Genomic DNA, 139041 nt, shown 5'->3' on the forward strand with positions numbered 1-139041 from the left:
TAATGACACTTTATATTTCCCCTCATTCCAACAGACTGATCATTCCTACATGAATTAAGTGCGGATTTAATGTTTGATTTACAAAGAACTGCTTCTCTCCATCACAGCTTAACATCTTTCTAGGTAGCATTTCAAATGTGCAAAAAAACAGCACCTGTGCAACAGATGCAACTTATTGATAATATCTTATCCATCTTTTTAAACATGGGAAACAGATTTTATCCTTGGGTGCTCTAAAGTCGTCTGTTTCCAGAGGGACCTCTTTGTGAACACGCAGGGGTAAACTGATACCTCACCCTTTCATCCTTGCAAAAGCCTTGTTGTTTCCCTCCAAGGGCGCAAAAGGCTCTTTAACTAGGTCCTTGCATATACAAGCCAGTGCCCACAATTGACAACTAAGAATATGATCCATTTCTCGTGGTCATTCTATAAAGAGTCAGTAAGAACAGAGAGGGGTGAAGTGACCTCTCTCCTGGCAATCACTCACATACCTTGTGTTAGTGTTGAAAGAGCTCAGTTTCAATGCCTTGAGCAGATAAGTGCTGCAGTTTCCACCAAAAAAATGACAATGAGAGTCTGTGCTGCAAACGAGTATTTGAGACTGTAGAGTTTCATGACAAGTGACACTCAATATCTTTGAATGATGGAAATAACTAGAAAATAGCATAAATTTAATAACATATAAAAAAGGATATCACATCAGTCAAGTATTTAAAATCAAATACCACCTCAACAGAGATGTGTTTTAGCAAAGTGCTGATTAACATCCAACAGGACTCATTCATTGGGTTGAACAGTGGCTGGAGTCTGAAAACAACCCTGACCCAGTGGAGACATGGAAACAGGACAGCGGTCACCTGAGAGGACTTTACAGTCTTGTGAGAAATTGAATATTGTGTGGGATGGATAAAGTTGCAGCAGTAGGGAGTCTGTGCTCCAGTTTATGAACAGCAACAGAAATGAACATGCCCTGCTTGGGTTTATGTGATACACCCGAGTCAACAGGTAGGTCAAATAAATATCCTGGAGGATGGAAAACTTGAGGTGCAAAACATTACAGGACGATAACTTTGGCAGAGAACATATTTTTTGTAGGTTTTGAATTTAAAATTGTTTTCAAAAATGTGACCACATTTTTCTTCATCTCTTTGTCTTTACAGGAGCGAACTTAAGAGGCAGTGAAGCTGACTCTTGTTTATCACGATGTTGATGCGATCCCAGTCAGAGAGACGAGCCCACCTTGGGTTCTCTGCTCTGCTGACACACAGTACCCCAAAACAAAGAGATGCAACCTCACCACCTCCCTTATCCTACACTCCGAGGGAATCCATCTTCTCAACTGTATCTCTTTCCCCACCACCTCCCTGGATGGCTCAGGCCCTCTCCAATCTGGAGCAAGGAGAACAAGAACTGCAAAGTCTCAGGGAGCGTCAACAGGCTGAAATTGAGGAGGTGAACCGTGAGTTGGACAACGCTGTGATTGAAGCTCAAAGGGAAGAGCGCCGCCTTCTTGAGAAAATTGAAAAAGATCACAGAGATGCCCAACAGCATCTCAGTCAAGTGAAGAGAGAGAATTCTGCGGCAGTGAGGGTTGTGCAGTCACTTGTGGATCAGCAACTTCGAAAAATCGGACAACTGAAGGAGCAGATACAAAGATGGGGCAGTACCGCGAGTGGATCCAACAAAAACCAGCTCCAAAGAGGAGTAGCAGAGGTCACCCAACCATGGGAGATATCGCTCACACTTAAAAGAGTCATTTTCTTATCAAACTCTGGGTCCAAGACATTGAGCTTAGGGGAAGTCGATGTTCACGAGCAAAATGTAACCTATCCAATTGGTGTCTGTGGAGTCCAAGGACAAAAGTGTGCCCTGCACTCAGGGGACGCTGCATTTTCAAACATCACCCCTCTTGAAATTCGCAAAGAACCACAGCCAAGCAGAGGTGGACAAAGGCATAGTCCAGACGACAGCAGCAAGGCGAACAGTGGGAACACACGTGTTGTCCGGAAACTACGTCTGTCAAGCTCTACAGAGAATGAGGAGGAGCGTAAGTCACCCACCTTACGTTCCCCCACACCAAGACATCATGATGCATCTGAGTCATCCCAAGATGAGGAAGTTGAGTCTGTCTGTTCAGATCCACATGGACAAGACCTGTTCCTCGCCATTCCACCAGTGTCTAGTCAAGGAGAATCTGAAGGTGATGAATCTGATGGTAGACAAAATGCAGCAAAAAGGCGTTCCACCCTGAAGGGAAAGAAGAAACAAAAAGTCCTTGTTTTGGTTTCTTCTGAGGAACCATCCTGTCCTCCTGAAGATACAGGAGTATCTCCAAAGACGAAACGCAAAAGTTCGCTCACCAAGCAAAGTCTTGTAGATCTTCCCATTAGGCAGGATTCCCCTTTCCAAGGAACCTCATCCAAGAAAAAGACCTCAAAAGACTCATCTATGGACAGTGGCAGCCCCCCATCCCCAGTTGAAAGTGAGGATTCCTATTACACCTATGCTGTCAATTCATCACTCAATGGATCCATCAAGCAAGAGCAATGCCGGTCAATGTCCACCACTGACCTCTCAGCAAAACCTTGTGGTGAAAAAAGTAGGGGAATCAGAAAGATCAACAGGATGCGTCTTACCTCTGAATCCTCAACTCCTAAAGAAGGTCTTGAAAAAGTCATAACAGCTGATTGCACGACTGTGAGCTCTGGTGAACGAGACTCAGTGTCTCAGAATCCTGTTACATGCAGTTTAATGTCAGCACATGTGAGTAGATCTCTTTCAATGTCAGCAATTGAAGGAGACAAATTAATCAAAGTCAAAGAGTCACAAATGTGTGACAAGGATAAAAGAGAGAGCATTGCTCCTTCAATGAGGGAAACGGAAGAAGAGAGTGGTACGACTGCTTTTGATTCCGCTTGTTTGGTAAAACAGTTTGGAAAACAAGGATCCGGTCGCACTGACTTCAACTTGCCGAGCGGACTCCACGCAACTGCGAAGGGGCAACTTTTTGTGGTAGACTGTGGGAACGCTCGCATTCAGGTGACAGATCTCCAGAAGAATGTTGTTCAGCAGGTGTCTCCATCAGGTTCAGAACGGTCTTCCAGGATCTGCAACTACTTTGACGTGGCCGTGAACTCAAAGGGCCTCATTGCACTGACCTGTGCCGCTGAACGAGCCGTGTTGGTGTTCAACCGTCACGGACGTCTCCTGCAAACGTTTGGTGGCACAACGATCGGTTCCACAAATGAAGAGCTTGATGCTCCAAGAGGGGTGACTGTTACCTGTCAAGATGAATTCCTGGTCGCCGACATCAAGCGTGGAACATTAACTTCTCTGAAACTCAATCCCAAAACCGGAGCGAGACTGGAGCGCACGGTGGTGAGCGGGTACCACAGACCCTACCTTGTGGCAGCCTGTCTCACCACTGGGCTCATGGCAGTGTCTGAACGAGGAAACGAAACTGGACGTGTTCCTTGCATCCGAGTCTTAGATCCTGGTTGGAACACTATTCGAATTCTGGGGGTGTGCTCCGGCCTGGGGCCTGTTCTGACCTGCCCTTGGGGTCTCGGTATTGATAACGATGGGGATGTCTTGGTGGTAGACTGGGGCAAACAAAACCACCGGGTCCTTTTCTACCCATCCAGTGGAGTTGGCTGGCCTCTGGTGACCGACAACCTGAGTAGCCCAAGGGGCCTGGCACTGCTCCCTGGGGGCCACATGGTTGTGTCGGATGGAATGAATCACTGCATCAAGATTTACCGATACAAGTAAACAGATGAAGACAAAATAATTACAGCGTAAACTGAGATTAAATCTGTAATAACAGGAAACTGATTTCTCTATGATATGATATAGAGATATGATATAGAGTATGATATACAGTCTCTACCTCCATACTTTTAATTTGTTAGCATAATGTATGATTTGGTTTGAAGCTGATCATAACAAGTGATTATTTTTTTATTTTAACAATCAGTAGATGCAAGAAACCCAATGAACACAAGTAGACTGCATTTATTTAGAACAGAATATATTAGGGGGATGAAACTGAGAATGCTTTTAAATCTTATCTGAGTGTTTGATATAATCTATAGTAGTCCTTAATTTTGTGTATCTGAAAAACACTAAATTATATCCTGGGAATCTGACACCTTATTATTCGAAAATCAAAACAAATGTGAGTAATCTCAGTGTAATCAATACTTGTAATTATCAGATCAAACTCTAAATCTTTGACGGCCTTCATGATTTTTGTAATTTTCTCTGAGTGAAATGAATTAAATGTTGATTCATCCCATTTCACATGATGTTCTGATGTTCGTGGCACTGTTGCTTCACCTTGACACACAACCTTGAAGGTCAAAAATTACATCTTTGGGAATTTCTGTGTGTCCATATTTCCTGAAAGTGACTGTACCTGTGTCGTCAAACAAAAGAAAGGGAACAAAGGTTCAACCGAATCAACCAGTGTTGACTTGAACAAAACATGTAAGAACCCAGAAGTAAAAAGTTAACCAAAGAGATCAATAACGTTTGAAATTCAGAAAAGACAACAAAATTGGAGTTTCTTTTCCTTATCTCACCTCTAATTAGTTTCCCTTAAAATATTCAAACAACCTTCACCTGTCAAGGTTGTTATTATGAACGGGGTCGTACAAATAGGAATATCTGCAGAAAGTACAGACAGATTTCACCAAATGTTCTTGATTGTGAAGTACAGCAAGTAAACCATGTGGACAAATTCTCACGTTGCAACAGCTTCCCGAAAATGCTAACACAGTCTCCTATCTCGTACACACACACACACACACACACACACACACACACACACACACACACACACACACACACACACACACACACACACACACACACACGAGTCGGCATAAAAGTCCTGGTACAGATCAGCTCTTCTCTTCAGTCGGACTCTACATTGGAGGATTTCACCATGGAGCTGTTCACCAAAACTCTGTGTTTGTGCTTGGTTCTCATCCTGACTGATGCAGTTCCTCTGTGAGTATTCACCTTCTCCATTCTATGACCAATTGGATGATGGTTCCTCACTGCTTCACAAATTAAAGACCATTTTTTTAAATCAATATAATTCAAACTAATGACACAGTTCTATAAATGCTACCTTTGTTGCTTCAGAGAAGTCCTGAGTCGTTTCTGTGGTATTTTACAGGCTGTACTTATTGTTAAGGATCAGGGTGTGATTTGTCCAAAAAAAAAATGGAGAAAGGATGTTTTGTTTTTTCTTTAATCATTAAAAATAAATTCTAGTTTACCATTCATATTTAATCCAAGCTTAAAAAGACATCTCATTTTCTGTGCCAGCTGTTGAAGATGTTCTAATTAGGCTTCCGGGCCGATCACAAAAATGGAGGTGGGATTTAACCTACTGCAAATTAACATTAACACCCCATAGATTCACATTTCATATCAACATAACTCAGCAAACATCAGATTAAATGTACACTAACTTTTTTAATCAGTGATGAGCTTGTCCCAACTAGGATAAAATTAATTCAGCAGGGGTAGAGAAGGAAAAACCCTCAGAGCAAATCACAACCTGCATGGGATTACATAGAACTGTGGGTGTTACCTTACGTTACCTGAGGTCAGCCAGAGCAGTGGGAATGCACAAGTACATGCATTTCATAACTCTGTTTGTTTTAAACAAAGTTCACAAGTCGGATCAATTGAGCAAATGTCCATCAGGCGGTGTGTCTCCGTCATGGAGACCCAGTGGTTTTGAATGTAATGTTTGACTCCAGAATGATGGAAGATACTTCTCTTTCTTTGTCCACAGAGATCAAGGAGCTCCAGCAGCACAAGGTTGGTTCTCACTGAACATATTAAAATCGAAACTCTGATTTTCCAGCATCCCAGAAACAACATTGCAGTGCATGACTAATGATAATGACTTTGTTTATGTGATATTCAGTATTATTACTCATGGTAACATAAAGTATATCTGTATTTTCTATGGAGATGCCGTCAATTGTCTGCCAAACCGCTGTGATGGCATTGAGTTTGACGCCATCACCCCTGACGAGAAAGGGATCGCCTTCTTCTTCAAAGGTATGGAGCGTTTTAATAGTTCCTGTGTACATAAATCCAAATGACACTAATCTCGCTTTATGTTATGGAACAATTTAAAGTTCACATCGTGTATTTTTCCAAATTGCTTTTCCCCCCTCAGGGGCCCACTTATGGAAGGGGTTCCAAGGCCCGGCTCAGCTCTCCAACGAGTTATTCCAGGAGCTTGATGACATCCATAACATCGGCCATGTTGACGCCGCCTTCCGCATGCACAACGAAGAGAACCCAGATGACCATGATCACATCTATTTCTTCCTGGTATGATGCATTAACATGTGAGAGGATTGTGATAAGAAACAAGAAGTATGCAGTAACTGCTATTGATTTCTTTGTTTTCCCTCCAGGATGACAAAGTGTTCAGCTATTATAACCACAAACTGGAAGCCGGATACCCAAAAGACATCCAGGAAGACTTCCCAGGCGTCCCCAGTCATCTGGATGCTGCGGTGGAATGTCCCAAAAGAGAGTGTCCCGCTGACTCAGTTATTTTCTTCAAGGGTATGTTGGTGTTAACCGCAAAATATTCATCTAACTCCATCAAGACTGAAACAAAGCAGTAAATTGTGTTTAAATAGTGGAGGAAATAATGGCATTGACTGAAGTTTATCAAGACAATACTGCCGCCTAGTGGAAGGAATTGGCTTGACAGGATTAATTTTTTTTGACATAAGAAGTTTAAATAGTAGTTCCAAGTTTTTGCTCCTTTGTTTTACCAAAACAAAAGCAGAAATATTAATAGAATATAAATTCCATGATGCAGTTTGACAGCAGTTTCCCAAATTTTGACAGGATTATCATTATTTTAAGACTTTCATGAGTCCTCGTTACTAAAATGAATATTTCCCTCCACAGGACATGACATTCACGTTTATGATATTACAACAAAGACGGTGAAGACCAAGTCATGGCCCCAACTGCCTGCTTGCACCTCTGCTTTTCGCTGGCTGGAGCACTACTACTGTTTCCATGGACACAACTTCACCAGGTTCAACCCGGTTTCTGGGGAGGTGAACGGTACCTACCCAAAGGACGCCCGTGATTACTTCATGAGTTGTCCCGGCTTCGGTGCGTTAAATGAAAACAGGCACATTTTGACTCAAAGCACATTTGTTTTCATTCTAATAATAATTTTTTTTTTTTGCATTGAGAGCAGGTCATGGAGGTCATTATCAACCCCCTAAATGCAGTGAGATGAAACTGGACGCAATGACCACAGATGACACAGGCAGAAATTATATGTTTGCAGGTAAAGTGACAAAAAGGTCAAATTGAAAGCAGCAAGTCAACATTTTGAGAAACATTTGTTATCTTGCTGAGAGCTAAAAGTGTGGGAAGCCAGAGCCAAAAGATGATGTATCCTGAAAGCTGTTAAAGGCCCTGCTAGTTGCTGATGCAACTTAAGACTACAGTTCAATCTGCTCAGGTCCAATCTACATGCGTCTGGACGAACATCGTAATGGCCTTCACGCATTCCCAATCACCAGGATGTGGAAAGAGGTGACCAATGGCGTGGACGCCGTCTTCTCCTACAGCGATAGGATCTACATGATTAAGGTTGGTTTTCAGCTCCTGGTGTCATTTTTTGCCCCTGTTGTCATTAGAAGCCTCAAACAAACGTCTCTTCTCTTCTGTTGGGTCACATCGCTGCAGGACGATCAGGTTTACATCTATAAAACCGCTGCCCACTACACCCTGGTTGAAGGGTACCCTAAAACCCTGAAGGAGGAGCTCGGCATCGAAGGGCACGTCGACGCTGCTTTTCTTTGCAATACATATAATATTAACCACACAGTCCATGTAATCCAAGGTGAGGCCCTTCATTCTCATTCTCTGGTGAATATTTATGGTTGATCTGAAATGGATGTCCTTTATATCTTTCTTTATTTAGGAAGGAAAGTTCTTAGTGTTGACCTGACTGCAACACCCAGGACAACGACCCAGGAAATACCCATCCCCCTGTCTGAGATTGATGCCGCTCATTGCAATGAAAAAGGGATTGATTTGTTCAAGGGCTCACAATATTATCACTACGAATCGTTTATGATTATGGCTTTGGGCAGAAGAGCTCCTATTCCTGAGAAGATCACCTCATCAATGATGGGATGTCGAGATGAGTAAGGGATGAGAATTGCCCCCCATTCACAATGCTGTGTCAGAAAGTCCCATCATGAAAGAAAATAATCAATATTTCTGACATCTTGGTCATTTTTGAGTCTTTTTGGGGGGAATAAAAAATGAAAAATGTCGTTATCCAGTATTGTGATTACTAAAACAGGTTTATAATACAACAAAGTCGTTTTTCATGGGTTCCCTTTGAAATATGAGAGAAAAATCTCAATCTCAAAATACTTAAAGTAATGCCAGACTTCCACCACTAGAGGACTCACTCTACAAATTAATGTAATAACTACAACTAAGAAGAGATTTGACTTTAGGATGAAATATCTACAAACTTCAATTCAAAATCAAAATTCACAAATCTCCTCCCAGTTAGGTCTTAAAGCAGCTTTTTTATCTGAAACTATTTCAGTTGTGAAACTAAATATCCTCCTCAGGAGGACCCTCTACACCAGGGGGGTTCAATTAAAAGTCACGGAGGTCTTCTTAGTAAAAGGTCCGAACCCAAGTCCAGTCTGTGTCTTATAGCCGGTCCCTATGTCCACATTATCATTTATTATCAATTTCCAATGCAGGATATGTTTGAGTGCAAAGCTAGCTCTTTGACCTCACCATAAATAAAAGTTGACCCAGGAAAATAAATGTTAAGCCTTTATGATTGAAGAACACACAAACCTCAGAATTAAAAAATTAAGAGCAAAAACAGCTGAATAATCCTTTTTCTCCTAAATTGAAGACGTCCCAGCCTGAAGACCTGAAGGACGACACTTCAAGTAAAAAAACATGAACATGTTCAGAAAGCATGACTAAAAACTGGCTCCTACAGGGGAAACATGCAAACAGAACTTTCTTCATGAGAGAAAGGGGCATGTGGTCTGACAGTCACCTACTTGTACACAAGTACCCTTGTACACAAGATGTACCTGTGGTCACCTGGTGGTGGTCACCTGGTGGTGGTCACCTGGTGGTGGTCACCTGGTGGTGGTCACCTGGTGGTGGTCACCTGGTGGTGGTCACCTGGTGGTGGTCACCTGGTGGTGGTCTCTGTAATGTTGGTGAAAGAGAGCACTGGACATGATCAGCATCTTTTATTGCTGCATGTTTGTCCTCTCCTCTTGTGTGTTTCATAGTGGAGTTACACCCAGCAAAGAGCTCCTTATCTTTGTGAAGGAACCTGACACACACACACACACACACACACACACACACACACACACACACACACACACACACACACACACACACACACGGTACTCTCTGAATAGCTGCATCAAGATGTTAGTATTTCTGATTTTCTGGTTTCTGTTGAAGCTGACGCTGGGAGTTTTTCTACACATCTCATCTGTTTTCCCGCCAAACAAAATGTCAACAACAGCTTTAAAGCACTTATTAAATCTGTCCCATCACTAAAAGATGTTTTAAGTTGCCCCAAACTCCAGCACGCCTTTAGTGAACATCCGTTTGCATTTTTCTGGGTCATTTTGCCCTCAGCTCGGACTTTAGGGGATAATTGTGCGCAAAAGATCTGTGCTTTGTGTCATGTTACCACCTTTAATGCATAATATGTGTTCAGAACATATGAGGTAAAATGGTTTTGAACTGCCTGACGGAGGAATAAACATAAATTTAGTCCACTCATTGTTAACTAGCGGTTTTCCTCGTTCACCTCCCTTCTTTTGGAGCTATGCTGTCTCCCTTTGAGCTGTCTCACTTCCTGGTACGCTGACAGAGCAGGAAAACAAACAATCTGATTGGCTGAACTGAGTGGCGCTATTACCGTATTAACTGGAGGAGCAGCGCCCGCCGTCTGTAGCCGCGAACTGCAAGTAAAAATGCGCCAAGAAAATCTACTCTGGTCCGGATCCGGGCCATTTGGTGACCCCTGCTCCATGGAGAGAGAAAGATAAGAGGAAAGAAAAGGCGCACCAGATTTTTTTCCCTAGTCGCACCAGTGCTCTCAAATATATTTAATAGTCGCACTGATAAAAATTTGGGCGCAAATGGTCACATTTTCGAGCCCTGACCTAAGTTTGACTGGAGACATGTAAACATTCAACAACTTATTGCTCTAAATATCAAATTCAAGTGCCTTTTTTGCATTGCACCTCCCGTTAAGTTTCATTTGGTTCTTCTGTGCTGCATTCATGACAACTTGGAAATCCTCATTTCTGAATAATACACTTTGAGAAGTTTATGTTTATAAGAAGCATCACACATGGGAGAAGGGGGGGACCACATCAGACATTTTTTGCGGCAGACATTGCTAAATTGATTTTTGAAACAAAACTAAAAATTAAAAAACAGCTTCTGTTTTTAGCGGAGGCTCGCTAATATCTGACAACCAGACACAAAACAAAAGTAAACACTGAAAAAGCTCTGGAAGAAGGAAGAGTTCCTCTGTGAAGCTAGAAAAACTACATTTTGTTCTTATAAAAATTAAAACACATGTGACTTTGCTTTCTTTTGGCTCTGAAATGCTAATTCAGGCACGCGCGAGATAACTGAGAATATTTTCTGACATTGTTCAAGTACCTTAATTAGTTTCTTTTCTTTATCTCATCTCTAATTTGTTTCCCTGAAAATATTTAAATAATTTTGTCCTTCAAGGTTATTATTAAGAACCGGGTCGTACAAAATTGGAATAAGAACAGAAAGATTTCACCAGATGTTCTTGTGAAGTGCAGCAAGTAAACCATGTGGAGAAATTCTCACATTGCAACAGTGTCCTGACAATGCAAACAGTTTCCTAACTCATCCACCCACACACACACACACACACACACACACACACACACACACACACACACACACACACACACACACACACACACGCACACACACACACACACACACACACACACACACACACACACACACACACTCACACACACTCACACACACGAGTCGGCATAAAAGTCCTGGTACAGATCAGCTCTTCTCTTCAGTCGGACTCTACATTGGAGGATTTCACCATGGAGCTGTTCACCAAAACTCTGTGTTTGTGCTTGGTTCTCATCCTGACTGATGCAGTTCCTCTGTGAGTATTCACCTTCTCCATTCCATGACCAATTGGATGATCGTTCCTCACTGCTTCACAAGTTAAAGACCATTTTTCAAACGATGTATGCATTTACAATATAATGCAAACTAATAAAATCACTCTTTGAATGGTGCCTCTGATGCTTCAGAGAATTCGTTTCCGTGGTATTTTGCAGGCTCCACTTGTTGCATTGGGTCAGGGTGGGATTTGTCAAGAAAAAAAATGGGTGAAAGGATGTTTTGTTTTTTCTTTAATCATTAAAAATAAATTCCAAACAGTTTTACATTCATATTTTATCCAAAATCAAAAAGACATTTCATTTTCTGTGCCAGCTGTTGAAGATGTTCTAATTACCTTCAGGACCGATCACGCAAAAATGACAACAGGATTTAGCCTAATGCAAATTAACATTAACACCCCATAGATTCAGATCTCATATCAACATAACTCAGATTAAATGTACAGTTTGCTCTGATTTCCACTTCATGTGGACTTTTTGTCTTTTCTGTTGGTGCATCATCTGCAGCGTTTCGTCCTTCTTTTCTCCACATCTCTGTGAACGTCTGAGCAGGAAACAAACCCACAATGTACTTATGTTCATGGAGACGTTCACTAACTTTTTTTAATCAGTGATGAGCTTGTCCCAACTAGGATAAAATTAATTCAGCAGGGGTAGAGAAGGAAAAACCCTCAGAGCAAATCACAGCCTGCATGGGATTACATAGAACTGTGGGTGTTACCTTACGTTACCTGAGGTCAGCCAGAGCAGTGGGAATACACAAGTACATGCATTTCATAACTCTGTTTGTTTTAAACAAAGTTCACAAGTCGGATCAATTGAGCAAATGTCCATCAGGTGGTGTGTCTCCGTCATGGAGACCCAGTGGTTTTGAATGTAATGTTTGACTCCAGAATGATGGAAGATACTTCTCTTTCTTTGTCCACAGAGATCAAGGAGCTCCAGCAGCACAAGGTTGGTTCTCACTGAACATATTAAAATCGAAACTCTGCTTTCTCAGCATCCCAGAAACAACATTGCAGTGCATGACTAATGATAATGACTTTGTGAAATTGGTATTCAGTATTATTACTCATGGTAACATAAAATATATCTGTATTTTTCATGGAGATGGCGACGCTTCTTTGCCAAACCGCTGTGATGGCATTGAGTTTGACGCCATCACCCCTGACGAGAAAGGGATCGTCTTCTTCTTCAAAGGTATGGAGCATTTTAATAGTTCCTGTGTACATAAATCCAGGCCTGTTTATAAAAATAAACAGGCCTGGATTTGCTTTATGTTATGGAACAATTTAAAGTTCACATCGTGTATTTTTCCAAATTGCTTTTCCCCCCTCAGGGGCCCACTTATGGAAGGGGTTCCAAGGCCCGGCTCAGCTCTCCAACGAGTTATTCCAGGAGCTTGATGACATCCATAACATCGGCCATGTTGACGCCGCCTTCCGCATGCACAACGAAGAGAACCCAGATGACCATGATCACATCTATTTCTTCCTGGTATGATGCATTAACATGTGAGAGGACTGTGATAAGAAACAAGAAGTATGCAGTAACTGCTATTGATTTCTTTGTTTTCCCTCCAGGATGACAAAGTGTTCAGCTATTATAACCACAAACTGGAAGCCGGATACCCAAAAGACATCCAGGAAGACTTCCCAGGCGTCCCCAGTCATCTGGATGCTGCGGTGGAATGTCCCAAAAGAGAGTGTCCCGCTGACTCAGTTATTTTCTTCAAGGGTATGTTGGTGTTAACCGCAAAATATTCATCTAACTCCATCGAGACTGAAACAAAGCAGTAAATTGTGTTTAAATAGTGGAGGAAATAACGGCATTGACTGAAGTTTATCAAGACAATACTGCCGCCTAGTGGAAGGAATTGGCTTGACAGGATTAATTTTTTTTTGACATGAAGTTTAAAAAGTAGTTCCAAGTTTTTGCTCCTTTTTTTTACTAAAACAAGAGCAGAAATATTAATAGAATGTAAATTCCATGATGCAGCTTGACAGCAGTTTCCCAAATTTTGACAGGATTATCATTATTTGAAGACTTTCATGAGTCCTCGTTACTAAAATGAATATTTCCCTCCACAGGACATGACATTCACGTTTATGATATTACAACAAAGACGGTGAAGACCAAGTCATGGCCCCAACTGCCTGCTTGCACCTCTGCTTTTCGCTGGCTGGAGCACTACTACTGTTTCCATGGACACAACTTCACCAGGTTCAACCCGGTTTCTGGGGAGGTGAACGGTACCTACCCAAAGGACGCCCGTGATTACTTCATGAGTTGTCCCGGCTTCGGTGCGTTAAATGAAAACAGGCACATTTTGACTCAAAGCACATTTGTTTTCATTCTAATTAATAAAATCTTTTTTTTGCATTGAGAGCAGGTCATGGAGGTCATTATCAACCCCCTAAATGCAGTGAGATGAAACTGGACGCAATGACCACAGATGACACAGGCAGAAATTATATGTTTGCAGGTAAAGTGACAAAAAGGTCAAATTGAAAGCAGCAAGTCAGCATTTTGAGAAACATTTGTTATCTTGCTGAGAGCTAAAAGTGTGGGAAGCCAGAGCCAAAAGATGATGTATCCTGAAAGCTGTTAAAGGCCCTGCTAGTTGCTGATGCAACTTAAGACTACAGTTCAATCTGCTCAGGTCCAATCTACATGCGTCTGGACGAACGTCGTAATGGCCTTCACGCATTCCCAATCACCAGGATGTGGAAAGAGTTGACCAATGGCGTGGACGCCGTCTTCTCCTACAGCGATAGAATCTACATGATTAAGGTTGGTTTTCAGCTCCTGGTGTCATTTTTTGCCCCTGTTATCATTAGAAGCCTCAAACAAACGTCTCCTCTCTTCTGTTGGGTCACGTCGCTGCAGGACGATCAGGTTTACATCTATAAAACCGCTGCCCACTACACCCTGGTTGAAGGGTACCCTAAAACCCTGAAGGAGGAGCTCGGCATCGAAGGGCACGTCGACGCTGCTTTTCTTTGCAATACATATAATATTAACCACACAGTCCATGTAATCCAAGGTGAGGCCCTTCATTCTCATTCTCTGGTGAATATTTATGGTTGATCTGAAATGGATGTCCTTTATATCTTTCTTTATTTAGGAAGGAAAGTTCTTAGTGTTGACCTGACTGCAACACCCAGGACAACGACCCAGGAAATACCCATCCCCCTGTCTGAGATTGATGCCGCACATTGCAATGAACATGGGATTGATTTGTTCAAGGGCTCAGAATATTATCACTACCAAACCTTTAAACTTCTATCTACGTTCAAAATAGCTCCTCTGCCTCAGAAGATCACCTCATCAATGATGGGGTGTCGAGATGACTAAGGGATGAGAATTGCCCCCCATTCACAATGCTGTGTGAGAAAGTCCCATCATGAAAGAAAATAATCAATATTTCTGACATCTTGGTCATTTTTGAGTCTTTTGGGGGGAATAAAAAAAGCAAAAAAGTTTTTTGTCCAGTGCTGTGATTACTGAAACGGTTTCATGATATAACTAAGTCATTTTCCATGTGTTCCTTTTGAAATGTGAGGGGAAAATATGATTAAAATCAATTTTCAAAACAATGCCAGAGATCCACCACTAGAGGACTCACTCCACAAATTAATGCGATAACTACAACTGGTAAGAGATTTGACTTTAGGATGAAATATCTGCAAACTTCAATTCAAAATCAAAATTCACAAATCTCCTCCCAATTAGGTCTTAAAGCGGTTTTGTTATCTGAAACTATTTCAGTTGTGAGAATAAATATTCCCTGATGTCACACCTGAGAGGTATTTTAAGCTGTTTAGATCTTTTAAAGAGCAAGACCCTTTTTAGTCATCCCCCCCTGGGTGCACGAATGGAAAACCAATTTAATTATCTTCCATTTGTGCAGATTTAATCCATATATGATTCCATTTCTCGTGTTTTATTTCCGTTCCATATCCAACCATCCCGAAGTCTAAAGAAAAGGTCTAATACTGCTTAAAAGTCTCTATCTCTTTGTGTGTTACTGTATCATTTATACGCAGTACATGTACAGTGTAAATGTACAGTGCAGTGCTCACACCGGACCGTAGAGACACGTTTGCCACAGCCTGCAGGAGTCCAGAGGTCGGCGGCATTTGGAGGCATTCAAGGCCTTTTCAGTCCCTGGAGAGGTTTTTGTTCATCTAAAATCCCTGGGACTTTCAGCAAGCATAAAGGAAGTGCTGGCCTCAGCACAGCCTAATGGACGAGGCCACGAGGACACACACACACACACACACACACACACACGCGCGCGCACGTGCAGATAGTAGGGAATAAGGATTGTTTTTATTGTGTGTGTTCGGACACACAAAGCAACCAGCGATCAAGTAACAACATAAACGTAATAATAAACATATATATAGCTAAATATGTATCTTCTAAGTGGTTGATCTTATTAGGAATATAAATTTTGGTATTTCTGTGGGAATGAAACATCATTTAATTCCACCACAAGCACGTCTTGGTTTTCAGGACCTCCACCAAGATTCACTGGATTCTTTTTGGTCCGATGAACATCCTCCTCCTGATTTCAGAAGGAAATCAGTTAAAGCTATGACACCATGCTTTTTTTTTTAACCGTAATCTTACCCAACAAACAAAACAACCAGCAAACAAAAAAGCTTCAGCAAGCTAAAACGTGACAGAAAACATGTATGGTACAAAATATTTATTCAGTAACAGATCCTCTGAGGTAAATGAACATTTACATCAACATGGTTTCTGACGAAAGAATCAGACAACAAGAACAGAACAACAGAAGTCATAGCAGGGGGTCGTCTTCATATTTGAACACCTGGGAGTGTGTGTCCCTGCAGGTGGGGCCGCCACCAGAATCCCTTCACACAACATCTATTCTCCATCGTGGGATTTCTGCTTCAAGGCACATCCATGGTGTAAACTGAAAGTCTCTCAAGCCATATTCAGGACAAAAAAAACAACAACAACACTTTCTTGTCCATTCCAACTTAAATTTGAGTGTTATTTCCACAAGTACACAAAAACATGTTAATCCTCCTCCAAAGACACCCCTTTTTCTTCTCTATTTAGAATATCTTCACATCCTCATAACAGTGGTTCATAACTATCTAACTGTGCAAATCTTTATCTACATATCAAATGTGCTAAGAACAGCTCAGAACAACAAGGTTATGAAAACAGTTCAGCAATAAAAAATAAGAAAAGTGAACTTTGTTTCAATGATCTTTTGATCAGAACTTGCTTTTGTTCTCAGATTCGTTAAATCGGTCTTGTTTTTGGAGCCCCAATTTACCCCCCACCCCCCCACTAAAGTTCACTAAAAACCCGCGATGTATCCTCGTATCTTTGGCGTGCGTATCTTTGGTTTAAGGAATACCTTAAAGCTTACAAGTCACAGCTAATAAGTCAGAAATAATAAAACAGATTCAACACGTCAGTCGCCACGGCGTGTTGAAGTTGTTTACTGGCACCTAAGTTTGACTGGAGACATGTAAACATTCAACAACTTATTGCTCTAAATATCAAATTCAAGTGCCTTTTGTTGCATTTCACCTCCCGTTAAGTTTCATTTGGTTCTTCTGTGCTGCATTCAAGACAACTTGGAAATCATCATTCCTGAAAAATACACTTTTGAGAAGCTTATGTTTGTATGAAGCATCACACATGGGAGAAGGGGGGGACCACACAGTGATCAGACATTTTTTGCGGCAGACATTGCTAAATTGAGATTTAAAACAAAAATTAAAAAAATACAAAATAAAAATTGCACAAATATTGCTTCCAAAGAAATGAAGCTGAAGCTAAAAGCAGGAGGAGACAGTTAGCCTAAACATCTCGTGACTAAAAGCACAAGAATAACATTAAAAAAAATAAAAAAAATCCGACTGATGAAAAACACTGATGATATGTGATAAAAGTACTATTAATATTTAATCATTTAAAATTTAGATTTAAGTAAGCTAATTAATTGTGAGCTACTTTAATTTACTCCGGTTTCCAGACGTTTGACTCATCAACAGGTTCCGGGTTGTCATGAAGGCAGGTGAGCAGTTTTACCACGATAATGATCACTTAAGTTTTTTAACGGAGGCTCGCTAATATCTGACAACCAGACACGAAACGAAAGTAAACACGGAAAAAAAAAGCTCTGAAAGAAAGAAGAGTTCCTCTGTGAAACTGGAAAAACTAATAAAAAATTTTTTTATATCAAAATAAAAACACATGTGACTTTGCTTTCTTTTGGTTCTGAAATGCTAATTCAGGCACGCGTGAGATAACTGAGCATCTTTTCTGTCATTTTTCAAGTACCTTAATTATAATCAGCACAGATGGAAACAAAAAGTTGCACAAACCCTGAACATTATTTTACTTACCTACATCACACTCTTTTTTTTGGATTTACTACAAGGATGCAATTCTTTTTTTTCCTAAATATTGGATGAAATGTGATTAATCAGATTGATTGTATTAGCCTTACTTTGGCAGGAATGAACGAGCAGAACAGGAAAAATCAACATTCCCATGTGTGATGCCTGTTAACTGACAGAGAAATAAAACTTAATCACCTTTTTTTGATGAAAATCTATAAACTACTGTATAATCTACAGCTAGAAATTGAAGAGTCCTCCTATACGGGACAGCTAGAGGGTGAATCTGACAGATTTTAACACACCGCAAACACAAGCATTTTGAAAGAAGGTGCGCTCATTTGTATATTCTGATCAAGCTGCAAAGTTTAAAACTGCATGTATTCTTCCCTACAAAACGAAAAATCTGTGGTGCCTACTGGTGCTACTAATTTTTTATTTACATATTTATATAATTTATAGATTACCCTGATGCCACTGCTATTTTGTAAACATGTAAACAGGATTGAACACACACAGCCCGGGAAGCCTTAGGACTACGTCTCAGGGTGGGACTGCTTCATCGCTCTCGTCTCCGTGCCAACGGCGGCGCGTCCCTCTCTTCATTGAAACTACCGACTGTGCGGAAGCAGCGCACACACGGAGGGGACACATTCGACACGACAACAGGCTGTTCAGCTCCATCATCACGGCACGAGAAAAAAAATGAAAGGAAAAGGAAAAAGAAAAAGTGCAAACCTCTTCTCTGATGTCACCCCAGGAATTAAAGAAAGATGAAAGTAAACAGATTTGGCACCGCTGCCAGAACGCTCCATCCTCACACGTCTTTTTGGGTGATGTTTTCTTAGCTGTGCAGTTCTACACTTTGCAGCAATTAGAACGATAGATTATTGGAAATAAGGATTTGAATTTTGGAAAATGAGTTCAATTCGCATCAGATATGCTTCTGAGCTGACCGGCGCATCAGAAACGGCGCCGCTGGTGTCGTCAGACCGGACTCTTTCCATCCCATCACGGTGGACATTTTTGGAGATTTAAATAGGATGTCACCTCCAGATGAATGTGTGTGAGTTTACATGTGTTCCTACTGGTCTGTCCTCTGCTGGAGGGCATGCTGGTGTGGGGTTTTATGCATGTATGGATAACAAAAACAATATTTTTACAACCATAATTCCAAAGCAGTTGTGACACTGTGAAACATTCATTCATAGTATTTCAAAGTCCTTTTGGGAATTCAGTCAAATTGAAAACAGCTCAAAGGCAATAAAATCAATTAGAATTCTTAGATTTTAGCAAATATAGACTCATTCATTGTCTTTGCACTGTTTTCAATTTAAATACACAGTTTTGCAGATCCTTGTCTTCTGTTTTAGTGGATACTTTCCTTAATGTCCCAACTCGTTTTTGAAATTGTGGTTGCATGCACACACAGCTGCTAGGCGTTTGTATGTGACTGTGTGTGTGTGTGTGTGTGTGTGCGAGTGTGTGTGTGTGTGTAAGTGTGTGTGTGTGCTTTTAGCTACACTGCCAGGTCGTCACAGCGAGCCCGGATGCTGCTCTTGTTGACCCGGTTCGACTTCAGGATCTGCCTGGGGGCGGGGGTGGGAGGGCGATGCATCTCCGCCCTGGTGACCATGGTGAAGTCGTCGTGCCGGACCGCGCCGGTCGCCGCGGCGACGTGGGGATGAGGGAGCGTAGGAAACCTGGAGTGGTCCTCGCCTTCGGGAAGCATCGGGCATGCCATTTCCAGAAAGGAGGAGTTGGCGGAGGTGACAAGGGAGGGGGGTGGGGGCGGGGTTTCCCTAATCTGATGGTGGAGATCCAACATCACGTTCCTCCAGTTCTGCTTAACCGCCACCACCTTCCCCCGACTCCTGTCGCTTCCTTCCTCGCCGATGTGATAAAGCGGTGCAGACAGGGGCTCCAACAAGTATTCCTCCACTGGTATGCGAGGAGGTCTGGCAAGCGAGGAGGTCTCCGTGGGACGGTAGGCTCCTTCCTCCTCCTCCTCCTCCTCCTCCCCGCCACCCCCCACCACGTTGACGCTGGCGTAGGTCTGCTCCGGGATGGTTTCGGCGTCTCCCGGCTCGTTGGCGCCCAGCAACAGTAGCGTCTTGCTGTCGGGCGAAAACCTGTTGGTGACGCTCTGCTTGACCTTCTTCCAGCCCAGGTGGTAGATCTCCAGCAGGTTGAGGAGCAATGAGATGCAGGCGACCACCAGCATGAAGAGGATGAAGATGGTCTTCTCAGTGGGCCTGACACAGCAAACACAAATACGAACCATTAAACTGTTGCTTCGCTCCAACGTAAAGCAACAAAACAACAACAGCAAACAACAAAGACGGAATTCCTGCAGCTTTTTTAAAACCTAGCATCACATGCACACAATGATTTTTAGACATTTAGAAGTCAGCTAGAAAAAAATCTCACAGCGCTAAAGTTAACTTTTTGAGCAGATAGCTGCAGCTGATGAATGAGTTTGACTTCTTATATCGGATGGAGATAAGACGCTATCTTTTGTTTCAATGAATTATAACCCTGTACTGTGCTAAAATTTATTAATAAATGTATTTATCAACAACTTCATATTTTTTAATACTAGGGTGTTATTATTATTAATTTATTATTATTGTTTAATTTTTATTACTACTATTAGTACTGCTACTACTAATAAATGATTTTATTATCATTATTACTATCACTATTATAACTACTACTACTACTACTAATAATAATAATAATAAATTATTATTATGATTATTACTACTACTACAACTAATAATAATGATAATAATAATGATAATAATATTAATAAGAATAAATTATGATAATAATATTATTTTTAATCTCCTATTTAACATGGACCTTTCCCCTCATGTCTTAATTTTCTTCAGTGTATATTCTTCCTGTTTGTTTGTCTGAATGATGGTGCAACATGTGAATTTTCCAGTTTTGGAATCATTAATGTATATCTAATCTAATCTAAAACAGACATCGCAAAAAAGGGGCACAGCGATTGGTTGATTCAAGCCATTACGGTTGTGTGAAAAAGCACAAAACAAATAAGGAAAAAGAGTCAGAACACAGACAGAAGGAAGATGCCCCCCCTCTAACCTGGAGATGAAGCAGTCCACAGTATTGGGGCAGGGCCAGCGGGTACATTTATAGCGCGGTATCAGGTGGAAGCCGTACAGGAAGTACTGCCCCAGGATGAAGCCCACCTCAAACAAAGTCTTGAAGATGATGTTGAAGATGTACGTCCTCAGTAACGCCCCGCGGATCCGGATCTTCCCTTGTTCGTCGCGAATGGGTGGCTTCTCCTTCTTCCCGCCTCCCCCATCGCCGACCCCGTTGTGATAGAGGGGGTCGTGGTCCTCCTGGTGCCGCCCGGCCTTCCGGAGCTCCTCATCCCGCTCCCTCCTCTTCTCCTCCATGCGGACGATGTGCAGCACATGGCCCAGGTAGATGAGGGTGGGCGTGGACACGAAGATGATCTGCAGCACCCAGAAGCGGATGTGGGAGATGGGGAAGGCCTCGTCGTAGCAGACGTTCTCGCAGCCGGGCTGCTGGGTGTTGCAGGTGAAGTCGGATTGCTCGTCGCCCCAGACCTCCTCGGCAGCGGCGCCCAGGACCAAGATGCGGAAGATGAAGAGGACGGTCAGCCAAACCTGGGGAGGGAGAGGGGAGGATGGATGGATGGACGGACGGAGGAGGTCAGCATTTGTTCTCCTGTTAGGATAATGTTTTTGAGGCGTACAGAGAAGCATGATCAATTTGAATCATCTGGTGCAAATTCTATGAAAGCAGAGAGAGATGAATTATTCTACCATGACCTCCCCCCCCCGGGGGGGGGGGTTTCAAGGATTTAAGAAAAGAGAGGGGTAAAAAGGCATGATCTCACCAACATCATATCTTAATCACCGAGTTAATCAATCGTCAATCAATCACCTTTCCGATCACAGTGGAGTGTTCTTGAGCGTTCTCCAGCAGCCGCCCTAGAAAGCTCCAGTCACCCATACTTCACTCAGTTTTCTAGCCTGCAGAGAGGAAGAAGAGTCCGATGAGGAAGAGGAAGAAGAAGGGAGCAGGAGAACGAGTGTGAGCAGACAGAACGAAGACGTCAGACTGAACCCTGACTAAATTTGTTCCTGCATTTAAATTACATAAATATTGTACTCACAGAAAAGGCTCATTATTTTAGAACTATTACTGATACTTTGGAACTATTTAAAGCATGAATGAATACAGAAAGGCAGAATTACAAATGCCATATTCACTCAATAGAAGTGCAGCGAATGAATTAACAGGATCCTGTTTAACTACTGCAGTCATACAAGTCAGACGTTTATTCTATTTCTATTCTATTTCAACGGCTTCACTGCGTCTCTAGAATCCAGTAACAACAGACCATGGAGGAAACAGAAAGCAGACTTACTAAAATGTGGTTGTATTGTCAGTGATAAATCCATCGATCAGACGAAAAAAGAAAAAAAAAAACAGGGGGAAGACGCTCGTGTAAAACTGTAAAAGTCGTTTTCAAAAACGAACCAGCTGGAAAACCAGGCGAGCTTCACATGCTCGCCTTCGATCTCAACGCTTCCGAGTTCTTGAAAAGCTCGTCTCCTGAAGCCGCTGACGTAACAAGACTAAATCAACTACAGTCCAAGTCTGAAAAGTGCATGAAAAGTCAATTGATCAGAAGACACAACCAAACCAAATCAGATTCATGCACTGATATTTCATCGTCTTTAAGTTTAAATGACCGACTTGTTAGCGAACAGTGGCCTCTTTACTTTACTCCACAGACACAGAGTGGCATCAGGAGTATTTATAGCTGTGCTTGTGACCTGATGAATGGATGAACGGCTGAGCATCGCCCTCCTGGACAAAGTACAGTACCTGGTTCTGTAGCGACAAACGGCTAACTAACTGGCTGCTGGGCACGAGGTCCGAGAGCGGTTTATAGACACTATTGTTGCTATGCTAATGAGCTAACAGTGTGCGAGTGAAACCGAATCAGTAAAAGGTGTATAAAACCAAAACAATGTGCTGAAAGACACTACAAAAGCCACCTGAAAATGTTCACACAGGAGTTTACACAGGTTTTAACAAAAGCCAACATATGACGATGGGGTGAACCAGAATTTAGAAATACATTTCCAATAAAAGTCTGAGAAGGACAACAGTTTATTCTAAATACATGAAATCACAGGAAGTTTAAATTATTGGGTAAAAATTAAATTTGAAAGATTATATTTCCAATTCTAAAAATATGACAAGAGCCACTGAGACTATTCTAGCTGAAATTCAATTTTACGGTATTACCAACCTAGAAAAAAAGTCTAATTTTTTAAAAACATATTCCTGTGGGAAAAAAGCACATCTTTTAACGTTAAAGGAAAAATATTAGTGTTTTTAATTGATGATGTAGAAGTAACCCCCACTCCTCCCACACCCCCACTCCGAGATGCGTTTTTTGCTGCTCTTGGGGAAAGAAAAAAAAATCATTTTTCTTACTTTGTGCACATTTGCTTGCAGACGTTCTGGTATTTATGTGTGGTTTGGGGTCTGGTGTGTGCGCCACAGAGTTGTCCAGCTCGTGGACAATGGGTGGCCATCTGTGGGAAGTGAATGAGTGGATAACAGGTTGTCCCGGTTGAATGCCGGACTCATCACATCCCAGGAATGCTGAGGAGGGCAAATGTTTGCCTGGGATCGTGATAACGTTCTCACGCGCAAACACATGCACACCAGTTACAGTAGGGGCGATTTATGACCTCTTTTATGAAAGTTAAAGCCAAAAATATTTCTGGTTTCTGCTCTCCAAAAATAAATTTGCAAGCCATAAAAATCACTGAAAGTTGGTGATGAAAACATCAGTCACAAGAACGTTTGTTTTTTAGTTTTTTTTTATAAAAAATTCAGAATCCAGCTCCACTGATTTTATACACACCTCTGATAATATGAGACTTTCTGAAGAGAGAAACTGTCCATTAATATTAGATTGATGACCGTATCGGCTGATAGACGGATCTGAGCCATGTGCACATGTACATGTTGACGTGATGAAATACCATCTCTCGCCACGGACAATAGAGAAGCTGCCAGATGGACATTGTAATGGCTGGCGTGTGCTTTTGATGGATCAGAGGTCTTTGTGCTAAAACAGCCCAAACAGTTAACTCTTGGCCTGCCGTTGGCTCGCTCAACACCTTGTTAAGATAGGCAGACAGAGAAAAATGATTCTGTTTTTTCACCGGTTAAGATGCAAAAGCAAAAGAATTGTACATCAGTTATACCATCTTTACAGGGGATCAATAACCAGACAACTCCAGATTAGTCAAGAAAAATCTAAAAGCAGTTTGGACTCACAGGGTGCACAAGAATATTTTTAAAAATTGTATGAAAAGGTGCAAAAAAACTTGCATAAAATTGCACAGAATAGTTCCTTAAATGCACTGAGGTTTGCAAAAAATGTAATTCACATAAACGTAAAATAAGATGCACGACGGTAAATGTGAAAATGTAAGTAAGTAAAGTCGTGTATTTATTATCAACATAATAAATAAAGTATGCTGCACTGCACATAATCTGTTTCTATTCATAGCTACCAAACGAAGGAAACACTGCAAGAAATCCCCAACTTTTTAAAGTGTAAACCTAGTGTTCATACACTGCACATATCTGCAAAAACTTTGCACATTAAAACTTTAGCTGTCTGCATGAGTATTTTTTGCACACGTTAATGATTTTGTAACAGATTTTGAATGCATGTTTGTGCTTAATTAGTTTTGTACCGTTCGCAGGTACCGTCGCCTTTACCCCCTTTTGCGTCATGAACCCCCTTTTCCGGAAATGCTCGTAATGGAGGACGCAAACAATTAATGCCAATTATTATCTTCTAATGTCAAAGAAAACACAAATTATGTCACCAAAGAGTTTTTAAACATCTATTAACTGCGTTAAATTCAAAGATTCTGCTCAGATTTGAACGGAAAACTTCACTTAATTGAGTTGTTTTTTTATTTTAAAAAAAATGGGGTGACCGTCTTTCCCGCAAAAACGTGACTCAACACGAGAAATGTTGATAATCCAGCAGATGGAAGGATGATAATCCCTCCTCATCCCACCCATTTCACCTCCATCCCTCAATCACCCACCTGTTTACCTCACCTTTGGAGCGTCTCCCCCCGGGCAGCGCACTTCTTGTCTCACTTCTTCCTTTCCTCCTTCTTTGTTTTACTCCCCCGGGTGGACTGGAGGAGACCGAGCGGGGACGGGGGGTGAGACTGATGGGAAATGAGGGAGGGGGGGGAAGGGAGAGACAGAAATAATCACACAGAGAGAGAGAGTTCTACGGATGCGGAGCTGGTCCGGTCTGAACCCGGGTGCGTGTGGAGCCTGTTCCCGCGAAGAAGACGCGCAGCGGCTGCGTCCCGCGTCGCCAAGGCCATCCGCCACTGACACGCATAGGTGTGCTCCGACGTGGGGCGCACCAGGGGGGCACCAGCGGGGCACCAGGGGGGCACCAGGGGGGCACGTGTGCAGAGGGGGCGCATGGCAACTATTTCAAGTCCTATAAAACTGTTTAAAACAAGCAAAAAGTTTCATCATTTCATCATCATGAGAATTTTGTTGCTTGTATTCGTGTATTTGGTTTTATTACAGTAGTTGAAATCAGTATTATTTCAGTGTAGTATTTGTAGGAAACAAGTTTAAAAAGTAGTTCAATGCAACAAATTAGTTTCCATGATGGAAGTAAAGTGATATAAAGATTTGGTGTCTTTCCTGCTGCTGATTTTAATAATAAACCTGTCAACAAACTTCACTTTAGTTTGTTTTAGGCCTAAAAAGAAGGAGCAGTGTTTTTCTTAAAGAGACCATAAACTATTTAAAGATACCTCCTAACAATTCCTTCAGTGTGTAGCTCCACAGAAGGCTTTGTGTCAGTGAACACATCTGTCCTGTCCCCCAGAGGGAGGGGGCAGCTGCAGATCTCCAGCAGGGGACAGCAGAGGTCATTACAGTGGATCACACCCACTGTCCTGGACCGACCCAGTTTAACCAGCTCAACCAGCACCCAGTAATGGTTGTGATGACTGGCAAACAGGAACCAAAAAAAAAATCTAAGCCGATGGTGTAATTGAAAATAAACAAAACTGAGGATGAAAGAAATTAAATCGTGATTTCTTACATCCAAGCAAAAATCTACATCTACTGAAATCACGCCAAAGTATTGACGTCATATATGAATGAAGCGCGATCTTAATAAACGTGTAATTATTAAGTGAAATTATCAGACTGACATAAAATTAATATGATATAAAAGTTTATTTATGAGACAAGTGAGCACATTTATACTCAATAAACTGATGAAAAACCAGCTTTTCTTTATGGACTCCCACGTTTAAATCCTCCATCTATCTCTATCCTCATGTTTCTTGCTGCTACATTAGAATGATGATGCTAATCATTAATATTACATCCTAAACACTCCATCCTCTCCACCCGCTGAATGTTAACTTTTATCCCGTCAGGTTTCACAGAAAATGGGCCGTCCACATTTGAAACTGTTGGAAGAGTTTCTAAAGTCTTTCCTTGTGCAGCGCTGCTTCAGTTTGAGGCCAGTAACTTCTGGTTCGTCTTGTTTTGCGTCTCCTCCCTGCTGGATTCACTGCGTCCTTTCCTCTGTTTCTGACAACCTCTGAAACAGAATGTAAATTTAAAGAGTTTATTCAATCTTAAAACACAGATTAGGGGAGTCCACAAATTCTGAAACTTGAAGTGAATGAATCCATCAGATGATTGATCACCTGACTGACTGATTAATACTTCTACCTTGTGACGGCCTTGGTGACGAGATAGGCCAGTTCAGCCATGTTGAGGACCATGCAGATGGAGGAGGCGGTTGCCATGAAAACGGTGAAGATGGTTTTCTCAGTGGGGCGTGAGATGAAACAATCCACCAGGTTGGGACACGGCCACTGGTCGCACCGCACCAGACGTGGCATCTGAAAGCCATCGTACACCACGTACAGGGCGTACCTAGATGGAGACAGACGCACGGTGTGTGTTGGTAGCTAACAGGCTAACGCGGTGTGACTGAAGGAAAACGGGTGAAGTTACATGAAGCCTCCTTCAAACAGCAGCCTGAACACCAGACTGCAGGCGTACGTCCACCAGAGGGCACCGGCTATCGGCAGTCTGCGTTTCCTGAGAGTCTCCAGTTCCTCCTCCTGGTCCTTGTTGGTGAGAAAAGCAGTTCTAGCAGAACCCTGAACAGGAAACACAAGAAGAGACATGAGCAGAGGGAACTGAATGAGATGACAGGCAAAGAGGGATGAGGAATGGAATTAAGTGTTACATGATGAGAGGTTTAAGGCTTAACATAACAAAACTAAGACGTGACTTAGTTGATATGATGACCCACAAAAGTCATAAAAAAACAAGACATAAGCATGACATGACAGATCAGGATACAAAAATGCACCAAGTCACATAAAACAGGTCATGACATCACGTGACAAGTTAAAACAAGACAGAGCATGACACGACATAACATGACACGACATGACACAACCAAATAAAACAAGATATGACAAAACATGACACGATATAACAAGACATGACATAACATGAGGTAAGATAAAACAGGATGTGAAGTAACATAACACAATATGACAAGACATGACATAACAAGATAAGACGGGAAATGACATAACATGGTACGATAAAGCAAGACATGACATGACAAAAGTAAAGAGGACGTGACATAACATGACACAATTTAACAAGACATGACATAACATGACATAACAAGATAAAACAGGACGTGACATTACATGGCACGATAAAACAAGACCTGACATGACATCAGAAAAAACAGGATGTGACATAACTTGAAAAAGTAAAACAAGGCCAAGCCTCACAAAGATAAAATAAATCAAAGTAAGACGTGACATGAGGGCCAAACAGCACACACACCTGTAGGAGCCTCTTCTTGTCGCCATGGTTACGGTAGGCTACAAACATCGCCACCAGGAGTGTTGGAGTGGAGACAAAGACGAGCTGAAGACACCAGAGACGAATGTGGGAGACGGGGAAGAACTGGTCGTAGCAAACGTTTTCACAGCCGGGCTGGAAACACACACACATCATCGTATACAGTCTGTTTGTCCCAACGCCATCACACACACACCGGACCAGACTACCGTTACCTGTAGTGTGTTACAGGTGAAGTCTGACTGTTCGTCCCCCCACACGCTCTCAGCTGCCACCACCAACACCATGACCCGGAAGATAAAAAGCACAGAGAGCCAGACTTTGCCTACGCTGGTGGAGTGGCGGTTTGCCCCCGCTAGCTGAGCGTACAGAGTGGGCCAGGACATCCTGGGGAGGCGTGAGAAATAGAACACAAACCAACACAGGTTATCAAAGTCATCTTAGAACATCTGACAGCAGCATTCAGATGGAAAGCAGCGGTAAGGGATGAAAGCGAGGGAATGAGAGACGTCTGAGAGGAGAAGAGGATGAGGAGGAATGAAACTGAGAGGAGGACCGGAGCCAACATTCATGTGGACTCATGGACCGCTCTGCCCACTGTGGAGCGTACTGAACTAAACCCACTCAATGAAAACACACGACACACTGTAAAAACCCACACTCCTGGAGTCACCATTCACATTCAGCTCATTGATTCAGTCATGATGTAAAACATATTTACTGTATTTACATATTTACGATTGCTCCATAAAGAAAAGTACTTGCAGATGTGAAAATACAAAATTGTTGTCATAAAAATTAAATGTACTTATTTCACACAGTTTGGATGAAATGCAACTTTTTTCAAAACAAAAAGTCGAGCATAATTTTCTCACCTTGTGTCTGAAGAGTCAAGTCATCAGCACGAAAATGTCCCACATGATTTTCTTCAAGCAAGAAAATTGACAGTTTATGTCACATCAGCACTGATAGAATTAAAATGACATCAGAATGAATGGAAACTGGTTCTGGTTTCCTGACCAAATGAAAAACCTGCAGCTTTTCCCTCCTTTAAATGGAAGAAAAGATGCATTTCAGTGAAAAGTCAGCCAGAACAGTATAAAACGCTTTCCTGTGGGGACTTTCAAAATAAAACTTCACACCTTCAGAACTAATGCAATGTATTGGAGTGGAAAATAATAGATAATGACATTTATTAGAGATTAATATTTAATTGTAGCTGCATTAAGCCTCACATTAACTGCTTGTGACCTCAAAGGAGGTTAATAGCACATGAATGTGGTTTTATACTGAAACTGGGAGTCCGGACATGCAGACTCTACAAACGTGAACATTTGAATACAGGTGGGCTACAGGTGGGGCATTTAGTTGCACAGGCAGGTAGTTAGAACTACGTAAATGTGGACAGTGATGGATCTATATATTTTTTGTTAGTTTATGTTTGTTCTTTTCCAGCGCCACAGAAAACAGTATTATTCTTTGTAATGTGATGTTAACAAACGTTACATGCATCATCTGTGATGGATGAAGGTTAAAGAAACCCTGCATGTTTCTTCTTACAGGATGACTTTACAGTGTGGAAGTGAGAGAGTCTGAAAGAACAAAGTTGTCCTGTGTGTGATTTCCCTCTGCGACTGTAACGGGACACAGGTAGAAAGTCAAAATTACTGTTCAGACACAAATCATCGCTTGGCATCAGTTTGCCTGCAGAACAGTGGAGCTGTTTGTTCTGTTAATGGCTGCGACCGATTCGTTTTTTCAGCTTTTGAATTGTGGAAGCAAAACCAACTTCCTCAGTTTACACTGTGGCTGATAACTCATAAATTGACAAATTCTGAACATCCTGCTGGAGCCATGATGTTACCGTGGGTGATAATTTTGGATATATAGATATATGCACATTACTGTACAATGTGTGAAAATATTTATAGCATTTTGTAAGAATTATCTTTTGATTAGAATTTTTACATTTTAGGAAGAAATTGTGAAAAAAAACTGTGATGGTTTGTTTCTCATAGAGGAATTAGGGCAGTGATGGTGCCCCTTAGCCCAGATGCATGTAATTGAATGATATCAGTGTCACAATTCAAAGACTCGGGTCTATCAGTTCAGACAGGACTCAAAGAAAACAGAAGGGGGCAAACAAAGTGAATGAAAAGAAAATAGAGAGAGGTAAAATGGAGCTGCTTGTTGAAGCTCCTGATCAGCCAGGCGGCAGAACAGAGGGGATCAGTGTTAGGATTCACACACAAGCACACACTGTACAGCACTCACTTGTATGTTACCCAGAAAACACACTGTAGAGAGGGGGCGAGCAGCATGTGACTGAATAGCAGGTCTCAGATCTGTAGGTGGACTGGACCAACTGATCCTGGACCAGCACTCCACTGTACAAACATGAATAGACATACAGATGATTTATGGAGCTTGTAGATTTTGTAAGATTGCAAGATTAAGGCAACTACTTTACAGTATCTTGCCTTTCTATGCTATACTATGCAGTGATTTGATGAAGTTGTGCTCTTACTAAAAGGACAGGCCATTTAAAAAGGATGATTTTCTAATAGTACTTTAAATGCACAAAAGAGCCTAATACAATGTAAGATAATTTATATATTAAACTGAATTAATAAGAATATTTTAATACTTTCCAGTACAGAAAAAGCATAAATTTAGTGATTAATGAGTGTCATTTCCTGTAACTAATAAATTGGGTGCGAAATAATGCCACACCATTCACTCCTAACCAGCAGGTGGCGGTAGTGACAACGCTGGTGACGTAGCCGGAAACGGAAATACTCTCGCTCAATCCGTCGCAGCGTCTTCTCCCATCAACCAAACAAGGTGGAAGCTACTACCTGAGATATTCTACGGCTTTTAGCTGAATCGATTAATCGGTGATTAATAAAAATGGCCCTCGAGTCGCGAGTCACTCAGGAAGAAATCAAGAAGGAGCCAGAAAAGCCCATCGACCGAGAAAAGGTAGCAGAGCTTTGTTATGTTAGCCGGGGCTAGCAAGCTCAATGAGCGCGACCCTAAGCTAACTGCGTTAGCATCGAGTTTTAGCTAACAGTAACGAGTGTGGTGAATTTAAAACGTGGATTAAAAACCTCCAAAAACAACGAAGCAAGGACAAAACATGTTTATATCGGATATATTGATTTTTATTCAGATATATGACGTTCTACGTCATTTTCAGTGAAGCAAGATAGATTAAAATCAAAATTTCTACATCAGTTAGGATATGGTAAGCATGAATGAAAATGGAAAACGCGTTTGATTTATTTGCCTGTATGATGATTGAATACATTCAGGAATACAAATCCGTTTAAACGCGACAAACAATGCCCACAATAAGCCACCTTCTCGTCAGTGACGGTATTAGCAGTATTTTTTGCTTCAATGTGGAGCTGGGTATCAACATGTACACTTGCTGAATGTGTTCATAATATTTTGGACAGTTAACTGAGATATGTTTTTAAACTCTTGCCTTTCCTGCTTATTTTGCTGCAGACCTGCCCCCTTCTTCTGCGAGTATTCACCACCAACAGCGGCCGACACCACAGACCAGAGGAATTTTCCCGTGGCAATGTTCCCTCCAGCGAGTTACAAATCTACACATGGTAGGATTGGAAATATGAACTGTTTCTCTATCATTGTGTCAAACAGGAAATTGCAAGAACATAACCACCTCATTGATTTGTGTTTCAGGATGGATGCTACGTTGAAGGAGCTGACTGGCCTTGTGAAGGAAGTTTATCCAGAAGCCAGGAAAAAGGGGACCCACTTCAGCTTTAATATCGTTTACCCTGACCCGAGAGGGAAAGTTTACCGGTGTGTGTTACACAACAATATTATTTTTTCTGTTTCGGTTCTGGTGCTCACTTTATTCTGAAACATTGGCCTGTTCCTCCCTTCAGGCTGAAAGATGTCGGCAGCACCGTGTCCGGCAGGAAGGGCATGGATGACTCCATGACGTTGCAGTCTCAGCGCTTCCAGATAGGAGATTATCTGGACATTGCGATCACACCTCCCAACAGAGCCCCGCCCATGAACCCACGCATGAGGCCTTTCTGAGCACACACACACACACCAACATGCATATATAAACCAACACCCATCAACCTCAAGTTTTATTTCAGTTTTAGCCTTTAAATCATCTTGGATGATTTTTGCATCATTTTCTAAAATGTGACGTGAAATAAAGTTGTTGTTTTTTTCCCAAAGAGTCTTTTGTGTCGTGCTTCTCATTTAGGGCAGAGATTTATTTTACACATAAAATATATCTGTCTTTTCCTGAGAGTTCTGCCTGCGCTGACTGCTTCCTCACATGGAACAGATCTTGATGCTGTCGTTGCTGGAGCTGAACTGGCCAAGGGCAAAATCCAGACCAACCCCGACACCACTGCCCACCCCGAAAGCAGCGTAAAGCGGCTGGGTGAAGTTCGCCCTGAAGGTGTGGAGGTGCGTCATGTTCTCCGCCACGCTGTAGAAGGAGAGCGTCCCCCCCGACAGGTCCAGGAAGATCCCCACGCGAGGGGAGTAGGTGACCGCTATGTCCTTCTTCACGTTGTCATGCATGGCCACGCAGCAGGTGTCCGACAACTCCACGGTCCAGGACTGGGCGTTGTACCCGAGACCTGACCTGGCGTCTAAGCCCTTCCTGCTCAGTGCTCTGTAGGCCACGCCCATCGATGAGCCCCGCCCTCTCCAGTCCACCTCCCAGTAGCAGCGCTCGTTGCTAAGCGGCGTCTGGCAGATCACCTGCGTCCAGCCGTCAAACCGCTGGGCAGCTTCGGGATAGGGAAGTGCTGCCCCCTGCAGGGTGGCTTTGGTATTGCCCTCAGAGAGAGCCAGCCGTTTGTGGGCCGTGATGGGGTCAAGGGTCAAGCTGACAGAGTCTAGGAAAGAGAGGGTTTGGAGAGCAATTACTCACAGTATGGTTGAAGTAACATTTTTTTAAAAGATTCCACTGAGACTCACACTGGAGGAACTCCTCCCTGCTCCTCGGCTCCGGGGCCTGGATGCTGTCGATGTTGATTTCTCTCACTAGGAAACCAAACTACAAGTTAGTTCATGCAACAAAAGTTTTAACATACATTTTTCACATTTATTGACATCGAATGTTGAAACAAAGATGAATTAACTCACATCCAGAGAAAGCAGGAGCATGATTCATGGTGTCATCGGGCAAGTCCAAAAAGAGCCCTGGATTAACTGTCCAATGGGAAAGCAGACACATTATTATTATTAACATGCTCATTTAGACATAAAGAGGATAATTTTTGTTATATAAAAGCAGCTTTCTTACTCTCTGGTGGTGTTTCAAGCACAGCAGGCATCTCCCCTGTTCAGAATACACAAAATACACATTTTAGAGTTCATCATATCTGCAGTGGTCAGCTCCTCAGATCTCTCTCTGTTTCCTCCCACTGTATAATTTTGAGATGCTTATGCGGGGACTATGGGAGGAGGAGTTGGGCCTTACATGCGTTTCCACCTGCAGGCTGTGTGTGACTGATTGGAGTGGCTGGGGTGGCGCTGCGGCGATTGGAGCGAAAGAGGCTGCTGATGGACGCCATTCGACTGAAACCTGATCCAGATCAGGAGGTAGACGATCAAAAACATGTTACACCGGTTCATAAACATGTCTGTAAAGGTTGGTATCGTACTTCCAGATGAGGGAGCGGCTGCAGCAGCTGGAGCTGGGGCTACTGGGACTGGAACTGGGGCTGGAGCCGGAGCCGGAGCTGGGGCGGCCTGGATCTGACTGGACCTGCTCCACAGAGACTGAGTGTCCCGGCGGCTCGGAGTGGGGCTGGGCCTGTGGTTGCTCTCCCTCACTGTTTGTAATGATGATGCACTTGTTTATTTACGTGAATAAACTCTTCTTTTAGCGTAACAGACACATTATTAACCAGAATGAACCTGTCTCTCTGTCTTCTCTCGTGAACACGTCCCGCGGTCTGGGTGAGCTCGTGTTTCCTCTGTCTGCAACAAGAAAGAAGAATCGCTTTGAACATCCACGCATATTTCACAACTCATGCTGAGGTTAATTAGAGTTCACCTCTTGGTGCGTCTCGACTCCTCACGTCTTGACTTTTTAGGCCTGAAAATTAATTAAAAAAAAAAGAAAAGGTGAGTCGTGTTCCACCATCGCTGCAGCCTGATGTCATATTATGAATGTCTGTTCAGTACCAAGCCCCCGTCTGTCTGCTGTCCGAGCTGCAGCTGAGAGAAATACATGAGAAATCGTGTCTTTATTACACTTAGAGGTATAAAAGAGAATTAATATAAATATAGGATAAAAATCGGCACACATACCCGGGGAACGGCTGTTGGCGTTACGAGAACCAAGACCAGGAAACACTTCAGGAAAAAATGAAATCAGAAATCATATTTTGAGAATTTACATCCCTGTGATGTATTTAGGTTTAACTAAACCCAGACTCACATTTCAGAAGCCCCCCCTTCATTCCTGTCCTGTTGGCTAGACGACACAAGAGGAAGGCGTTACTTTTGAACTCATTTTTTTACGTGAAAACAAAAAATGTTGGAACTTACAGTTTCCCAGAGTGAACAGAACCGTGTCGTTCACTGGAAGAGAACAGAAAATGAGACAAATGGATGTGAGATAAGGGAGGAAATCAAAGTCGGCCCAAACCTGCGTCTTGTCGCTGACCTTGTTTGGTGATCTTGACTAATTCCTGGTTACACATGTCCTCCACTTTCTCCCTGAGGTCCGTTATGACATCCCTGACGGGCTCTAAAGAGGCTTCTGAGTTGACGGTCACGCGGGGAAGATCCCCCGACTCCAGAGGACTGCACATGGAATCACACGTCTGGAAAACACACGGGATTAACCCTTTGTTTGGAGAAAAGTAACATGAAAAACCTTTCTTTTCCTTCATCCCTGCCCTAGAAACAGGGATAAAGCCCACCTGAAGGTAGTGGATGTTGTCCTCGCTCTGGGTCAAGTCCTTCATCTCCGTCTCCCTCTTCCTCAGCTCTCTGATCTCCGTCTCCAGACCGTCGACGACCTCCTGGGCCTGACCCATCTTCTCCAGGCCGACCTGATCCAGGACGTCCTCCAGCAGCTCCTGGAGCCGCTCCAGCGACCGCTGCAGCTCCGACAGCGATCGCTTCGTGTCGTCGTGCACCCTGTCTGCAGAATGCTGTGCAGGCAGTAGGAAGACTCAGTGTGGGGCTCAAACTGAGAGGGTATGGTGGGAAAATGTGGTGCAAGTTCTGACCTTCATCACGTCCATCACCTTCTTCAAGTCCTTCAGCTCCTGCTCTCTGTCCTTCAGCCTCTGCTGGTTCTCCGCCTGCATCTCCGCCAGCGCTTTCTGCAAACAGGAAACGGGGAAGACATGACATCAAAGCCCCGACCAGACAAACGCAAGCACGAGGAAACTGTTGCACATGTGACGCAGGAGACGATCATCAGAGGGCGGAGCTTGATGAATGGAGAGGAATGTAGTTAGGAATGTCCTCCGCCTGGCTGGAGACGCTGAGACCAAGACGACAGGAAGACACCCGAGGAACCCTTCACACAAAACGTGTGATGTTCCGTTTTAAATCGGAATCATGTTTATCAGTTGCTATAGCAACAGATGCATCGTGTAATCACAACATAACACTGTTGTATGTTAGTGGGTAAAAGGCCTTTTCTAAACCGGTTACACACACGTGACCATGTTGTGGACCTCTCATCTGCTCGCCTACCTGTCTCTCCAGGCGCTCGGCCTTGTTGGACACACTCTCGTGTCCTTTGTGCTGGTTGCTGGTGCATAGCCAGCAGATGAACGTCTTACACTGGCGGCAGTAGAACTCCTGGAGGTACTTGTGCTGGGTGCAGATCTTCTCAGCCAGGTTGCTGGTGGGTGGGATCAGCTCGTGCTGCTTCAGGGACTTCTTGGTCTTGTGAGGCTTGAGGTGGGCTTCGCAGTAGGAGCTCATACACGCCAGGCAGCTCTTCACTGCTTGTCGCTCCTCCGTGCACATGTTACACAGCACTGCCGAGGTGGAGAGCTTCCCTTTGGATCTAGATGATGATGAGGAAACCCCACGGCCGCTTCGAGTCGACTCACGCACATCGGCTTTCAGGGATCCTTTGCGGAGCTGCTCGACGGCCTCGGCCAGCATGGTGTTCCTGGACAGGGAGGGCTTGGGGCAGAAGGTTTGGCGGCATTGGGGGCAGCTGTAGATCCCCTTTGGGTCGTCTTTGCTCCAGTAGTCCTTGATGCAGCTCATGCAGTAGCTGTGCCCACAGGGGATGGTGACTGGGTCGTTTGGGAGATCCAGGCACACGGGGCAGTTAAACTGCTCCTCTGTCCACAGTTTACGACTCATCCTCACAGCAGAACACAACAAACAGAAGAAGAATAAAGAATAAAGAATAAAGAGATGGCAGAATCCAAGGCAGAGCAGTGGAAGACGAAGATCCACAGGGGTAATCCAGGAAGCCGGACTCACAGGAGGAAAATGCTTTCTGTCAGGTGAGAGCAAGGAGAGGTGAACGGGGCGGGGCCAGAGCCACCAGGCAGGTCGAGCAGGGGAAACAGGTGTCGATGGAAATCTGGCTGATGTGATTGTAAAGGTGTGGATGGAGTGATCGTTTCAGTGTTTCACCAGACCAGTGCTAAAAGATGTATTGTAATGAAAGCATACGTCAGCTCTACGATGAATGAAAATTACCTCAAACGGGCTTCATATTGTGACACTGATAATGACGAGGACCTGGTTTATAAAATCAAGTCGCTTAGTCAAGTTTAAACTCAATATGGCTAACAATGAATTTACTGATAACAAAAAAGATGAGGATGGAAGTGTCACATGAAATCAATGGAGATAAATAAAATCTATGCAGTCTGTTATTGTTTAGAGGAAGAGATCTTGACCCATGTGAGAGAATCCCACTTAAAAACACTAATATCTAAACTACTCGATGTAATCATTTTTAACAGATGTGTGTTGGTGACAGCTGACTTTTCCCTGTTCAAAGTAAAAATTACCCCGTTGGTCGTAAATTAGAATTTGTTTTAAATATATCTGTCACTAGGGGGCAGTGTCGTATCCAGTTCAATTGATATTTTTATGCGTAATTATTGCAGATTATATCAATAGAGTGGAGCTTTAGTTCAGCAATAAAAATTTATTAATAGCAATGATAATTTTTTAAAAACATTGTATATATACGTCATAATAATATTGTTGCTTTATTTGATAACACAAGATGAACTCCGAACAACGGAAGCCTTCTGTGTCAAACGACTCGAAAAGCGAAGGCGGAAGTAGAGAGCGAAATTTTAAATTAATATAATTACATTTTAGGGAGATAAAAAATAGGTAAAGAATATATTAAACTTGTACAGAATTATTGGGATCCAAAATAAATCCAAACATTTTTAGAAGGTGGTGAAAAAGCACCAAAACTCGTTCGCAAACCTCTAAAAACTACAACAGAAGAAGAAGAAACCAGGAAGTCCGTCTGGACCACCCGGCGTGCTGACAGGAGGAGCTACATTTAGCTAGCTTTACTTAATTCGAGGCTCGTTTATGAGTTCAGACGGATGTCTGATACAGTCGTGAAGCGTCCGGGAGTGGGGGTCGGGGTGCTGGTGACAGACCCGGCCCACCCGGGCTGTGTTCTCGTGGGGAAACGGAGAAGCCAAGTGGGCAAAGGGAAGTACCAGCTCCCCGGGGGCCACCTGGAGTTCGGGTAGGTGTGTAGCCGGCGAGGAAACTCCATCCGTGTGAATGGAACATGTGTCACATACAGCAGCATGTGTGTGTTATGAACGTTTATAGGGATCATTATATGCATCAAACATAAAACACACTATTTAATCAAGTGATTCAGTTTTTCCTGTCATTAGAATGTGAATTATAACCATAAATGGTCCAAATGCTAAATGATGAGAATCCCTGACTGTGGTGACTTCCTGTGGATGTGACATATCATTCATTTCCTCATCAACAGGGAGACGTGGGAGGACTGTGCTCACAGAGAAGTGTCAGAGGAAGCAGGGGTGCGTTTAATGAACGTCCGCTTCGCCTCGGTGGTGAACTCCGTCAGGCTGGAGGAGCAGTACCACTACATCACCATCATCATGCAGGGAGAGCTGGACAGGGAGCTGTCCGGAGAGCCACGGAACCTGGAACCAGACAAGAACGAGGGTATATGAAGTTATTTTAAAGTGGGAGTGGATGGGTTTTTTCCACCTGGATGAGAAGTTCATGATGGAGACTATGTGGTTCTCCCCTCCAACAGGCTGGGCGTGGACACAGTGGGACCAGTTCCCTCCTGAGGAGCAGCTCTTCTTGCCTCTGGCCGGTCTGAGACAACAAGGCTTCCACCCCTTCAGGAACACAGTCATTAACACTGAAAAGCAGCTGTGAAACTGTCTGATACCATGAGAAATGTTCATTCTGTAATGGAAAAAAACACACAAACAACCATTTTTTGGACAGAAGTTGATGTTTTATATGTTTGGTTTATTTTCAGACATCTCATTTAGCTGATATTGTGAACTACAAGGCATTTGTTACTGACAGGTTGTCAGCAGAAAGCTTCTATTTTTCTATGAACTGTATTAAAGTTGATGAATTGTCTTCAAAGATTCAAACACGTTAACAGAAAGCAATTGGGGCATATTTAATATATTTATTATCCTTGTTCATAAGCTGTTACATGAAAGGATAAACTTTACAACTTTTTTACAACTTTGACAACTGTTTCCTTAACTAAAGAAATAAAGTAAATCTGAGTGTCTTTCATGCAGGGTGACTGGGATCAAAAAGAAAAGCATCTCGGGTCGGTTCCGTCCACCTCACATCAGGGTGGATGAAACTCCCACTGCTAGCAGAGCGGTCCACAGCGCTGCTGCACCTCCTGCCACAGCGCCACCTGTGGGAACAAAGGTCTTGTCGTGGGCGTAGGTGATGATGTGCAGGGCTCCGCTGTAGGCCTCCTCACAGGCCGGCTGGATCTGATCCTCGGGGAGCAGGAAACCGAACGTCCCGTTATCTCTCAGCTCAAAGGTGTAGGTGAAGGGGATCCCCTTCATGTGAGCCCAGTCTCTGGAGGAACCAGAGTTGGGGTCTGGAGAGAGGAAAATAATGTTTTAGCACTCTTCAGCGTTCATCATCCACTTTTTTCTATTACTTTATTATTTCTCAGTAGCTGAAGAGACTGAAATACAATCCAGACACGTGTCGACTTACACAGTATATCTGGAGAGGTTCCCACTTTGTAGTGCATCCCATGGACATTCTTTATGGCGTCTGCTGCAGCCAAACCCACCTCCATCTGAGGAACGACATCAGCTTTCATAAGATCAAGAAACCCAAAGGACTAAAGTTGATTTACACAAAGATCGTTGTATAATAAAGCAAATATTTTAGTCGTTTTAGCCAAGCAGAAGCATTTTTTCTCAGCATCTGAACTTTGCAGGATGCTGCATGTGAACACTGATTCTCAGCAGATGTAAATACCAGCTCAGCATAGTTGTTGGCTGTGAAGTTGGGGTGTCCATAGGGAACCAGGAGCAGCTGGCTGTAGGAGTGGATGGTGAGGAAACACAGGAACTCGTCAATCCGGCTCCCGACAAAATAAGTGACTGCCTGGGCTTCAGGCTCAGACACCGGTTGAGTCCCAGGGTAAATGTTGGAGCAGCAGTCACTCGATATCCCAACGGCTGAGAAAGGTAGAAATGGATGTGAGTGTGTTTGGTTGTGTGGTTATAAAGTGGCAAAACGACACAAAATAACATTTTATAAAACACTGCATTATTAAGAATAAGGATGTTGATCATGATGAAGATGAGTCCCAACAACACTCACTCCCCCAGTTGGCATCAAAGTTGCGGTTGAGATCGGTGCCGGTACAGTTGCAGCCTGAAGGTCCCGGGGTTCTGTTCTTCCTCCACAGTCGAGTCTGAACGGGTCAGAATGATCAATCATGAATATCAGCTGATTCTGATCGACCAGATTAGTCATCAATACAATGAGGCACTTTGCATTTTTTCCCTCAGCTGTTGCTGTTATTCGTCATTAAATATTGAAAGTAAAAAAAAGTATTTAGAGCATCAAAAATCTATTAACTGATGGAATTGTTGCTCATTTTAGCTTTACTTCCATCTCTTTAATAGATTCTCCTCCTGATCACCTGGGACTCCTTCCTGAGGAACAACAATCTGATAAATATCCATCAGTTATAATCACTGACTGTGTCGTCCTTCCAGGTGTAGATGTAGCCGTCGATGTTGAGCACAGGAGTGACGTAGAAGTCCATGTTCCTCATCATCTCCTTCATTTTTTCATCTGATCTGTACGCCTGCAAGATCTGATTGGAGGAGGAGACAGAAGAGAATGAATGGCGCCCAAACGTACGTCATCCATTAATCCTGTGTGTTATTTCCTGTTTCCTACCTGTCTGACAAAGTACTGACAGAAGGCTGGAGCGATCCATTCCCGAGCGTGTATGCCACAGTCCATCCAGACGGCTTTCTTTTTGGCTCCAGTATTCAGGCCGATCTGGGAGATAAAAAAAGACCCTCCAAAGTCTCCAGCATCATTCAGGATGAGTTCATTTCTGCTCTGATTTTGCAGGAACTTACCTTCAGTAAGGTAATAACCCTCTTTTCGTAGGTCTGTCCGTACTCAACGATGGTCACCAGACCAGGGTGATCCTTTGCAGTCTGAACCATCCAGCTGTGGATCTGTGGAGGAGCAGTGTTACACATGGGGGGGATTTAATTGTCTGCTTTATATATGAGATTAGTGTTCAGGTCGTCTCACCTCTGGCATGGGATGATATTTGTAGTAGTCATGTTCCGCTCTGTTGCACACACCAAAATACAGAACACACACATGAGAAGCGTGAGGAGACGGAAAAGAGATCCATTCTTGGCCAGTGTCCCAAATATGGACACCTCCCTTTGAGGTGGTCATATGGGTTCGATTCCCACACACAGCCGTGTGACACACACACACACACACACACACACACACACACACACACACACACACACACACACACACACACACACACACACACACACACACACACACACACACACACACACACACACGCGCGTCCACCCATAATCAAATTTAAACAAAAACATTCCCAACCAATCAAACAATCAATCAAACTCGGGTAACCAAAGAACTTCCTTTATCTTTCATTGACAGAGATAAAAAGTAAATAATTCACAAAAGTTGAATTATAAATAAATATTTGATCCCAGATCTTTGAGAATTATGCATTTTAATTGAGCTAATTTAGTTTTGACACCTCTTAACACTACATTTAATTGATATTGATCAGAAGGAATCTCAATCTTCCCCTACAGAGTCTGACGTGTCTCCGTATTCGATATTTAACATTAAAACTCACCTTCCTATTGTTTCCACCCCCACCACTGAGAGCAGCGCCACAAGGCTCAGACCCACAGAGTTCAGCATTGTCACTGTGGGAAAGTCAACTACTGATGTGTTCAATAAATGGAGCTTTGGATGGTAAAAGCCTTTATGGACGGCTCCTGTCAGATAAAGACATACCTTTGCCTCAGGCCCGTCATTCTGTTGGTTGATGATTAATCTGAGCAGATTATTTAGGATATAAACAAACTAGTTTACTGAATGAAGTAGTAACAGGCTTTAAAAATGCATTTCATCTGGGTAGAAACAGAATTTCTGTCCCTTAAATATGTGAAACAAATGTTTTATTTAGTACCTTGCTATTATATACTGTATTTAATGTATTCATGAATATCAGATGGGTTGACGGATTGATTTCTACATAAAAACAGCCATAAAGCAATAAATTAATCAGCTGTTAAAGTCGCTTATGGTGATATGTACCAAAAACAGGCCGGCATTGGGTCAAAGCACCAAGGCTCGAATGGGCACTAAAATCTTTTGGTTATTGAGCGTCATGGTTTAAATGTTGCTTCCTGTTTACCAGAACAAGAACAGCTTTCCACCGCATGTTGTTCTGAAGGATCAGAATAACACGGTGTTGAAAGTCAAACTAACAAAAATTATATTGTTTTTGACAGTCGGTATAAGAGCCCATTTATTTAAAACTGTTAAAAGTTTTTGAAGCAAGAAGGATTGAATGGCATGAAGCTGAAAAAACAAAGTGTGAATACAAAAAAACGCCACTGGTCGTAAATGAGAATGTATGTGAGTAAAACTGGTCACTGGGTGGCAGCGTTACATCTCTAATGTGATAAATATCTCCATCTGATGTTTTCATGACACAATGTTCATGTGTGGAACAACATAACTACAGTCACATCCACAGGAACATCTGTCTTTAAAAAACATAAAGGAACGTAAATTATAATTAGTGGTGTCAGTATTTACACTTGTGATTCTCCGTGGTTTCAAGTTCCTGTCGTGTGGGTGTCCACAAAATGACAATTTGCATCACTTGAAATGCAGTTTGGTGTAATCGTGTGGAGATGGAATCAATCTGGCCTTCGGTTGCGTGAGTGATGGTTGAGGAGCGGAGGCCGTAATCTGAATGTATTCCTCAGTGAACGGTCCAAATGCTAAATGATGAGAGTCCCTGAGTGTGGTGACTTCCTGTGGATGTGACATATCATTTATTTCCTCATCAACAGGGAGACGTGGGAGGACTGTGCTCACAGTGAGGTGTTGGAGGAGGCAGGGGTGCGTTTAACGAACGTCCGCTTCGCCTCGGTGGTGATCTCCATCAGGCTGGAGGGGCAGTACCACTACATCACCATCATCATGAACAGGAGCTGTCAGGGGAGCCACAGAACCTGGAACCAGACCAGAACGAAGGTATTTGAAGTTATTTTAAAAAGGGAGTGGATGGGTTTTTCTCATCTGGATGAGAAGTTCATGTCTGACCCCCCCCCCCCCCACACAGGCTGGACGTGGACACAGTGGAATCAGTTCACTCCTCAGGAGCAGCTCTTCCTGCTCTCAAAATGATGAAATAAGAAACATCTACCCCTTCAAAGGTTGATGTTTTGCTTTATTTTCAGATGTCACATTTATCTATTATTTATTATTGTCCATTATTATTTATACATTAACTATTATATATTAATTTTCCATACGGGGATCATTACAGTACATTAAAATTAAAATTAAAAATTAAAAAAATTAAATCTCTATCTGTGTGGCAGCAGTTATATGGGGATTCTTAAATTAAATAAAATAAAAAAATGTAAAAAAATTAAAATAAGTTAAAATTAAAAAAAAAAATTATTCACTTACATTTTGCTATTAACTATGTTAAAAGTGATGAACGGCCTTCACAAATGATTTAAACACACATTAACAGAAGATAACGCTCATTTAAGATGATTCATATTAGAAGGAAAGCTTCTCAGGTCGGTTCCGTCCACCTCACATCAGGGTGGATGAAACTCCCACTGCTAGCAGAGCGGTCCACAGCGCTGCTGCACCTCCTGCCACAGCGCCACCTGTGGGAACAAAGGTCTTGTCGTGGGCGTAGGTGATGATGTGCAGGGCTCCGCTGTAGGCCTCCTCACAGGCCGGCTGGATCTGATCCTCGGGGAGCAGGAAACCGAACGTCCCGTTATCTCTCAGCTCAAAGGTGTAGGTGAAGGGGATCCCCTTCATGTGAGCCCAGTCTTTGGAGGAACCAGAGAAGGAATCTAAAGAAAGGGTGAACCAACGTTAGGTTAGTTAATGTGACAGTAAAGAGGCTTTTGGTAGAAATGCACAGCTTAAAAAAAATAAAGGAACATTGAAATCATGTTCTGACAGCCCATCTGACCTCCATGTATCACGGGTCAACTTACACAGTATATCTGGGGAGGTTCCCACTTTGTAGTGCGTCCCATGGACCTTCTTTATGGCGTCTGCTGCAGCCAAACCCACCTCCATCTGAGGAACGACATCAGCTTTTGTCACGCACAACCGTCAAAAGGTAGAAACCCAGAGACCCAAACATGTGATGGTATGAAAATATGGATGCAGTGAGTTGTAATCTGCAAATGTGTGATTTTAGGATTCTTGTTTTGTATTTTCCAGGCCAGTGTTAGTCAGATTATTTAAATGCCGTTTATGTGCAGCTTCTTTCTGGGATGCTGCATGTGAACACTGATTCTCAGTGGATGTAAATACCAGCTCAGCATAGTTGCCGGCTGTGAAGTTGGGGTGTCCATAGGGAACCAGGAGCAGCTGGCTGTAGGAGTGGATGGTGAGGAAACACAGGAACTCGTCAATCCGGCTCCCGACAAAATAAGTGACTGCCTGGGCTTCAGGCTCAGACACCGGTCGACCCCCACAGTAGATGTTGGAGCAGCAGTCGTTTGACATCCCAATAGCTGGAAAGAAGTAAAAATGTCTTAATCTTAATCAAAAGTAGGATTAACGCCACCTCTTTTCTTGACACAGCTGCTTTGGCCCACATCATTTGTCAGGGAAGCAATCCCATCCAAGGATGCAGCTAACTGTGGCTAAGCTAATGCAGGAGCTCGTGCGCAATTCTGCGTCTTTGCATCTGCCACACATTCCATGTCATAAATCTGTCACTTATCTGTTTGCGTGTCCAAAACAACGAGCTTAAAGGTGCTAAAAGGCAACAGATCAGAGTGGGACGAACGCAGTGTTCGTATTCATTAGACAAGCTGAAGGGTGGATGTTGATCATGATGAAGACGAGTTCCAACAACACTCACTCCCCCAGTGGAAATCAAAGTTGCGGTTGAGATCGGTGCCGGTACAGTTGCAGCCTGAAGGTCCCGGTGTTCTGTTCTTCCTCCACAGTCGAGTCTGAACGGGTCAGAATGATCAATCAGTGATCAATCAGCTGGTTCTGATCGACCAGTTTAGTCATAATGAGGCTCTTCACATTTTGTTCCTCAGCTGCTGCTTTGAATTGATGCTATTTTTCCAGTCATTGAGCATCAAAAATCTATTAACTGATGGAATTGTTGCTCATTAGCTTTACTTCCATCTCTTTAATAGATTCTCCTCCTGATCACCTGGGACTCCTTCCTGAGGAACAACAATCTGATAAATATCCATCAGTTATAATCACTGACTGTGTCGTCCTTCCAGGTGTAGATGTAGCCGTCGATGTTGAGCACAGGAGTGACGTAGAAGTCCATGTTCCTCATCATCTCCTTCATTTTTTCATCTGATCTGTACGCCTGCAAGATCTGATTGGAGGAGGAGACAGAATAAATGGCGCCCAAACGTACGTCATCCATTAATCCTGTGTGTTATTTCCTGTTTCCTACCTGTCTGACAAAGTACTGACAGAAGGCTGGAGCGATCCATTCCCGAGCGTGTATGCCACAGTCCATCCAGACGGCTTTCTTTTTGGCTCCAGTATTCACGCCGATCTGGGAGATAAAAAAAGACCCTCCAAAGTCTCCAGCATCATTCAGGATGAGTTCATTTCTGCTCTGATTTTGCAGGAACTTACCTTCAGTAAGGTAATAACCCTCTTTTCGTAGGTCTGTCCATACTCAACGATGGTCACCAGACCAGGGTGATCCTTTGCAGTCTGAACCATCCAGCTGTGGATCTGTGGAGGAGCAGTGTTACACATGGGGGGGATTTAATTTTGTTTTATTTATGAGATTAGTGTTCAGGTCGTCTCACCTCTGGCATGGGATGATATTTGTAGTAGTCATGTTCCGCTCTGTTGCACACACCAAAATACAGAACACACACATGAGAAGCAGTGTTTTTCTGTCCTAACTCATTCCAATCGCACTATTACGGCAAAGATAACACAAAATTAATTCCAGATTAGGATCATAATCCAGATCTATCGTTCATCACGGAGGACCAACGTAAGGCGTCCATGTCTGGGTGTTTCATTATGACTGGACCATACTTAGATCTAGATTCTGGTAATAAAGTGAATATGATGCAGAAATTAATCCAATGTGGATCATCTCTAAATTTAATCCAATCGTCCGAGGCTTTTCACGACTTCTCAGCTGATCACACGACCTTCTCCCACCTCTTAAAACTACGTGTAAATCACACTGATTTGAAGGAATCCAATAGTTTCTGATCCTGCATCACCTCCTCAGCATCTTTCTCTGCCCATCGGCGCGTAACGTAATGTTAAAACTCACCTTCCTATGGTTTCTCGATCTAATCCCAGCATGGAGAGCAGCGCCACAAGGCTCAGACCCATGAAGTTCGCCATTGTCTCTTTGAAAAAGTCAACTACTGCTTTGTTCAATAAATGGAGCTCGGGATGGTAAAATCTTTTATTATGTGGATCAGTCAGATAAAGGAACACCTTTGCCTCAGGCACATTATTGTGTTGGTTAATGTTTAATTTGACATTGTTGTTTTTAGAAAGAACAAACCAGGTGTGGAAGCATGCAGCAAGTGGCCAAAATGAATCAGAAAATTCCAAAAGTGCACTTAAATGCATCCCTTAAGATAAAAAAAATGGCGTCATAAAGTTTTTCCTGCTCTTGGACAAATTTGGAAGAACAGTTGACGCTGTTTCTGCTTTGATGAACATCTTTCATGTCTTCCCAGCAGATGTCAGTAAACCACTTGAGTGCAGCTCAAACCTCCAGCTCACGATCATCAGAAGAAAACACGACATGTTCACCCTGGAAAGACACAAGGACTGACACGGAAAGGAATCAGCTGACGCTCAGCGATCGGTGTGTGTGTAGGTGTTCTGTTGTCGCCTGGCCTGTCATTACCGTCGCGTCCGGCTGTGGAGATCTCTGGATCCTCCATTGTTCGCATGTCCACGAGGCCTCGACACAACAGGCAGTTGTTTTCACACTATTCACGAGGCGATCATAAGATGTAGAGACAATAGTCGTCTTTGCTTTGGGTTTGTGTGCAAAAAAAAACCCAGGATGTGTGAGAGGCGACGGAATCAAAGCAAACATTCTGTAGGTTTATAATGACGGATGAATGGACGATGCTTTCAGGTCAGAGAGGCAGACAACCAGCCGACGGTATCAGTAATTCATGTAATAGCAAGGATGAAGCAGGAAAGCATGCAGTTTGTTGTTCTTATTTTAAGCCTCAGATGCTCTTTGTGGGACAGCCATTCATCGAGAGTTCTCTTCAGCACTGGATTCATTTTAGGTGCATTAAGCTGGAAGCTGCGTCAACATCTGGACGCTGAGCTGAGGGTTATTGGCAGCTTTTTGCTGATTTATTCCTGAGGGTAATATCACGGTTCAGGGACTTTTGTTGTACCGACGTAAGAGAATGTGTTTTTTTCTTTTCCTCACATCCATTCTTCTGAATGTGTCTCATTTTGGTCTTTTTTTTTTTCTCTCCATTTGATTTCCAGATATGGGAGAGTTTTCTTTCCTAAATAGTCTGGACGTGACATCTTTCCAAAAAGTGAGATGATTAATCCCACATGTCAGCCTGCTGAATGCAATGTGAAATTAGGAGATGCTAGCTGGTAGCATAAAGAGTTTACCTATTTTAGAACACTTCTGCAGAGGGAGGGTAGCTGCACCCCCTCCAGTCTTGATGGTATCAATCTTTTAAATTCCCCCCCCTAGCTTGTACCATTCATACATAACTGAGTGTGAGGAAATGCTTCATTAAGACTGGCAGTCAGGGAATCAGAATCTGGCTCTAGGTGAAATTACTTAAACACTAAAGTAAAAAAAGAAAATTCGAGTTTTAGATTTGCTGCATTGCATGTTTTTGCCTTTGGAAAGAGGCGGGGCGAGGTTTCCCCCCACTCCATATGCTAATCACATCACAGGATTAGGAGCCTGGGGAGACACATGAACTGGTGTGACATGAACTAATTCGTCAGAGGAGTGGAACTGAAGATCTATTTTGCAGGATAGTCTCTGAAATCTCTGAAGGACCCTACAAATGTGAGGGTACTACAGGTTTTAACAGCTGACAGTTAGGCCTACTTGAACTGGAGCCCTTCATTTGATCTACTGTCGTTTTGATTTGACTTTGTCTATTTTTAACTCAAACCTTTCAACCAAACACAATGAAAGAATTCAAATTAATCAACACGGATGTTTTGGACTGACTTCAAATTGACTGTAACAAGTGGTATTCTTATTATAATCATTAGTATGATATAATATATGATATATATGATAAAATACTTCCAATTTTGTATTTCCTGTAGTTTGTCTTCCAATTTTAATATAATTTCTTTCATTTTTTTAAACCAGATTCCTTCTAATCTCTTAAAAAACCCTTTTTATGTAACTCCATGACAGATGAATCAATCGGATTTGTGTGGTTTCAATACAAACAGTACATTTGGAGTCACAAATCTGCTTTGTCAGCAAACAATAAAACTGGGAATTAACGTCAGATTTAATTTAATCCACATGTATTTGGAAGATTAGGGCTCCAAGGATGGATCCATGTGAAACCCCGGGTCTGAAAATCTATAAGTAATATATCCTCTCCTTTAAGTCTGTTTGGTGAGAAATAACTGATTTATTGATTATTAGACATTTTTCCTGAACAACCAATGAGGATATTAGAACTGAAACATTTTCCTTGATGATACTCAGAAATACATGATCTGTACAGGAAACTTGTGTCAGCTGACAATTCAGTCAACCCTACTTAATGTATATGAACATGACGCCCCAAGCTATACTGGAATAATTGCTGTATTCTAAATTCTATTGACTCCAGTCGTCCTGTACTTATGAATTCTTAAATTGGGAGGAGAAACTCTGTTATTCACACCTTTGGAGCTTCGCTTGAGCCTTTGCTTCAGTACATTCTTAAATAGTCATTTCAGTTGTGCGAACACAAAAGCCTGAGGAGCATCAGGAGTCAAAAGAGTTCTCCATCTCCTCTGACACGCCGGGTATGACCTGCAAGAAGCTCTCTCTCCATCTCGATAGTCGAAATCAATACAGAACGGCTGCCAAGCGCTCAACATCGGGGGTATGAGAGGAAGTGAAGGGCGATTTTCTTCTCGGGCCTTTAATAATAAGGATTTATCTCGAAAAACATGGAAGAAATACAAGCACATGTTGTCCAAGATGGAGCAAGACAAACACACCTCCCACACAAAAGCAGGAGCAACAACGGCAGCGACAAAGACTGACAGCAAACCACGGAACAAATCACACGCTAATAGTGAGACCCCCACCCCTCCCAAGGGTGAGAACTGACTCCCTCGCCTCCCCCGTAGCCTCCAGACACTCAAAGCATCAGCATCACCTCTCATTTGTGAAATGTGCACCAAAACATCATGAGCATAACAAGACCCTTTAACCTCATTGCTGAGGGGAGGCCAGGAAACTATTTTTTCCATTTAGGATGTAAACAAGGCGGCAGCTTTCACACACAAGTACTCAGAAATACAGGATGTGCAGAATCTGCTGCTCTGCCAGAAACATTTAGTAACCATGGCACCATCCTCAGCTGAAATCATCAGGCAATTTGGGAAGCAGCGGCCCAAAACTGTGGCTCTTTATCGAACTAATAACTCCTGCTGACCCCCCCAGTGAGGCCCGGAGCAGAGGAATCCACCAGTTTCACCAGCAGAGGTTCCAGGTATAGCATTAGTGTCTCCAGTCTGAGGTAAATATTAGACCAATCCAGCGCTGGCTTTGTGGGTTTAGCACCAAAATATGTACGTAACCCCAGTTACCTAATGCTGCTTGTCAAAAGCAAGTGTATTCACCTTCATATCTTCCATTTGGATTCATCTGTGCTGACATAAAACAACTACAGCAAACTGTTTTCTTTTTTCTTTTGGATCCATCTTCTTGACTTTTATATATTCCTACTTTACCTGAAAACTTTCACTCAAGGAACAAAACATTTGGTTGATTTGTTCTTCCTTTGTATTCAACATGAGCTACTCCTGATTCCATTCCATTCTGTATAGGCGATGACAGTGAAAGCCTTTCTATTCTATTCTATTTAGTGCTCCTCTTTGAAATGTTTAAAAAAAAAAGTATTAAATTAGAATGCAGAAGAATACATATTTGCAGTAGCTTCATGTCTTGAGTTTGGTTTTGTCTCTATTTACACATGCAGGGTGTGACTTTTCCATCATGTTCATGATGTTAAACAGTCAAATTGAACTAAAACAACTCAATTTCTAACCCAAAATCGTCACTGCATCTAAACGCAACAGCAGTTTGACCCTCAAAATGTCAGGATTAACTCATTAACGATGAGGCCACAGAGTTAGTATCAGAAATAAATAAACATTTTGAACAGTTTCATCCTTATTTAAATGTAATTTTAGTGACTTTTACCTGAACCCTATAAATTAAAACATTCTGGGTCCAAATTCAAATGGACTGATGGAAAATGGACCCCACCTTTCAAAAAAAACATGCATCTAAATTCATCCATGATTGTTTTCCATTAACATTTAATTGATTGAGGTGCAAAAATATGATTGTACTTTTTTTTTTAGTGGCGACATGCAGGTATTTTCTGGATTCGGAGAGGAGAACTGGCGTCACGGACGCGCAGTGCGCGCACGGCGACAGTCGTGAGCTGAATGAAAAGAGTGAGTGAGCGCATGTGTGAAAGAGAGAGAGAGGGAGAGAGAGGGAGTGAGAGAGAGAAAGAGAGAGAGAAAGAGAGAGAGGGAGCTCCTCTCCTGCTTCTCCAGCACAGCTTCATTCCTCCACAGTCAGATTTCGTTTCCATGCGCGCTGCGCCTTCAGCGTCAATTAATCCATCCGTGCGCCTTTTTCCCACCAGAACCCATGTTTTAAAGTCACTCAACTCCAGTCTGGGATTCCTCCAAGTTTCTTAACGCCTCTTCTCCGGCTGTTATGAAGAAAAAGGCGACGGAGGCAAGTTGATTCTCCAGTGCGAAGCAGGTGTAATACTCGTTATCCGGAGAGGATGGCTCTGCAGGCGGACAACATGAGCGCGTTGGAGGTGTCGCCGGGCTGCATGGAGCAGAACCTCAGCATGGAAGTTACAGACTATAACATCAGCTGCACGAACGGCTCCTCCGTCCCCAAAGCTGCCTCTAGAGTCAAAGGTAACGTCTCCTTCTCCTTCTCCTCCTTCTCCTCCACAGCATGGAGCCTGTGGTTGATCATCCCTGGTTGTCAAATTGAGTTCATGCCAAGCCAATCTGATGGTGTTCAGATCCCCCTAAAAAGTATTTTTTTTTATTTATTTGCACATTAGCTTCTAATGATCAGTGATAAAAAATGCTTAAAAATCAAATTTTCATCTTCCAGTGTGTTTTTTTGTGTGGTTAAATCTATCATTTCCAATCTGAAGACCTTCCCTCTCCTTCCATCACCCAGCAGTCCAATCTCCTGCTGCTTCTTCTGTCACTCCGTAATGCAGCAAAACCTAAGTGCAGTGATGTTGTGAGTCCAAGCTGTGTTAATTCTGAATGTTTATTTTCATTGAGGAGATTAAACTCCGAGCTGGTGGAGATAAGCCCCCCCCCAGCCCCCAGCCCCCAGATAGGAGGCTCCTGTCAGAACACCAACAGAAAAATCAGGGCCGATCGGTGTCTGAATGTGGGAGGAAGAGTTGCTTTTTAACCCCCCCTCCCCTCCCTCCTGCTGCAGCAATGAGAAAATTTAAAGTCTCCCCCACTAAATAATTCACAGTCGTTCCTTTTTCTGTGCTGCATCGCCGTTATTGACCTTATACTTGCTGGAACATCAGCATCAGTGGGGTGTTTGAACAAGAACGTCCTCTGAGGTGATGCCGGTCTCTTTTATTTAGAGGACCTGTTCCCTCTGGGGCCACACCGGAGCCATTCAGCCTGATTATGCAGTTGAATCGTTGCTCCTCAGGAAATTAAAGCCCCGCCACACCGTCCATTTGTGGGATTAACCCCCGGTGCCTTCATTCAGATGGAGATCTTGTCGGTCACTTTTAAAGGATGACTAAAAATACCTTTTTTAGTGTGTGTGCTTTAACTCAAAGACTGTCGCTTATACTTGTCTTCATGCAAACTGGCTGCAAGTACCGACGTTTATCCATGTTGGTCAGTCAGTTGAGTGGTTTATTAAATATTACAAAAAAAGTCAACTGGGAATTAAATGTTGAGCGAAGCTGCTGTTTTTCTTTACCTTATTTTACAAATTGAAGAACATTAATGGAGCAAGGCTTTTATATTTGGCTTTAGAAATAATTCCAAGACAATAAAAAGGAGAAAAATTGTACTTTTTGAATGTGCATGACAGAAATAAATGCCTTCGTGTTTGAGGGATGAATAGAAAGCGTGGAATCGTTGGGTAACACATCTGTTACAGAGACGAACCGAGTCAGCTCATCTATTGATCTCTTCATAAAGATAAATGGGTGGAGGTGCTTCAACCATCACCTATAGTCACACAACTCTTATCTCCAACTATCTTGTGACTGCCGATCGGGTTTCAAACACTTCCTGTTCTCTATAGGCGCCTCTGACTCTCCTGGACCCCCCTGTGTGAACACTTTGGCCCTGCTTGTTGTTACTACGGAGGTTTTCAAACTGAGGCGTGTCTCTTTAGGGAATTGTGGGAAAGTTAAAGTCGACAGGAGCATGCAGGTGTTGTGGAAACAGGAAATTAGTCGACCCATGTTTCACCATTAAGGGCTGCGGCGGGCGACTGTGACACTCGACTCACGGAAGCAATCAAGGTGATTAAAACCTGGAATTTCAGCAATTTCTATCAGTAATCACTCTCGCTTTCATAACTCAGACAATTACAAACCCAGACATGTCTTGCATTTCCCAAAGCCATCATCGCCGAGCATGAATATCATTATAATCATGCATAAATCATGGATGTGAATCCAACAAGTTTCCGTCCACATTCACGGGTTGCAAACAGAAGCAGCTTAATTGCTAATTCAAGTTGCAGAAATTGCTGGAATGTGGAATTCACCACGTCCGTCGGGATCCGTGTGTTGATGCTGTAATTTCGGAGACGTTTTTTTTCCCTACCACCTCTCGTCTGCAGTGTTTGGTTCAGGGAGCATAGGAGCAGCTGTAAAACTCCCACAGCACAAAATTTAAAAAACGGCACCTGACGTGCGTCACGTGGTGACCGCCGGAGAGATGTTGGGATCAGACGGGGTCCCTCTGATGTGGAACAACATCTGTAGCTGCACCTCGGCTCCACCGGCTGATTCAGAGCGACACTTTTGCTGAGCACACCTCGTCCTTTTGAATACACGTGAGAGAAGTTCTCGTGAAGGCGATCTCAGGAGCGTCAGGAGGACGCAATCCTACATGTGCAAGTGTGCATTCAAAAAAAAGAAAATCAATGACATATGGGAGCCTTTATGTGCTTTAAGAACGTCGGGTCACTCCGTTTAATACCGTACATAAAAGACGTGCATCCCGTCTGATGGGATGCACGCCCTTCATCCATGCAACAGCTTGTAATGAAGCTGCACCCCCAGCTTCATTAACAGGGCTTCAGCTTTAGACTCAATTTCACTCTCGGTTAATCCTTAGTCTTATGACAAAGCAGAAGCAGCTCTGCTTTATGGGACACAACAATTAACAAAGACTCTGAAATATGAGCTGTGAGTTTTTCTTTTAAATGTTTTTTTTTTAAAAAGCGTCTACAGGCATCAGGATGTCGTTTGCGTTGCTTTGTTGCCCCTCTGGTAACACTGGGGCTTGACTGCTGGCTTTGTTTGCTTGGTGATTTATGGGATGCCCCTCAGGTGGATGGTGGATGTTTAATTCAATAAGGAAATCCATGCAGTTTCCCAACCAGGGGTGGAGGTGCAGGACCGAGAGACACATGCAAATGAGGAGAATTCAATCAATTTCTAACAAGTTAGCATCGGTGAAGTCACTGCTTTATTAACTGTATGGGTTCAGGTCAATATTTTGGATCTTCTTAGATTGACAGGTGGATGTCTCAGCATTAGAATGAGGCAGCAGAAACGAAACAGAAGTTAATTCATAAGAAATACAAGACGGAGGAAATTTCAAGGAATATATATAAAAAGAGACATTTTTGGAAACGTATTTTCTGTCTTCAACAGAATGCATTAAGAACACAGACACTCTGCCGTGCAGTGGTTTAGTTGCCATAACGCTTGTCGCTCCCAGGTGGGAGTCATGTGCAGAAAGTGAGAACATTAAAAAAAACAAACACACATCTGGGTTTTGTTGAAACTAATAAAGAAATAACGATCAGTTCAAATGTTCAACTCCCAATCAAAACTCCATTCATCTCCATGCAACGCGTCACCCGTCTCCGTATCCCACACCACTGTCGACTGACCGCTAATCTTAAAATAGATGAGAGCCAACACCTCCAGTAAGACTGGCATCAAGTTGATGGTACCCCCCCTGCACAGCGTCTTCAACTTTCCCCCTTCTATTGTGGCTCATCTGACTCGTGTTTGTCTCTTTTGGAACTTAAAATGTTCCCTTTAGGGTTTCCTAAAGTACAGCATGTTCATTAACGTGTTAATGAGAGCAGATGCACATGTTAGATGAGTATTTGCTTACATGCTGAGCTTGTTTGTACAAAATTTTCAAGTTAATGCAGAATCAATATTATTTCCTCCCTCCCCCCCCCTCTCCCCCGGATGGCACGGTGGAAAACTAAGTGGGTTTCATTGTGCTGATGCAGCAGTAAGTCGCCTCAATGCTGTGATAAATGTAATAAAGACACTGCAACACGGAGCACTTTGGTGTGTGTGTGTGTGTGTGTGTGTGTGGGGGGGGGGGGTCGTTTAGCATCACTTTGTTAAGAGATAAACATGTCAGATAAACAGATAAACACGTCCAAAAGTCATGTGATCATTTATAACTCCGTAAAAGTATTAAAAAAAACTGGGATTTTGCTGTTTTTTTTTCTCTTTAAGATAATTCAAAGCGGTTCACATTCCTGGCCTGTGATTGGACACAACTTGAAGAGGCCAGAATCCCAATCTTTTGATTGGATCCGCTAGATGTAATCTGGCATCGGAAGCAATCTTCCGCTCTGACGAAGTCTTCATATCACCAATATTTGAGGTAGTTTATCCTCAATTTGCATTGTTTACTAGTTAATGTTTAAATGGAATAACCAAGAGGCCCTTGTGATTGGAAATGAAAAATTCATCCATTTCATAGCGTGCTGCGGTCCAATTGGAACGCAGCCCAATGTTTTCCTGCGCCGTGCAGCAAATGAACACCAGAAGGCAAATTACAGCGAGGGCCACGGACAAGTTCCTTAATAAGTAAAGTCACAGAGATGGATTTGTTTTTATTCACTGAAAATCATCAGATCGGATTGTTCCACCACTGTTTGGGAGGAAAAGAGAGAAACAACATCTAGTAACTTCATCATGGGCTTTAAATGGACCGGCGTCTTCCATTAGACCGTTTATCTGCTGCTGAGACGCTTTAAGAGGCCGCGGAAAAGTCTCTAAAGAAAGATGTAACTTATAAATGTAACTAAATGTAACCCAATGTAACGTAAGATAAATGTAACAAATCCCTAATGTTAATTAATTCAGAATTTATTACTTATTCAGGTTACAAACATTACAAACATGTTTGTTTGTTTCTCTGTTGTAACATGAATCCTTTTAATCTGTCAGAAAAATAACATCAAACACAAGTTCGGATGTTAACTTTGTTCAAAAACTTTTTGTGGCAGAGTTAAAATGGCCTACTGCATTTTGGGAAATGTAGTTTTTGGTCAAAGCACGTTTTTGACCTATTCACTTTTAGACACTGACCTTTTATGATCTGGTGGGCCACATAAAACGATGTGGAGGGCCACATGTGGCCCCCGGGCCTTGAGTTTCACACATGTGGCTTAAAGTGATTCTCATGTGAGCATCCTTCACCTCACTAACATGTAGCCTTTCGTTTGTGGTCATTCGTTGTCTGTAAATTGCACACGATAGATCTTAAATACAGTGTGTGAACGTCCATTAATTAAAGAATAAAACCTATACAGTAAATATTTCAGCAGTCAGACATTCACCGCTTGGTTTTCTGGCTTCCTCCCACCAAATAAAACCTTTAAACATGACCCGGTGACTCTAAATCGCCTGCAGGTGTTGTTTTTAACGTCTTTCTCGCCTTTTCTCGGCGGCCGGTTCAGGGCGTGTCCCGCCTCCCGCCTCAAAGCATTCTGGGACCCAGTGAAGGATAATTGGATGGACAGGACCAAAACAAGCAATTTGAAGCAGTCACCTCCGGCTCTGGTGGGGTTTTTTTATGGTCGTGTCTCACAAGCGTTCAATACATGGAAAAGAGATTAACACCTGAGAGTTATTGCAGCTCCGCTTCAGACGTTCCAGAGCGACGGCCTGGCTTCAGGTTTTTAAATGGAATTAGATGCCGACTCGCACACGTGTAGGTCGCATATCTGCTGCTTCAGAGGTTCATTTCAGATCAACTCGCTCTTCACTTTTAATCAGGAGCGGCGTCAGGTTTTGGGTGGAGTTTGACAAGATGTAAGGATTTGATTAAAATGATAATTCAGAAGCGCGGCAAAGCGCTTCAAGTCTCAGAACATCACCTCTAAGATTCTCTGCTTATTATTGATGATCTTCTGAGGATATTCATGTATCAGGAAATCCAAATGTCATTTAATATAAGCACTAAAACCACAGAGGATCCCAGAAAACAAAGGCGTCAAAATGTTCTGCTCTCCCTAGGAAGCCTTGAAAGAAAGGAAGAGATAGAGGTGTAATGATGCTTGTAGGGAAAACATAATTACAGTTTGCTTCCCAGCATGTCTGCGTATAAATAGAGGTTAAATACGCAGATGTAACCCGAAAAGAGATAGTGCTCCCTCAGTCTTAAATATCTGTCTGCATGTGAGCGTCGTCCCAGAGGCGAGCTGTTTTCTGTCGGTCTGAACGCAGCTGTCACGCTCCAGGGAGTCCGACTAAAGCGAATCGTCCTGCAGCCGTTGGGCTCAGGGGAGACGCCGCCTCTCAATGAACAGATAATTCAATTTTCACTTGGCTGAATGACAAAAAAAAAAAAAAAAACCTTAACAGAAGCTGCTGAGCCGCTCAGAACGCTGAAAAGTTAAAGCGTTAAAAAAAAAAAAGCTGATGCATCTCCCATCACTTTGTGTCATCCAGGGGTTGGGGTGGGGTGGGTGCTGCTTAAATTAACTCAAGCGTGGTGTCGGTCCTCGGATGATGAAATTGCTCCAGGATCCGTCGCAGGATTTTTTTCTTATCAAAAGAATAATTCTTTCTTTTTCTTTCTTTTTTTTTTTTTTTTGCACGTTATTACAGCCGAGCCTCTCAGGTGGAGGAGATGATTATCAGCACGTCTGCAGCGTCCCGACTTCGCCTATTTTTTTTATCTTTTTCCGTCCAGTTTCCATCCAATTTCAGGAGACATGCTAAAGTTCAACTTATTTTGTTTATTTTTAATATCGCTGAGGTCAGACCTGGATGGGAGGCGTCCATCCCTTCACTTTATCTTTTTATTTTACCAGGAGGTGGGAGATGTCGGCGCCGTTTACAACGTCTGGCCTTGAGGTGTATCAGGCTTGAAATATTGATTGAAGATCCTCATCTCCCATTGGTCGAGCAGATGTGATGTTTTCACGCCATCACTGGGATGTGCAACCAGCACACATTTTATTTATACAGTTACATCATTAATTATTATGATGATGATGATGATGATGTCACAGATGTTCATCGCTTCATCGCTGGGAGAGTAAAGAAAATCAAACTGTTTTTTATTGTCTAAACAGCAGATGCTTTTTTAATATTTCACACAAACTGTTGGCGTTAAAGCTAAAAATGGAAAGCCAACACTTTCAAATGGCGAGCGGAGTATTTGTTTTTCTCCCACATTTATGTTTTTTTTAAAAAAAAAAAAGCACATTAATCAACACTTTTAATGTCCCCAGCTGGTTGACTTCCAACTTTATTTTGGCGGGGTGTCGTGAAAGCAATGAAGGGTAAACTTTTAAATTTTATTACTGGCAACAAAATCAGCGTGTTGGTATAAAAATGGCAGCGAGTGATGGGAAGCAGCCCAAAACAGAACACGATGGAGCACATTTACATCTAAATCGTGGATGTAATACTTCACCCATTTTACTAAAACTCATTAAAGATGCATATAAATATGCATATATACATATATACATATATAACTGCATATTAACCCCACTGATATTGAACCTCATGAGCTTTAATTACCCGTCTGCGTCAGAAGGAGTTCAACGTGTCGCCTGTGCTGCAGACCTTTTGACACGTCGCCATCTTTAATCAGTCCAGACCCGGTCCTGTGAGCTCCCATCACCTCCTCACACTCACTCACACACACACACACACACACACACACACACACACACACACATTCGCTGTGACGGGCCGAGTGAGGCGTGCGTCCCAAAACCCCTCCGGCTGATTCTCAGCTGCACAGGAAGAATGAAAAACTATCAACTCCTTTCATTCCGAGTTTGTCAGGAGTTTTGCACATGAAATATCTTATTTCTACGCAGGGGCTGCTTTGGAAACTTAAAGCTCTGGTTATTAATAATATAAAGAAACATTTATATATAGATCACGTCCTCTAGTTTACAAAAATAACAATTTCAGCAACTTTTCCAGGTGTTTTATCTTCTTCCAGCTTTGTCCTCTTAGATTAATCCCTAACAGGTTCTTTATTGTCATTTTTATTCTACTTTCAGGAATCCCCAATTCATATTTCAGCAATTGACGGATATTTGAGTAGAAGAAAAATTGAAAGCAAACATCGAAACTAACCGCAGGGAAAATTGTTAACAATGTGAAGAATAACAACTTTAATTTTTGTCCAGTTTTTCCAGTTTGACTTCTATTTTTTTTCCAGGTATCATGAAGCCATCTTTCATATTTTCCTAGTGGTGTTATTTTATTCAAATAACTCATAAAGCAAGCAGGAAAATATTGACACTCTTTAAACACATGATTGCAGACTCTGGTCTCGGTTTGCTTATTTCCCAGGTGTCGTCTCTTCATGTGTTGATTTAATTTATTTTCTTACCCACATGTTTGCCTGAATAACAAGAAAATGGGTAGAACATATAATCAAGGTTTTGTTGCATTAACCAGGTGATTTCTGGTGATTTTTTTTAATTCCTCTTCCTCTTTTTTTGCTGATTGTCTCATCATGAACACAATAAAATGTCTCCACATTAAGAGGTTTTGATGGAATAAGTGAATATTTCTATTTTAGAAGACAGACTGCTTCCATCCATTCAAAAGGGGCTCATTAATTCAGCGCTGCTTAATTTGCCTTCCCATCATGTGTTTCCTTTCTTTTAATTGATCGTCTGAACAGCTTTATTAATGACGTTCCTTCTCTTCCTCTCTGACAGAGATGGACTCGTTCCGGATCTTTCTCTACATACTCATCTTCCTGCTCAGCTTCTTCGGGAACCTGCTGATCATCGTGGTCCTGATGCTGAACAAACGCATGCGGACCGTCACCAACTGCTTCCTGCTGTCGCTGGCGGTCAGCGACCTCATGATGGCTGTCTTCTGCATGCCTTTCACGCTCATCCCCAACATCCTGGAGGACTTCATCTTCGGAGGCGCCATGTGCAAGGCCGTTTCCTACTTCATGGGTGATGATGAATTCTCTTATTTTAAATTGCGTTTGAATGGGATGGAGTCTTCATTCATCTCTCCACCAGGCAAGATGAATCATGGAGGGGCCTTGGTGACCTTCTCCAATTTGAAGCAGCATCTGTGAGAACAGGCTTTACCGGATCTCCTTTACAATTAGTGGAATCTCTAAGGAAAGGTGGTGGTGGGGGGGGTTTAGCTGCGTCAGAGTTTAAATATAAATTTTTCATCATTACTTCGTCTTAAGATCGCAATTTCCTTCCTGGTAAGGGCTGCTGAGTGGGTTTAACCTCCCGTGAGCGGTGATTCACTTCACCGCTCACGGGAGCAGGAGGCCCGACTGGATTATGACGAGGATTATTCTCCAAGACCATCATTCAATTCAGCCACATAATAAACGCTGCGTAATACATGCATTTTAAAAGTTGCGTTAATCAGTAGAAGAATTAAAAATGCGATCACAGGTTGAATTGTTGGATTTCTTTACCAATTGCAAATTAGCTGGGAGTTTATTTTACAGCGGGCGATAAGATGTCACCGGCGTTAGACTAATTACTGCGCTCGAGGCTTAAAGCCATTAAAATTAATTCATTTTACTGCTAAATTGTGTCGTTTTAGTGTAATTGTGTGAGCAGGCCTTTACGGTTACTTGTGTATTTTCTTTAGTTTTTGCAGCTTTTCTCCACTTGATTCGATTTTTGCGGCGACATTTTTCACCCGTTTATTGGAATCTCTTGGATCAATGGACGCTTTAAGGGAGATTCATACAGTTTAAACCTGCGGTAAGGACGTGCGTCCATTTGGTTGGTGTTTTTTCTGAAGGATTATGAGAAAACTACATGACATATTGAAGGACGTTGCACGACCCCGACTTTCTTTTCCACCGTAAAATCCCCCAAAAACGTCAGAATCAATGTCAGTAAAACTTTGGGAAGAGTTAGGTTATAAGTTCAACCAAATAAAAAAAGACATTACCACCTGTCTAGGAGCTTCATTCAATATGAATGGATGTATTGTGTCACTCATGATGCAACATTTCACCAGCATCTCTGGATGTTGCTCATTTTAAGTTTCCTGACTTCTCCAAAGTTAACAGTTTCATTTTCTGCATCAGCTCACCATCTGGCAGGTCCATATATCAACCAGAGTGCTGACTATTTTTCTGTACCTTTCACGCCTACTGCTAGTGTCGTATTTTTCTTCTGAAGTGTTTCTAGTCGGCGTTTGGACTTCTAAATGCCAGGCGTCCACGTCTGGCCGGGATGGAATTAGAGAAAATGTTGTGCTGCCGATAGAAGGAGGACAGAATCCGTTTGTGTTTGTACACATGCGAGTTATTTGGCCGTTATAAATCATATACATGTACATCGATTATAGCGGCATGTATAAACTCACATAAATCAAATCTCCCTCCTGAGAGCGAAGCCTTTTATCAGGTAAAACCGATCGATACAGAGGATCATTGCTCCCGTCTCCTCCCATCGATTCGACGGCGAACCTGCACAGTGAACTCATCTATCCTCTGCAAACTCATCTGTTAACACAAACCCATTAGATATATATAATAAACCATCCATCTGCCTGTAGCTGCATGGGAATCAGAGCCTCTTCTGCCGCTTGGCCTGCAGGGACGAGATCAATGTTCTAATATTCTGGGTTTGAGCGTTTGTGCAGCTTTCGATGACATTTTATGCATCTATGTATTATGCATTATATAATGCAATTACCAAGCAACACACACACACACACACACACACACACGCTTAGAAGAGGCTGAAAACACAATGCATTCATCCTGTTTGTTAAGTTTTAAACGCCTTCAGCGCTTCGTTAGGGGAAAAATCTGGCTGAACATTGGAAGAATCAGTCGAGGAAGGTAAATCTCCTCTCCTTGGTCGTGTGTGTGTGTGTGTGTGGGGGGGGGGGGGTACACTGAGAGACCCTCGACTTCACAGATTCCCTTAAAATCCAGTTATCAGGCAGCAGACTGTGAACGAAAGCCGACCTGAGGTTTAACGAACAAGAAGACGGATTAGAGCTGCTTCTTTTTATCCTTTAGAGGAGATTTAATACGGGCTGTAAATGTGAGCATTCGGTTTGGTCAGCTGAGTGTTTATTAGCTCGGCTGCTCAAATATTAGCCTCTCAATACTGCCAAGTGTCAGGGAGTGAATGTTTGATCAGATCTGAGGACTCGACACCAAATGCAGAAAGCGAGGCGTTTCATTTTAACACCAGACGTCACTTTTTAATTTATCCTCCCATTAAACGGCAAACTGCTTTTAAATGCAAGTCGTTTGCATTCATGCAAATGTAGCGTATCATTCCACATAATGATGCCAGCATTTATTTATTTTTAATTTTTTTTTTGTCATCACAAATTAATAGACTGTTCTAATTTGCATTGCCGTTCTTAATGCACTGCTGCTTAAACCACAGGCCGTGGAAAAGTATGATCGATACTCAGTCGCTGCATATTTAAAATGTGACGTACTTTATGGAGTCCAGCAGCCGTGTTGTTCCCAGAGCAGCGTTGGCTTCCAACAGCCAATGCTAAAACAAATAGTCAGGTGGATAAAGGTTGACGCTCCGGGACAAGAAACCGATCCCTTAGACAAGCAGCTGTTAGCGTCACCGATCCAAATGAACTAAAATATCACCATTATACATCACCTGGAAGCGAACTTCCTGTCTGAGTTGATGTTTACAGCCTACACGGCTATCAGTCATGAGAAACGTGGGGTTTGAAAACATCACCAGGAATCTATTTCACCTTCAGCTTGTAACAGGGGGGTCTTCATGTACCAACACCCCTGAAAAATTGAAAATAAATATACGTTCAGCTGAATATAATGAGCCAAGGCTACTTAACGGCTGGTTGGCTTCATAAATGAGGCGACGTAGCCTCGACTCCTGGTGCGGTTTTCATGCAGGCTGGTGTTGGAGATGAATGCGTCGCTCCTTCATTCCTGCTTCTAAAGGTCTGCTGCTGATGTTCCTGCAGCTCTTCGCTTCAATCCCACGTTTTTCCGCAGATTTAACGTTGGAAAAGTGTAGCGTGTTAATTAGAGAGCTTTTGGAGATTCTGCTTCTGCAGCTTCACATGAAGAACTTAAGAAGGCGCTGCATAAATAATGCTTCTTATATATCATTGTGCTCTTTTTTTTTTTTTGTACTTTTCGTCCTCCCTGCCAGGCGGGAGAGAGAGGAGAGAATTTTCTTTTTCCTCGTTTCCACGGTAAACCAGCGCTGGGCTCGGTCGCCTTCAAGCATCAACACATCAAACCCCCTGTGTGTGATTTGCACTCTCCCTGCCTGTGCTTAGAGAGATGTGTGGGTGTCAGAGACTTATTGTGCAAGACTCTTTACACGGCATACTCACACTGTTCAGATACTGAATGTGCCGCCCCGCTACTTCATGTCATCGTTGTTTGAAAGAACGCCGGCGATCAGGGTTGTCGTTGAAGGTTAACTCCTGGGTTCTACATCTTCTGAGAACTTTCATCGCTTTTGGTCTCGATTCATCTGCAACACGAGTATTTTTTTTAAGGGGAGATGCAATCAGAAAATATTATATTGGAGTGCATTATTTATCAGCCCGAGAAGATGCAGACAGATATCCTGATTAGATTGGAGAAGTTTGTGATGAAGTCATCATTTTCTGGCAACTTTTGAACTTGCGAGGAGCATCTTTTTTTGTGATGTTTTTTTCCCCCCTTTTATGAAAGCTTTATGAAACTTGCTTCTCTGACAGCAGAAAAAAATCGGAGTGAGAAAAAAATTTTTTTTAGCATCCTGTCTGATTTAATGTCAGCGTAGCAGCAATCAAAGAAATTACCCATCTTGCAAACAACTGAAATGCTTTTAATAATGCACGGCGGATTCTCTGTCTGCAAACGGAGCATAAAAGGCCTTCAGATGTCTTTTTTTCTGAAAATGATGTTCTTATTTGTGGAGTCTCCCGACGTGTCAGCTCCTTTCTTTTTGTTAGTGCAGGACGGAGATAAAGCCGTTCGCTCGCAGGCTCCACATCAAGTCCCAGTATTGAATATTCACTTCTTCCCCCTTGCAGGTTACAATCCAGACATTTGTAAGCTTGTAGAATTCTCTATGTGACAACGCATTAGCAGACAATCGCAATACAAAGGAACAAATCATTGGTTTGCTGGAGAAACCTTTACCGAAGGCCGATCCCAGAGAGAATCAATTGTTTTCCAGGCACGGAGCCGTCCCATTGTCAAACACGATCCCTGTAGATTGATTTGCTCCATGCTCATTGGAGAATACACAATCACTTCCTGCTTTGAATGATCATGACGGTGCCGGTACAGGATGTGTTCTCTCGCCGTGAAGGAAGGGACGACGGACGGGGATTAAGACGTGACGGCAGACTGCAGATCGAGGTTGTTCCTTCTCAGTGTTCTGAATTTATTCTTTTGGGGGGGGGGGGGGGGGCGTTAACTTTGTAGCTGCTGAGAGACTCTCTGAGCTTCCTTTCAGAACAGACGATGCACTGACGCAGCTTATCTATATTCATGCATGCAAATAAAAACTGACCTTGGAGTGTTTCTGAAGGAATTGTACCTGCTTTATCCCTATAGGATAACATCCTGTCACAGAGGAGGTACCTGAAGGAATTATTTATATCCCTTTATTGTTCCTCTGTTTGATCACCCCTGGTTTAGCAGCAACTATACTTTTAATTATGAATCTAACATGAAGTGGTTACACCGTCCGCAAGAAAAGGAATGAAAAAAGAGGAATCCTTGGAGATTTTTTTTGATTAAGATATGATCAATATTTTCAAACTCTCATTGCCAATTCCCACTCGTCTCAGCTGTGAAAATCCCTCTGATCCCCATCTGCCCAGAAACAGAAACACCAAGTGATTTACTGGTGAACATAATTGAGCAATTAGCAGGTAAACTAGTCAGATCCTTTATTATTTTGAGTACAGCCACTATAGTATGTGACCTTTGCCTCTCATTCCCTGCAGGGATCTCCGTCAGCATCTCCACCTTCAGCCTGGTGGCCATCGCAATCGAGCGTTACAGCGCCATCTGCAACCCGCTGAAATCCCGCTCGTGGCAGACGCGATCCCACGCCTACCGCGTCATCGCCGCCACCTGGGCGTTGGCGTTGCTGATCATGGTGCCCTATCCGATATTCAGTCACCTCAGGTCTTTCCCCAAGAGCAACGGAACCGTCGCCCACATGTGTCGCCTGTTTTGGCCCAGTCCTCAAGCCGAGCAGACCTGGTGAGTACCTGCATCTGATCAGGGATTGGCTCGTTCGTCAGGAAAATATAGTATATATTACTGGGTATATGCACTATTTAATCATTGAAGAGTGCATATTCAATGATTATGCACTATTCTATGTTATAAAGATAACGACCAGGATTTATATTCTAGGCCAGTGGGCACCAACTTCGGCCCTCGGGCCGGATGCGGCCCACCTCTGCTTTTGGCACGGCCCCCTGAACAGTACCAAAAAAACACCCTGGTTATTATCTATTTCATTAATAGTCTTTATATATATATATATATATATATATATATATATATATATTGCCAAGACCCCTGCTCGTGGCAATCAAAGGTGTACAAATGTACAATTATCTCAGTATTAATAGGCGACACATGGATGTACTTTATCTTATAATTAGCAATAAGATAAAGAAATTGAAATGCAATTTGGGTTTATTCCGTCTACTTCTGACAAACGGCTGCAGGTGTCTGAGAAACGAGTGACATCACTGAGTGACCAGATAGCTCCTGTTGAGGCGTAATTAGAAAATAAATGGATGGTTTCTGGCAGAGCAGCTGAGCAGAAAGCTGACATCATTAGTTTAAGATACTTAAGATCATATTTCTGTCCTGGGTATCGATACCGAGAGGAACATTTATCTGTCACCATGAATTTACGTTTCCCTGCTCCCGACTGGACTGAAAAGACGGCGGCGCTTCGGCAAAGTGTCAGGAGAGAACAGATCGCCGCCTCCACAGGAAAGTCGTCCATCCATCAGCGTGATCTCTGAGGACCGATAAAAAGCTGCTTTGTATTTAAAGGAATCCCATTTTGGATGCACACCAAAGGGTAATATAGGAGTATGTAACACTGACGACTCAGGTACTTCATAGATCTGTCCATAAACAACTTTGGGTCCTGCAAGTTGGCACAATTAAAATGAAGGAAACGCTGAATATTGCCAAGTCTTGTACCTCTTTTTTCTCTTCTTGACATCCTTTTGTGGTTGAACACTCTGAAGATTTCCCTTTTTCTTTGACTGTCTATCAAACTGTAAAAGCTGCTCTGGAAAAAGACAAGGCAGTGGGAGACCCGTTAATTAGTCTGCTCCCGGAGGAGTGGGAGGAGAAGGAAGAAAGTGTGGGCTCAGATGTCAAAAGTCCAGATGTGTCACAGAGTATGAGGCCTTTTCAAGTTTTAATTTACAATTTCATCTTCCCTCCGCCTTTGAGTATCTTATAAATCTCACCAAAGTTCAGGTTTAAAACACCTTCCCCTGACTGGATCTGCATGAAAATGGCAGCTTATTGCAAACGTGATCATTCCTGCACGAGACAAACTTTACCGGGTTTACGATCGATTGCTGCATCTTTCAATCTTTTCTGTGCAGATAAATCAGAATGCAGATATTTTATTTTGCTTTTTGACCAATAAATACCTTCACCAAGCTTTACATCTGTTATTTTATGACTGTCTTTTAACTCACAATAATAACTTTTCCTGCAGGGAGTGGTTCACAAAATGTCCCAGGGTGTCAACCAGCACTTACACTCTGTGCACAAACATCAACATTCAACATGTGTGTTTGTGTTCACATGTGTGACAAATGAACAGAAGCATTCAGGTGGTATTTTAGTGAAAAGAGGACGCCATATATGAATATTTATGTTTTTTTGCATCCTTACATCCATGCGGTTTCCCTCCCTTTGAGATTTTTTTTCTTTCTATTTTCAGTGAGTTCATATTCACTTCCTGCAGCTTTTGTCTGACTGATTTTTCCCGACTTATCAAACCGCCGCTGATGAGAAGGTTTTATCTGAAGCCTATTTTCAATGAGCGGCTGAAAGAGAAGGGCTGTGCCGAGTTCAGAGGGTTCCCCAGGAAGACATTAGAATATCAGAGAATGAATGAAACGCAGCTCTCTCCTCGCTGACTGATACTTTCATGTTCTGACTGATGTGCTCTGCAGACATCGCTGGTTGAGATGGAGCTACCGATTGGTAGATTTACCATCAAAGTGAGATCCGTGCACTTCCTTCATCTGATTCATTCAGGGGTCCCTTATTCTAATTCTGGCTTAAAATGCTTTACCTCCTTTATCATCCCTTCAGTTCCGTTCATTTCGCATTACGATTTTATTCCTTTGATTCATTGATCTCTCCGATAAGCTTAAGTAGCCTCTAATGAAACCCCTTTACTGCATTTCACTGCATGTTCAAAGTCTCATAGAGAGAAATATGCAGAAATGACACAGATGGCGAGAGAAGCTGGAGGCCTTTGGGTTTTGTTTGCAGCTTGACAAAATCCCCGGGTTTTGTTGGGTTTCTCGCCCTTTTCTCAATTCGCTGCTTTTATCCTTTTTGGTGTGTCATCAATCCAGGAACTCTAGAGAGTCGTGATCGTTACTCTCTGTCTGAGGAAGACAGAATGTTTCTGATGAGAAAACAGCCAGCAGCAGTCGAAAAATCTCTCACAGTGTTCACAGCGTTTAACTTTCAGACATTTGCGCAAACTAAAGTTACGTGTCTTGTTCTGTAAACTGTCAACAGAAACAGTTTCTTCAAACTGCATCATGTTCAAATGTCAGACCAGCAGCAGCCAACTGGTAGTTAAAAGTTTGGGTTTGTGCTTCTAACTGGTCAGATATGGATCAAATGGTGAAGATAAGAAGATTTTAAAATGGTTTTTAAATGTTTTTATTTGTTTATTTTTATTTTCCCCTCTGTTGTTCCTTTTCCACACTTCTTCCAAAGTCCAGTATAAGTAGAAAAGGATTTGGCAGCTCATCTGTCAAAATCAGAGACGATTGGATCCAAAGGGGAGGATGTTGAAACTTTTCTAGAAAATACCAGATTTAAACTCTTATTAATCTCCAGACAACCCTCAAATGTAGCCCATTAAAGTGTGACTGAGGCCTTACAGTGCATTTGAGGTGACACGGGGAGCTACAAGTAGTGCAAGAAAGAAATACAAAGATATTTGAATGCAGTGTGAATAAGAAGGAAGTTATTCCAAGTAAAATAAGTCATCTTGTTGATATATGCAAAAAAACGGCCTGCAAAATGGGGATAAAGGTTGTGCCAGGACGCGCTGCAGCGGAGTTTGATAGACAATGCGGGGCAAACAAAGACTGTCGAGATGGGCCAAGCGTCTGCAGGGCATCCAGCACGACGCACGAGGAAAGAAAGTTTAAAGATTTCCATTCTGGCTGTCTTTTTTATTTATTTTTTTAGGTACGTGCTGCTGCTGTTCATCCTGTTCTTCGTACCTGGAGTGATGATGATCGTTGCCTACGGTCTGATCTCCAGAGAGCTCTACCGGGGCATGCAGTTTGAGGTGAACCAGAGCAAAGAGACCACCGGTGAGACCAGTCGTAAAGTCTGCAAAACTGTTCACTGTGGTAGAGTTTTACAAGCTGTATAAAACCTGCATGTAACTGCAGTGAAATAAAATACATTAGAAAGAAAGGAAATTTAAGCACATCCCTGACTGAATGCATTTCTATAATGGAAATATAAACACAGACTAACCGCTATTCTCAGGTCAGACAGGCAAACAAACAAAAGCGTTTTGTTAATCTTATTACAAACAGAGGCAAACCACCATTCTCAAGTCAGACGGGCAAACAAATAAGGCATAACGCATTTTTTTAGGTTAATAGCTTCAGCAGAGACTGACATATTTTGACGCATCTTACATCTTCTGCACCTGTTACATCCAAAAATACCCTTCGCTAAGACTTGCGCCACTTGTTTTCACGCCTGTGTGGACCGTTTCCACGGCCTTATAGCTACAAATATGGTTGTTTTCAGCTGAATTCTAGCTGCTGTTGGAGCTGTGTTGCATCAGAAGTACTCGTTTCCATGGAGTCCAGTCTCGTATGTGGATCATCAAGGTTGCAACGACCCGAAATAGCTTTTAATAGTGACTGTTAGTCTACGCATAGGGATGTACGCGCAACGCTTTTGGTTTTGCGTGGTTTTTTCACACAATTTCTCTCCACCTTTGAGCATAATTTCTTAAAACCATCCCTTCACCAGACGGGTGTGGCATATTTAGATGCAGATTAAACAACTTTTATTACTTTTACCGGGGTTGGTCCCCGTCTAAGAAGTCTTATCTTGACACCACATGATTGGTGGTGATTGAGTTGGGAGAGTCAGGCTGCAGTGAGGACAATAAGCATCAAATCAGGTTGTAAAGCATCAATTGCTTTAGCCGTGTGATTGGCTGGTCTCAGGTCATCATATCAGTGATGCTGCCAGACATGGAGGTCCCGGGTTGGAGCGGTTTCAGGTGGTCTGCAGCTGTCAGGTCGCTCAGATTTACTGGAGTTCGAGGCATACGGGACATTAAAATTGGGACGTCTCATTGTTTCGTTGTAAAACTACAGTTTTAAATGTGGCCAGCCCAAGGCACACCTTTTGCAAATAATCGGGTTGTTTAATCATCTTAGTATACAACACCTGTCTGGCAGATGGTTTATCTTAGCAAAGGAGAAGTGCTCCCTTTAATGTAGCTTTTAAAAAAATTGTCATTAAAATCTGGTTGTGCATAAAAAGTCTCATGTTTTATAATCAGCTTGTAAAAGAAAATGTGAGAAAACTTATGCTTTTGTTCATTTTAGTTTTACTTCCTTCTGTTGCTTCTTATTGAGCACTGAAGCAGGTTTGTCCTGCTGCAGCAACCAGTTCCTCCAGGAAGATGAACATGCAGGGAGGATGACCTGTATTTTATTTTATTTTTTAATGCAAAACATAGATGGAACGACAATAATGGGTGAAATGTGCAAATCAGTTTTGGAGATATACAGATAAACAGTCAGGTTGTGCAGGATGCATGACGACAACAGCAACATCGCAGCTTCCTAGAGGGACTGAACGCCACCTGTTCATCCACTGGAGACGCATAAATAATTACAATCATGGGGGTTAAATCCACTCTTTTCAATGTCAATTATATCTGACACCTGCACAGAACAATTCAGTTGTTTTGTAAAGTTGGGGAACAAAGTTTCACTGCAGCTCAGCGAGGAAACACCATTTATGTCACAGAGGGAAGTTTGTCCTAAATGTTTGTTTGGAAGATGCAATGTCTCTGACGCCTCATTACTTGCACAAAATGACTGGATATACAATGACATCCATTAAAAGGGCATTATGTAGGGATCCTAAATGCCTCATATGAACAGGAGGATTAATAAATGCCTGTTTTTAGTTTTTTTGACACGACAAAAACTCGTTTCTGTTCCTCCACAGGCCAGAAGAACGGCGTGGGAAGGCCCATCCTGGGATCAAACGACGACGACGACGGATGCTACATCCAAACCAAAACCTCCCCCGGCGTGGAGCTCCCCACCCTCTCCGGCGGCGCCGCCCAGGCTAAAACGGAGCGCGCCCGCAGCAACACCTCGGAGGCCAAGCTGCAGGCGAAGAAGAGAGTCATCCGCATGCTGATGGTGATCGTGGCGCTCTTCTTCATCTGCTGGATGCCTCTCTACTCCGCCAACACCTGGAAGGCCTTCGACCTGAAGTCGGCCTCTAGAGCCCTGACGGGAGCCCCCATCTCCTTCATCCACCTGCTGTCCTACACCTCTGCCTGCGTCAACCCCATCATCTACTGCTTCATGAACACACGCTTCCGTAAAGCCCTGATTTCCACGTTCGCCTGCTGCTTCCGCAACCGATTCTGTCGCAAGTGGTGCGGGAACGCCAGGAAGGACCCGGGAGAAGACGGAATGACCACATCCATGGCTCCGTCCATGGTCACCTCCATGTCAAAGTTCAGTTACACCACCGTCAGCACCACCGGCAACTGCTGAGCCCCCAGAATCCGTCACCATCTGTTTTTTTCCAGCCGCGTGTTTTTTCATTCTATCTTAACAAGCCATGAATCACGCACTGAGTAATATTCCCCCGCCGTCATTTACGAGGCCCTTTTCAAAAGGTCTCTTTTCTAATCTTGCGCGCATGGTTGCAGAATGTGAATAACATGGGGGGTAAAAACGCCATTTCATTTTGGTGACATTCGTTTTCTGGCTGTATAATTGGCGGCGTGGGCTTTGTTGCATCTGGAGGAGAACATCATCAAGTGCCTGATTTTTGTGCTGCTTCCGTCCGTCACCATCGTCTGCTCGCCGGTCCGGACATTCATCCGGAGTGACAAACGAAATTGAAAATATAATTTTTGCAAAGACTGCATTTGTGTTCTTCCCGTACCAAAAGGTTAATTTTGTTTTTGACCGAGACGTACCGTCGAGCACGGAGGACCCATTAGCATCAGTAATGAATCAGTGTGGATGTCGGCTCCGTCCGTTCATCTTCATCCATTCGGGGGGAATTTATTCTCCTGCATAAATCGGAGTTCCTAAATTTGAAAATATAATCCTACTCAGTCCAGACAGGCTTCTTTTTTATTTTTTTTAAGCTCTTATTTATGTTTCATCGCTTCGTATTGTTAAGAAAAAAACCCCACCATATCGAATTCATTTGCTTGTTTCTGTCAGCTTCATAGCAATAACACAGTGTTAACGTTTCATTATGTCGCACTGTGATTTAGGAAGAGGGGGGCACGTTTATGTAAACCTCTTTAAAAAATACGTCTTCATTTAGCCTTACCCTCCTGGTCGACAAAAACAGGAGATCAAAACAAGGACATTTCTTTCCATCCTAGAATAAATGGATCCTAGAATAAAAATCCTAGAATAAAAATCATCTTAAATCTCCTGTCGCCCCCCCCCCCCACGCCCCCGACTCGAAGAAGCAGAAGAAGAGCAGATGGACTTGTTTCTAAAAATGGTATGGAAGGTTTTTGAGTCGTCTTTTCCTTTTTTTTTAATTTTTTTTTTTTTACTTTGAGCATCACAAAGACAGGGTTTCTAGGCTTAGACTAACGAGGAGTTTTCTCAGGGAGCCCCCCCCACCCCAACCCCCACCCCCACTGCAGTGTGGATTTCATGGCTTTGCATTTGGAAAGCTGAAGATGAACAGTTCCAGTGAAGCTCCACATCTTAGTTCTTCCCCTTCAAAAAAAAGCTTGATTTATAATGGTAATAATCAAAAACTTGATTAAATTTGGGACGTTTTTCGAGAGAACGAATCTCGAAGCGCCCGATAATAATTAAGACCAATTAAAAAAATTGAAAAAAGAAACACGACAGAGTAATTCTACATTATGATCACACTTTAATTTGATTTTTACTCGATTGATTCCAATCTAATTGCTGTAATCTAACTTTAAACTTTAAGTTAAATAATCTACCTGGAATGTTCCGGCAGCTCCGTGTTTTTACTTCAATCTTCATAATAAGGTGGTGCTGTCAGACGTTTGGAAGCCCGTCTGTCGCTTTTAAGCTTCAGGACACCTTCGGTTTTTGCAAGAGAGTTAAAACATTTAAATCATTTTAGTTTTGTGAGATTAATCATTCAGGGTTTTATCATCTAAACGTCAAACTATTCCTTTTAAAGGAATATTTTGCCTCTATTTTTTAATCTTTCCATTTTAAATTCTGGTCTATAAATAATCATGTTTGACTTACAGTCTTCACACAAGCAACAGCACTTAATTTTCTTACATTTGCATCATTTTTTTAGAAGTATTTCTCATATGGACACATTCAGTCCACCGACAGCTTTGCATGTAATAAACTATTTCATAGGAGCCTATATTAGCCAATACAAAAGGCTTTTATGTATTTATTTATTTACTTTATTTAAATATGTAGGACTTTATTTATACGCCTGTTTCGGCTCGACCATGTTTAGGCGGTGATGTTAGGGTCGGAATTAATAATGAGGGTCTTTTATTATTAAGGAGTTAAAGATGAAAAGATGTGACTTTGGTTTAAAAATGACAAATCCCCCATAGAAATTATTAATGGATTCGTTCATGAATTCAGTCAATTATGCCAAAATATGGAGATGATATTGTTGCAGTGAATAATTTAACACCCTGTTAAGATATGAAGTTTTAATAATGCAGCACATAAATGTCTGGCTTTGTGTAGGACCCTGTGATGTAATCCCTTCGTCCTACATGTAGTGTGTGTTGACAGCTTCATCATGTCATATCATTTTCAAGTTTGGTCCTCTTTTTCATGTCCCCCCCCCCCACCACCCACCCACACCCCCATCGCTGAACGGACCCACATCCCTGCCACCACCCACCCTCCTTCCCATGTTTCATCATCTCTCGCTGCAGAGGCGTACGAATACATGAATGACAATAGAATGTGGGTGACAGCTGAGATTTAGGGGTGGAAATGAGTTCGGCTTTCAGACTGACAATCGGTGCATAAAAATCCTCGACGGAGTTTCACTTTGGAACACTTAATCTACCGGACTCTGGTCTGTGAGCTTTGGAAATGAAGGCAGGGGATGATTTCCATGATTTCCATATCTTTGTGGGCACTCGGCTCAGTGGAGTCAGGATTTATTTCATCTTCCAGCTTCATTAAATCCGTATTTATTCAAAGCTTTTGTTAACGTGACTAAATTGTTTAATGTACAGAAAAAGAGTTAAGTATTTAAATTAGAATAGCTTTTAAGGAATAATGAAGAATAATGAGGATATTTCTCTTCATCTGGAACTGGTATTTTTGTTTTAATCCACACGGATTAACAGCTACATTACAAAAATTTCAGTTTCTCACTTTGTGCATTTGTTTTGCTATTTTGCTCCAGCGAGTTTAGACGCCTGACGTAAAAAAAGAAGTGAATCACGGCTGAGGCGTGAGACCAGGCACGCGGGGGTTTCCGTCTTATCTACCTCCCTCAAAGAGGAATCCCATTGGGCGCTCCAGGCAGGATGAAACAGGAAATATCCTTCGCCTCTCAGCTCCACACCCAACGTGTGGAACCAATGTTTTTGGATCAAAACTTGGGACAAATGGCGACGGCAGGAGATGTAGACGTTCCCTTTTTTGTTTGATGACGCTTTTCTGTTTTTGTCTTCATTTGAAAGAGACATTTGTGTCACGTATATATTTAAAACATATCATTCCTGCTCATTTAATTGCGTCTTCTAGCAGCGACAAATATGACAGATAATATTCTCATTAAGCTGCTCATTATGATTTAGCTTGTGGTTTAACCTCTAATTTGGAGGATTTTGATGTTTCCTTTCTAAATGAAGGATTAAAAACTCACCTTGAGCTTGCAAAAAAATAAAAACCTTATTTAAAAAGCAACAAACAAATCAGATTGCAACGCATCTGGGAGGTATAAGGTTTTGGGCGAGCGGCGCAAACCAATGAAGTAGTCATAGATAAATTAGAAGAGGTTGTTTCTCAATTATTTATAATGACCACCCAGAGGATGCCTGCAGGTGAAATGTGCCTCTGTTGGATTTTTTTTTAATTTTTTTTTTGCAAGGGAGAGATTTTTTTGTAGTTTTTGCCTCCGGCACACCATGAAATATTTTGTTTTTTTTGGGCCTACAGTTTCTGCACCTGTTTGTTACCGACAAATGCAGTCGTTGTGAACACGCTGTTCATTTCCACGCTCATTGTTTCAAGAGTATATGTGTGTCGTAAGGGTGAAAAATATGTTTCTCCGCTCCTCTTGCATCATTTTTGTGAGTTTATCATGTGATAAAGTCTGCAGACAGACATGCTGAAGCGCAGGGATGCGGTGATGAAATCATATTTGGTTCTTGGTAGCATTGGAAACACATCCCCGAATGTGAAGCTTCGTGTTTGTCTGTCCCACATGTGATAAATGTTTACCGACGCAGACCCCCAGGTCTGATGAATATTCTTATTTTGCCACATCTGGTGCCTGTTTGTTCTACAATGTTGTACTATTTAACTTGTAATCGTCTGTTAGCTGAAACGGGACCACGCCGTCCCGTCTGAGAGGCTTTACATGTCAGGTTCTAGATGTTTGTGATGCTTCTTGCTCTGTCTCAAGTAGGATAGAATCATTATTCGTCACGGTTTCATGGTTAAATGTACAAGATTTTCCATGCCAAATGTCCATTATTTAAATAAATATTGGGTAAAAACAAATGCCTTTCTGTTGTGAGTCGCTTGAAGTCTGAAGCGTTATCTCATCCTGGGTGCGTTTTGAGCTGCACTGTGTGTCAAAATGTTCAGCAGAGAAAGACTAAGACGGAAAGATGAATAATAAAACAGAGCAAACAATGGCGGCTCAGCTTCCCCCCCGGTGAAAACACTCCGTTATGAGTCGAAGTCCTCGGAGGACGAGACGTCCTCAGGAACTTCAAAAACTCGCATTTCATGGACCAGGATGAGGAAGAGGGCTGAATGCTTCAGGGTCATCGCCATAGCAACACGCCTGGCCACAACTTTAATCTGTCGTCTTGGACCAGAAAGCTGAGAAAACGCATTTTCTTTTTCTTTTTTTGAGTTATCCTTCAGAGACATCGATCTCGGGTCTGTGCAGAAACAGAAAAACATTTGTTGTTCTTTTTTTCTTCCCGGCTGTGCAGCAGAGGCTTTTGTTTTTTTATATTTTACACAGTCTGTGCACACAGTAAAATATTTTCAGAGTATTAATGGTGGCTTTGTTATTGAGTGCTTTCATGTTTTCAGCCAGTTCCTGCTCTGAAAAGCTGGTGTGAAGAACTGTAGATCAGATTAAAATAATTTTAATTTAGGAAAATCTAAAAAGGGCAAAAGAAAATCCTGTAAAATCACTAAAAATAAATATAATTACAATGAAGGAAATAATAATCAATCCATTAACTGACTGATGATGTCACCATTTTCGCCTTTCGCGGCATATTTACAGGCGTTACGAAACATTAATGACGTGTCTGAGCCATAAAGAACACAAGCAGCAGTCACTTTATTATTCCGACGTTTTTACGCTTATTTATGATCCGTGTGAGCAGCGCTTACAAATCACAGCATCGACGTGTGCGATAGTGCGAGCATCCTCTGCGGGCCTCCCCCCCGTCACCACCCTTCAGCCACGCTTGGATCCTGGATCTCAGGACGAGCGGGGTGGAATTAAAGCTGCGATGTTTGCTGCTCTTTGACCTCCGGGTTGGATTCGTAACCTTTAACGCCGTGTGGATTTTTTTTTTTTTTTTTTTGCCGGAATCGATGATACTCTCAAGATTCAATATGTGTAAAACTGCACAGCTTCGCTCTGTTTTTGCGAAACTGTTTGTCATTCTAAACCAACGATGTGTTTCTGGTGGATGCTGCAGGTGGTCCAGCCTGCGTTCCGTGTGCCATTAGACTCCTACACTATCTGTCATGGCTGCCTTCCGCCACAGGGTACAGTAATGGAATAAATGGAGTAAATGGACATTGCTTCTTTGTTTGCTCCCCCCACCAGCCCCCCAACAGGACAAGCAAAGGCAGCCCATTTATCTTCCTTGCAACCTTCTCCTAGATATTCCTAATGGTCCATCCCCACCTGCAGCACATTTCTCCTCATCTCATCCCCTCCTTCTTCCTTCTTGTTTAGTTGAGCAAAGGTGGGGGACATTGCTGTTTCTTCTGCAAGCTAAAGTTTTAACAAGCCTTTCATTATTTTATTTTTTATCAATACCTAAACAAATAAATCAGGCGCTGCTTTTACTTTCCCTGGATCCAGCCAGCATTTCCTTTTTACACCTCTCCCCGTGTTCTTGATGATTCAGTGCAGCGTTTCTGTAATGTTTACCATTCCAAAGACCAGAGCACATTCAGCTTAACACATGCAGTAGTATTGTTCTGTAAAGGTACCTAGTGTGAGCCATAAAAGCCTTCAGGCCAGGAGTTATTGTTGCTTTCTGCACACCTCTCACACCTTCCAGCGAGAACTCAACACGCTGCACTGATAAGACCTGGAGGTTAATTCAACTATAACAGCTTTTTCACTTCACCGCGATAGGTCGCCTCTCAGAGATCGCTCGACTTGAAAGGTGTGGAAACCTTCAATTCAGACAGGTAAAGATCTAAATATCTGGCGGTACCACCTCCCGCTGGAGCGTGTCTAAGCTACACGTTCTAAAAGATTCTTCACACGTACCTTCAAGCCGGCGGTTTGACTGTCATGTCACCAATTCAGTGTGATCAAAAGGTGACACGCGATCAAAGATCTCTGCCTCAGGAATGGAAAAGGAGCTTCATGATGTCACAGTCAAGTTGACCTTCACAGATACTTTCTCACTTGTGTGAAACTTTGCCATAATCAACAGATATACTCTTCGCTAATGCTCGTACTTATGAGGTCAGTGACCTTTGAGCCCCCAGATCCAATCAGCTCCACGAATTTAAATTCCCTTTTTGGCGTTCCTGTGATATTCAAAAAGCATCGGGCTGACCTTTGACCTCCAAAATCAGTTTATTCTTGACAGGAGGCAAATATTTATACCAAATCTGAAATAATACCCTGGAGTGTTTTGCAAATTATTCTTTAGGGTCAGAATGTTTTAAAAAACAAGAAACACGATAAAGTTTTGTTGTTTGGGATGACAGTGATGGCAGGTCAGGTGTTATATCTCTGCTTCTAGAAATAAACACAGACGCAGTCATAAAAATAGTTTGATTGTCTCATCTGACAATAGGATGGGGCAGAACCTTCGTGTCGTGACCGGTGCAGGGCAGCAATGTCTGGATATTTGGAGATTTTTACGACAGTACCTCGTAAAACAGAGGCCACCATGAGGACTGTGTGTGTCGACCCCGCTGCCATAAACCTGTAAGTGGTTTTCCAGGAGAAATACTGAACTGGTGGAGTCCAGAGGTGCCGCGCTTTTCATGGGAAACCTCGGCCATCAGTCGCAGGAGACGAACAACGACGTGGCCTGACTTCCAAAAGGCTGGTGGGGGCTCTCAAAAGGTGTTTTTCCAGTAATAAAAGTGTTCAGATGTGGAACATTGTGCATTACACGCTATTATTTAAGATCCGAGGCAGCTGACTGTGTGATCTGTGATTTCACACCTCCTGGTTCAGCAGCCTATGTACTAAAGAAAACCTCCATTTCCTTTTGGGAAATAAAACCCAATAAAATATCTTTGATTTGATTGGAATACTTGAAACGACAGCCACATTTTTTCAGTAACAGTTAAAAAAACAGAACCCCCCCCCCCCCAGTAACAAACCTACATATTACTTCTGATCTCCTGCTGGGAGATAACAGAAATAAAACCCACGGGGGTTTTGTTGCCAAGAAACAACTTCCTTCACTTTGACTCCATCAGCCTTCCCAGCTGGCCTTGTCAAGCGAGGAAGGCTGCGACATGACATGACATGACATGACATGACATGACACACAACCCTCTGAATGCTGTCAAAAAACGAATCCAGGTGTCGTTTACATCCTGCAATTCAGAAAATCTTGAGCTTGACATTCCCACTTAGGAAACGATGGCCTGGAAGAGACGGATTCATCACACAATCGCTGTGCCGTCCGTCTGTTTTTCAAAGTTTTCTCACGGTTGAGGGCTGATTTTTTTTATTTTTTTTATTTTTTTTATTTGCGAGATAGTATGTCACTTAGTTGCTAAGTAACTGAAGTGAAAAGAACAGCCTCTACGGTGAAAAAACTGACATATTCCTTATGAAAACACGGCCCTGGCTAGCATTTAGAGAGCCGTGATGAGCAGAGAGGGTTGGTTATATCGACGGTTGAAGGCAGAGCAGTCGGTTTGGGGGGTTCATGGGAATGAATGCATTGTTGTGCGTACATATGTATTTATAGATCCCCATTAGCGTTCCATGTCACTGCCACTGAACATGGGTGCACAGTGTGACATCTTGTGGGAATGGCACCATCCAGAGATTTCCTTCTCGAAGGAGCAGAAATTGATGACTTGGCGCGTGATGAAGGAGCTAAAAGTTATGGATTTGGACTTAAATCTACTTCATTTGGCATTTGTGTTGTCAGCTCCGACCATCTCTGAGCCAGGAGGCAACAGCTTTCTTGGCAGGTTTTGTGCATGAATTTCCTGCAGCAGAGGGAAGTGTGGAGAAGCGGCGCTGTGACTGGATCAAGCTCGCATCTCCCGGCTCGGAACACATCTCCTGCCTCTCAAGTCGATTTTTACGACGCTGTGAGTTCGAGACGGCTCCATCGTGACGCTGTTTATTTCAGAATAACACTTTAACCACAATAACCGTGAGACTGGTGAACACATGGGGGCGGGGGGGGGGGCTCTAGAGGAAGTCTATTTCTGAGGTTGTTGCTTCAAGCTAGAGTCTTAAAAACAACTAAAGGCATGGGAACTTAGTCAAAATGTAAAACTGACTGAATGGGAAGTCTTCCATGTTCTTGGAGCATATTTTCTCACATGATGGGTAAGAGGAGCGGTCATGCATGTGTTTCACAGAAGGAAAATGGATTTCTGTGCAGAAACTCTGGGCCAGAGGAAGGAAAAGGGATTGTAAAGGGCTCCTCGGACAGGAATGGGAAATATTTTAACGTGGAACAGCTGGAGCATCCAGAATAAGATCTGAATTAAATGCAGATATTGGATGATAAATTACTCTGGTGGTTAGATATGAATGTAAAGGTCATGACCCATGCCTAGTCTAATGCTAGGTCTCATTTGTCTTTAATTTTTTTCTGTTATTATTAATATTTCCTGTTTTTTTGAATCATTCTCCCCTCCCCCCCTTGAACTCTATCAGTTCATTCCCGTCACCTGTGTTCCTGCATCCACCTGCAGACCATCCCACAATTAGTCTGCCTTCTGCCTGCTCCCTTCAGGATTTGTTTGCTTGTCTGGACTGATTACCATGAGTTCCTGTACTAACCTCGCCTGATTCCTGGAATCTGCTTGTGCCTTCTTCTTATCTGTTCACACTGATAACCTGCTTTTGTGAACTTGCCTGTCGAATTAAATTTGGATTTGGACGACACTCTCCTTTCATGCTTTTGGGTCCCCTCTGCTTTCTAAGCTGCTCAAGATCTTCAACTTTGCCGGATGATAAAGAAAAACCAAAATTGCCAGAAGAAACATTCCTTTATTAAATCACAAAAGGAATCAACTCAACTCATATGCAGCGATAAAGTGTTAAAATATTATTTTTGTGTCATTTAGGTTTTATGTTGTTAACTTCCAGTGTTTTTTAGGGTTGAATTTAATGTTGACCTTTGGCCTTGTATGTTTTTAATTTGGCGAGCCTTGAACGGGATTTTCCCAGAATGCAACTCTAACCTAGCTGATATCAGCCAAATTGATGGACGTAGTTAACTGAAAGTAGATAAGAACAAAGGTAGACATCAAAGTCTGACAAAAATGTGAAAGCCACTTAAAAGGGGTTCCTTTGATGTCTTTGTCCATTAATATGGTGTCCCCGAAACACTACGAGTTCTGAATGGAACGGAAAGAACACAATAAACACCGTCCATCCAGTCAAAACGTGGTTGTAGACAGATAGGAGGTAAGTTGTTTCTCCTCCGCCTGGTTTTATAACCAGCTCTTTGTGTTCTTGAAACACCAGGTTGACTTTTACACCCCTATTCAATTAAATAATGCTTGTTCTGTGATCAAGTTTATTCAATTAAACCACACGTGTCAAGGCCCGGGGGCCAAATGTGGCCCACGAGAGCATAAAAGGTCAGAGTGACTAAAAATAAATAGGTCAAAAGCATGCTTTGATCAGAAACTACATTTCCCAAAATGTAGTTATTGAGCCCATTTTAGCTCTGAAAAAGTTCCATTTAGTTACACTTATAAGTTACATCTGGCCCTTTGAGGACAGCCATGATGCTGATGTGAGTCTAACACCCCTGAATTAAACTCTCTTTCCAGTCGGACCATCCGACGGCGCCTCAACTCTTCTTCTGGACTTCAGGACCCTCGGTTGGGGCCTCGCCCAACGGGACCAAACCCAAGAGTCCCATCATGAGGGTAGAATCTCTTCACATCACATATCTCATCAGGTTTCTTTTGGAAACCCTATGAAACTTGATTATTTCTGCCACATCCCTGATGCCACAGCTTCAGTATGTCTTTCCAATGTTTTCCTCTGACACCTCAGGTTGAGCGCAGGCTGAAAATTAAACTGAGGTATCACCTTTTCATCGCCGGTGCCTACTATAAGGTGGTCAAGGGAATCATGGAGGACACCGGCACCCACATCCATATCCCCTCGAGAGATCTGAATCAGTCAGAGATTACCATCAGCGGGGAAGAGGAGCAGGTGATGCGTGCTGCGGATCAAATCATGAAGATCTACAAGGACAAGGTATGTTAAAATCTACGTAAGTTGGTGTGGATAGAGATCATGGTCATGTGGCCTGTTTAAACTAATTAAATTGCACCGATGTATTTGTGTTGCAGAAGAAAAACAACACTTCTATCGCGGTGGCGTTGAAGAAATCTTTACACCAGGCTGTGGTCGGCCCCGGGGGAAGAAACATCCATAAAATCCTGGACAGAACCGGCGTCTACGTGGAGGTCCCCATCGCTAAGAGCAAGTCAGAGTTTCTGATTCTCCGAGGGGAGCCGACTCGCCTGGTTCCGGCCCTCACAGAGATTTACATTAAGGTGTGGTACACTTATATAATGAACTTTGACCTTTGACTTGGGAAATTGTCACAAACTTCTGAGGAGTAGCTAACGGAATGATTTTGCTTTACAGGCAACCAGCGACACTGTCCCAGCTGAGAGGCCTGCTGAGGTTTGTTGAAAAAAAACGCAACAAACTGGATCTTAAATCTACCGTCCCTCAAAAAGTTTTAACTTTCAGAGCTTTTTTTTTTTTTTTTTTTTTTCCAGAAGAAGACCTTCTACATTTCTTTCACCGTGCCGAAGAAGTTCCACACCAAACTCTACGGACGGGATGGCCTGACACTCAAGAAGGTAACCATGTCTTCACAAACAAAATGATGTAGTTCAAGGATTTGTTCGGGTTGTCCGAATTTGATTGATCTGTTCGGGTTTCTCTTTTGCTTTGCAGATCCGGGAGGAAACAGAAACGACTATTTATATACCTCCTAACACCAGTGAGTCTGAAACGATTGTCGTCCTGGGCGATGAGAATCGATGCGAGGTAGCAAAAGCTAAAATCTTGGCCATCCAGGAGGACCTGGTAAGAATTTTAGTTTGACAGATTATTGAGCAGCTCCCCACCTCCGGTTAACGAATGTCTGTTTGACGTCAGAATTGATCGTGATCTGAGTGATCGTGATCGTTGATCACGATCATCATTTTTTGGTCAGGCAGTCTATATGAACTCTGGTAACGACAGTTGACATGGTCTTCCTCTACAGACACTCAAGAGCTTTCAGTTGACCATGACTGCCACCCCTAAAAGTTGCTTCCGGCTCGTCGGCCCCAAGGGGGCGCTCATTAAATATATTTGTCACGAGCACGATGTGAAGATCGATGTCCTGAAGAACAACGTGAAACAGGTGCGGTATTTGTTTGCTTTTTATTACATATCAAAAAAGATGCAGCCATTCAGATGACCGTCATCGGCACAGCATGTGGCGTCGATGTTCCATTACATACATCATGTGAATACTTACAGAAAAGGATGACCAGCAACCGTTATATTACTGTATGTTTGTGAATTTCACACTCCTTTATTGTTTTTTTGTTTCTCAGCAAAACCAGATCACCATCACGGGGTACAAGAACAGTGTCCTGGAAGCTAAAGAAGTCATCGAAGCCACGTTGAGCAAACAAGGGGGAAGGGTTTCATGGGACGTCAGCCTGGACAGACGGGTTCACCGTCTGATTATGGATGGGGAGGGAGAGATGGGCGCAAAAGGCATATCAGAGAAGTTCAAGGCAAGTTCTAATTCACTTTATTGACCTTGAGGATGGATCTGGTCCCCAACTCTGACATTGACCCCCTATATGTCCAGTATTATATCAAAATGCATCCCATCCTTCATGACTCTTGTTTTTTTGGGGGGTTTTTTAGGTTGAGGTCACGTTTCCCCAGGCTGGAGAAGTCCACCCAGAACGTGTGCTGGTTACTGGGAAACCTGAGCAAGTCAGTGGCGCCATAGACGCTCTGATCTACCTGGAGGCAGTATATGTAAGTTGCTGAACAGTTCAGTTGTATTTACAATTTGCTAATTATTTCTAATATCTTATCTCTTTTTTCCAGTTCTGCAAAATTGGGGATGGAGAGGCTTGAAGCCTCCTTCTTCCTCCTGAACCGATGCTCCCCCCAAAATAAACCAGCCAGAATTGTGTCCATACCATGCAAAACATAGAAACTGCTAAATCAAATGCTTTATATAATTTAATGTGCAATATTCCTGCCCTATCTGAACTACTGGGTATATGTCTTATATGTGTGGGGAAACACACACGTAAAAGTCTGTTAAAGTACTATGTTAAAAACATTTTCTATTTTTGTTACTGGTGTCAAATTATCGAACAATTTGGACAAAGCAGTTAGGAGTCTAGGAACTCTATCTGACTTTAAAAAAGGTATAAAAAAAATTGACATTGCAAGGTTACAGAACTGTTCAAGGCGGATGGTCCTGTCCGGAGTTTCTCCCTCAATGAGGGAGTTTTTCCCCACTGCTGTTGCTTATATTTGCTTTGTTGGGTTTCTCTGTCTGTTAAAGCGCTTTGAAATGTCTGTTGATGTGATTAAGCGTCATACAAATGAAAGTTGATTGATTGTTTGAGATGGAATAAAATTAAGAGAAATCAAAAAAATTGGCAAAAAATTCATTAATTTATTGAACCACACAAAGAACAGTCAAATATCTTGACACTGTCCAGGGTGTTGTGAGTCTTATCCTTGATTTCATTAAACTTTTAATGATAAAAATGTCTTTCCTTTTCCTGCAGTCTATCAACTCATTCCCATCACCTGTGTTGCTGCGTCCATGTGTTGCCAATCCCATAATCAGTCTCCACCCTACATAAACTCTGCCCAGCCCTCAGCTCCCTTCCAGACTTGCCTTGTAATATTAGAAGTGAAGTGTTGCCTCATTAAGGGACTGTTTTCTCTGTCAGATAATGAAGCCTCACGAGTGACATGGGTGTCTCGACAAGAAAATAATCCTGATTTTCAATGTCATTCATGACAGCGAATTTAATTTCATCCCCATCCTGACATCAAGATGATTTTCTAATTAGGAACACCGACCTGTTCTCATCTCAGATAACATAATTACCAAACGCAGCTGCACCCCCCCACCCCCCCTCGACTCTATTAGTGCGAGGGAGGCTGAGCTCACATCAAACACCAGTTTCCTCCAGAGTTCACACTGGGAACTCTGGATTCCAGTGTCTGCAGACGTGCAACTGCTTCAAGTTGATCATTGTGATGAAAGTAAACGATTTGGCAACGGGGAAATCATTTAAATTATCTAGCAATGTAAATACCCTCATCCAAGATATATTTGCTTTAATGATGTTGTATGTTGATCGACATGAAGAGCAGGCATAGCGATGTTTGAATGTTCGATCACTCCCAAGAATGCTTGCTGCCGGCCCCCATGGAGAACTTTTTCAACTCTCTTTTGCAGTCGGACAATTTCGCGAATTTTTATACCTAATTAGAAGGAAAGAGAAATCGCTTTCTTCATCTTCATGTTGACCTCGAGGTGAATCGGCTCAGAATATCTCTAGGTCTTGTTTCACAAACACACTGTGTGTGTGTATACAACATGCGTCTGTAGTGACAACACGTGGAATCATGGTGACATTTAGAGATGCTAAAACAGGGAAGGTACCAGATGAATAAATGTGATTTTACTCGGAACAGAATTGCCGAGATGGGGAATGAGAAGTCAGGATGAAAGACACGATTGGATCAGGGCGATCCAGGCGTTATTATCTCGGGCTGTGGCACTTCTCTGTGCGTCATCATCTCTTCTAAGGGGAGTGATGGGAACACATGCGAGTCAGTCACGCTGCCCACATCTCTCCCACATTTTTTCCTATTTCCTTCTGGTCCTTTTTTTTTTTTGCAAAGCCAAGCCGGTGTTTTTTTTTTGTGTGGTTTTTTTTTTGGTGTGAGGTATTGTGTCTGAAACCAACAAAAGGTGAGCGTTAAATCACAGACATGGCGTGTTTTGTGCTCAGGCTGAAAATATCACACATGCCTCTGAGCTTCCGAAGCGTTTTTTTTTTCTAATGCAGCCCCTCCGGTCCAGATTGCTTCCTTGTTCGTGGGGATTAATGTGCAGCATGAAAGCAGCAGGAAGAGGTGCTGATTAAGGTCGATGCAAACGTAAAAACCATCCTCATCCTGAGCACATCAGATTTCTCTGACGCCCTGAATTTCAATGATGAAGACACTAATTTCTTCTCGACTGAGGCAAGATGAAGTTGCTTTTAGAATAATTTCATCAACCAGGAGGGAGTTCTTGGTTTACTTATGGTGAAGTTCACTTCTGGTGAGCTTGAAATCTTAAAAATGACTTAAAAAAGAAATAACAGCAAAAAAAAAGATGTAATTAAAGCTCTAAAGAAGCTCAGATTCGACCTTTTCAAGGAGGCGATGCAAGAAATAAATTGACTATAGATCAGCTCAGCAGTGCAGAACAGATCGAAATGACTGAACGTGTCTGTCAGTGATAATTAAGACTCATGAATAATCAATGATATTATCGCTATTGAATTGAATTTGAAATGTTAGAGGAAGATCCTGTTAATTATGTTCTGAAAGTTCCTCCGTCCCACTTCGAGAGATGGGACAGAACAGGAAGCCGAGCAAAGGTCACTGTGTATTTCACTTGTATGAAATACACAATATATATGATTAAAACCGTTCTTTACCTTTACCTGAGCACACAGTAAATTTACTCCTATTTAAATCGTCGTTTAATTCAACAAGCTGCTGCTCCTCACACCGTATGAACATGTTTGCTCTGAGTATGTGGTTGCAGATCTGCCGCTGGGCTCTGCTGGATGTGAACTCATAGGCAGCATGTCGTAGTTTCTCACTTGAGGGCAACACATGAAAAATGAAATGTAATTAAATCCCCCCCCCCGAGGAAAAACGTCGTCCTGTGACTGATCCAGCAGAAGGGGTTTGACTTGAATTGCCTGGAGGGATGCTCTCTCTCATCCCGACTGGTTTTGGAGCCAAGGAGATGGATAATCAGGAGTCACATGACCAGAAAGTAAAGCGTTGGCTGGATTCCTGGTTTAATGTAAAAAGAGGTTGGGGGGGAAAAAAACCCCCAACAGTCCCTCCAGCTCAGTCTTTATTTTGTCAAGAAGGAGTAAGTTTAAATTATCCCAAAGCCAAGAATCTGTACCCAAGGATGAGGACCCCAAAATGCCCATGACCTTCGACCTCCAGACAGCAGGGCTTTAAAACAGACGACTTTATGGAGCAGATGGTACCAACGCTAAAGCGTTGAGGAGGAACATCTGGTGCCGTCCATCCGACGTCCTTGTTTGTTTCTGCAGGACGACTCGTCCAAATCCCACCTCCTCACAGAGCTGCCCATAGAAATAATATGGAGGTCTTTCTACTGAGCAATGAAATCCCAAATAATTTATCATGCATCACTTCAAAAATAGAGAAAATATTTTTTTCAAATTTATCGAAAAAAAAAAAGGCAAAAAAAACCAACATATTTTTAATCCCCATGTCCATTAATGTTGCCTCTGCAGTGAGCAAACTCCTGAGACTCCCCAGAACAACTTGTTTAAGAATATATAAATTAATTTGATCTTTTTTTTTCTCCACCTTGTTACATAACAAGGTGGAGAATTAAACTGAATTCTCCAATGCTGGTTTGAGACGTATCAAAGAGGAATCTCATCTTGCCGACTCATATGAACAAAATTCTGCATTAAATAATAAACTTTAACAACTTATGTCACTTAGTGATTGACGTCAGTGCATTACGGTGTGAAGACGAGTTGTGAAAGTCTTCATCAGCCGTGGGATGTTGGGGTTCGGAGGAAGCTCTTCCTGTTTGACGGCCCCTCATCGGAGTTATCCATCTCCACTTCGAAAAACGAGTCACATGTCAAAATTCGTATTTCACTGAGCAAATGTCGTCCTGCCGTTTTCCTCCTCTGCGGCTGACGTCAGGAATAAGTACAAACATTTGACTGACTAGATTATCCGACTACTAACAGAGTGCGTTCGTGTATGAGTCAATAAACTGGGTTTGCTTAAGATATTTGTTCTACAGGTGGTCTTTGTGCTCCAGTTTTACTCGTTTTATATTAATTCATCGTCTGGAGAAATTCTAGTTAATACTTACAACTTTTATTTCAAAGTAAGGCCAGTTAATTTGAATATTCACCCTTGAACCTCTTTTCATATATTTCTGTCTGATTCACTTGTCCAAACATGTTTCGGTACATCTTTGGATTTTTAAGCGCAAAATGATTAATTTAATTGGTTTAAAGGCGGGCCAAAGGTCTCCGCCGAGGTGAAGGCCGGCCGCCGTGAGCTTTGTAATGAGCTTTTTAGTAGATTTAGATGAAATGTGCTCTGACAGCTTTACAGACGCAGCCTTTGCTCTTAAAGGGAGATCCAGCCGGCGATAACAAATCGCTTTAAAGGGCAGTTTTTGTGAGGCCGTGTTCATTTAAATGCACAAAAACGGAATATGCAAATGATTAATCCTCACTAATGCAATGTATGAAAATCAGCTGAAATAATGGCTCTAGAATGTCGACGCTGCAGATAAAAACTGGATGAGCGTTTTTCCACAAATAAATGAGCACAAGCAGTTTGAAGCCTCTTGGATTTACTGACTTTTTTCCTCGGCTGTATGGAGTCGTAATTGTTTGTTTGGCTTGTTTTCGGTGCATCTTTAATAGGACGCTGTAATCACACAGAGCTGGAACAAAGGGGAAACCGCCGAGGGCCCCGCTCTCTCCGAGAAGTCCCAGTTTAAGAACGGCTCGTTTTTAATCATGCTGGGATGGAAGGTTATTTCTTTTTCGTGACAAAAAACAGAACAACACCGCAACAAGACTTGAGTTAGGGTGGATGCAACCGACTTTGAATGAAATGAACAGAACAGAACTGAGAATAAATCCACACACAAATGGAGGACTGGTTGTGGGTCAAATGAATCCAAACTGAATGGAGGGATGAACTGGAAAAAAAACCAACAGGAAATGTGAAGAAACTGGGGGTTAAACTTTCAAAATAAAACAGGAAATCACTCCAAACCCAGAAAACATCAAGAAAAAAGCAACTTTAAACGGCAATTTGACTCGTTTGAGACTTTATCCTCTCAGGAACTCATTTGTTTTAAGTTCCACAAAAACATGCTGACCTCATTTTGTAAAACTGCCACGCTTTCATGAATTTAAAACACCAAACACGCCTTTAGCCAATTAGTAAATTTATTCTACTGTGACCATGGAATATTAAAAAGGAACAGATTATTTCTATTTACAGCAGACATCCCACAAAGCACGTGGGAACTTATTTATCATAACATTTTCTTCCAGCAGCATCCTCATGGTGATAGTATTTATGTCAGGGACCATTTCACCTGTAATATTATTTCTATGTGTGCAATATTCTGACTTTGGAGTGCAGGACTTGCAAAAGATGATGAACCAAGCCAGTGTTCTCGCTGTCAGATCTCTTTCCCGCTCGGCTTTGATTCCAAAAAAACAGCCGTTAATTTTCCTGCGTTGTGGCAGTGAAACATCCGTGACCTTCAAGGGGCTTTTAGGAAATTATTGCTGCTGTAGCAGTGACACAAAAACAGTCCGTCACAAAGGAATTCGCTTTTCCAAGAGTGCTTTTTTTTCTTCTTCCAAATGCATTCACACTCTACAGAGGAGTCCATTTATGGAAACGAGGCATGGCTACGTTTCTTCATGTGTCACTCCACCTCAGCATGAAATATTCTGGTCTCAGAGTTGAGCAGGAAAGTAATAGTTCAACTCAAGTTTCTTCAGCCCTAATGACTCAGCCTGTTCTCCTGTTTAACTGCCTGTATGCCGGGTTGCTTATAATGAGCCGTTCAGCTCATTAACGCACAATCCAGACGGCCTCGCGTTCATCTCCCCTCACACAAAGAGACTGATTACAATTTATTGATCCTGTAAAGGAAGCGGCTTTTGTGTTTGCTAATCCTTTCTCGCTCCCGTGCTTCTCCATCGTTCTCCCACTCCTACAAATTAAGGTGCATTCAAAAGAGTTCCATTGAAAGACGACGACTAATGTGAGACGGATGAGTTATAATTTAATATCAGTCCGCTTTTACGTTCGGTTACCTGCCTTTCACTCCCTCCTTCTGCTCTGCTGAGAGCTCAAAACCAATCAAACTGGGAACAGAACATCCTCAACAGGAAGGACCTTCACCCCAATTTCACCAGAAGAGAAGCTGATGTTCCTTGACCATGACGTGAAAAATCAACACCAGCAGAAGCAGGAAATATGGGAATATTTGCATATTAATTTCTTTAAAAAGCATGTCTTATAATCTCCCTCAAGATCTTGAAATGCTGCAAAAGAATCTCAGGCGTCAAAAGTCTTCTGTTGCCACCTCGATTAATCGTTTTAATAATTATAAATGATATTTTTTATATTTTGAATGCTTCAAAATGCTATTTGAAGGGTCTCTATAGCTAAAGGGGTGGGAAAAAAATGCTAACATGCACATTTTAAACTCACACAATCTGATCTCAGCCACAGAAGCCACAAGACAAGGAAAGGAGAATTGTTTTTGTGGTTTCTCGTTTAACAAACGGTAAACCCTGTCCTCCCCTGATTATAATCGCTGTCCGGATGATTAAATTGGGTTTTAAATTGTTTTGCACCCCTTCATTTCTCCATCCTCTCCAGGCTCTCAGGTAGCAGACTGGCTGCTGCAGGCACGTCCGCTGTGTGTGTGTGTGTGTGTGTGTGTGTGTGTGTGTGTGTGTGTGTGTGTGTGTGTGGGAGGGACGCATTGATTTCAAATAAACAATGTGGGTATTTCTGTGCTCCTTTTGTGCATCACCTTCACTGAAGCACATAAATCATGCATTTTAAGCCCCTTTTTTTCTTGTTTTTGGAGATATTACATTCAGATTTCTTCTACGTCTCAGTATTTTGCACCTGCTTGAGTGCATCAGCTGTAATTACCCGTGATTAATGGAATCTGATTGGCTGGCGCCTTTCTTCTAACTGGATTTCACCTGGATGACAGACACGGGTTCTGTTATAACCCTGGACTTCTGGACCTGATTGTGTTCTTTACCTCCTTTAAAGAACACAATCGTGGTTCCCATCCTTGGCGGCGCTCGGCCTTGCTTGCTGCGGGAATAAAACACAAACATCTTTCGCCAAAGACCATTCTTCTGACTGATAGTCTGCCCCTGAATTTTTGGATGCAATGGTAGCTGTCAAACATTCCACTCACACACACACACACACATTACGACCTGGCGGAGCACAGACTCCCTCCATTAAAGCGCTGCACGCTGTCCCAGATTCAGAGGTTCTCGCCACGCGTGGTTTTCCTGACAAATAGTGTGACAATGAGCTGCAGAGCAACATGTCACTTGGTTCGAGTTGTCACAGCTCACACATAAAGCAAAAACAATAAAGTTGCTCCCTTTTCAGTGGAAAGGGGAAGGAATGCCAGCTTTTGGTTTTGCATAAAAGCGCCGTCTGCCCTTCAGGAACTAGAATGCAGTTATTGAACCAGACAGGATTCCTGTCATTTGTGTGTCCTCTAAAAATAGAAATATGTTCAACCAAGTCTGACTTTCCTTTATGAACCCACAGAGTTTCTAGTTTTCATGAAATGAAGTCATTTCTTTCACGCTGTTGTACATTTTCAACCTCCGCTGGTCTCAGCAGAGTTATCAGCCGCCGCCACCACCAGAGTCTGGACTCTTGATTTAATGTCGCTGCTTAGATCAAATGAGCTTCAATCAAAACTTCCTGGGGGGGGTCTAAATACTGCCAAAAAAAAAATGCAAAAAAAAAAAAAAAATTTATTGTATTGCATTGAATATGAAACCCATGCATGGGGCCTGTGCTGCAGGTGAGAGAGCGTTAAAATATTCCATGCTGCAGCGCTAAAATGACTATTTAAAGAAAATAGAGGCCAATTGTGTGTGAAGAAGTAGTCAGAGAAGAAATTTGCAAAGACTGATTCCTGATGAATGTCCTGTGCAGCCGAGAGCGTCTCACAAGCCATCTGGAAATTGTGACTTTTTACAGATTCTTGGACACAGAGGGGGGAAAAAAAAAAAGAGAGATGATTTATGTCCTCATTGCATTACTCACCTCGCATAGAGTCAGTTTACTGCATGGGGAGTCAGATCGGCAGGCTGTGCCAACAATCTACAAGAGAAGATTACAGTCGGTTCACGTGTCGTCGTCTCTTAATTTAACTGCCACGAAACAAAAACAACCAGGAATTTATACAGTTTGACTCGCAGACTATAATTCTGTGCTCCCTGGGAATTAATCCAAGCCCAGTAATTCCTGCTGTAAAATCCCTTCCCTCCACTTAGGACCTCAGATTTCCTCACTTTATGTTGAGACACTCGCTGGAGGCAACATTAAAATCAGACTGTTGACCGATAATGGCTGTAGCTCAAAGGGTGTCGGCGGCTCGACCCCCCCCTGCTGTCGCCGTGTCAAAGCATCCTTGGGCTTTATGCAAATTATTACCGCTGTTGGAATGATTATCGTTGCAGATAAGCAAGCAGTGCTCTGTGGTTCCATTTTCTGTATTTTTAATGTCACAAAATATTTCCTGAAAGAGTTGGAAAAACACCCCGGTGAGAGTGTTTTCCTCCCGTTGTGCAGCTATAAATAAGAAAACTCGAGCTATAGCAGACTGATGGAAGAAATTAGGCATGACTAAGATAAAAAGTTAAATATTAAAATGTTATAAACTCTGCAGAAGTAAATTGCTTATATTAAGTATTCAGAAGAAGTTAAATTTCACATTTAGGTTATCAGATGCTGGTAACTAATTATTCTAGCGCTAATTTGCTTCCTTAGAATTTCTGCCTGTAAGAAAATACAGGCAGAAAGAAGAAGCTGATGTTGTTGCATTAAAGATGAATCCAGTCCCCCACAGCTCTGGATTGAACAGCGGCCCCCGGGAGTTTGTTCGACCGCGTGCAGAAGACAGATGGGAAGCGACGTGTGTCCAGAGGCCGTGATGTAAGACTGCAGAGTCATTGGGCTTCAGCGGTGTGTGTGTTTGATTGTGTTACACTTTGCCTCTGCACGTCCCCTCAGACAAATAGGATCATGTAAACATATTACTCTCCTTCACTCTGGTGTCCAACTGCCAAACCCCTGCTTGTACAGTAGGAACCCCCGGCTGGTCTTTCTCAGGCAGCAGCAGCAGCAGCAACAAACTCATCCTGGCAAGGAGTTCTTCTGTCAGCCCTCCAATGCAGATGAGATGGATGGCGTGTTGGACGACCGAAGCCGACGTGTCAAGATAGTGAAGTTACAGTGGGCAGCAAGAGGATGAGATCTGGAATGAGATGCTGGCATCTCCAGTGCGTTTTGTGCTTCTGCCAAATGAGAAACGACTACATTAAGAGGATGGTTTTTAAAGCTCACTAATCATAGGGTTTATACTTAAGCAGTTGTTAATAAAATACATATAAATCCATTTTATGTGCCTGTTTTTCCCTTCAGGTTAGAGTCTAAAACACATGTCAAACTCAAGTCACTGAGTTACATTTAGTTTCATTTATTACGTCTGGATCTTTTATTCCAGCCATTATGCTGATGTGGCCATCGCTGAAAATGGGTTTGACACCTCTGCTTCTAAAATCTTATGCGATATCAGATTTCCCCTATTTTAGCTCAGATCCAATCCATATGTTTCCTCACATATGAAGAACCCTCAGCTAACATATCTTAAAGGCGCTCCTGCTGTGTTCTCTGACTGGAACCTCGTGCTTCCAGGACAATGAGTTACTCCTGGTCTCCAGAGTCTCCTAAAGAAGAAGAGGAGTCAGGGCCTTCGGTTACCTCGCTCCTCTCTGGTGGAACCATCTTCCAGCCTCCTGTGCCCTGGAGGCACGTCTGAAAACCATCACTGCCAGACAATGTGCTATTTATTGTCTGGTACGATATACGGGTACATAAGCTATATAGCTGCAGCAGTTAAAACACATAAAATGTCATTCCACAGCTTGTGTGGATGGATGTAATCATCTCTTTGCATCATATATATATATATATATATATATATGGCTGAATGTATATCAGTGAAGTATTGAAGCCGTAAAGAATGCTATGTGGAAAAAAACCCACTATCATAACAGCTACATCCATCTCCATTATCTCTCAAGGTGCCTGAGATCTGAACAGGTCTAAATTGTCTGACAGCCTGAGCAGCAATAAAGAGCCCATGACATGAGGAAACATCAGATTAGCTGACATGTGGTTCACGGAGTGGGGGGGTGGGGGGTGATTGGGAGCTGGTTGAGCTCCGTTGTGGATGAGTGCATGAAATGACAACGACTCAGAGAGGAAATCACAGTGAAACCACTCAAAGAGACAGAAAAGCCACTGCAGGAATCCTTCAGCTGCTTGTGAACTGGAAGCCTGTTCATCTGTGGTGAAGATAAACTGAGATACACATGAAGGTTTTTGTATCTCATGCTGAGGATGAGGACAAAGCATTTATTTATAATACCTGTCACTGCTTTAACTGGCATGGAGTCTCTAATATGGACACATCCTGTCCAGTACAGTCATTTTAATATGAATTCAAATATGTCAAACTGGGAATAGATACAATTCAGGATATTTTAATTCACACGTTTTTATTTCACTATGAGTCACCAAATCTTCTAAAAGCAATCTCTCGCAAATTAAAATATTATTAATGAACTATTTATACTCAGTTTTTTTTCTGTGTATTTGGTTATTAATTAAGAGGATAATTCGTTTAAAACGTATTAAGGTATTACTGTACTTCAATCTAAAATGGTCAAGTGGCGCCATCTAGTGGCGATAATTGGCAAGAAGCCCAACGCAATATTCACGTTGGGTTGTGCTGCCATCTAGTGGTCAGAAAGGGCCAGTTCACCGTAATATCAAAAGTTTCTGCAAGAGCCAGTTATCCATATAAATTATTTAAGTGGGAGTTGCTGGATTTTTAAAAATACTGTCCATATTTGCATCCCTCACATATAATAGTAATATAAAAACTAGAAAAAAAACCCCAAAAAACAAAAACCAGGACCTGCTTCCATCTGGCCTGATACAGTAGAAAGAAAACGAGGAAATAGAAGCGGAGGTGATGTCACGCCGCCACCTGCTGGACAACATGGGAAAGTACAAGTGTAATACTCCCTGTCGTTAATTTGTCAGGCATCGCCGTGAAATAAAACTGTCAATGTCAAAAACACTGTGTGGAAAAAGAACACAAACACCAGTAATGTTTAACATAATTTATATTTATTTTCTTTTGAACAAAATGTTAATAAATGTATTTGTCTTACGTCCAAAAAAGATCATGACTCGTGGGACGCATTTTATAAATAATTTCATCCAAGTCTTTTGTAGAAAAAAAAGAAAGTAAATTAGCAAACTAAAGCATCTCTAGTATGACAATATGACAACTTTATCATAATTTTCTCTATATTTGAACCCTTTTCTTCATTCAAGTTTCATTTTTTTTCTATCTTTTTCTTCAGACCTCTGTTTCTCATCTTTTTAACATCCAGCTTAGTCCTACTCATCAACTCACACCACTGCTTTAGACAACAGAAAAATGCGGCAAAAATCTCAAAAAACAGACGAAAACCAAGGAGGCAAACAGAAAACACAGTGAGATTCCAACAGTGGGGGGGGGGGGGAGTAGGGGCAGGGCAGGGCAGGGCAGCCATTTTTGAGATACCACATCCTCAGAACATATTTACAACAGAAAGGAGAACGGGGGTCGGTGGTGGTGGTGGTGGTGGCTGATGATTTGGAAGGGAAGGTGGAGATTAATAAATCTAGGGTAAGGGGGGAGTCATCTGCATAGATCCACAGGACCGTGAACAGCTAGAGATAAAAGGGGCGGGGCATAGAGTGTGGGCGGGTCATATCCGCTGCTGTCTTCCAGGAAATGTAGTTCTCGTCGTCACAGTTGATCAAGGAAAGCAAACAAATCAACAAATCGCACGGAAATATCAGGCAAGACGGGCAAAGTGGGTCGAAGCTAGTCTGGTATGTTGGTTCGGCAGCGCTGACAACATTTTTCTAGCTATATCATGCTGGATGAACGTGTCGGTCCAATCTCAAACAAAAAAAAAAGGGACTTGAACTATTCTCAATCCCACCTACAACTTCACTGACAGCAGCCATGCAGTAAAACAGACAGAATCGGATGGAACAGCCCTTGAGAACTCCTCAATCTCACATCCTGACGCGAACACAGCCCTTTGCTCGATAGCAGCTGATCAGCTCGTCGAAGGGTGCTTAAGAGCCACCAGAATGACTGATTGATTGTTTCATTGATTGATTGATTGAGAGGTGGGCTGGTCACTCAAAAACGCCACAAGGGAGGACAGTTTTTTTTTGTCCCCCCCCCCCCTCCACTTCTAGCATGACCAGGTGAGAACCTGACAGATCTGGGGCTTCATTTATCAAACGGAGTAGAAGAAGTTCTAGATCTGTCCAAAAGAACAGTCCAGATGTTTCTGCATTAATGGAGAGTTTGGATTCCTGGTCTTATTTCCTCCGTTTTTACCTCCTCTTGGGAGGAAGAGGATGTTCCACAGGATCAGTCGTTTCCTTCAGGACTTTAAAGAACTGCTTTAAAGAATTTAGACTCCAGCATTCATGCATTCATAGATGATGATAATGATGATGATGATGATCACACTACGTGACCATTTTTATGTCAGACGTTGCTTAAAATATGATCCCGGCTCACTGATACCACCTTAACCAGCGGTCATTAACCAGCTGTTGAGCTGTAGATGAAAGTATTTCCAAATTAGGAGGAAAAATGTCGCATAAACCCGAGCCTGAGACGATATCACGCGATCAAGCAAACAAGGTGGAAATGGAACCTCCTTCATGGAGATAAAAACTAAGAACAAACATCCTCAGGCACAGGAAATAACCCAGATCAAGCACATGCACGTTTGATAAATGCTGCCCCCTGGTGTCTGGTATCTACATTTTGGTCTCCCGTCCTCGCATCACGACGAGCTGCTGGGCTATCCGACGCCACCCGATGAGGTAAACCGAAACCGCCGGAAGGACGCTCCTCCTGGAGGCTAAAACGTGAGCTCCTGAACGCTCGCCGCCTCCGTCGCTCCTGCCTTGCTCAATGGCCCAACAAGGCAGGAGAGACTTCACGCCCGTCTAGGTCCTAAAACGCGTCGCTGGAAGGCGTTTGAAAACGAGCAAACGACAAAGCCCCGACATCAGCATATAGAAAAGACACAAACATCTTCTGTTTTTGGAAAAACAAGATGGATGAAGAACGAGGAGGTCCTGGAGCGACGTCACCACACGAGGAGCACGGGAGACGCCTCGGAGGAGGAAGTGGAACGGCTGATGTGTCAAAACCTGGGGAAAAAAATGCAGCAAACATCTAAAGTGTAAATGATGAGAGTTGTGTGTGTGTTCATGTGTGTGTGTGTGTGTGTGTGTGTGTGTGTGTTCTTCCTCTAACACAGCAAAGATTTCAGGAAGGGAGGGAAGAGGAAGGAAGGGAGGGAATATAAGGAGACAATATGCTGGAAAACATTCGGATGGATTAGAAACAATGAGCAGGTTTCAAGTGGCAAGAGGTCAGTTCTTCAAGGGGGTCGGTTCTCCAACATCGATGTCCAATCCCAGCACCCTTTGCTCCATTTAAAACCCTCCCACTTCCTGTGGTTGATGGTTCATCTGCGTCAGATCAGTAGAGGCGTTCGCGCCACGTCTCGCCAGATGTGTCCCTGGCAGCCGTGACGTTTGTGAAAGCCATCATCCCCCCGAGCGACTCGCTCTTCACCCCCCCAGGGTCACTCCTCGTTGGACGCGCTCTCCTCCGGCGAGAAAATGGCCGCCACGCCAACCAACGTAGAATTATGGGAGGCTGAAATGATGATGACAGTGTGTAGGAGGACGAGGGCCAGCAGGCAGATCTTCAGCCGCCCGCTGCACAGTTTTGGGGAGGCGGCGGAGGTGACCGAGGCCCCCTCGGGCTGGCAGGAAGAAGCAGTCCTTTTTAGCGTCCCGCCCGACGGGCTGTCCAGTTTGGAGTCCCATCGGACGTCACAGCACTCCGCCTCGCTTTCTGATTGTTGATCACCCAGGAGCCCTGAGGAGAGACCACACACCTGATGTTTCTGCTTTGAATTCATTGATAAATGATCAGTAATTAATTAATAATGATCATTAAAGCCTGATCATGCATATCATGTATTCAGTATGCGATCCAATGAGTAAAACGTCATGAAAGACCGTTTCCTCACTATTCCATGTAAGACTGGTCCTCTTTAGTGACGTCATCAAGACTCTTATTCTGCTGTGAATGCAGAATCAGTTTCAGCTTTAGCGCCACCTGCTGTTCATCTGAAGAGGCACGTTTTGTTTTTGTTTTTTTACTCTAATAAGTTTGAAGATGGGATTTGTCAAATATTAGAATAAGTTAACGGTTTAATTTCTGATATCAAAACTTTAAACAGCTTACAGACCCAACGTCTGACCCAATTCTATGATTGGATGGTAATGGAGTTTTCACAAGTCACAAATACTGAGTAACTCCTAAAGGAAATCCTAAAATTAAGTGATTCTATTTCACAATAAAGGACAAAGAAAGTCTTGTAGATAAACAAAAACCTGATTAGTTTATATAACATAGGGCAACAGTTTCTTGTAGAGAAAAGAAGCTTACTTCAGTAAAATCCACATTCGGTGTTTCTGAGCTTTTAGTTAAAGACCTTCCATGACACATTAACACCTGATGTAATATTTGCCTTTACTCTCTGCACATGTTCCCCCCATCATTTTTAATACGTCTGTAATGTGATTTGCTCTTCATCGGCAGAGGCCTCAACAGCCAGTCAGCACTGGTATATCTGATGATGATGATGATGATGCTGATGCTGTCAGATAACTTCTATTTCTTTTCAAGCTGAAACCTTGATGAGTCTTACTGTATTAAATGAAGGAATTTAAAAAATAATAATAATAATAATAAATTCAGTTTTCAATTCATTGTTCAGATGTCCTTGTTTGCGCTATGCCCCGATCCGCCACTAGATGGCACCAGAACGCCTTCAGAGGCAGCGACGGTTCCCTGGAGGAACATCCAGCGAGGAAGGAGGAGCTTCATGCAGGAATTAGTACCGAGACGTATTAAATAAATTTTTTTTTAAAATTTAAAAATTAAAAATACATAAATAAAATCGCGATCATGAATTAAACAGATATGAACGCGTTCGGATGTGTGGGAGCTTGTATCTACTGCATCTTGATCCGAAACAGAGAGATGCATGATGGGAAGAAAAAGAAAAACCTGTGCAGATGAAGCTGGGGCTGCCGCCGTGGATCAGGTCGTCGTTGTCGGGCAGGATGAACGGACAGCTCTGCTGGACCTCCAGGCAGTACTGGTGGCAGGGGACCGTCCGCTGGCAGGACCGCTGGCTGGTGGGGAAATACTGAGCGCACAGCCACGGCTTGTAGGCCGTCTGGGGAGGAAGGAGAGGAGATGACGTCAGCAGATGCTGGCTCACCATCCACGCGAGGATCGGCCGTCGTGGTCCCCCATCAGCAGAAGCACATCACCCCTCTCCCCCCCCCATCACAACACTGCCTCCTGCATCCCCAAATCCAGCAGAAACACCCCAGACTCCCAGCAGGTCAGGCGTCACTGGGAGCTCTGGAGAAAACAGCCAAGGCTGGTGGAATCCACAACACACACCACCAAAAAACCACCACCATCCACAAACACTCTGAGATGTTCACTTATTTATGAGGAATGGGTTGTTAAAAGATGAACTGAGTGGAAAAGTTTGTTCAAAAATCGAGAAAAGCTCCAAAATTGCCCAACTTTCCGTACTCTCCCCAGTTATACTCGTGATAATCGATTGGAAGGTAGACTAACACAAAAATCACTTAGTAATGTGCACAAGGAGACAGATGGTGACATGTAAGAGCCAAAGCGTCTCAGTAAAACCAAATAAACCAAAAGCAAAGCACAGCCTGGACTTCATTTTTAGCCATTTCTTCATCTGTGGTTTTTTTTTCTTCCTGGGATTAACACCAGAGAAGGGAAATTACAGCAAAGAGCACAAAAAATCCATCACACAGAGACTGTAATCGGATTTGTTTTGCCAAAATCTCTAATAATTTTTTTTTTTTTTTTAAAAACACGCGGTGAGATGAAAGGTCGATCTGTGGGACGTTTCCTGTAGGAGAGGAACGTGACCCTAAAAGGATATGAACAATCAGCCTTAGATTAGCATTTTATGTTCATAGATGGAACAGATTCATTCACGTTTGCGCCGTCCAGGTTACATCTTCAAATGCGCGACAGGAAATTCATCCTCCAGATTAAAAAAAGGTCAAAACTCTTTGGTTCCTGCCCCTCCATGGCAGATCCGTCTCCACTTCCGTCCAGGTTGTGTTGCCGTGTCGCTATTCCTAATGTAAAACATTTACCACACTGATAATCTGGATAGATCACACCAACAGTTTAATTCCCATGATCCTCTGCTGTTAGCAGAGAGGAGGAAGTGGCTAAAGGCCAAGATAAAATCCTTTCTGATCATTGATTACATTTCTGTTTTTTAAGTTTGTGGGCTTTTGTCGGATCTGAGGTGTTAAATCCACGACTGAGGATTTTTTTTTTTTTTTAAACGTGGCGACTGATTTCCTGTCGGCGCGAACGGCTGCTGTTTAATTCACGATGATTTAGCATAAAATCTTGCCAGCGGTGAGATAATCCGTCTAGGGATGCTGCGGCTATCAAAAGCGAGCCAAAACAATACGATCGCAGTCACACAAGGAAAAAAATCTGGGTCCTCCTGAAGATGTATGCAGGCAGTTGCCAAGGTAACGGCTTTTTCTGCTTTTCATTAGAGCTCAACGGGAGCTGCCCCAGTCTCTGTTGGGTTTTTTTTTCTGTCGGTGTGCACGTTTAAAGCGTGCGCCCCGTGCAAAGGCCTGTGGGTGTGTAAGAAGGGCTCAGCGCGAAAAAGGAAACGTATGAGAGCAAATTGAGTTAGTCAGGAAGCAGGCCTGGAGTCTGATTTGATCAGCCTAATGTGTGATCAGTGTGAACGGGGAGCTGGCGCTCAGAAAGCGCTGAAACCCGGCGTGAGACACCAGGACGGTCGACGTTTCCACCAGCGAAGCCGAACCCGGCCTCCAACTTCAAAATCTGAGAGATGGAATCAAAAGAGAAAGCACCCCCCCACACCCCCCGCCTTTTTTTTATTTTTTTTTTTAAATTCTGGACAGTAAAATAAGAGATAAAAATATGCCTATTAGTCAATTTCTGCCAGTGCTTACATGCAAATCTTTTTGAAGGCTAAAAATAATGTTTAAAAATTAATATTCAAGCTCTGACGGTTTGGCAGATAAGTGTCAGCAGAGCTGGCATCTCAATTTCACAACAGTGATTATTATTATATAAGATGGTGACTGTAGAACAAGTCACGGACAGATTCTTCTTCCTGTAGCTGCATCAATATGACCAGATTGTTATTTTATCTTAAAAACATTTCCTTTTAAAAAGTTTGCACCATGCATTACTCAAGAGTGCAACGTCAGCTGGAGCTGATGCATCGAGTCGGGTTTAAATATTTTAAGGTGTAATTTGTAAGATATGGCTGGGATTTAGTTTGAAATATTGATCCAATGGAAAATATCAGCAGAATGCTAACTTTTAGAAGCGGTTTTACGAAATTCACGTTTCATTTCAACACGACGAACAAAAATAAACTAAAAAAAAGAAAAGAAAAAAAGATTAAATTCTGTATAATCACTTATTATGAAGCAGACATCCAGACGGTGACTAGATCATCAAACGTGACGTCGGCGACGACGACGACGCTCGTCTAAATGTCACTTTCATCCCCCGTCTCGTCGTTTTTAATCCCGCGTTGTCGAGTCGGGCTTTAATCCGAGATCGTCTTCTCATCACACATGGGAAGACTTCTGACATCAGCGCTTTCAGCTAGAATCCCAGGTGACGCTCGGTGATGGAGATTAAGTTGCCATGGCGATGAGGCGGCGTTGGATGAACGGGTTAAGAAGAAAGCGGGCGGTTAACGTCCTGGATGAGTCACCGCCGATGTGTAATTCCTTAAAGGTTTATATATTCAAACTTCTGCAGAACAGGTGATGACAAAAATCATATTTTAACTTTTTCCGGTTTACGTTTCACCTTTTTTTTGTTTTGTTTTTTACATTTAAAAATCGGAAAATCTCGATCAGACTCCAAACAAAAGTCACGTCGATGTCTCTGTTTGCAGAGGAGTTTGTGTTTCCGTCTGGCGCATAAAACAATCGACAGGTTGGACAAATGAGCATCTGATGCCTTCAGGGTGTTGGGGTGTGTGTGTGTGTGGTGGGGGGGGGGTGTCTGTGTGCTGTCATGTAGCATCAATCAGTCTGAGAGGAAAACATTCTGAAATCAAATACAGGAGCGGTTGTGGCTCAGCAGGGGAGGGGGTGAAAAGACCATTTACTACAACTTAGCCTATCCCATAACCCCAGAGGGTCACTGGGGGCCCAGATTGGATGCAGTTTAACGTCACACCCCCAGGATTTACTACTAATACGTAATAATTAATAACACTACCGAGTTTGATTTAATATAAATCAGCATCTGCACCAAGATAACTGGAGTTTATGATGTAATGAGTTGACCTTTGTTTAATACGACAAAGATCTTCTCCACGCTTGGCTTCAGGGGGATTTACAGCTCAGCTCAGGGGATGGATCAACCCCCCGCCCCCCACCCCTGTGACTTCTGTGCTGTAAAAGCCTTTCTTTTTATTTTTTTTGATTCTTTTGGTTATTCCTCCAGCGTCCTCATCCTGTCAGCTCCTGTAAATCTGACATGCAAAGCAGCAGCTCTCCCTCCGTTCGGCTTCGCCACGGCGCAGAGGGGGCTTCCCCTCGCCATCACACGGATGGATGGCAAGGGGGGGACGGCCTGCAGACCTCTGCAAAAAAAAAAACCCCAAAAAACCAAAACCAGCCTCTACCAGGAGGAAATCACAGAATTAATTACACCGAAGCAGCAGCTTCAGTGTCGGAGGAACGTTTGAAATAAATTGTCTAAGTCTAATAAAATATTTGTCTTATCAAGTGTAATTCCTTTTGGGGTTGACAAATTGAACAAATATTGACTTGGAATAGTGAGAATAATTAGAAGAGGCTGGTAAATGAACAGCTGATATTATGAACTGTTATAAATCAACATGAGATTCATGATGACAGGTTATAAACATCATCAACAATAACAACAATAAGCAGAACAATATTAATACTGATGCTGCCACCACATGCCATCAAGAACAATTAATATATATCATTAAATGTGATTGTTTTTCACATTTTCCCTTCTTTCAGTTTTCACTTTTTATTTTAAAAGTGAAAAATGAAATGATAATAAGTTGTAATGCTAAATAAGCTAAATAATAAGCTTCATATTTGTCCCCTCAGAGATATAAAGTGATATTTGTGAGCTTTAAATAGATATCAGTCTGTTTTTCAAATTCCGACAATGGACCAGGAATAGCGTTCTATTCCTGTCCCGATGAAGAGCAGCGTTAACCGTACCCGTGTGGGTTTAACCTTAAAAACTTTCCCTCATCCTGTCACCAAAGTACCAACAACTCTCCTCCCAGCAGGGCAGTGTCGTCGCGCACAAACACAGCGAGTAGAAAGTGTAATGACGAACTATAAAAAGCACATGAGTCAGCTGCAGAGTGAGATCCCAGTTAGAAGCTGAATGACACAGATCATTACCACTCACGCAAATCATGAAGCTGCTATCACGCTACCTGGGCTATTTTCAGACTCTTTTTATTTAGTTTTTTTTGCATCAAAGTGTTCCGAGTGTGCAAAATATTTTTAGATATCATCAGATTCCCGACGCTCAAATTAGAGCATCTTTGAGGTGGTCCCGTAATTTTTATCTAGATGCTCCAGAAACCTTTTAAGAGCTCTTTTATATTCTGCATACAACATGTCATAAATCCATGAAAAATAACACGCCTGCAGTCACTGATGCAACCCTGCAATAATCCAGTAGGACAGGGGGTTGCAATTTCAGGGTAACACTTTGTACATTCAGCGTGTCGTCTTCTACCAGAGGGTGCTCTCCTGAAAAAAAAAACAACAACACGGTCAAAGGAAACGATTATTTTAAATTTTTTTAAAAAGCTGCTTTTTCTTTTATCTTTTCTGGAAAGAAGGACACTAAAGGAAACAGGAAGGGGAACTCAGGCCAGGCGACACAACAGCTCTATAAATCAGATTGCATCTTGGGATGTCTTCAGCGTTAAGAGTCTGGAGAGCATCAACACACACACACACACACACACGGCCGATGACAAACGAGGTGAAGATGTAATAAGTTTCATTTTGACGTTAAAATGCTTAAAATTGAATGCGATTCGTCAGATTGTCCCAAATATTTCCGACATCGTCACCGCCCCCAGAGAAATGAGGGTTTATTTAAGGCGCCGGCGCGTTTCATTCACTCACATGATGCAACAACTTCAGGGAGAGTGAGAAGACAATAATTCCCATGATGCCACACTGCAAATAATACAGACACAAATTCAAATTATTATCTCAGTTATGAAGAAGCTTTTAAAGTCAATTTTGATATTTTACTGTTTATGATTCACCTGTGAAGTGACAGGAAATGATGTCGAGTGTAATCGAGTGTCGTTTTCTACTAGACTGGACCCATCGCTCTGACACGACTGCACAGACCGCTAAATATTAATTCAGAAATAAAATATTCAATTTTAAATGGAAGGAAAGAAAACAAATGTAAAAATTTGCAATTCAAACGTAGTTTTTGATTTGTGTAGGTGAGTTCCAACGCGTTCACAGATGGTAGATGTTGTTTCTGAACCCATAAATATGTACTACAGTGAGTTTTATTCTATATATATTCAGTTTTATCTGGTTTTGTCCTAAAAAAATTTATATTCCACTCAGTTTGTCCTTAAAATCATCGAAACCAAAGCGGCATCTACATTCTTGTGTGTTGATTCGTGATCCATCAATTCTATTGACAGGCTTCCAGAAACCCTCCACCTTTTTCACTGGAAAGGCCCCCGTAGAGCGCTGCGTTATGGGGGGGGGGGGGGCGCGTGACGGAGCATAAACTGGAAGCGACGACCAAAGATGGCCACCCCTGTTTCCCCGAACCGTGTTCTGTAGATCAGTTCTGAGAAAAGCAGTCATGAATGTGTATGGGGGGGGGATTTGTTTTCAGGTCGGTGGGGGGGGGGGGACGCAGGTGCAGCAACGAATCCGTTAGATCACAAAGCAGGAAGATGTAAGGGTTCCATCCTCAGGTCAATATCTGAATACATGATTTTATTCTCTTTCCTAAACGCCGTGAATGATGCTAATAAAGTCTGTACCAAAACAACACCTGTGTTAGGCTTCCAGCTTTTACACAGGATCAGCGGATTTTTTAGAAAATAAATTGTCCCAACCTGGTGACCTTTGACCTCGAGTTTGAGGAGTTTCTAAGCAGCAGGAAAAGTTTTCCCCGCTGCGTGATGGAGATGACTCCGAACGCGAGATCACGGCCGTCTGCGTGACGGAACGATGTCACACATTCAAGGTAAACACATGTCAGGCTGTAAATGAGAGTGAAGGGGAAGAGGACAAATGACCCGTCTGAAATGAGTGGGGGTGGGTTGGGGGGGGGGCAATCAGCATATAGATTTATTATCCTGAAAGGGAGGGGACAAATTGCGAGAGGTCACGGCGTGAGTGACGGAGGGCGGAGAACCGCCAGCGAGACCTTGACCCCGGTGAAACCCGCCCCGCGTTAGCGTTCACCTCAGGATGTCATCATCATTTATTCAGGAAGCAGAAACAAGGTAAAATAAGACGTTCACACCTTCGGGATCACGCCTCGTGCACCTGAGGAGGGAAACAAGGCCACGCCGGCTATAAATAGACTCAGGCAACATGTTTCAGCCATGCTAACACGCTAATATGTCTCCTGTGGGGTTTATTCTTTAGTATTTCTTGTGTGCGAGGAGGACAAAAAGCTCCAACTTGACAAAAACCAGCTTTTTTTGACCAATCAGCTCACAGAAAAAGTCACACGCCCACATTCAATCAGCCAATCAGAGCCCAGCAGCAAATATAAAACTAATATAAAAAGACAAAATGGAACTTGAGGCGTCCGAATCCGCCCACAGCCTCCCACGATGAAACCCCCCCACCACCACCTCCACCACCACCTCCTCCTTCATCGCTCATCTACCAGTCGATATCTCATCCTTGAAAAGCGAACTCACAAAAAAAAAATCTTTTCTGTTTCATATCTCTTGGATCTATCGAGGGTGTATTTTGGGTGTATTTAGGATGAAGTGTTTCTCTTCTGCGTCTGCTGGGGGGGGGGGGGGGAAGCAATATCAGTTCCCCCACCCCAGCTCCGAGGGGCAGATCTGCAGGATGGGCACACCAAGCGGATCCTGCAACGCATCCAAAATCTACTTTCTACAACATCTGTGCAAAAACATAGACAATTTTATTTTATATATCTTGTTTGATCACATAGTGGAGGTGATTACTGATGATTTTAAGGATTTTGAGAGATTGCAGCTTTCAAACTCAAAGATCTTTCCAACACCACCAGAATAAAAGCACCCATGCAGACAAGATGTCCCACCGCTGTGCACAACTGGATTCCAGGAGGTCAAAATGTATATTTGCAGGCTGATTTCTTTCAATCATCACATGTTGTGCAGCTGCAGAAAATAAAAGGTTAATATAGTCTGACCGCATCCTGGTATTTGGATGAAACGGAAGGCCTTATAAAATCGGATAAATTGCGGCTTGACATTCATATCCTGCATCAACTGGTTGCATGAGATGCCGGTGCAGATTGTGCATCAAAGCAATTCGATGGAGCGTTAGCGTAGCGCGGCCGCCACGCGGCTTCTCTCAGAAACAAAAAAACTCATGACTGACAATTCATTTAACGGGACAAACATCATCCTCAATCATCCTAATGGGCCGCGTGGAGCTTAACAGAGATTCAGACCTAACCTTTTACCCAGTCTGCCGTATGCATGCAGACCTGGTTGGGGGAAAAAAAAAAAAAAAGCTTTTAAACAGGGGCTCAAGAGGGAGAACCTGACTGGGGAAGAAGGGGAGATAATCCCATTAGCGCCAGGCGGTGGGGAGTTTAGATGTGATCATCTAAAGGCAGCAGACAGGATATCTGAGTTACCGAGTCATCGCTTTTCATATCTGACACCAACAGATGAGGAAGAGGCTCGGCGGCGTTCCTCCCAAAAATGGCGGGAATCCTTTTTCTTGTTTTGTTTTTTAACATAGTGAGGAATGTAGCGTTAGCGGTAGCATCATCCGGGGGTGTAACCCTGCAGAAATAAACGTCTTTATTCATCAATATGGAAAAGTTGAAAGGAAAACATTTGTTTTTCAAGTTATATCAGCGGGTTGAACAGCAGAAAGAGCACAAAGGATGCAAGACGAGGAAAAGGGCAAAGCGCACACTGGAAATCACTTCACGTTAGTTAATGGTAATGCAGTGCATTCTGGGTAAGAGTCATCAAAATAAATGCTTTTGAATCACAATCGCAATGCTAGCCAGCCCAGCTAGCCGCAACCATCTCTAGAGGTACCATTCAGACCAATCACAGCTCCAGCTAGGTGGCTAAGCTAATAGCTAGGCAGCACGACTACAGAATCTCACAGGTGACACGTGTTGAACTTAAAAGTGATAACAGCCAACAGGTTGGTTTTTCCGCACATTTGTTAAATGCAAAAATTCAATAACGCACACGCCGGCTGGGATATGCATTCAGGCTTAGAAATAATCCATTCTATGCAGACAATAGGACTGTTAGACTAATTGATGTCATGCCCATAAATGAATGGAAGCATTAGTCTGACCCTTAGGTGTTTCACAGGAAAAAAACAAACAAAAAAACACACACATACATACATCCTGCTTTCAGCATCTTAATTTTCTCACAATCACCAAGCCAAAGTAATGACTGTTTTACTATAATTAAATTCTGGTTGCCCCGTTATTGCATAAACACCAGAACAGCTCGGCAACTAAATGCAACTCATCTCCAGGGAGGACGTATTTCCTCAGATTCATCTTTATTGATCTGTCTATTCGACTTCACGCAAAATAAACACAAAAAAGGTACTTTAAATGTCACTTAATCTCTTTATATTATTATATTTTCTTTCTTTTTTTGTATATTTCGTTGCATACATAAAACATAAATATAAAGTATCAGTTGTTATAAAAGGAGAAAATAGCCAAAGAAGCAACTCTTTTAGGTAAAATTTTTTAGCTAAATGCAAACAGCAAGGAATAAATACAAGCTAAATTCCAGTCACCATTTGAGAAATTCTGAATTCTGCAAGTCAGAAAGCAATATGGATGATAAAGGGCTAAAATTAGCCAATTTGTATCAATAAGCCTTGAGTAGATTGATAAGATAATGTCAATTATTACAGGAAAATGAAGTTCTGCACCGTTGAAACAGCCATAAATCAAATCCAAGTCCCACTTTGCATGTTCCCGTTTTCTGCAGCATCATGAATGCAACTACTAATATTTACCAGGATCACCAGCTGAGATTAGCATCCCAGAAAGCCAACATTTGCTAAACAGTAAGAATCAAGTCATCATCATCGTTTCGTTTTGGGTTAAACGCTGCCTGGAACCGAAGCTTCCAGCTAAAAAAATCAAAAATCAAAACGCTCATTAGACGACTTGCAGTGCAGCAAAAAACCCCAACAACAAACAAACATTCCTGATTGTAATAATTCCTGCATGCAGAGCGCAGGTAGCTTTAACTCCAGCATCCATCCTTGATTCACAACGTGTGCAAAGCATCCACATCAGAGGTCAAAGCAGGCCCGCGAACGGTCGGGGGGGGGGGGTAACCCACTCCCACCCGGCGCTTCAGAACCAGCTCTCCCTGCAGATCCCAGTTAAAACAACATGGAAGCGCCTGCGCCGTGCACTGCAGCGGCGAGCTTCCCTTCTCTCTTCCCTCATTAGAATTCTGCTCAGGGATCTGCCCATTCATAAAACGCCTGTCGTGGAGGAAGAGGGGGGCAAAAAAAAAAAAAAAAAAACCCTCTCCAAGGTCAGCGATCGCAAACCGCCGCAGGGTGTGTGTGCGTGTGTGTGTGTTGGGGGAACCGATGGCGGAAATCCCACGCCAGCGCTTCCCCGTTTCCGCTGCAACAATCCGGCCTTTTGGAAGGAGACACTCAAACGCACCGCGGCGGCTAAAACAAATGGAGCAAAAGGGATGAGAGAAGATGCCATTAAAAGATGCACGGACGGACATGAGGCCGCTGATGGAGCCGCTGGTGAGGAAGTGTTGTTAGCGAGCAGGAATGAGAATGAGAATTTAAAAAAATCAGAGGTTCCCAGACGAGGCTCTTCCTCTCGGTGAGCTGTCATTATCGCAGCTGGAGCGCCGGGGCAGCGGGGGCTTTTCTAAAGCGGGTGCGCCGCTCCCATCCGTAACGCTTAAGACGTCGAAACGACGTTCGTCGTCTTGATTACGCGACATGTGGCCTTTTTCAAAAAAAAAAAACCGCAACAACGCGCAAACACGTCGTAGCAGCGCTAGTAAAGAATTAAAATAAGTCAAACGAATCCAGGAAGTGTCCAAAAAATGGTCTGATTTCACCTCAAACTCTCTAAAACTCCACAACCCGTCAACATTTTCATTGGCCGTCGGGGTCGTATGTCGACGAGGCCGCATGTAGGAGCAACACGAACAAATGGAGGAATTGTGGGTAAAAAAAAGAAGAAGCTCTAATAGCTGCGTTTTCCAACTCATTTCAATAGAACGCTTCATATTCCAGAGCTGTGGAGTCGAACAAAGACACTCGTGTTGTTTTATTCGCTTGATTGTTCAGGAAATCCAGGGTTTCCCATGCATTCATTTATGTGGTTTGCCCACCACATATTAATATCGTCACACACACACACACACACACACACACACACACGGGCGTTACGACCCAATCAAAACATGTAGATTGTGAGACGACGTCGTCACCGGGCTCAGGCGCTCGCCCTATTTCAGCCGCCATCAAATGAAGGACCAGTGGACGAGTGTGGGGACTGGGGGGGGGGGGGCTCAGTAGAAATCAATAGGGATCAACCTACCCCCCCACCCACCCCTCCTGCTCAAAAAAAAAGCTCAGATCAATGCAGATGCGTGCGGTCGACAAGGATCTAAAGTGGACGCTGTCCTCCTTTCCACTCGCTCAAAACATCATCGGCTGAGATTAGACATTCAGTCAGACCTGGGGGGGCAGAGGGGGTGGATTGAGCTGGAGTTAGACTGAAATGATCCCACATTGCAGCAGCACCGGTAAAAACAGAAGGAATGCTGGGACTTGAGGTCACAGAGGGTCAAAGAGGAACGAGTGAACGCAGCAGCGGAGATCCCAAAGTCGGCTTTGACTTAAATGATCTAAAAAGAAATCAATCAATTCTGATCAGATTCTGAAGCTGATGACATCACACCAGCCCACAAGTTATCTGGGATGTTCGGCGCCATAAAATGTGAGCTTTCAATATTTTACCAAACAAATTTGACTATTTTATCCTAAAACTTTTGGAGCTGTCGAAGTCGAACGACTTGACGGCTCCTAGGATCCCCCCCCAGTCTCACCGCGTGATTAATCAGGGGAATAATTGACAAGTGGATTGAAAACAAAAATAATTAGCTGTCGCCCTAATTAATTCCCCTCTTTTGTCTTTTAAGTGGGACATTTGGGTCCAAATGGGAAAGTTTCGCTCTGAAACGTGAACATTTTCCTGGTTTTTCTCTTCACATGTCGACTTTTTTGCTCCGATACTAGAGTTCAGGAAAACGCTCCATCATGAAACCAACACGCTAACACCGTGTCGACCGCGGGCCTTCTGTTGTTCCGTGTCGTAAACATCATTCAGGTTGAAAACACCCCCCAACCCCCACCTCAGAATCCACCTGATTCAGCTTCTGTCAGACTCACAAGTGGCTCCGCTGAGCATCTCCAAGGCAGGTAGACATTAACTCAACAAGAGCTTGACATTATCGTTACAGCCACACACACACACACACACACACAGAAGCTCCGGCAAACCTTCAATTAAGAGGGTGATAGAGAAGGGTCATTGTTAAAGAAATTATCGGCTTGACTAAATGACTGTTTTCTCTCCGGGTGCCAAGAGGTGAGCTGGGAGGACGGCGGGAACGACGGCTTCAGACCGGCAGCGGATAAAACATGAAATCATGAAGTTTCTGTTCAGCAGAGGAAGAGGAGAGAGAGAGAAGAAGGTCTCACACGGAGCAGCGAAAAGAAAAAGGCATCGTTTAAATAGGCTGATAATCTTTTTTTTTTTTTTTTTTTGCTTCTTTCCCTTAAAAACCACCTCTGAAACCTGATCGATGATCAAAACCGCTGAACGCAGAAACATCTCAGCTCAACCAGGGATTTAAAAAAAAAAAAAAAAGCATTTCAAACTTGTTTTCCTGCTTGAAAACAACAACAAAAAACACACAAAAAAATAGAGGAGTTTAACCCCCCCCCCCCACACACACACACACACACACCCGCATAAATGATAGAAATAAAAGAAAAGTTGGTTTAGTGAGAATTCTGAACCGTGCGCGTGCTCGCGTGTGCGCGCCGCCGGGCCGGTGCTTGAATGGAGGCCGTCGCTGATTGGTCAGAATCTGTGAATGGGGAGGCTGGGAGCGCCCATTCAGCACCGCGGACAGCTCCTCGCTGCCATGTGGGGGTGGGGGGGTGGGGGGTGGATGTGGGTGTGTGTGGGGGTGGGGGGGGGGCTCTCCCTGGTGCTGAGCGCGGCTGTCGCCACCGTTGCAGCCGTTAGTGGCGGTTTAAGGGACGAGCCCCCCCACCACCACCACCACCCCCCCCACCACCACGTGGCCCGGTTTCCGGTTGATGAGCAAACACAAGCCTTCCGCCCCAGTGAGCAGGGAAACCACCTCTTGACTTTATTGGAAACGCTCTCCAGGTGGAGTGGACACCTGGTGCACCCCCCCACCACCACCACCACACACACACACACACACACACACACCCGTGGAAATCATTGCAGTGCGATATCGGTTTATCGATGATCGATCAGATGTGTATTTCACAGCCAGAGGAGGAAGAAGAAAAAAAAATAAACATCCGAGTATTGGTGGTGAGGAAAGGGGGGGGGGGGGCTCCATCTGCACATGAGGAGGAGATGAATGAACATGAGGGCCCCCCCCACCCCCACCCCCACTCTGAAAGCCGGGAGTCTCCTTGAATCTGTCATCCGTTTCCATGACGACAGGAGGAGGAGGAGGAGGTGGGAGGAGGAGGTGGAGGAGGAGGAGGAAAACCAAAACTGGCCCAAAAAAAAAATCAACAGATGGCCATCACATCAACCCCCCCCCCTCCCTCTACCTCCTCAAAACAACCCTACCCCCCCCCACCACCACCACCTTGGCCCGGTTTTCCTTCACATCCTACCTTGCACTGCTCCATGCACGTCCTCACTGAATATGTCCCCGGTTCATATTTGTGAGACAGGAGCTCAAAGTCCTCGTATTTCTCCTGGGCGTGCTGGTCGTAGCGCTGGAACGCCTGGACGCACAGGCTGCATCTGGACGCGTCGCCCCCGCCGAGAACATCGGAGCTGCAGTTCAAATTGTCCGGACTTGTCGACCCGTAAAACAAATCCAGCAGAGAGTAGGAGTTACAAAATGAAAGGTACAAATCGCTCATATTTACAGCCCGCTTACCCTCTGAGGTGGAGAGGCCCCCGCACAAATGGTCGGCATCTGCGAAAGCAAAGCAGTTTTTAGATAAACTATCCCGGTGGCAAGTTTCAAGCCTCCACAGATGTTTGGTAGAGTTTCCTATAAAAATAGCATCTGGTTTTCCACTGAGGCTGCTGCTGCTGCTGCTGTGTGCTGAGTGGGTCTGGTGGGGGGGCAGGAGGAGGCTGGAGGAGGATGAGGAGAGCTTGACCCGGGTCCGGGCCAGTTTGGCCTCGGCGCAGAACCACAGGTGATCAGAGAGGAGGATGGTGAAGAACAAGAGGGATGCCAAGGACAGTCGCCATCTCTGCGCCCTCTCTGAGTCGGTGAATGGCTTTTGGTCGTCGCGGGGGGGCTCTAGCCAGATTTGGAAGCCGTCGTCGTCATCTTGCTGCCAACACGTCCCAGCACCCCTGGTCATATTTTGGGAACCGGCCGACTCCACCGTGGGGGCTCCTCTGCCGCAAGAGTCATTGACGTGGGGTCCGCTTGGCGTTTTCCTTCCCTTTAAGTGTCAGGTGGTGTGTTGGGGGTGGGGGGGTGGTGGGGATGGGGGGTGGGGGGCGTCCCGGCGTGTCTTTGAGATTAGCGGTAAATCCCTTTAAAATGAGCGTGGGCCGGATGGCAAATCAGACGATCGCGGGCCGCAACCTCCATGGTTGACCGGTGAAGCCGCCGTCCTCCCGTCCGCCCAGTGCGCCGCGCCGCGCCGCTCCGCCGCCGCCGCGCTGCCGCCGCCGCCGCCGCCGCTCCGCCGCCGCCGCCGCGCCGCTCCTCTGCGTAGCCTCGACTCCCGTCGGAAGAAGCAAGTCGCTCGCCTTCACGTTTCCCCCGGCCTCGGTCGTGCAGGGACAAAGGCGCTGTCTGCTTCCAACATGGCGAAGCTGTCCGCCTTTGTGTTCGGGCCTCCAGTCTGTCACGGACCGCTTTTCTTTTTCAAGCCCTCGCCGTCTTCATCTCGCTGCCGTTGTCAAGTTGCCGCCATGTTCGCTAAGAGACGGTATGTGTTTGCAGGAAGTTGCCTCAAGCCGTCGGTGGTAAATCACTCCTGTTCCGGTTTTGACCTTCAAAATAAAAGGCTTTTTACAAAAAGGAAATGACGCGTTGATTCGTGCTGCAGACACGTGGATGTGATTTTTTTTCTTCTTCTAGGTCCAGAATCTACACTAATATTAATAATGAAAGAAGAAAAAAAAATTTTTAGAGATCCTTTCAAGTTTAAACTGAACGTGATTTCCAGATAAACACGTTTCAAGCATGTACTTCAGACCGGAATCCTTGGGGAGACCAAAACAAAACAAAACACATTCTTAACACATATAAACCATCATAGTTATAAACTCATATACAAAGGAGATAGTATAGAAAAGAGGATATTGAAAGCTCAGACAATAAGCAGATTCTGTGCTTATGAATTCTTGATTCATAAATGAATAAAGAATATGAAAAATAAGTAGAAGCTCAAATGAATCAGATAACTAATTACTAATTGTGTTATGACAATATTACAGCAACATCAAATAGTAAAGTTGATGTATGGGATTGCACATAGAATACTGAAATCACAACATCAAAACACAATTTAAATATTTGATATATGTGGACTAACGCTTTATAACCCTTGATTTCACCCTTAAAATTAAGCATCTTTTTCTTTAAAGGCCCAAATTTTTTTATTTTTTTTTACAAAAGAGCACTGTGACCAATAAAGCTGAAACAAGAATGTTTCTTGTATTTTGAAAGACCCCAAAATACATTTAAAAATAAATTTTGTATGACACGTTATTTTGAGCTACGTTTATTTTATTTTGAAGGCCAAGATATTCTATATCCGGCTTGGAGCTGTCGAATGTTGCGCGCGTGACAAACCATCTGCCGCTCTGACGTTATGCGCGCGCACCGCAGTCGCCGCGTCCTTCGATAAGAGGGTGCGTCAAGTCCGACGGAGTCAGCGCGAATATCACCAGACAGCGTTTAATTGTGACTTCAAAATAAAAGCCCTCAACGTCGGTCTCTGAAATAAACACAAACTCTGTCGCTAAATGCGTCACACATAAAATGAAAAGAGAAAGAAAAAACGCTAAAGAGCGAAACAAAATGCAACCTGATGGAAGATAATGAAGAATAACACTTCCTGGGTAATAATTAGACTCTGCGCTACGTGTTTTATTCTGAAAGTGTCCACCAACCGGGGTTTTACAGTCCGTATTGCTGACAGCTTGATGGTGGAGCGCCAGCCAGGTTGGCTCACACCTGGTTTTAGCCACAGGCCAGATGCTCTCATCGACAGAATGGTGTTTTGGACACTATCAGCCGCTTTTTGCGCGTTTTATCTCACTTCACACGTCTTTAATAATGCAGCTAGCGGGGATTAAAACACAGGCTGTAGGGATTTAAACATCTGTCATGTCACCAGAAAGCATTTGTTGAACAGGCAGTGCAGTGGGAATGTTTAAATCAGTGTCAATTATTACGTTTGGCAAAATCAGACGTGATAATTATTGTGTAGGATTTATTAATTCTGAGGGTGAATATTAAAACAGTAGAAATGCGAGAAAACGAGTCGCCGGTGGTTAGGACTCTGACAGGATGTCATAAAGGTGTCAAACCACATGTCAAACACACACAGACATATTTTGAACCAGGACAAAGAGAAAAAAGTAGATTTCAAGATTTTTTTATTATTATTTTTTGCCTCTGCAAGCTTTTTTGGTTCCACAGCCCACAGGCGGTGAGGAGGAGTCATGAGAAGAGCTGGCTTCATTTTGAAGGAATGATTTCATTTCCAAATTTAGTTTAGGAAGTCGTAATGACATAAACCCAGATATCAAAACTTCACCACGCCGGCTTAAATATATATAAATGTTCATGAGCTTTATGAGCAGCTATTTATGAGGCACAACACGGAGCCTGATGCTGTTATTTTCCATTGAATTTCTTCATTGAGGGTGGGCCGTGATAATTGCTGCAGACAAACCTCCCCTGCAGCCATAAGCCTCTATTTTGTCTCTACAGGAGCTCATTTATTCCAGCTGAGTGCGTGCAGCTGCTGGTTGTCCAGGGGCCGCTTCCAAATCATTTGTTTCTCCTTGTGTCCGGTTGGTGATCACCGGTTCCAACCCTCCGCGAGCTCCAACCGGCCCTAACAAGAGAATTTATCCCATTATGACAAAGTACGTCTTTGACGCTTTCTTTCTTTTGGCGCCGCTGTGCTGTTTACATCTCCGGATGACTGATTATCTGTTTACCTCTGAGTCCTTTTCGGAGGGCGAGCGGTGGGGATTTTCAAGATCAACAGTTGCAGCAAGACAACACATCACGTACACAAAGCTGCGCTGGAATAAGCACCAGTTGAGAGGCTCTAATTAAAGCCTGTCAGTCACACAGCTCACTCCACATAACCTGGAAATAGTGCAGAGTGGGCGCCGCCTCACAGAACGATGATGGAGGGCCGCTATTTTTTTTTATTTCTACATCCTTTAGCCTGGGGGGAGTCAAAGTCATTTTCACCGAGGGCCACATCAGCATAATGTCTGTCCTCAAAGGGCCAGATGTGACTTATAAATGTAACTATACGTAACTCAACGTAATGTAAAATAAATAACTACTCCTTCATGTTAAATAACTGAATTTATTACTTATTCAAGTTACAAATATTAGTTACAAAATTACAGTTAAAAAATATGTTTGTTTCTGTTCCAACATAAATCCTTTTAGGTAATAAAAAAAAAACCCAACAGAACTCCATCAATCAAGGATCAAACTATTCAAGTTAATAAAGAAAAATAACATCAAACACAAGTAAAGACATTAATTTTGTTCAAAATGTTTTTTTAAAAGTTAAAAGTCTTAATTACTGCATTGTGGGAAATGTAGTTTTGGGCCAAGCACACTTTTGACCTATTTATTTTTAGACACTGACCTTTTATTCTCTACACATGAACTGATGAGGAGGGCCACACTTGGCCCCCGGGCCTTGAGTTTGACATGTGCTTTAGCTGTTTCGTGATAAAAATATTTCTTTCTGTTGGATAAATCCAAACTTTCATTCATGTATTTAAGTGATGTGAGGATGACAGCAATTCAAACCCTGACTCTTCATGTCGACGGGGGCCTTTATCCACAGCACATGATTGGGAACAGGTAGCTCGCCGCATTTATTCATGAGGCATTTACGCCAACAAAGCCCAGGACGCCGCCGCCAGCTCCCCGCCCTCCAGAGACCAGTTTGATGAAGGTTATAACATATCAATGAATCCCAAGGCGCGCTATTGACATTTTTGGAGACAGGAAAACATGAAGACATCTTTGTTGGAGGGCCTGGAGCTGAACCGGTTTTAACGCACCCCCGTGGAGGCCCTCCGCCAGGCGCCGCACGCTGGAAAGCAGCGGAGGCCATCCCATCTCACACACACACACACACACACACACAGACACAACAGACCATCATGGATTTTACAGACATTCAAGATATTTAATAGTGCTGTAGTTAAAATGTAATTGCACATAAAAAGGATGACAAACAGATCAGAAGAGGGAGACAAATAATCCCCGTTCTTATTTTATCCACCAAAAATCACAAAAAAAGACACTCAGAAAAGCTTTTTTTTAAAAATGAAAACCAGTTTTGCTTCAGTGGGAAACGTCTTTCTCTTTGCATAAAAAAAAAAGTCTAAAAACCGCCTCGAGAGGAGGGTGTTGGAAAGGGTTTCAGTTCTCAAAAGCCTCCTAATCCAATTCTGACTTTCCAGAATTGAAAATTCAATCATGGCCTTTGTGGTTTTCATAATTAAAAAAAAAAGAGGAAACAATACGATAACAAGTCGCCTTAATCAGCCATTAAAAACACGGGACATAAAACTCATTAAGTTTGTATGAGCGGTAACGTCCCCGTAGGTTTAAATCGCTTATTCCCACTTTTTTTTATTATGATCTTATCCTTTCATTTAAAAACTTTTATTATATATTGTTGATCTAATAACGAATTCCTTAAAACGCCATGAGGATTCCTCCTCTTCAGACTAAGTAGTCGCTGTCGGTCATCAGGTGACCCGCTCTGATCGAATCAATCACCCATGAGTCCCTGACAATCTTAAACTTCTTCCTGAAACATCGTCTCAGAGTCCTGAAATCCAAAAGTCTGGATTCCTCTTCGATCACGACGTGAGAAACGCCTTCTTCTAACTTTTCCGCCACGGTTCCTCCGTGGAAACGGAACTCCAGCGCCCGGATGTCCAAGCAGGTGGAAGGCAAGGCGGTGTCCGGCTCTCCTATGGCGGCGTAGCCGTCGAAGTAACCCGTGAAGGGTCTGAACAGGCTGGTGGGGAGGTCCTCCCACCCGTAACGCTGTTCCACCCGACCGGCGCTCACCGCCGCCGCCGCCTCGGCGCCGTCCACCCGTCCGAACGCCTCCCGCAGCTGCTGCTCGTCCGTGTCGGCGAAGTAGCTGTCGCCGTAGCGATCGTACTCCTTGGCGAAGTGCTCCCTGGTGGGCGGCGACTTGTGGATCATGTGACGCGGTTGCCACGGCACCACTTCCTTCTGGTGCAGGCACTCCAGCAGCCAGGCGGCCCACACCACGTCGTGCTGGTCGGACGAGATCAGGTTCCTCACGCGCATGTTCTCCACGCCGGCGATCACGCAGTAGGTGTCCGGCCCGGGGTTCTGGACCGGGATGCCGCCGCATCTGGGGAGGGAACATCAGTAATCAGTTACTTGTAATGGGATTACATCCAGTAATGTCGGCGTTACCTGGCCACGCCCTTCTCCAGCTCGGCTTTGGGGTGATCGTCCGTGCCGTTCAGGACGCAGAACTCCACGTCCTCGAACATGTCCGTCTCCTTGGCGACGCCGGAGAGATCCTGCGGCTTGAAGTGGTCGACGATCCCGATCGCCTTCTTGGGTTTGACCGGCGCCTTGCGTGTCTTCTTCTTCTGCGGCTCGCCGCCGTCGGCGTCGTCGATGCGGAGGTGCCGCGAGGCCAGCTTCCCGGACGCTTTGCTGCGGAACTGATCCAGCTCGGCCAGAGTCGTGCACTGGTGCCATTCCTTGTCGTGACGGATCTTCTCGATCCTGGGGAAGCGCAGGGTGCAGTTGGTTTTGTACATGTCGCTCCCGACTATTTCGGCCGCCTTCACCTGGACGATGACCGAGTTGCAGGGCTCGATGTAAACCTCCGGCTTCTCCGTTCCGCATTGGATGGATTCCGGCGGGTCGTTCCTCCGGAAGACTTTCCAGTGTTTGGCCAGCTTCAACCCGAGGTCGTACAGCTCCTTCATGGTGTATCCGGATCCGATGCGGCAGAGCGTGTGGAAAACCGACGGTTTCTCTCCCGGCTTCGGAGCTTCGGCGACAGCACACAGGAAGTGTGACATCATCCCGCCGCGTCTCCCTTTCCCCCAGTAACCCCCGACGATCAGCAGGTCCAGCTCGTCCATCAAGCCGTCCACGTATTCCGGTTTTATCTTCAGCCAGCCCTCGCCGCGCTTGTCCGGTTTGTAGATGGATAACGGATCCTTCACCATGATCCCTTCTTCTCGGTTATCGATGGCGTCGTTGAGGGCGTTCACCACCTCCTGCATGCTCCTGGCGTCCGTCTTTTGCACCAGGTGTATCCTGCCCTTAACCGGGGTGAAAACGCTCTGCAGACACTCGTAGCGTTTCTTCAAAGTCTCCTTTCCGAGCTTCTGGCCGTTCACCAGCAACACGTCGAACACGCAGAAGCACGTCTGCAGCTCTGAGTCCTCCATCAGCCTCTTGATGTCAAATTTGCTGCCTTTCTGCATGAAGGTGTCGGCGGTGGGGTTGTACGCCATCATCTCGCCATCCAGGATGCAGTTCACCACGTGGCTCTTGAAGACGTTGTGGATGTACGGCGTCAGCGAGCCCTCGAACGGCGAGCCACCGAACTGCTGGGTGTACTCAAAGGCGTTCCGGCTGAAGTATTTGTACACGTCCCCGTCTTTGTGCAGCTGGATGCGCTCCCCGTCCAGCTTGGTCTGGATGTAGAAGGGGCTGTTTCCCATCTGCTTCTCCACGTTGCGGATGTTGGCCACCGCCGCCAGCATCGGCTTAAAAGCGGAGAAAAGCCCGATAGAGACGTCGCTTAACGACACATCGGGGTCGTGGAGCTGCTGGCAGACCTTGTTCAAGTCCGTGTTGACGTTGTAGAGGTCAGGAGCGTCCGGGTGGAAGACTTGGAGGACCGTTTCTTTGCTGATCCCCACCTTCATGTCCTTCAGGATCATCCTGATCAGCCACTTTTGCTCCAGTGCCGAACTCTGGGTGATGAGATGCAGCAAACTCTTTTTGACAAGATCCTTCTGCTTGTTGGCGTTGTTGAGAGCCACGGAGTCCAGGAAGTCGTTGACTTGTTTGACGGAGAGGTCTCCCTGACTGGTGCAACGTTTCTTCAGCACGAAGTACGCCATTCCGGCAAAGTCTCCGGCTTCTCCTTGGGATGTAATCGGAGCACGATAGTTCAATAATTTATTAGCATCTGGACCATTCTTTGGGAGGCCTAATACATCGATGAAGAGTTTAGCTAACATGTTCTCCTTGATGCCGTACGCCATCCGCTCTCGATCGAAGGACGGGACGATGAGGCGCATAGCCGGATAGAAGGAGTCTGTCGTTTTGGGACTGTCTCTGTGGAGAGAAGAGTGAAACCTCCTCCATGATCCGATGAAATCCTTGAGGATCTTGGATTTTTCTGGACGACCTTTAGACTTCTGGATTTTCTCCAAAGCGGTGCACAGGTGGAGGAACGGCACCTGAGCTGCAACAGACGGCTGGTCGGGGGCCTCGTTTTTGGAAGTTCCCTCCATGGTGACGTCTGTGAGGTCAAAGAGACAAACTAATGAATGAACCAATAAAATAAAATCGTTATTACCTCCATTAATGATCTGCTGCACCAGTTTTTATTACATCGTCGTTGTTCATACATAATTCTACTCCAATGACTCATCCTGACATGATCGGACATGTCTGAACACAAGAAAACAGACTAAACATGGTGCTTAGTATTTTATATATTAATAAATACATCTATCATATAAATCTAAGCCTTCATATTGATCATGAGCTTCTATTTGTGTGTTTAAAAGCAGTTAAATAACTATTTATCCAAAACAACACTGAATGCTCCGAATTCCGGCTTTAGTTTATTTTCAAAATAAAGGCACCTGATGATATATTCCAGCTGTAACGTTACTGAAATAATATTATCGTTAATATATAATATAATATAATATAATATAATCGCGTTTTGACAGGAGCGTAATGTGAGATTCTGTTCATAAAAAGCAATACTCTTTGTTATTTAAGCACTTAATATTTAAGCACTTAATATTTATTGCGTTTTCATTTTGAAAACAGAGCAGTAAGAGCAGTAAAAACACGGTTTAACAGCAATAATCAAACACGTCAGCTTTAAAAAATTTACCTCGATGTTAAAATGTGATCACAGCGTCTCTACATAGCGGACACTTCCTCATACTCGAAGTGGAGGTCCGACACTGAAAATATTCCGCTGGAATCAAGGGCAGAACTTTTGTTCCGCTATCACGTTTCTCCGCTTGTCGTCTCGCTCGCTAAATTCAGAGCTCACACAATACTTTATCTTGTATAGTCGAGCTAAAATATCTTCAGATATCATATAAAATCAATTATTTGTTTGAGGTTAATTACAGTCTTCATTTTCATAGAAAAACAGTACAGACAGAATATGGGTGCTCTCTCAATCACCACCAGGGGGAGCTACCGAGACGCTGCAAGCGATGAGGAGGCGCAGTCAGTGCGGTTGTTTACCATCGATGGTTTGGACCCAGTCAGTACAGTAGGCTGATAGTAAAAGATAGGAATGCATACTATTGACCACAAGAAGGCGTTTCTCTTCACACCAGTTGTTATATAAGACATATTTGGACCAGAGTCCTCTGGCAGCATTTTAACATTAAACCTCTCTGCAATCCCTGCCAATACCACACAACGCAGCCTTGAAAATGATTATAAGAGTCATGATATAATGAGGATAAGACACATGGGCCTGGGATGATCTCTATATGTTTTAGCATAACAAATTATTACAGTATGAATAGCCCGAGTGTTTTCTTTGGTTTATCTATTTTCACATGTGTGTAAAATGCATAAATAACTTTAGTTCATGCAGATGTATTTGCTTCCTACTAATGTTTCAATAATAGTGTCCCACCTTTTCACCTTGTGCTTCAGTTCTAATACAAACTATCTCTGTTAAGCGGTATCTGGTATAACTCCAAGTGCATTTCATGACTTGGAAAGTGGTGCAAGTAGTTTAACGGGAAGTGAAGTTAGAGGCTTAATCTGACATAGATTCCTCTAAAGCAGATTCACCTGTGGGAATCGGCCAATTTTCCAGCCATCTCATTTATCTGGCAAATCATTGTGTTTTATTTGTATGGCAACCGTGGTGTCGGTTAAAGAAACTGTGAACCTCTTCCACATCAGTTGCGTTGCCCTGTGAAAGACCCTGACCTTTGATTTGTGTGTGTGGGCCGTGAGATTTCCCCACAGGGATCATAAATCATGTCACTTGTTATTTGTTTGAATGTTAAAATGATATGGCACAAAAAAAGAAACAGTTTAACATCAAAAAGCTTTAGGAAGCAGAAGAGTATGGTGCAGTAATTTGCTATCATTCATTTGTCAGCTTTTTTAACTACTAAATATATTCAGTATATTACGTTTGGATATAAATTATATAAATTAAGTTGCACTTACACAATTCTTTGTTAATTAATTGAAATGTAATGATAGCTTGCAAATTAATAAAATAATTTCATATATAATGAAACACTTTTGTTTCATTATATATTCTGCTTACAAAATACTTAAAAGAAGACTTTGTAAGCCTGTAGGTACATTTGTATTTGGACATAAAGTTCCACAAACCTTTAAATAAACAAACATTTTTGTGATGTCATAGTTATGACTCATCTAATATTAAACTTTAATATAAGAGGGACCTCGGTGGATGGTTGGAACAAGGGAAATAGTGGAATGCCTGAACAGAACGTGGAAATTTATTGAGATTTTGAAGAATCGATTGCTTTTTTAATCTTTTTTTGTGGATTGAGTTTTTATGTTATCAAAATCTTATAAGAAGATAAAATCTGTTTCTGTCAGTGGATATTATTTTAGAACGTGATACAAAATCCGTTAACCAAAGCGATGTCTGTGTCACAACAGAAATCCCCCTGAACAACAGACATCCATCTGAATGTGTTGTGTTTCCTCGCTTCCTTTGCAACCCAAATATGGTGCTGTCCTGTCCTTCCTGCTGCCAGTAGGGGGCGCCCTTTGTCTGTCCACGCAGGGCTGCACCATTGAGCTCTGAGTCACATGCCAGCCAGAGTTGTTTACCTGTCTGCTGCTGCTGCAGTGGAGGATTCTGGGATATTTGTAGGGAGGGAGGGAGGATCATCGGGAGCTACTATGTGCACCGGGAATGAACCCCACTGTGTTTTCCATCCCCACTCCACACAGCAGAGGATAAGGAGAGCTTGCTGGCTGTTTATACTACATATGCATGCACCTGTGCTTGCAAGCTGCAGCATGAGACCCCCCACCCACCCGCCCACACACACACACACACACCCTACCCACCCGATCCACCTCTGCAGCAGAGGCCCATTCATGCTGTCATGCAGCGACGTTACATAAACCCTGCTGGATGTGCAGCCGCACTACAGCGAGCTGCGGCCTGCAAGTCAGTAAACAACTGACGTCACTGCTTCCGTGGCAGGCATCAGCTTGCATCAGGACTCAGAAGGGAAGGGGAGGGTGTTGCTGTTGGACCGAGTGCAAATTTTGGCATTGGAGACACACACACACAGGGAAAGAGAGAGAATTGGGCAGAGAAACCGAGCTAAATCCCTCTTCAATATGGCTGATGATTAAGCGGCGACGCGGCCTCCTCCTCGTTCTGAGTGTGATGTTGATGTTTTGGCTGCAGAGAGATTCGTCAACACTTCCTGTGTCCCCCTGCTGCTCGATGACACACGGTCTGGAGACGAGCCTCCCATTGATTACATGGTGGCGCTGAACTTTTGCACAATGCAGTAATATTACACACCGTGATATGGAAATAACTCGAAGAGGGCCAGACCAGACAGTCTTTGTATACACATGCAGTTTTAAAGCAGGCGTTGGTGGCAGCTTTTTAAAGCCTGGGGGGGATGGGGGGCAAATGCCTCATGGGAAAAGGAGGATCCAGTTTTGGGAATCCAGGATCTGGATTTGACGGCCTCTTCACAGATGACACACACACACACACACACACACACACCCTTTTCTGATTTCTTTTCTGCTGCATCACCTGAATTTCCACTCTGGCGATCGATTAAACACCCCAGAAGTTAAATGAAGGATGTTTTGTAAATCTTGCATGGAGCTGATATCAGCCATGATGTTCTCACACGTCACTGACCCACACAAATTAAATACGGTTACAACAGTGTGATTCCGGGACATTATGTACCCAATCATACTCTGTCTAACGTGTGTGTGTGTGTGTGTGTGTGTGTGTGCTCCCAGCAGTTTTTAATAAACAGAGTGAGGAAAAAAAAAAAAAGACTTGAACGCTTGCCAAAGCCGCTTTTGATGCATGATCGCCTCGAGGGACGATTGAACTCCTCACCAAATAATCTTGCAAAAATGTCAGGAAAGATGAGGACATGGTTATCCGTTCACCTAAATTACAGAACGCAGAACGCGTTTGTTTTGTTTTTGTAGTAGCGTGCAGAACAGACAGTGACCTTTGAATAAAATTAAATGGGCTTCACACATCAGCGCCATGCCACACTTGTTTTTTCTACCTGTTTAATAGCTGTCTGTTAGCCCCCCCCCCCCTCGCTCTCTGTCATAACACGCTGTGCCGTAACAACTGAGGCTTTTTCTCTCTCTTTCTCTCTGCTGACATGGAATTGAATTTCCCTGAAAGTCCTTGTTTTAATCAGACCTGCGCAGACGGTTTGTTGGGTTATTATTACGTTTCACGTGGCGGCACAGGTCACCACGGCAACCCTGCGGTGACCCCGATGCGGCCTCGTTTTCGGTTCAAAGCAGTGGAAAACTAAAAACTGTTCCATCAACACGGTGGATTTGTGTGTGGAGAGGCGTTGATGAACTCTCACCCACGCTTCTTTCCACTGTCGCCTAAGCCTTTTTTTTTTTTTGGCAGATTGACAGCAGTCGATTGGGATAAGCTCTGCTTTCAACGCCACTAATCACCCCATTGTGATTCACCTGCAGCTACGTTTGATTGGTCCTCGTCTCTGTGATGAGATTGTTGCTCTCTGGTTGGAACGACGCTTCATTTGAACTGTGGTGTGACGCCTCAGGGCTGCGTTCACGGTCCCTTTTTATTCTCTGTCTGTCCTCTCTCTCTCTCTCTCTCTCTCTCTCTCTATATATATATATATATATATATATCTATATATATATATATATATATATCTCACCACTGCTCTCTTCTGCTCTTTGTCCATCACCACTATGTCCGGTTTGTCAGCCAGCAGCTGTTTGTCGGTCTGGAAGCTGAAGTCCCACAGGATCTTAGCCTTGTTGTTCTCAACCACCTTCGGTGGTATGTCCCATTGGGATTTGGGTACTTCTACTCCATACCGGGTACAGATGTTCCTGTACACTATCACAGCTACTTGGTTGTGCCTTTCCATGTATGCTGAGCTGGCGAGCATCTTACACCCTGCTACCACATGCTGGACTGACTCTGGGGCTTCTTTACATAGCCTGCACCTTGGGTCAGATCTACTGTGGTAGATGTTGGCCTCTATTGCCCTTGTACTTAGGGCCTGTTCTTGTGCTGCCATGATCAGTGCCTCTGTGCTGTCTGTCAGTCCAGCTTTATTCAGCCATTGGTAGGTCTTCTTGATATCAGCCACTTCTTCTATCTGACGGTGGTACATGCCGTGTAGGGGCTTGTCCCTCCATGTTGTCTCCTCTTCCTCCTCTTCCTCCTCAGGCTTCTGCTGTCTAAGGCATTCACTGAGCAGTTCATCTGTTGGGGCCATCTTCCTGATGTACTCTTGGATTTTTGATGTCTCATCCTGGACAGTGGCCCTGATGCTCACTAGTCCTCGGCCTCCCTCTTTCCTCTTAGTGTACAGCCTCAGGATGCTGGACTTGGGGTGAAACCCTCCATGCATGTTGAGGAGCTTTCTAGTCTTGATATCTGTGGCTTCTGTCTCCTCCTTTGGCCAGCTTATGATCCCAGCGGGGTATCTGGTGACAGGCAGTGCATACATGTTGATGGCTCAGACCTTGTTCTTACCATTCAGCTGACTTCTCAGGACTATATATATTTAATATGTGTGTGTATGCGTGTTTGTGTGTAAAACTGTATACAAATGTATTTCAGTAGTCTTATTACACACTATTACCATGTTAATTATGTTAATTAATTAGATTATTGTTTCCTTAACTAATCAAATAATTGTCATGAATAATTATTTTAATTGCCATTTCTACTCCCTGTGACAAAAACCAAAAACACCACAGCTACACGGGTTTTAATGTAAATATTTTATGTTTCATTTTTTTAAACATCTTGTCTCTTGATTCGACAAAACTGGTGTTTCAATTCGTATTGAAAATAATGATAAAACTAAGTCCTTGATCTAACGTCAGTCAACCAATGGAGAAAGCAGCTTCTCTCTATAGGCTCAATGGAACTGAAACACATTCTGTTTGTGAATTAAATCCTCTTTATGAACCGACTGTTTATTGTTGCCGTTCGGCTGCTGTTTGCCCTTTGAAAGTTGAATGAGTGAGTCATTGTTTTGTCAGTTCATTTTCATGGACAAACCAGACTTACCTGTCTCCTAAATAAACAGTATATCCTCTACCTGCTTCTTCTTCTTCTTGTGTGGCTAAAACATCATCCTGTCAAATGTACCTTGTGTCGTTATTTTCTTGCAAATATCCTCTATTATCCTCTATAATTTAAGGAGATAATGGGACCCAGACAGCATGAATGATTCTTCTCACAACTCCATGTATGGACAGATAGCATCTTTAGATAAATGACTGCAGTGGGTTCGTCTTACTGGAATTAGATGGTATGATGGTGCGTGCTGGCAGCGCCATCTGTAGTGTACCCTCCAACACATTTCTCTTCCAGGAAACTGTAATAAATGAGAGGCTTAATAGGATATCCTGCCATCCTGTCCATAATCTTTACCCGCTTATCCTTCATTTAAGAGAATATGTAATCAATTTGAGTAAATTAGAATTGGCGTGTTATTAAGGCTTTATTACCAGGCTATAATCAGACGCAGACATCTGCCCCGAGGCTCCAGTTGTCTTGAATTGAATTAAAAAGCCCCGATGGGCGTGCGGTGTCACAGAACAGGAGTTGCAGGGTTGTGTGTGCCGCGGTGACAAAAAGCAAACTTCACACAAAGCGAGGCTAACACGCTCGCAGTAAAGATGCTAATCAAGGAAACGGAGCTGGTTAAATCCAGTTCTGTTGACTCACTGATCTCGCCGTCTGCAGTCCAAACATGCAGTTGCCATTGCAAAGATTGCAAACATATTAAAAGCCTCGCATTTGCATGATTTCCGACGCAACTGTTAGACCTGTTTTCAAACGTATTTCCTCATTACTTCGGTGACGAATGACAATTTTTTTTTGACAAGCGACATTCTCATAAATAAATCTAAACTCGACCCGCAGCGGCAAAAAAGAATTTACTAACGTCAGCCTGTGGAGACCTTTCAAATCGGATCGGAGCGACAAATTGAATCGGGCGGATTATAACGTGAATAAATGTAAATCCTCAAGCAGCTCAACCTTCACATTGTCGGGCTTCACCCCCGTTGACCACGCCGCGGCGGACACGTGACGGCGGCGCTTGTTACCCGCTGCAGCCTCATTATCTACGCGTCTCGCTTGAACTCTATGAACCGAGCTTTACTTATCAATAACCTGCGGAGTTACTGGAAACGGATGCCGCATCTGGAATCAAACACAAGACAAAACAAGACGACAGCCTCCGACACACCTTAAGTCGCTTTTGTTCATACCTGTGTTGCTTAAAGATGTGGATCTGCGCAATTCAAAGACAAGGTGACATGGCAACAAGGCGACAAAACAGTCAGCTGTCACATGGGGGTTGACCTTTGAACCCTGACATTCATCGCGGTTGCGTTCTTGCCAATGATTCCTATTTAATTATTCTTTACCGAACTCAAACACGTTGCTCTTCCATCTTTGGGGAATTCAAAGCGTTTCAGCTTTTTTTTTTTTTTACATTTAATCAGTGAGTCAGGATTGATTCATTTAACTCAGGGACCGTTTTTAAATCACAAATAACGCACTCGTGTATGTAATTTATTCATGAGGGTTACGGTCAGGACTTTTCCCTCAGTGCCTGGTGCCATTCTGAAACGTTTAACAGCGAATTCAACCAGCAACTGGAGCAACTAAGCAACTACAAACCGGTTATTTTTGGTGATCGTCCTTCTGGTTTTGTTATCGATCACCCTGATGTGCTGCAGCCCGAATCCATCTACTTCCTGGTTGTGCACACCTGTTGTTGATCTCCAGGGTGTCTGGACATCTGGGTTGTTGTTTTTTTTTTGCGTTTGCATGTTTGTTTTTCCCCCCGGCTCAGACTTCGGTCGTAAAGGTTTTTAGATGCAGCATCCTTGCGTGCCACCGCTTCCATTAAGCTCCTTCCGAATGTGTGTCTCCGCCTCGGCCCCCGCTCCGTAAAGCTTTAGCCTCCTGGCTGGCATGTTTGACGGATGATTTACTTGGCGGCGGCGGCGGCCGCTGCGCACGCAAACATGCTGGTGCTGTGACCTCAGATCGCTGGGTGTTGTTGTGCCGCTGACTAAGATTCCTATAGGCACTAACCCGGTCCTACTAATAGGATTGGGACTGGACTCAAAGACAGCTGCTGGTGGTGAAAAGTTCATATGGTCGTACGGGAGGCGGCTTCACACTCCGTCCCATACATTCTGACAGGAACACAATTCAAACCAGGTAAATAAATGAAACCCGTGGAAAGAAACATTGACCACTTTGCGGACGTCAGTCGCCCACAAACGCGTCAGCTGTGTGTTCTCGGGACTCCAGTGGGAATTTCCATTGATGACCTTTAATTATCGGCAACAACAACCATAACGCCTGAGGGGTTCAGTGTGTTCAGTGTGTGTGTGTGTGTGTGTGATCTGCGTCGGCCTTTATCGTAGTGGTGGTTGGTCGTAAATACGGACCCGTCAGGAGACGTTGATCTCAGACGGGACGGAAGATGTTATCAGTCGTGTGTGTGTTGCGTGTCAGAAAGCTTAGCGGTGTGTGTTTCTTCATACCCAGACCACATGCGAGCTCACAAAGGTCATATCGCTAAGCTGTTTGTGTGTGTGTGTGTGTGTGTGTGTGTGTGTGTCTTTCCATGTGGCCCAGGTAACAGGAACATGTACTTTCTGATAGATTAAAGCTTACATAACTGCACATTCCAGTCGGCAGGTAAACAAACACTAAGGCTAAGGTCAGAAACGGGGCGGCAGCGGCTCCACGCAGGAGCCAGGCGCTGGATGACGAATCCTGGGTGACCTACAAGCAAACGCTCTCAAGCTGCCATTAAAATTCAGTTTGGAGTAGAAAGATCAGTGGTCGACAACATGTGTAAGCATCCATTTGGTTAGTCAGATAATTGTGTAGTGTAGTGGAGTCACTGTCTCCTCTGGAGGGGGAGGAATGTTTGGGAGCCTGTAAAAAAAATGTAAAAATCTCCAGTCGTACACAGAAACAATGACACTGGGAAAATTTCTGGAGGAGTAGCCTCCGTCTGGCTTCATAAGTTAAAACTTAAAATTGAAAAAACTATGTGTTTGTGAAATGGAGTAATAAATATATAAAGGCAGAGGAAATTATTTTTAAAAATGTAATAAAATTCATATTTCTTTGGATACCAACACCTTGCAAGTGAACACGTTGCTCGTAAAAGTTCACGTTGGACTTCAAGCGGATGGATTCAGATCGTTGTCCTCATTCGGTCACGCAGTGCATACCTCAGGATTTTACAGCGAGGTTCATAAAAGTCTGGTTACAAAAAAGAAAAAGAAAAAGGGATTTGACAGAGAGTCTGGACTCGAACAACAGTGAGCTTCATTCATTCAAAGGCAGCATGCTCACGCTAATGGAAACAAGAAAAAATAAACTTTATTATACCCTCAGGGAGCCTTGGCTCGGCCTCAGAGCTGCTGCTGCTCAAAGGAACATCAAACACTCCGACAGACAGCTGACATTACGAGCCGGCAAGGTGATTAAATTAATGCTAAACACACAGATGGTCCTCATGTACATTTAAGGGGTTACCTGGAGTGTTAAGGCTTTAATGCATACTGACGCAAATCACATTTTGTAGCTGTTAACCTAAAGGCTGAGAATAGGCTCAGAGGCGCTGGTTTCACAGCTCTGCTCCATGGATGGAGGAGCCTCACTAATACGTTTACAGAGATGAGATTAGAGGAATGTATGGGGGGGGGCAAGACCTGAACCCAGGCTAAAACTTAAGAGATGTATATTCTGAATCTCTCAGGCAAATGAAATGTATTTGTTCACTCATACATCTGAAGCAAAATCACTTCTTTTCATCAATTATTCCCTGCAAAAATCTTACAATCTTCTTCCGAGGCGACGAAAAGTTTTAGACGTAACTCACAACGGAAAAAAAGAGGTGATTAAGAGTTTTTGTGTGACATTATGTTGAAATTCAATATTCAAAATAAATTTTAAATGTATTCTTTTGGCCAGTAATCTTTGAGTTGCAACTGATATCATCCCCCAACTAGAGAATATCGAAGAAAAAAAAATTCTGCTAATCTGTTCGAACACTCTTAAACAGGGTCTTAGCATAATCTGCCTTAAGGACCTCATAACTAAAGCTGAATGGCTTAGGTTTCAGCTTAAGTTGCTTTTGCAATTAGTTATCACTTTAAATTGCAGGTGTCAGTCTTAAATAAGTGAATTTGGCAGCCGGGGTGAGGGAACTCCCCCAGCTGAAGACGGGGACGATGGAATGTTGTCGTGCAGGTGAAGGAAAAATATATTCCTGTCCTGTTGCATGGCTCCATCTCTCCTGGATAAGTCCTGTTTTTAATGCATCGATGCGTCTTGTTGTTTTAGTGTTCATTCTGCAGTTTGTCCCTCCTCTTCTTCCTCTCAGTGTTCTCCACACTGATTGCACCTCGCCTGAGGGAGGCACTGAAAAGAGGAACGAGGAGTTCTGACCTCGATGCTTCTGACTGAGCACAAATGTGATCTATGGTAATAAATTATCTGGATTCGGTCGTTTCGTTTCAGATCAGGGTTGAAATATTATTGGAATCTGTGCTTTGCAGCCTTTAGATCACCAGTAGTATCATCCCAAATCCAGTGAGTCAGATTGGGTGTGTGTTGAAGGCTGCCCTCAATGTTAAACTGCCATGCTCTGCATTATAGGCTTACGCTAATGCCTCATTAGCATCAGTGTCTCACTGACTCGGCTCTGGAGCAGCACAGCCCTCCACTACGGAGGCCCTGTTAGCATCACTGCCAACCGAGCAGCGCCGGAGGAAAGAAAAAGGCACGTCACGCCACCAGCTCCTCAGACATTCTCCACGCACGAGCGTGCAGAGCGAAAAACACACGCTGCACGCGTAAAATGTACAGGATCGTTGTTTGTGTGTGACACCACACTTTGCGTTCTGATTGGATTTAAGATCTATGTGGTTGTTTTTTTTCTTGTCAAGCATGTTTTGCAAATTCCTGAGCGGATGTAAACGTCACACTAAATCAGACCTTTAGAACGAGAAACCAATTACAGGAACAAACTGATGGCACATGGGAGTGTAACTGGTCATTATCTGGGGAAATGACTTCTAATGATCTTTACTGCACCATGCCTTTAATTTGCTCTTGGTCGGTGAAGGAGCACCCACACAGATGGATCATGGGAAAATGCCGACAGGGTTTATGTGCATCAAAATCACCATAAAACCTAATCTCGCCTTTGCGTGTTTAGGTTTTTTTGATCGTGATGGGGATAGCCGTGCTTAAAACTCTCATATCATGCAGAGGCTGTTTCCCAACATGTGTGGATTACGTGTTTAATGCTTATCTCCTGTGAATTTCAAAAGGCATATACGGTTACATGTGTGCTTTTCATGACAAATAAGGGATTAAATGACAAAAAGACAGCTGTGGTATTTGGCTTTGTTTGCCATTCTAGCAATAACCATTGGATTTTCATATAGGTTTCATTATATTCATCCCCTCAGGAGGATGAACCCTTTTGATGAGGCTCTCTGGCCCCACTGGCAGTTGGTATTTTGCATATTAGTTAAATATCAGAATAAATATCTGATGAATTTTGGGAGACACATTCACGATCTCCACAGGATGGGTTGAAATAAAACTTCCTATTTCACGTTTTGTCATACAAAGCTCACAATTTCTTTATTTGTTTTTGGTTTATGACTGAATATTTACACGTTATGATATTCTAATCATATATGTAAAATCCTTTTGTTTGATAGGAAGTGAATCATCGCGTCTCTGGAAGATCTTTTGCTTCTGTTTAGTTTTCTGAATAAAAGAAATTTGCGATTGACTGGTTCTTTTGCACATCTTTCATTGATATAAAATGTGCATGCTAACATGGCAAACATTACTTAATGGCATTAGCAGTGCAAGGATGTTATTGCGTAGCTGCAGACACTGGTTTGCAAATAGACTGAAATATCTTGACACAAATCAGGAAATGATCAAATCAGTTTAGAGATTGACACGGAAATGTGTGTTGGTTGTTTTTCACGCCACTCATTGATAAATGCAAATAGGCTAAAATGGCAAACATGACCTAGTGGCGTCAGTGTGCCGTCAGCAGCATGGATGTTATTGTGAATGCAGAAAACCTCCCGGAGCTGCAGACACGTCTGCAAAAACAGAAGCTGGAAAAAACAGAAACTTCAAAAAAAAAGATCAGGATTCCATAGAAACGATCACCTGACTGCTGAAACACGCTGCACATGTCAAGATTATCCTGGGACATGTGTGTGTGTGTGTGTGTGTGTTTACGTGTACTACACAAGGCTGTTTTTGGAGTGTAAAAAAAAGAATTCCCCCATTTGGGGAAGTTTTTTTTTTTAACTCGAGGCTAAATTGCACAAAAATATCAGCATATTATGAAAATAATTAGTCTCACATACTCAGACAAAGTGTTTTTCTTTCATGAAACCTGTCGCTGGATCAGACGACCATCAGGAGTTCAGCCAAACAACCTGAGGCCGACGGTAAAAATGCTTGAAATGCATTCTTTTCAACATCTAAAGGTCGTGTACTCTCCATACCAAAGCAGAGTAAAGGTGACGCTGTTATTGTCGAGGGAGCGGATTTGCATGTTAGCTTTTAGCAAGCATGTCATTGGTGGGTTTGAGACCAGTGTGTTCACATGTCGAGCCTCAGGCTTCAGATGACTCATGCAGACCGGTGGGATTCTTTTTTTTTTTTTAAAAATCGTCTTTCAAAGAACCTGCACACAAAAAAAACGTGGACGAGACTGAGGTTGATGCTCAGCAGAAATGGAATGAAGAAACAGAAGAAGAGTGTTCCCGGTCACCTCAAGACACGTGGAAAAAATTCACCGGTTGCTTTTTGAACAAAATCTGTTTGACCAAGAGGCGCTGTGGTGGTGGAATTGGATTTCCAGTTTTCGGCAGTGTGGCCTGTTTGTTTTTGTAACGTTTAAAAAAAAAACCCTCTTATAGCTTGTTTGCTAAATGCTGCTTTAATTTAGCAGGGGTGGAAATGGTCACATGACACCAGGGGGGAACCAATCGGTGGCGACTTGACGACAACATAAAAGTACCTACAAAGAAGTATATTTACAGCACTTTGTGAGCTCAGATTTTTCAATAATCATGACCAAAAACTAGTTTACCGGTATTGATCTTCCTTAATTCTCAATAAGAAAAAACAATTATTATTACTCGTTCTTCCTGATGAAATGCAGAAGCGTTTAAAAAAAAAAAAAAAGTGTGATGAAATGAACCCGACTGATCTTTGGATCGATCCAATCTTGGCTCTCACGAGCAACGAGATTAATTTCCCAGGCCTTAAAACAGCCTGGAGGTTCCCAGGACGATGCCATCAGGGTCATGTTTTGAACAGAAGCAAAGGAGCATGGGAGAAAACCAGCCTGGAGGCCAGTCAGGTCACATCTAAACTGATTCCAAAATAGTAAAGTGACACACAATACCTCCTCCTTGACTTGTTTTCAGCCCGTTTGATATCGCACCAGCTCATCAGAGGAGCAGAAACAGGAGCAGAGGTTATGTTTGGCTCTGTTACAACTGATATTTTCAGAGGATATCCTTTGCAAAAACATGTTTACGCGCCGCGAGAGAGGCGTCAGCTGACAAGACGACTCTCGGCCTTGAAATCTCAGGAGAAACGGCGTCTTAAAAGTCTATTTTGCAGGACTTTGGAAATTGACTTTTGCTTTCTTTTTCGAACGCAGACGTCCTCTCTCCGCTTCTGAGTCCTCTTTTCTTGCAGCGGCTCACCCTCCACGATATTTCAGAGGGAAACTTGTGGTTCTGGTTAAACAGAAAGGCTTGAAAAGGTCCATCTCTGCAGGGATCCGTTCTGTAATCGTCTGCGTGTCCAACAATGGAAACTGTTTGCACTCCATATGAAACATACCTAAACCACGGGTCTGTTTCGCATTTCCACCGCAGAATGTCCTCTTAGATCAAGACTGGGTTGTCGCCAAGTGGTAACAACTTGTTTTCCAGCAGTTTGGAAAGAACAGATAAGATTTTTAAAATTTATTTATTTATTTTATAAATGTACATCCTGAGTTCACGCTTTTCCTTTAGCGACATTTGTTTTTCTGTATGTTACTGTAACCCGAACAGACGTGATAGAAATAATTTGTGTGCAGCCTGACAGGTGAAATGATTGACACAAAACCGATTCCATAACTTTGTGTATGAATCATTTAAAGGGTTAAAATTCGCCGGCATAGTTGGATGCGGGGTTTTTTTTGTGTTTTTTTTAAAACTCGAAACCTTTCTCTGTTGTCACATCGAGAACTCACTCCAAAAAAATGAAAGATGAAAATGACAAAATGTCCAAGCCAAACATTCAGATTTTCACCCGGAGGCAGCGATCAGTCTGGGCAAGCGTGTCGATGTGCTGGCTATGTATAAATAAAAGCCATATAAAAGCCATGGAGACTCAGACGGAACGCATCAGGGATAAATTACCTGTTGACCTTCCTGTAACTTAAAGTGCTGGTTTTGCTGCAGGAGAAAGAACCCCCCACATAAAAAAAAAAAAATAAAAAAAAAAGAGTTTGATGTTAGCAGCAGTTTTTCAAGTTTTTCTAGCATGCTTCGCCATCAGCAAGGAAAGTTCACAACCTCTGATCCAAACTTTAAATCACCCGTTAGCGAGGAGAGGGAATGAGTAAAAGCAGATGCGTGTTGACTTCTAGAGAAACACTGGATTAAATGTCTATCAAGCTGCTCTCTGCTGTTGAATTTAGCATATTTTCCATTTCAGAAACACAAATTCCCCCCACCATGATCAGGTTGGAAACGTTTCGCTCTCATTAGCATTTTGATCCAGTCTGTAGTTTCTGAAATATGTGTCAGTATGCTACGCTTTCAGGTTGGATGTGCGCCTCTGCGGTCTCCCGGGGTGGGCCGCCGGAGCCCGGCTACCGTAAACTGGGTCACATCTCCGCCCTGCTGCTGTTACTGCCGCTGCTGCTTAGGCTGATTCAGGGAGAAATAATGGGGCCAGCGACTCCCGATCCCCCTCCAGAGCCACGGCACAGCGCGGCAGCAAGCCGGTAGGGAGGCCCCCGGGGGTGGACCGAGTCACCAAAGCAGCAGCTCTTGACCAGTTAAGACTCTAATCTGCAGCGTAAACCACACATGCTGTTCTCATGCACAGTGCATGGAGTTCGTGGCGCGCAGAAGGGGGGACGTTTAAAGTTCAAGTTTACGTGATTATTTCCAGTGGCGCACAAATCACGCCTGAGTCACAGGTTCAATTCTCGGTCGAACTTCTCCTCCAGTTTCCGAAGCCGGTGACCTGTTTCCCCAAACCAGTTCACGGTGAATTGCTGCTTATGCAACTCCTAATTTTGCAGATTGAAAAGTGTCAAAAGAGACATTTGAACTAGCCTTTTGAATAAAAGAAATGACATGAAATGGCTGTCATGTGTACACGTGTGCAGGGCAAGAGTGTTCTCGTTCCTCTTCACAAAAGGCGCCGCCACACGCCACTCCACGTCAATCAAAATTTGGAAATTTCCTGGTTTTCGCAGCAAAAGAATGCGATAACCGTGGTGAATACGGAGCCTCCGGCACGCAGATTTCACGGCTCCTTCCATCTCAGCCGGGGCGAATTCCTTCTCGATTGTCTCTCCGTCTGTACAAAACATGTGATTGTGAGCGTGAGTCTAAATTTGGGAATAATTGAGGGGCGTCCAGGAATCTGGGAGCAGATAGGACACACGCTCAATTACCTCCGAGGAACATCCTGTATTTTAGGTAACTGACATCCGACACACTTTACTTAAAGCCAAACCAACATCAACAAAACGATTGTATTTCTGTTTCTCCTGCGGTTTTGCAGAAATATGCCCAAAATTCTCTTTGTTGAATAAAAACCGAGGAGCGAAACGTTTCTTTCCTTGTGAAAGACAGTCAACACAGCGAGGGGTGAGGAACATGGTGTCCCTCCTGATGTCATGGCAGGGGTGGGGGGGGGGGCTCTTATGTAAGGCTGGTTTCTGCCTGGCAGCAGAAACAGAGCATCATGGGCTAATTAATACACACCAGCTCGAGGTGGCTGCTCGCGTGTGTCTTCATTTATGGTGGCGAAGCGATGCTATATCTGCATTTAACTCCCATCGCTTGTGCGTGTTAATTCCTCCATTCCACCACCTGGCTTTCCCCGCCCACCTGCACACCTGTTCCCTTCTCCCCGCCCACCCCAGTAGCATACTGCACATACCAACCCACGTCCGCCTCGGCGGCGCATTCATCCCGCCGCGGTCTCTTTGACTCTCCGCTCTGATCTCCCTTTTTTGGGGGGGGGGGATTTCTTCATCTCCTCACGTTTTGCCTGGTTTTTAAATTTCACCTCATTTCATTTCATTCGTAACATTAAGAGCAGAACATAACAAATTCCAAAAGTAATCCAGGTGAATTCATTAACTACCTTTATGGAAAAAAAATCTTGGTGACTAATAACACGGGTGGGGCCACAAATTGGCTTGACATGTGCAGACAGTTTGCCTTCAGGTCTTTCTGCCAGACAGCCAGGTGAAACAACCCCTCATGCAAAGAGCAGAGAAACCCTTTAGGAAGTCAGATGTCAGTAAAAAAGCAATAAATTCCATGTCTGGAGGAAGTTATGGTGGGTGAATGCTCGTTTATTTCACATGTTCGAAGACGAATGTTGATTCAAGGGAAATAAGGCGACTTTTTGGTTTAATAAAGACAACTCCTCTGTGAAATTCCTGCATTTGTTAAATCCTTTCTGGCAGATCTGACTCCCACATGCGCTCCATATGCAACACAAACACGATCCTGGTATCAGTCCGTGAAACACCCATCAAAACAGCACAAAACAAAATCATCTGTCGACCACAAATTGCTACACAAAGTGGAAAACAAGGGCGACCCTTTAGCCTGTAGGTGTTGTTCCAATCGCCGATAAGAACGGTGACCTTGACTCTCACAAACATCCCTCTTCCTTCTGCTGGACATGTGTGAGATAAAGGAACACAGAGTTCTTGTGTCACAGATACCCATATCTGTACAGGTGTGTGTGAGGCAGATACAAACAGGTGAAATGACGTGTGTATGTGTCTTTCGAACCCGCTGACCTCCTAACTTTCACTTAGCCTGGTTTGACAGGAAGTGATTGGCTCATTATGAACTTCCTGTCTTGGTCTCCGCCTCAACAAAACGACGACAGGGAAAGACTGATCCAGAGAGGGAGGAGGAGGAACAGAATCCTCCTCTCCAGCCGTATGACTCGTATTCCACGGGGTGAGGAAGGAGAGGAGGGTGAGGATGCAATTTGACACCCCTGACCTATTATTTAGGTCAAACACATTTTCACTGAGGGCCACATCAGCATAACGGCTGTTCTCAAAGGGCCAGATGTAACTTATGAATGTAACTCAATGCAACTCAATGTAATGTGACATAAATGTAACTACTCCTTAATGTTAAATAACTGAATTTATTACTTATTGAAGTTACAAACATCACAGTTAAAATTATTTTCATATGTCAGGTTGTTAAACCCACAGAACTCCATCAATCAAGGATCAAATTGTCCAAGAGAATAAAGAAAAATAATATCAGACACAAGTTAGGACATTAACTTTGTTCAAAATGTTTGGAGTTAAAATAGACTGCATTGTGGGAAATGTAGTTTCTGGTCAAAGCATGCTTTTGAATTACGTATTTATTTTCAGACACTGACCTTTTATACTCTCCCGGGATACATAAGATGATGTGGAGGGCCACATTCGGCCCCCGGGCCTTGAGTTTGATACATGTGATTTTACATTTTATTTAACATATTTAGATCCATCCATGCCATATAGAATCTGATATTCCAAACGTCCTCCTACCCATCAACCCTTTCCAGTTCATCACACATTCCAGCCCAGAAGGGTTGCATGATCCCTCCATTCAGGTCTGGGTCCCACATTTAATTGGTCTATTCTGGCATCAGAACACTCCCAAGTTTTATGGGAATCTGATGAGGAATTTTCACATAATTCCACCGACAATCCAGGCAAAAGAACAAACTCTCACGGGTCAAAACAAAACCTCCTTGACAGACCAAATAAGTAACGCCTGGTTCAGTCCAGTACATTCAGTACCTTTGATGCTAAAGGCTCGCTAAGTCAGGTATGCTCAGAGGATCATGATGGCTAATGCTAGCTCTGTGTGTTGGAATTGAACACCATCCCATAAATGATATTATGACCACAATGGTAATTATAATGTGAGGTGCAAGTAAGGGTTCATATCTTTATGGTGGAGCTTGAAAAAGGTTTTTCATGATGAAAACTGATATTTATTATCGTCATAGTAACAGAGCAGATTTTTCATTTAGAATAAATTTTAAAAAAAGACAGGAAGGACAAAGTTGTACCTCTTTTAATAAATTCATTTATTTCTTTAGGTTGCTATCCATACTCAATACAGACAAAAGCAATACTCGACTACCAGAATTTATAAATCATCATAATCATCTCCTGTGAGCATCACAATAAACATTATGTTGAGCTATGTACAATGGAAGACGACAACACATTCAGAATGAGTCAAGCTGAGATCGATCAGTAAAACGAGAGAGATGGGAGAAAAGCGCTTCGAGAGACATGTCCAGAACAAAGTTCCCAGCGACAAAAAAACAAACGAAAAAAAAAAAAAAGAAATACTTGGCAGAAAGAGAAATATACAAAGAACAGAAACGTCTTCTGCTCGTCACAAAAAGAACAAAATCATCGATGCAATGTTACATTTGGTTCCACGTTGTAAACTAGATTGTATTCATTTCACTATTGCATATGCCATTAGGTAAAGTGTGTCAACAAGGCAGAGATTTCTATAATAAAATAGACATGGTATTTTTTTAATATATATATATATATTTATATATATAGTCAGAGAGATTGTGAGGGAGAAAAGCATACAATACAACCCCAAAGTAAAACCCTGTCCCCTTTTTAAAAATCTGTAGAGTTTAAAAGTTTTAACCCAGGAATATCATCGCAACGTACGTAAAATCTACTCTATGTATTTTCAATAGACTTTCAGTTAAACTCTTTCTATGTACATAATATACACATTCAAGACTCTGAAGATAAATAGATTCCGAGCTCCAAGATTTTTCTCGGCTTCCTCAAAAACCGTTTCCCACGTCGTAATTCCGCGGCGTTCCCGCCACTTCAGCGATACATTCAGACACAGGTAAAAGTTTTACAATCTACTGTACACCAAAGGGGTCGGGAGCCAGTCGGAGTCGGCACAGCGGACGACGAGTCCAACCGGCGTGGATGGAATGAATGTACGCTAGCAATTTTTTTATTGTAATGATTTAAATCGAAACAAATTCATAAATTTATTTGTATTTAAAGTTGAATTTATGAGCAATAAACAAGCTTTTGTAAGAATTTTCAGAATACATAAATTTAGCAAAAATGGCATCAGGAAAATTTGCCACCAAATTGAAAATGTGCAATGAATGAAATTTTTTTTTTTAATTTTAACAATAAACTGTCATTATTGTTGTTTTTAAGTCTGATTTGAATCCTAAATGAAAAAATTTGAAACGATCTCAATCGATTTTTCACTTTTTGCTTCATGTATTGCTTATACGTTGCTCTGCTAGCTTTTAGCATCCAGAGTGAATTTAGCACATTCTTCACATTTAATCAACATTTATTGATTTTCTTTTAAAGAACTATGCTAAAGAAATTATTTCAATTGAACATAACTCTCTAAAGGACTGATCAAACATCCACAATGATGCCAGACATTGACTACATCGCCATCCACTGCGCCCGCCGTATTATTTTCCACTGACTCCGCCCCTCCGCCGTCACCTACACCTACAGTTGCACCGTCAAAAAAGATCACAGCAGGAGCGGCCTGCGTCGAGTTAGACGCCAGGCT

The 139041-nt window shown here is 43.1% G+C and overlaps 13 protein-coding genes and 1 long non-coding RNA gene across 16 annotated transcripts; 7 read left to right on the forward strand and 7 right to left on the reverse strand.

Annotated features, from left to right (window-relative positions):
- Positions 1-4884: 4884 nt before the first annotated feature.
- On the forward strand, positions 4885-8351 carry LOC137591590 (hemopexin-like). The gene is made up of 10 exons (XM_068309677.1): positions 4885-5013; positions 5813-5838; positions 5995-6084; positions 6206-6363; positions 6450-6603; positions 6958-7170; positions 7259-7351; positions 7529-7659; positions 7756-7912; positions 7994-8351. Exons 1-10 carry the CDS (start codon positions 4949-4951, stop codon positions 8221-8223), a joined length of 1317 nt encoding a protein of 438 aa, XP_068165778.1. The 5' UTR covers positions 4885-4948; the 3' UTR covers positions 8224-8351.
- Positions 8352-11126: 2775 nt separating this feature from the next.
- Positions 11127-14782, forward strand: LOC137591224 (hemopexin-like). The gene is made up of 10 exons (XM_068309100.1): positions 11127-11260; positions 12211-12236; positions 12393-12482; positions 12622-12779; positions 12866-13019; positions 13373-13585; positions 13675-13767; positions 13945-14075; positions 14172-14328; positions 14410-14782. Exons 1-10 carry the CDS (start codon positions 11196-11198, stop codon positions 14637-14639), a joined length of 1317 nt encoding a protein of 438 aa, XP_068165201.1. The 5' UTR covers positions 11127-11195; the 3' UTR covers positions 14640-14782.
- A 2402-nt stretch (positions 14783-17184) lies between these two features.
- LOC137591223 (gap junction alpha-3 protein-like) lies at positions 17185-25009 on the reverse strand. 3 transcript variants are annotated; one of them, XM_068309097.1, is made up of 4 exons: positions 24851-25009; positions 21626-21714; positions 20792-21345; positions 17185-19932 (listed from the first exon to the last, which is right to left on the reverse strand). In XM_068309097.1, the coding sequence occupies exons 2-4, from the start codon at positions 21692-21694 to the stop codon at positions 19197-19199; spliced, it is 1359 nt and encodes a 452-aa protein (XP_068165198.1). In that variant the 5' UTR covers positions 21695-21714; positions 24851-25009; the 3' UTR covers positions 17185-19196. The 3 variants fall into 3 exon arrangements, with proteins under 3 accessions (XP_068165198.1, XP_068165199.1, XP_068165200.1); XM_068309098.1 differs by having other exon boundaries at positions 24838-25009; XM_068309099.1 differs by lacking the exon at positions 24851-25009 and adding an exon at positions 23195-23287.
- Positions 25010-26251: 1242 nt separating this feature from the next.
- LOC137591245 (gap junction beta-2 protein-like) lies at positions 26252-28691 on the reverse strand. Its single transcript, XM_068309128.1, has 6 exons — positions 28555-28691; positions 27895-28066; positions 27662-27814; positions 26804-26952; positions 26516-26722; positions 26252-26381 (listed from the first exon to the last, which is right to left on the reverse strand). The coding sequence occupies exons 2-6, from the start codon at positions 28063-28065 to the stop codon at positions 26291-26293; spliced, it is 771 nt and encodes a 256-aa protein (XP_068165229.1). The 5' UTR covers position 28066; positions 28555-28691; the 3' UTR covers positions 26252-26290.
- Positions 28692-30469: 1778 nt separating this feature from the next.
- Positions 30470-31907, forward strand: sap18 (Sin3A-associated protein). Its single transcript, XM_068309130.1, has 4 exons — positions 30470-30661; positions 31193-31302; positions 31391-31513; positions 31600-31907. The coding sequence occupies exons 1-4, from the start codon at positions 30590-30592 to the stop codon at positions 31754-31756; spliced, it is 462 nt and encodes a 153-aa protein (XP_068165231.1). The 5' UTR covers positions 30470-30589; the 3' UTR covers positions 31757-31907.
- An 80-nt stretch (positions 31908-31987) lies between these two features.
- Positions 31988-36163, reverse strand: trim25l (tripartite motif containing 25, like). The gene is made up of 16 exons (XM_068309126.1): positions 35408-36163; positions 34933-35028; positions 34621-34854; positions 34362-34521; positions 34244-34276; positions 34134-34169; positions 34004-34048; positions 33878-33910; positions 33747-33788; positions 33608-33670; positions 33352-33522; positions 33168-33272; positions 32991-33026; positions 32831-32896; positions 32663-32728; positions 31988-32580 (listed from the first exon to the last, which is right to left on the reverse strand). The coding sequence occupies exons 1-16, from the start codon at positions 36032-36034 to the stop codon at positions 32006-32008; spliced, it is 2388 nt and encodes a 795-aa protein (XP_068165227.1). The 5' UTR covers positions 36035-36163; the 3' UTR covers positions 31988-32005.
- On the forward strand, positions 32016-33601 carry LOC137591249 (uncharacterized). The gene is made up of 3 exons (XR_011034636.1): positions 32016-32143; positions 33186-33289; positions 33358-33601. It is a non-coding gene; the product is annotated as an uncharacterized lncRNA (long non-coding RNA).
- A 1017-nt stretch (positions 36164-37180) lies between the features above and the next one.
- nudt15 (nudix (nucleoside diphosphate linked moiety X)-type motif 15) lies at positions 37181-38098 on the forward strand. The gene is made up of 3 exons (XM_068309129.1): positions 37181-37403; positions 37665-37861; positions 37956-38098. Exons 1-3 carry the CDS (start codon positions 37255-37257, stop codon positions 38081-38083), a joined length of 474 nt encoding a protein of 157 aa, XP_068165230.1. The 5' UTR covers positions 37181-37254; the 3' UTR covers positions 38084-38098.
- A 395-nt stretch (positions 38099-38493) lies between these two features.
- On the reverse strand, positions 38494-41152 carry LOC137591244 (carboxypeptidase O-like). Its single transcript, XM_068309127.1, has 9 exons — positions 41085-41152; positions 40484-40523; positions 40303-40404; positions 40115-40219; positions 39912-40028; positions 39527-39620; positions 39179-39381; positions 38909-38993; positions 38494-38786 (listed from the first exon to the last, which is right to left on the reverse strand). Exons 1-9 carry the CDS (start codon positions 41150-41152, stop codon positions 38515-38517), a joined length of 1086 nt encoding a protein of 361 aa, XP_068165228.1. The 3' UTR covers positions 38494-38514.
- A 1923-nt stretch (positions 41153-43075) lies between these two features.
- Positions 43076-45865, reverse strand: LOC137591672 (carboxypeptidase O-like). The gene is made up of 10 exons (XM_068309808.1): positions 45792-45865; positions 45664-45682; positions 45307-45420; positions 45128-45229; positions 44940-45044; positions 44742-44858; positions 44376-44469; positions 43820-44022; positions 43495-43579; positions 43076-43347 (listed from the first exon to the last, which is right to left on the reverse strand). The coding sequence occupies exons 1-10, from the start codon at positions 45863-45865 to the stop codon at positions 43076-43078; spliced, it is 1185 nt and encodes a 394-aa protein (XP_068165909.1).
- Positions 45866-50119: 4254 nt separating this feature from the next.
- Positions 50120-70320, forward strand: cckbra (cholecystokinin B receptor a). Its single transcript, XM_068309607.1, has 5 exons — positions 50120-50662; positions 58941-59189; positions 64186-64447; positions 67673-67800; positions 69698-70320. The coding sequence occupies exons 1-5, from the start codon at positions 50521-50523 to the stop codon at positions 70258-70260; spliced, it is 1344 nt and encodes a 447-aa protein (XP_068165708.1). The 5' UTR covers positions 50120-50520; the 3' UTR covers positions 70261-70320.
- Positions 70321-78617: 8297 nt separating this feature from the next.
- On the forward strand, positions 78618-82495 carry LOC137591673 (vigilin-like). Its single transcript, XM_068309809.1, has 11 exons — positions 78618-78694; positions 80155-80253; positions 80384-80590; positions 80686-80892; positions 80987-81025; positions 81124-81207; positions 81305-81436; positions 81618-81758; positions 81955-82140; positions 82277-82393; positions 82466-82495. The coding sequence occupies exons 2-11, from the start codon at positions 80248-80250 to the stop codon at positions 82493-82495; spliced, it is 1149 nt and encodes a 382-aa protein (XP_068165910.1). The 5' UTR covers positions 78618-78694; positions 80155-80247.
- A 12316-nt stretch (positions 82496-94811) lies between these two features.
- Positions 94812-111809, reverse strand: LOC137591474 (NALCN channel auxiliary factor 1-like). Its single transcript, XM_068309499.1, has 3 exons — positions 110978-111809; positions 97743-97914; positions 94812-96542 (listed from the first exon to the last, which is right to left on the reverse strand). The coding sequence occupies exons 1-3, from the start codon at positions 111686-111688 to the stop codon at positions 96244-96246; spliced, it is 1182 nt and encodes a 393-aa protein (XP_068165600.1). The 5' UTR covers positions 111689-111809; the 3' UTR covers positions 94812-96243.
- A 3127-nt stretch (positions 111810-114936) lies between these two features.
- lig4 (ligase IV, DNA, ATP-dependent) lies at positions 114937-119774 on the reverse strand. The gene is made up of 3 exons (XM_068309371.1): positions 119711-119774; positions 117019-119101; positions 114937-116953 (listed from the first exon to the last, which is right to left on the reverse strand). Exons 2-3 carry the CDS (start codon positions 119091-119093, stop codon positions 116284-116286), a joined length of 2745 nt encoding a protein of 914 aa, XP_068165472.1. The 5' UTR covers positions 119094-119101; positions 119711-119774; the 3' UTR covers positions 114937-116283.
- Positions 119775-139041: the final 19267 nt, after the last annotated feature.

The sequence above is a fragment of the Antennarius striatus genome, chromosome 24 (genome assembly GCF_040054535.1).
Source record: "Antennarius striatus isolate MH-2024 chromosome 24, ASM4005453v1, whole genome shotgun sequence".
In the NCBI taxonomy this organism is placed as follows: domain Eukaryota; kingdom Metazoa; phylum Chordata; class Actinopteri; order Lophiiformes; family Antennariidae; genus Antennarius; species Antennarius striatus.

What these genes read in the sequence shown, in the direction of transcription:
- LOC137591590 (XM_068309677.1), top strand. Translation starts at nt 4,949, where the DNA reads ATGGAGCTGTTCACCAAAACTCTGTGTTTGTGCTTGGTTCTCATCCTG. An exon ending in ATAGGATCTACATGATTAAG is followed by an intron (nt 7,660 to 7,755) that starts GTTGGTTTTCAG and finishes ACATCGCTGCAG; the next exon opens with GACGATCAGGTTTACATCTA. An exon ending in CACAGTCCATGTAATCCAAG is followed by an intron (nt 7,913 to 7,993) that starts GTGAGGCCCTTC and finishes TTCTTTATTTAG; the next exon opens with GAAGGAAAGTTCTTAGTGTT.
- LOC137591224 (XM_068309100.1), top strand. Translation starts at nt 11,196, where the DNA reads ATGGAGCTGTTCACCAAAACTCTGTGTTTGTGCTTGGTTCTCATCCTG. An exon ending in AGGAGCTCCAGCAGCACAAG is followed by an intron (nt 12,237 to 12,392) that starts GTTGGTTCTCAC and finishes TTTTTCATGGAG; the next exon opens with ATGGCGACGCTTCTTTGCCA. An exon ending in CACAGTCCATGTAATCCAAG is followed by an intron (nt 14,329 to 14,409) that starts GTGAGGCCCTTC and finishes TTCTTTATTTAG; the next exon opens with GAAGGAAAGTTCTTAGTGTT.
- LOC137591223 (XM_068309097.1), bottom strand. Translation starts at nt 21,694, where the DNA reads ATGGGTGACTGGAGCTTTCTAGGGCGGCTGCTGGAGAACGCTCAAGAA. An exon ending in ACTCCACTGTGATCGGAAAG is followed by an intron (nt 21,346 to 21,625) that starts GTGATTGATTGA and finishes CTCCCTCCCCAG; the next exon opens with GTTTGGCTGACCGTCCTCTT. An exon ending in GTGGACTGCTTCATCTCCAG is followed by an intron (nt 19,933 to 20,791) that starts GTTAGAGGGGGG and finishes TTGCTGTGTCAG; the next exon opens with GCCCACTGAGAAGACCATCT.
- LOC137591245 (XM_068309128.1), bottom strand. Translation starts at nt 28,065, where the DNA reads ATGTCCTGGCCCACTCTGTACGCTCAGCTAGCGGGGGCAAACCGCCAC. An exon ending in TCACCTGTAACACACTACAG is followed by an intron (nt 27,815 to 27,894) that starts GTAACGGTAGTC and finishes GTGTGTTTCCAG; the next exon opens with CCCGGCTGTGAAAACGTTTG. An exon ending in ACAAGAAGAGGCTCCTACAG is followed by an intron (nt 26,953 to 27,661) that starts GTGTGTGTGCTG and finishes TTTCCTGTTCAG; the next exon opens with GGTTCTGCTAGAACTGCTTT.
- sap18 (XM_068309130.1), top strand. Translation starts at nt 30,590, where the DNA reads ATGGCCCTCGAGTCGCGAGTCACTCAGGAAGAAATCAAGAAGGAGCCA. An exon ending in AGCCCATCGACCGAGAAAAG is followed by an intron (nt 30,662 to 31,192) that starts GTAGCAGAGCTT and finishes ATTTTGCTGCAG; the next exon opens with ACCTGCCCCCTTCTTCTGCG. An exon ending in GAGTTACAAATCTACACATG is followed by an intron (nt 31,303 to 31,390) that starts GTAGGATTGGAA and finishes TTTGTGTTTCAG; the next exon opens with GATGGATGCTACGTTGAAGG.
- trim25l (XM_068309126.1), bottom strand. Translation starts at nt 36,034, where the DNA reads ATGAGTCGTAAACTGTGGACAGAGGAGCAGTTTAACTGCCCCGTGTGC. An exon ending in ACAACATCCACTACCTTCAG is followed by an intron (nt 34,522 to 34,620) that starts GTGGGCTTTATC and finishes TGTGTTTTCCAG; the next exon opens with ACGTGTGATTCCATGTGCAG. An exon ending in GCTTGAAACACCACCAGAGA is followed by an intron (nt 32,897 to 32,990) that starts GTAAGAAAGCTG and finishes CCCATTGGACAG; the next exon opens with TTAATCCAGGGCTCTTTTTG.
- nudt15 (XM_068309129.1), top strand. Translation starts at nt 37,255, where the DNA reads ATGTCTGATACAGTCGTGAAGCGTCCGGGAGTGGGGGTCGGGGTGCTG. An exon ending in GGGGGCCACCTGGAGTTCGG is followed by an intron (nt 37,404 to 37,664) that starts GTAGGTGTGTAG and finishes CCTCATCAACAG; the next exon opens with GGAGACGTGGGAGGACTGTG. An exon ending in GGAACCAGACAAGAACGAGG is followed by an intron (nt 37,862 to 37,955) that starts GTATATGAAGTT and finishes CCCCTCCAACAG; the next exon opens with GCTGGGCGTGGACACAGTGG.
- LOC137591244 (XM_068309127.1), bottom strand. Translation starts at nt 41,152, where the DNA reads ATGCTGAACTCTGTGGGTCTGAGCCTTGTGGCGCTGCTCTCAGTGGTG. An exon ending in AATATCATCCCATGCCAGAG is followed by an intron (nt 40,405 to 40,483) that starts GTGAGACGACCT and finishes GCTCCTCCACAG; the next exon opens with ATCCACAGCTGGATGGTTCA. An exon ending in CTTTGATGCCAACTGGGGGA is followed by an intron (nt 39,382 to 39,526) that starts GTGAGTGTTGTT and finishes TACCTTTCTCAG; the next exon opens with CCGTTGGGATATCGAGTGAC.
- LOC137591672 (XM_068309808.1), bottom strand. Translation starts at nt 45,865, where the DNA reads ATGGCGAACTTCATGGGTCTGAGCCTTGTGGCGCTGCTCTCCATGCTG. An exon ending in GTCAGTACTTTGTCAGACAG is followed by an intron (nt 44,859 to 44,939) that starts GTAGGAAACAGG and finishes TCCTCCAATCAG; the next exon opens with ATCTTGCAGGCGTACAGATC. An exon ending in ACACCTGGAAGGACGACACA is followed by an intron (nt 44,470 to 44,741) that starts GTCAGTGATTAT and finishes TGACCCGTTCAG; the next exon opens with ACTCGACTGTGGAGGAAGAA.
- cckbra (XM_068309607.1), top strand. Translation starts at nt 50,521, where the DNA reads ATGGCTCTGCAGGCGGACAACATGAGCGCGTTGGAGGTGTCGCCGGGC. An exon ending in AGCTGCCTCTAGAGTCAAAG is followed by an intron (nt 50,663 to 58,940) that starts GTAACGTCTCCT and finishes CCTCTCTGACAG; the next exon opens with AGATGGACTCGTTCCGGATC. An exon ending in GGCCGTTTCCTACTTCATGG is followed by an intron (nt 59,190 to 64,185) that starts GTGATGATGAAT and finishes CATTCCCTGCAG; the next exon opens with GGATCTCCGTCAGCATCTCC.
- LOC137591673 (XM_068309809.1), top strand. An exon ending in CAGCTGAGAGGCCTGCTGAG is followed by an intron (nt 81,026 to 81,123) that starts GTTTGTTGAAAA and finishes TTTTTTTTCCAG; the next exon opens with AAGAAGACCTTCTACATTTC. An exon ending in ATGGCCTGACACTCAAGAAG is followed by an intron (nt 81,208 to 81,304) that starts GTAACCATGTCT and finishes TTTGCTTTGCAG; the next exon opens with ATCCGGGAGGAAACAGAAAC.
- LOC137591474 (XM_068309499.1), bottom strand. Translation starts at nt 111,688, where the DNA reads ATGACCAGGGGTGCTGGGACGTGTTGGCAGCAAGATGACGACGACGGC. An exon ending in CGTGCATGGAGCAGTGCAAG is followed by an intron (nt 97,915 to 110,977) that starts GTAGGATGTGAA and finishes CTTCCTCCCCAG; the next exon opens with ACGGCCTACAAGCCGTGGCT. An exon ending in CCCCAGCTTCATCTGCACAG is followed by an intron (nt 96,543 to 97,742) that starts GTTTTTCTTTTT and finishes GTCTCTCCTCAG; the next exon opens with GGCTCCTGGGTGATCAACAA.
- lig4 (XM_068309371.1), bottom strand. Translation starts at nt 119,093, where the DNA reads ATGGAGGGAACTTCCAAAAACGAGGCCCCCGACCAGCCGTCTGTTGCA. An exon ending in CTGGAGAAGGGCGTGGCCAG is followed by an intron (nt 116,954 to 117,018) that starts GTAACGCCGACA and finishes TTCCCTCCCCAG; the next exon opens with ATGCGGCGGCATCCCGGTCC.